A 135,441-nucleotide genomic window follows, 5' to 3' on the forward strand; every position below is an offset into this window, starting at 1 on the left:
GTGCAGAATGAAAAGCTGCCAGTACGCCTCTCTGCAAATAAAATGTTATAGCTATTTAAAATCACCAGCAGTGGCTAAGCCCTCTCTTCACTTATTACAGGATTGTACCACGGTTATTTCACTGACTGGAAAGGCTCATAGCATGGTTATGGAGTCCCAGGTACAGTAAATATTGGTGAATAGGCACAGAAGAAAAGACATCCAGTGCCAACAGTCCTCCATGAGATGAGCTACGCCGAGTAAGTGCCACATCGGCTGGCACAAGAATGGGCTGTCTTTGTCGACTGTGAGTGCCTTGGGGAAGGGGCACTGTACTCCAGGGCTCGAAGGTAGAAGGGACACTTCCTTCACCTTTCACACTCTTAGAAATAGTTAACTCTGTTACCACACTCTCTGTCAGGCAGGGTAAGGGTGTCAATATTAGAACATTTTCATGCAGTGGACATTTTGGAAGAGGGGGGTCTGTGTTCAGACATGATCACGAAGGAATCTTAAATTTGTCTTTATTCATCAGGCGAACAAGATGATTTTATCTGACATTGATAGTTCCTAAAATTCTTTTTAAAGGTTTTATGTGTTGATCATCAGACCAACCTACTAGTGAAGAACAGGGAAACAAAGAAAATATTATATCTCAGTGAGCATGCCCAACTCTACAGATAATGAGAAAACATAGTAAAATTATACTATAGTAACTTTCAAACAGGAAAAGAAAAGCTACCCATTCAGTTCCCTCCTAGACCCAGCTTCGTTCCTTCCATATCTTGGAGTTTTCATGGTTTTATTTCCAGTTTTCTCTGAATGTATTGTCAAATGGAGTGATTTTGCTTTTATTTCTTGGCCAGGAATCCCTCAATTCAGAAGTCATATGCAAGTCATACACACACACACACAGAGAGAGAGAGAGAGAGAGAGAGAGAGAGAGAGAGAGAGAGAGAGAGAGAGAGAGAGAGAGCGTTAGGAAGGAAAAAGCCAAAACTTTTCCCCTTGCAATCACTAAGAGACTATGATTTGGAGTAATGTGATAACACAGGGCAGAATGCAAGGTTGCTTGGTGTGAGAACTCTGGCTGAGCTATAGTGAGCCTGAGACCAGTGAGTACAAGATGAGACTGACATATCTTTAAGTCTGGATCCAGCAGTTAGAACACCAGCCACTGGACGACACGACCCTTCATTGTGCCTCCTGTCAACACACAGCTCTGGCTGCCAAAAGTTGGTTCTCTTTTTCATTCCTTTTCAAACTGAGGTGTGTAGACATTAATTCATTTAATCTCTGTTATCATGCTACCTGAGTGGGCCAAGCATTGATCTAATTTTGTAAAATATTGATTCTATACCAAATAAGAATCACTTCTTCAGACCTGTGTGAGATATCAAAGTCCTTACAAAGAATATTTTCCTAAGCTCCAGAAGCCACTGTTGGCTGGAAAGAAGGAAGGGCTCCACTTCTAACTAACCATCAGTACAACAATGAAGTCCCTTGGGCTTCTCAAGGCATTAGCAAAAGTGAGGACAACCTCTCGAGGGCTGTTCCCGTTCAAATTCAAACATTCTTGCTGAAAACAAAACAAAAAAACAAACAAGCAAAAGGCTTTTGGGCTGGAAAGATGGCTCCACGCTTAGGAGGGCACCCTGCTCTTGCAGGAGGCTCACAATCCACCTGTAGCTTCAGCTCCAGGGCATTAGGCACCCTCCCCTGGCCTCCACCCTCATTTGAACTCATGTAGCATACGCTCACACAGTAACACATTTTTCTAAAGCCTTCTGAGGAGTGATCAATGGTGGGGTACAAGGAGCTAGGAAAACTGGCAGGGGACTTGCTCATGAGCAAGCCAACACTGGGGGTCAAGAAACCTGATTTCTGAAATGTATTACCCACCAGCCCTCTCTACCAAGTCCCTGACCCCTCTGCAGGGGAAGGCAAGGCGAGGTGAATTGAAATTTTTGGGTGATTTTTTTCCAGTTCTCTTTTCCCTGAGCAGCTGATTCCAAGGCAGGTGATGGGTATGCTTCAGGCTCTTCTGAGAAAGGCTAGAGACAAAGCTTGCTGGAGAGAAGGCACCAAGTTGGGAAAAAGAAATAGCCTCCGTGACAAGAATGTGGGTTGGATTATGAATCCTCAGGAGGCTACACCCCCTCACACCTGCATCTATGCTTAGCCTCAGCAAGCAAAGCAAGGCAGACAAAGCCTCCCAGAAAGGTTTGGTATGAAGTTAGCTGATAGTTCAGGAGGTTGTAGAAGAAAAAAAGAATGAGTTGGAGGAATATTATGAAAATGGCTTTTTTTAATGTAGGCTGTAGGCATCTATTCTGTACTTGGATGTTGACTTATTAGGAGTTTTATGGTCTAAACATGTCATCCTGAGTTCTTTTGCTGAAATCTAATCACTATTGTAACAGTATTCAGAGATGGGGCCTTTAGGAGAGGGTTACATTATAAGAACAGAGACCTTACAGGTGGTACTAGGACTTTTCAAGGGTTCCACAAGTCATTAGGAGTCAGTTTAACCCTGTATCCATTTAGCAGCATAGCAGTAGTAGGTTTTCTGACCTGCTGAGCCATAGTCCTTAGCCTGATAATGGTTCCAGACTGAGCTGCACCATGTGGAGTGGGAGTTAGGAATCAGAAAGTGGTTGGCTACTCTGTGATATTTGTCCCACTATTGCACCAGACTATTGTCTTTCCAGGAGACATTGCTGTCTCTTGAAGGATTCATAGCTGGGTATAATAGATAACAAGATCTGAAGGAGGGGTGAATATGTTCAAACACACTGAATGAAACTCTCCAAGAACTAATAAATTAAGCAATTGATAAAAGGGCTCAAGGGAGTATGGTCTATATCTTTCTTCCACCACATGAGACACAGCAGCCAGATACCATCTTGGAAGCAGAGACCAATCTTTACCAGACACCAAATGCTGCTGCCTTCGCAGCCTCCAGAACTGTAAGCATAAAGTACATTCTTTATAAATTCTCCATTATGGACTGAGAATGTAGCTGTTAGTAAAATGCCTGCCTAGACTGCACAACATCCTAAGCTCTCTTCCCAGCACCACATACACTGAGCATGGTGGTGCTAATCTGTAATCCTGTCACTCAGGAAGTAGAAACAAGGCTGCACAGCAAGTTCAAGGCCAGCCTGAGACACATGAGACCTTGTCTCAATAATAAATAAATAATAAAAATAAATAAATTTTCTGTTGTTCTTTAAGAAGTATAGTTAAAGGTGTGTGTGTGTGTGTGTGTGTGTGTGTGTGTGTGTGTGTGTGTGTGTGTGTGCCTGGTGTCTTCCCATGACAAAAGAAGTTGATGAGTCCCTGGAATTGGAGTTAAAGGTAGTTTGTTAGCCATCATATAAGTTCTGGAACAAAACTCAGGCCCTCTGCAAGAGTAACAAATGCTCTTAACTGCTGCATCATCTCTCCAGCCTCTATTCATTTGTTTGTTTGATTACAGCAGCACTAATAGGTTAAAACAAGGATGATGACAATGTCTTTCACATGACATTTTGTACTCATCTCTTCTACTCATTAAAAGAAATTCCCCATAAAGCCAAGTGTCATGTAAGTGGTATAGTTGGCCCAGGTGACCTTCCTTGTAGATGAAACAGTTCATCTTTTTTATACAGTCAGACCCAGAGCAATTCTAAATGGCTGGTACTCTGGTGGGCATTACCACTGAAAGATCTGGTTGTTAAAGCTCTGGATCCCCACATCTCAGATCCACTCTTGACATTCTTCAGGTCACCAAGGCACCCACCATTGCCACCAGCACCTTCTCTCCGTTGTCTTTGGAAGCTGAGTCACCAGGCACCAGACAGAAGGCAGCCCTGCACACTTTCCCTTTTGGGGCCTTCACATTGTAAAAGTGTTCTGATATTAGCTTATAGAAAACTACGGGGGACTTTTAAAATATGTTTAAAGATTTTATAGCTTTGCATTTAAGCAATTCTATTTGTAGCAAATAGAACATGGAGCTGTTGAAAGACACCCAGTTCCTTTTATGTATGATTAGCTAATTAAGGGTTGTCTCTGAGATCCTCCCTTCCTGCCTTTCCGTCCTTCTCATTCTCTGTTTTCTTCTGGTAACCCCGAGGGACAGCCACAGGACTGCTCAAACCATTAGTGGAGATTTGAGATTAGCAGCTTGAAAGCTTCTAAATGCCAATCCTTGCGGGAAGTGGACCAATTGTTTCATTTTGGAAGAATAGTTCACTTTCTCCCTGGAGTGTCACAAAAGCAACGGATTAAGTGTTGTCCTTCCGACACATCTGAGAGCATGAACTGCTGCTCCCCAGAGAGTGTGCTGCAGGCATGTTTAGTGCCCTGCTCTGTCCTCTGGCCCTCATCCCTATTTCAGATGTGGCTGGGGTGGGCTGCTTGCTTCCTGTTGTCCTTGAATCACTGTTCTGTGGAACAGCGTCTCCTTCTCTGATTAGAAACAGTGGTTGATAATTCCCTGTCCCTACAACTCTTGAAGGACAGAGGTGACAACCCACAGATCAATGCTCCCCTGCCATTGTCAGAGTAGACACGTCACTTGTGAGAAGTCTCTTATTAGGAGAACCTGAGGGAGACAGCCCTGGGGTCTACAGCAGCTTCCTCCAAGATGAATCGGGGGATGGGGTGGAAAGCAAAGCCAAAGGCATCAAATTTGGCCTATGTAAAAATCTAATAGCAGAGCAAGACTGAGAGCAAGACTGAAAAGAGCTCCCACCATGAGCTGTGGAAAGGGGTGTGTCTCTAAAGGCTGAATGCTGGGAAGGTGGCACAATACAAACAAGCAGTCTACAAGGGACAGACACACTCCACGGCCCAGAGCTTTCAAGACCCAGACCTGCCCCAGCTCTCTGGCCTACTTCCATTCCAGAGAGAGTCTTTCTCGTTCTTAAAACAAATGTCTCTCTTTCCATTGCCATCCATGTGTCCTTGATCCTAAACACGAGAACTAAGGAATCTCAGCAGGAGCCGTCTGGACTCCGACTATGCCTGTGACGGGGAACACAGCGGCTCCTCTCTCCCCTGACCTGCCACCAGCTCCCTCTCTTCTGCTCCATAACCTATCCTAAAGGGACCACAAGAGAGAGCTGGACCTTGGGCTCAATGTCACTTTTGCACGGAGTCTGGCTGAGAGGAGAACTTGAACTCAAATCCTAGCCTTGCCATGCTGTATATAAACAGAAACTGACCCTCTCTGGACCCAGTAATAAAACACCTGACAAATCACATTTTTACTCACTGGGATTTACAGGAATGTTCCCCGAATTAAAGGGCAGTATCATTTGGCCTTTAAAGAGTAAAAAAGGAACAAAAACCCTAAAATTCAAGTCCAGTCTACATAAAGCCACTAACTCCAGCCTGGGTCCCATTCCCATGGCTCATCTACTACTACTTCATCTCCAAAAGCTTAGACTCTAAATACCACTGATATATGAGCCAGGGGTTCCAACTGGAATTTTAAACTTGTTTTCTATTGATTCTTGGGGAATTTCATGTCATGCAGTCTAATCCCACTCATTTCCCGGCCTGTCCATATTCATCCTTGCCCTGTACTGCCCCCCAAAGGAAAACTTCAGAAGTCATAAAAATAAAATGAAAATAATATTAATTTAAAAACAAACAAAAAATGCACTTCACTACTCTGTCTTTCCCACCTGCCCATCACCTCTTCCTCCATCTTAGTGGCGTTGGGAGCTTTGGTCTGTCATGCAGTAGACTCTTTGGTCTAAACAGTTTTACTTGCAGATGTTCATTGTGTAGTGAGTTTTTGGTCAGGTTCAAGACCTCTGGCTTCTGCTACACCATCCATACTGGACCCTCAGTGAATCTGCTCTCAGATACTCCACTGTTGCCCTGAGTCATGGAGATCCTGCTACAGTTTGGTAGCACCAGTCCCTTCATGCGCTCCAGCAGGTCACAGACAGGAGTAGATGTTGAGGAATGCCAACTCGAAGCCCTGGGTGGTAGCTGAGTTGGTCAGTCTGGGCAGCTGGGACCTACCCCCTCAGGTGAGGGATGGAGCCAGCTCTCAAACCTATGCTGAGCGGTGGGACCAGTTTTCTCAGGGGCGGGGGCTCTCCTGTAAGGCGCAGGACCAGCTTTCTTGGGCTGGGTTGTTGAGTCCACTATCCCAGGGCCAGAGAAGTGTGGGGTCAGCTCTCTGATGGGGAGAAGCTGTGAGGGTGGGACCAGCTCAGCACAGTCTGGGTATTTCAACACATGGTTCTGATGGGCCTCTGTGGTAACGTGGGCAACAGACATCAACACAGACTCCAACTGCAACAGCACCATGGACCAGATATGGCCAGCAGCAGCAGCTTGGACCCAGATGCTATCATTGCCCAGAGTGGCAGTGAAGATCTCAGATCAGCATGAGCCCAGAAGCATCATGGTCCCCAGATTCCAATATGGCCCCAGGGGGCAGCCCAGGACTGGGCAGTCATGCACCCTTCAATGGTAACAGGAGCCACAGACATCAACACAGACCCTAGGTGTGGTAGAGCAACAGACAGAATGGTCCCTCACCACAGCTCAGCTGAACATCACCATGGTCCTGGGTGCAGCATAAGCCACCCCAATCTGTATGGCCTTGGCAGCAGCATGACCCTTCGGCACCAACATGGCCTCAGGTGTCAGCCTAGACTCTGGGCATCTGCACAGCCTTCAGTAGTAACAGGAGCCACAGACATGAATGCATATGGCTACAATGCAATGGCTACAGCAGGGCCTTGGACCCAGACATGGCCCAGATGACACTGGCCCAGCATGGCCCTGGCAGTGGCTCATCCCTCGGATCCCAACATTGCCACAGGTGGCAGCCCAGAACCTGGGCATCTTGGTGGCCTTTGGTAGCAACACAGGCCATGTACATCAGCACAAACCTTGGCTGCAGTAGGACCACGGACCCAGACAAGTTCCTCAGCAGCAGCCTTTGCCTGGTTATCACCATGGCCCCTGGATGGCAGCAAGCAAGCCACCCACATCAGCCCATTCCTCACCGCCCTCACCTCTTCATCTGCCTCTCTCTCCCATAGCCCACCATATATTTGCTCACTGTAATGGTGTCTGATTGCCCTGTGCCACAAGGGGCCAGGCAGCCTGTGGTTTCTTCTACTAGCCCCAACAATTGGATTTTTAAAACACACATTCACACTACAGAGGGATAGGTCTTAGTACGGTCTCGCCCAGTTCATCTACTGGCAACATCAACAGTGAACATTACAGTCTTGGATGCTTCTCCTATTTTTGTCTTCATCTCACCCCACAGAACCCAGCTGCCATAAAATTCCACATCGAACTTTCCAACCCAGTCTCAGGCCACCCCAAGACCACTCCTTCTGTCCCAATTCGGCATGGAGACACGCCTCTCTGGACTACAGTAGACCCTGGGCACAGACAGCTGAGGCTGTAGCTCAAATATGCAAATCTACAACAGACCACTCCAGGTGGAGGGTTTGCTATTGCCCCACAGCTGAGGAGTATAAGTGCATTAGCCCCACCCACAGCTTTCCATTGTTAATGGTTCTTAGTTTCTCCTCCCTTTGTGTGTAACCACCAGCCAGCAGGAGCTCTCTGGAGTGCCAACCATGGTTGTCTTTGTTTCTGGGTCCCCCCCATCCCCAGTTATTAGCTCAGGAAAGTCTTGGTTGGTCCTGCTGGGAACCAAGTAGATAGTGAAGTCAAATCTTCTGAGAAAGCGGGTGTGCATAGTATCCACAATCCTCCACCCCTGAGCTGGAAAGAGCTGGGGGGAGGGAGCACTTAACATTTCAGGCCTCATCGCTGCTCAGCTCCAGGAGGCCACTAGGAGGTTGTGACCTGTGGGCAACAAGCACACAGCAGGTGATGTCATTGGCTCTTCTGCTCTCCTCAATGCCCCTCCCCATAGGCAGGGACACTCCTGCACCTCACTGGTTCTGGACATAAAGGAGAGTAGAACCACATGTGGAGTGCAAACCTTCCTTACACACACACACACACACACACACACACACACACACACACACACACCATTTTTACCTGCATTTGTTCCTTAGCCTCTCCTCTCCCAACAGCAGTCTTCTCCAACCCAAACATACATCACAGGGTTGCTAGCTCCTATCTTTGAGCTCTGCTCCATTACAAGCAAAGCCCTCTTCTCCCCATTCCACCTAGAAACAGGACTCTCCCTCTGGGTGACACCCTCACTGCTCCATGGGCAGGCAATGCCATCTCCACTCTCATTGCCGAGATGGAAAGGGTTCAGCAAGGCCCTGCCCTGCTCCCAGTCCCCAGCATGATGGGTCACCCACAGCAGACATGTTTCTCTTGACTCCACACATCATTTGTATCAGCTGGACAAACTGTAAGACTCCAAGTAACACATGGCCATGGCTGGCCATGGCTTCTTCTAACCCTGCCCCTCGTCTGCTGTGATTTCAGATCCTGAGTGTGAAAGTGAAAGCTCAGCTCTGGCGCTGAGCTGGCCACTGCCCCATAGGCCCCATATGGAGAAGAGAGGGTAAGGTTGAAGGGTGAGGGTGAGAACTGTTGGGAGCAGGAGAGACTGAGATGTAGGATCAAAGTCTGTGGGAGGATCGGGCGCTTCCAGGAGGGGGTGAGGGACAGGAGAGGTCTTGCTGGGGTCATAACTGAAATTTTGCTACTTTTATAAATCATAACGTAAATGTTGATATTTCTAATGGTCTTAGGTCACCCCTGTGAGAGAATCACTGACCCCCATCAAGGGGTCTTGACCCAGATGTTGAGAACGGCTGCCTTGTAAATGTCCTCTTCTTCTGCCTCTTCCAAGGAAGAGATGATAATATGCAGACTTGCCAGACCAATTCTACTTCTGAGTGTGCCAAGAAGTTTACAGTTTGCCCATGGTGTATAGGCTGTCAGACTACTATAAGGATGGAAAATTTTAGCCTAATTTTCCCTAGACTCTGCCCGGTAGCAGTAAATAGGCAAAAGGTCATTCTTGACTGTTTTACGACAGGGTGGGTTATTGGCAGCACCTGTGAATGAATGAGAACAGGAAATGAGCCCTGCCACACTACCCAGGAGCCCTACAAAAAGCAGACTTCCTGGGCAAAGCTTGGGCTTGGATAGTTCAAATTGATTGGTCCACACTGGGATGCTGTTGAGATGATTGGTTTGTAATGTGCGGGCTTTGTTGTAACCCTATAAAAGCTGTCTGAACCCTGTACCCAGGGTTCCCAGTCCTGTACCCCATGCGGAGTATGGCTGCGGACCCCACTGAAATATAAAAGACCTCATGCTTTTGCATCAAGACCGCTCTCGTGAATGATTTGGGGGGGCGCCTTTCCTGAGTCCAGGCATGAGGGTACATGCCCTCCGCGGGTCTTACACTACGAGATAGGCCACAAGCACCGCCTCAAAATTATTTAGAATATTCTTAACAAAGAAGGTGACTTTGTAAGCAGCTAGGCTGAGCCAGACATGGTGGTACAAGATTGTAAAACCCAGCATTTGGAGGAAAAAGCTGAGACTTGGGAGTTCAAGGCCAGCTTCAGGCAAACAGTGGGTCTGAAGTCAGTCTGGGTTACATGGGACCCTTTCACTAAAGGAAACATAGAAGCAGGAAGAAGAGGAGGGGGAGGAGGGGGAGGGGAGACAGCAGCAACAGAAACGGGAAAGTAGTCTATGTTCTGGCTGCTCAGAAAGAAGCTTTAAGAACAGGCCACCGGGAAGAGGCTGAAGGTAGACACAGGTTAACCAAAGTGGGTGTGAGAGCCAGGAAAATCTCTAGAAGAGTCATCTCTTAGTCCCGCTGGTGCTTTATTTTTAGTAGTAGTAGTAGTAGTAGTAGTAATCGTAGTTTTGCCCTGGGAGAATTTAAAACTTGCTGTCACTGACTCTGGAAAAAGCAAATCAAAGAGGTTTCATGTTAAGGAATGGCAAATAGAAAAAATTAATATAGGAGGGTTAACATCTATGTGACAAGAGGGCCTAAGTAAGCTATCTGTGCCCTTCAGGAGGGTGCATGCTATTGCTTACTTGGACAATGACAGGGAAGGAGGAGCTGGGGCTTTTGTGATTGGTCAGTTTCTTACCAGCTTGGGAAAAAAAAGTATGTCTGCAGACTACAGACCCACAAAGACAACTGACCTGAACAAGGGGGAGCTCATGGACCCCCCCCCAGACTGATTGCTGGGAAACCAGCATTATACCGACTCAGACCCCCTGAACATGGGTCTCAGTTAGAAGGCATGGGCAGTCTAAGGGACCTCTGACAGTGGAACCAGGATGTATCCCTGGTGCATGAAAGGACTTTGGGAGCACTTTCCCCATGGAGGAATACTCCCTTAGCCTAGAGGCAGGAGGGATGGCCAAGACCCTGCTCCAAATGATTTGACAGATTTTGATGATCCCTCCTGAAGGGCATCACCCTACATGTGGAGTGGAGGGGGGAGATGGGATGGGAGGGGGTGTCATTGGGTATGGGACCTTGGGAGGGATAGGGAACTGGGATGGATATGTAAAATAAGAAAGAATAAGAAGAAGAACATTAAAAACAAATGTGGGTCTGGACCAGGAGGGTTCCCCTAAGCTGGCCCAGGGAAGCACAATCTTAGTGTTAGAGGCTCCTCTCACAGACCTGAGCTGCCAGTTCCGCTCAGTTAAAAGGACACCTGAGCAATTCTGTTTTGGTTTTTCAAGATGTGGTTTCTCTGTGAAGCCTGGTTATCCTTGAACTCAAAGATCTGCCTGGCTCTGCCTCCCTGGGATTAAAGGTGTGCACCGCCGCCGCCGCCGCCGCCGCCGCCGCCGCCGCCGCCGCCGCCGCCGCCGCCGCCGCCACCTGGCTACTTCTGACAAATCTTTCATTGGTTAAATGCATCAGTGACAGACTCAGAACCACAGATATGTGTCACATTAAGGAACAATCTAAAGATTTCCTCTTGGAGGAGTTTGACCAAGAGCCAGCCCACATCTCTCCCTGTGTCTCCCGCTCACTCTGGAGCATACAGTTTCTGGTTTGTCTGTAATCTCTCTGCTGGATGTGTCTGCATCTGTGTTCCTATGACTATCTGATGTCTAACTTGTGAATCTGTTCCTAACAAAGGGCTTTGTTCTTTTATTGAACAGCACAGAAAGCATTGCATGGGGGAGGAATGAGGGACACTTGCAGAAATCTTTAACAAAGTTTCACAAGGGATTAAATTGCTGACTCTGGCTGACCCAGATAACAACCAACAAAGGCTATCAAGCAATATCCATGTGTTGCTTCCAGCATTTATGGTGGATAACTGTTTCATAAGGCTGCCTTTGACCCATTTTCGTTTTCAGCAAATGATTATCATAGCACACATACAAATGTACATGCAATGTGCTCTGGGTCAGGGGCACGGATGAGTACATAATTTAACATCATAGTTATACAGTAACTTGAGTTATAAAAATCAACTACATAGGAAATCCCAGGCAATTGATGTTGGTTGTTACATTGTTCTCTTAAAGGCAGGTTAAACAAACAGTTTGAGTACACAGTAGGCTAGCAATCTTAAGTCTTAAATGACTTCAAGGTATATTATTAACCCTGGCTATGAGGTCTAGCAAAAGTTCCAGTCTCTTAGAGCATAAGAGATATTTTCATTATGATTATGTTACCATAAATTCCAAACTCATTTTGTGACAATGCCTCCAAGATGCTGGCAGATATGATCCATGAACAGCTACTCCATCAAAAATGCCTGTCCAGTGAGCAGAAAGGCTTACTGACTATCGGGTCCTTGAATAATAGGACCCAGAGAAGGTCAGGTGCATCAGAGAAGGTCGGGTCAGTGGCCAGCATGTGGTTTCTAACAGTCTGAGAAAAGTCATGATCTCATGATTTGAGATGTCAAAAAGAGCAACTCAGAGGGAATGGGAGACTGTTGGCAATGTGTAGTCACAATGGTCTTTCGGAGACATTAGAAGTGAGATAAAGAGCCTGGGAAGCTGCTCAGTGGTGGCTGCCAACAGTTCAAATTTCAGGTCATCTTTGAGGATGGAGTTAAGAACATTCAATCAAGGGCAGAGAGAAAGGGGGGGGTGAAGATGATATCATCAAAACAGAAGCTAGAGAAGGCAGAACATACCAAGGTCATCTGGCAGGCAGAGCCTTGACTCAGTGCTTGGGACACAGCAGGGGATTCTGAGAGGTACATGATTCAATCCATGTTCATCTGATCTACCAGAGAGAACTTTGAACAAACCATAGGATCTAATAGAACTGGAAGTGGGACACTAACACACCCTAACATGACTAAGAGTCATTTTACAGGATCTCTCCCAGACCCTTAAGAGTAAGAAGAGAATTCGTGGTGGGCAGAATGTCTGAGCCCACAGACCCAGTCCTGACTGAGCAAGTCTCAAAGAGGAACACAATGAGCAATGTACAGGCCAACAAGACTCTTCCTGATATGTTCATAGCCATGTGCCCAGGGTCTCAACAAATGTGATGGTTAATCTTGGCTGTCACGTTGATTGGTTGACAGATACTTAGATTAGTAAAGTGTGTTCCTGGATATGTCTGTGAAGGTGTTCCAGAAAGATTCTTGAAAGACAATCTGCCATAAATCTGGGCAGCATCAGCCAATATAAGCTGAGTACCTGGATGGAATAAAAAGTGTGGCTATTTGAATATGAATGGCCCATATATTTGATATTTGAATGCTTAGTCATCAGGGAGTGACACTACTTGAAAAGTATTCGGAGGTGTGGCTCATGGGTGCGTTGGAGTAGGTGTGCCTTGTTGGAGGAAGTGTGTCACTGGAGCGGGCTTTGGGGTTTCAAAAGCGGAAAGCCAGGCCCAGTCTCTCTCTCTCTCTCTCTCTCTCTCTCTCTCTCTCTCTCTCTCTCTCTCTCTCTCTCTCTCTCTCTCCCCTGCAGTCTGCATGGGAACCCAGATGTAGAACTCTCAGCTACTTCTCCAGCACCATGCCTGCCTGGATGCTCCCATGTTCTTTGCCATAATGAAAATGGACTAAACCTGTGAAATGCTAAGCAAGCACCAGTCATATGCTTTCTTTCCTAAGAGTGGCCTTGGTCATGGTACCTCTTCACAGCCATAGAGCACTGACTAAGACAGAAGGGAAGAAAGGAAACCCACTACTCCAGGCATCTGCCCCCTTCTCTGCTGCCTGGCCACCATATAGAGAGAAATGCCTCTCCTCCAAGCTGCCTCATCACAGGCCATAAGTAAATAAAGTCACACATGGTCTGAAACTCAGCACTAAGAACCAAATCTTTCTCCTCCCTGTGTTTTATCGGATAATTAGTCATGATGACAATCAACCAGCATAACAAACAGTCACTAAGCAGATAATATATAAGCAATGGGAAGAAAAAGCAGGAAGAGTATAAGATTTTAAAATAAACCACAATATAGCATGGATTATCCCCACCATCGGGGCCTGCCTTAACAATAACTTCTGGGAGGAGCCTGGTACAGAACTAGTATCAGACGGCAGCTCACTTGGTCGGCCTCTCACCTTGTCCCACACCTGTTCACTGGCCCCCAGAGCGTCCCACCAGAGGACTGATGCTACACTGCACACCGGGAAATCCACACCTCCCCAGTGCTCCAGGGCTTCTGGGAGGGAGTTGTAGGAGAGGAGTGGAGATGGCTGCAGAAGATTCATCTTTCAGAGCAGCCTAAGAGTGCAGGTCCTTGAGGCACAGCTCGCTGATGCGATGCTATATTAATGAGGGATGGTCACAACGACCCTGTGAAAACCAAACTCTTGTAAAGGAAAGCATCCCGACTGGACCCAAAGGTCCTGAGGCCTAGTGTTCTCCAGGAATCCCCTGGGCATCCCCCATTCCTTTATGCATCTCTTCAACTGTGTCGTTCTGTCACTGTACAGAAGGCCTGGGCCTGCATTCCCATCCTGCCTCTCCCAGGCCTGAGCAGTGGAGGTTCTGATCTCTTTTCTCCTTGTCCCTTTACTCCTTGACCTCTCACCTTATCCACTAGCCATTGCCTTCCCCACCTGTCACACAGTGCCAGTCACACTCAGACCCTCCCCCTGCGGCACGGCTGCTGCCCGGTCCATATTCTGCTGTTTCTGGCTGCTGATGACCACATGGGCCCCATCCTTGGCAAGCCCTTGGGTGATGACAAAGCCAATCCTTTGGACAAGCAGCGTACAAGTCAGCCTCACCCCTCTCCAACACCTTCCTGGAAATCCACAAAGATGTGGATAACCTGCTCTACAACCCTGAGTCTTGCTGCTGAGGCCAAGGTCCCTCTGTGTAAGAGTTAAGACCCCAGCAGATCAGCACACTCACCCATCAGTGGACCCTGTGAGCATAGCCATGCGCTTAGCCAGGCTCTGCTCTGGGCTACATGCAGAGAACCCAGTGCTTGAATGGGACAGGTACCAGTAGCCCCGGGCAGCTGGTGGGAGCATGGTGAACAGGCTTGATCTTGCTGCTCATGCTACCTGGAAGAAAGGGTCTATTTCGCTTCTTTGTTGTGTCATTAGCGAGCATGAGATAGTGTCCCACCTCCCCATCACCACACACACACACACACACACACACACACACACACACCTCTTAGGCAGCCAAGGGTAGCAGGAAGCTCAGCTATACACAGTACATTTCTGATACCTGGGTATTGGCAGGAAATGGGACAGTAAAAATCCTAAAATTTTAAAATCGACACATAAGAGCAGCATCTCAGTGGCAGAGCTCTTGCCTGGCACATATAAGCCCTGAGCTTCATCCCCATCACTCAGGAAAGGGGAGGGGAGAAGGGAGAGGAGGGAAGGGGAGGGGAGGGGAGGAGGTGAAAATATTAACTCATAAGAATGAAATGAATTAGAAGTAAATTAGAAGCCCTACTGGTTCAACTGAAAGAAAGAAAAACAGAATAATACACAATAATCTCTACTCCTGAAAGATAATAGCCGAACAGTGAACTTAGTAAGCCAGGTGAGAACCCTCACAAAGCAGGCAGGAAGGCCCATGGACATGGATAGGGGCCTAGGGCCAAGGTCGGCTGGGGACACCACTGAAGCATGCCTTCCCCCACACCAACCAGTGATGCCACCAAGACAACTAGCTGGAGAGGGAGTGAGACCAAGGGCTGGCCAAACCCAACAGAGAGAGACAGAGGACCATGCAGGCTGTGAAGCCAGAGGCTAAAGCTTGGCACTCAAGCCTGAAGCAGAGGTTCTGTGACAGATGATCTGGGAGCAGTGGGGTGGGGGTTGTTGCTGGGGACGGAGGTGGCAAATGACTTAAGTAGAGAGATGCAGAGTTAGAGCCTGCTGTGCAGCCACAGGCTGAAGTGTGACAGGTACAGTCCCAAACACGGGTGCTCTGCATGCTGCTCTCCAGCTAGGTCAGTGGGACCTTCAGGAAATGGCTTCCTATACACACAGAGGGAGCTACTAAAGGAAAATCCCCCAGAATCCAGGGTCTTAAAACAGGCCCAGGGTCCCAGGAAACATGCTGCTGGTGGAATTCCGGAGAGGATCTAACCCCCACCACATACACCCCACCTAGGACTACAGTTTCCAGCTGCCTAGCCCCCATGTACAGGGCCAGGGATTTGGCATTAACCCTTTATTGCCATGAGTGGTAAACTCTCTTATCCTTTAACCCAACCTCCAGCCCTTGAGGTTGGGTACTTCCAGAGGACACCCCACACCAGCCATTCTCCCTGCTGAGAACACAGAAGTAGGTAAAGACCCAATTGTTTCCCTGTGGCCTCCTGGGGCTTCTACTTCATTTTAGGTCCTGGAGGACTTTCAAGCTTCCAAGCTTTCAAGCTTTCAAGTTTGTTGCGGTGACATTTCTGACCTTTGGGGGAATACTGTTGTCTTGTGATACAACTAGTGCCTATAAAACACAAACACGAGACTCAGCACCCACATGGAGTTTATTGAGAGAAGGGAGAGAAAGAGGGGGTAGCTGGTGGCCAACCGAAAGCAGGAGAGAGAGAGAGAGAGAGAGAGAGAGAGAGAGAGAGAGAGAGAGAGAGAGAGAGAGAGAGAGAGAGAGAGCAAGAGGGGGAGAGCAAGAGAGAAACCAGAGAGAGAGCAAAAGAGAGAGGGCAAGAGAGAGCAGCGTGCTTGGTGCGCTTGCTTTAAAAGGGGGGCTTGCGCATGTGTAACTGAGTCCTCTGGCAGCCAGGTAAAGCTTGAGCCAGCCAGGTAAGGCTGACGTAGCAATGACATGGCCATGAGCGTCCCGCCCATCATCGGGGGTGGGAGTCAGCTGGCTGCTAGTTCCTAACAAATACTCCACGAAGGAAACCAGCCCTGGCCAGTTCAAACCCACACTCAATAGTCCCTGCATTCCCAAAGACAGTCCTTTGGTTTATATCCTACAAATTTTCAAAAAACTAGGCCTCAAGTTGGACCTTGATCTGGCCCCAATATGCCCTTGATAACCAAAAGTGCTGGCCTGAAGTCACTATCTTGCAGGACCTCAACCACACCTTCAAATGAAACTGCAAATTGTCAAAGGTTCTCTGCCCCCAAGCCTTCCATCCCCTCTGCACCCAGTCTCCCTGAGTTCCTCTGTCTCACATACCAAGTCCTGTTAACAGGAACCTCTAAACCGAATCCCTCCTACCCTCTCTCAGCTCCTGACTGAGCAGAGGGCCCCTCCCTACCAAACTCTATCAGGGTCTTCCCCTGCACCCATCTCCTCCTTCCTCTTAACCTGACTGTCCATCCTTGGCCACAGAACATCCCACCAGACTCCACTCCCTACCCCCACCACACACTGGTCATCCCGACGTTCCTCTATCTCTCATGCCATCACAAATCACCCAGTTTGCTGACATAGACCTCAAAGAAGCTTTCTTCACTACTCTCTGGTACCTCTTCTCCCAATTCCTTTTTAGTTTTCATGTGAGGGAATCTGACACACACTATTCTCAACAGCTAATGAAGGCTGTATAATAGCCTCCTTTTCTTTAGCCACCCAACAGGTACACCTGGCCTTGCCTGAGTAACATCTTCATATCCTCCTCCATTCTGACCACCATCCTTCTAAACTCCCTCTCTACCTGGGGAAACCAGATCTCAAAAAGCAAGGTCCAGCTAATCACGCCCCCACCTCTTTCTTGACAGCTGTCACTCCTGTGACAAGGGATATTCTCACTCTCCTCCCCAACACACTCAGCCCCAAGATCCCAGCACACCAGACCACCTCCCCAACTCCCCTGAGGCCCCCACCCCCTGGAGAATGAGAGGATGAGTCAGCCCTCCCGAGTCTCAGTCTTTACTGAGCATACCTTCCCCCATTGCCTTCCTTCACTTCACCCCGGCTTTCTCTAGTGGCAGCCACCCTCTTCTAGGGAGATGCTGCCCTCTTGGGAGCCTATTGCTCTTTCTGTTTATTCATTGTTATCTCACAGGTAATGAGTCTACCAGACTACCTGTCCCCGCAGCCTCACACTTCCCACTTTCTGATTCCTTTCAATGTCTGTTTTGTTTTGTTTTTATAGTTTTCTATTTATAAGTATTTACGCATCTAAATGGGAGGTCAAAGAGATTGTGTAAAGGAAAAAAAAATGTTTAAATTTCTCAAGTTGTCTGCCCCATCTACAGACATAAATCTGGGTATAAACTCTTATGCAATTGATCCCCCAGATTGAGACATTGGTAAATGCAGATGCCTTCCTTGGCCAGCCTGATCCAGCTTGATCATAAATGCAGCCTGCCATGTACCTATGATCTTATGAATGACAGATATCATAGGGTGACCCCACAAAATCTAGTGTTCTGTTGATGTAGGAGGAGGAACTTGTAGAAATAAAATTGATGCTATAGAGGATTTACTAATAAACTTGCTTAGGAAATACTGTTACACAAAGTAGAATTTAGCTAAAGGAGTGCTGCTTCTAACAAGCCAGAGATAAGTGTACTGACCAGGCTTGTTAGAAGTTGTAGGAGTTAAAACTTTATGCCCTAATTGACACTTGGGTTACTGCAAAAACATTTCTGCTAATGTTGGTCAACCAAGATTGGCCTCCAGTCAGTCCATTCCCATATTCAAAGAATGTGCTTCTAACAGGCAGCTCAAGGGGCTAACACAGAATGACAACTGCCATTACCTGCTGGTCTGCCATTAAGTCCAGGTTCTTTCACTAGGAAAGCATAATCATGAGAGGTGGGCAGGATGTCCCTGGGTGACAACTATTCCAAAAGAACAACACGGGTGTACCTATGAAATAATTCTGGCAGTACCTTTGCTATGTAAATCTCTTATCTGCCCAAGTGGCCAGGCTAGTCATCTGCTGTCTCTGTTTAAATCATCCAGAGTGGTACCCGGGACTGGGCCTAAAAGATACTTAAAGAATGAGCATATGCAGGATGCATAAGCCTAAGGTCTGTTTGAAGCTGGTTCTCTTTGTGTATTGGCCAGAACCAATTGCACTCTTATTAAAGATCTTTTTCCTGCACTTGTCTTTAAGTGCTGAGTGATTTCTCAATAAGAAGATATATTAATTCTATAATACTGACTCTTATAGTATCCTAAAAGAAAAACACTACGTGTCTCTTGTCAGCCTCCATCATACTCAACAGGTAACATTTATTTCACTGACAACTCTATGAAGGTATTTTAAAAAGAGGCTTTGAGCCCTACTAGTTGTCCCTGAACTCAACCATCAGTTTGCTGTCCAGTGTAAACCATTATATTTGTTTTATAGAAAAGCAAGTGTCATTTAAGCATAGATAATACTGACGACTTGTCATACACTATTTAAGCTCACTGGAAAGCTAGCTAGGGAGAAGGGATTTGGCCAGACCCCTCAGACCCAAACAGGTTCCTTTCAAAGTTTCCTCACGGGTAAAATGAATTTACTATATTATCCTATTGTCTAGCTTATATCAAATGTCTTTAAGTAAGATAATATTACACAATATCTTCTAAGTCAAATAGCTCTCACCATCATACCTTCAGCTGTGCCTGCCTAGAAAGATCCCAATGGGACTTGTTAAATGTTATTACTACTCCACATATAGAGGAGATGGACAAGGCCATTCAAGCTGATTATGTGTAGTTGTGCCCTAATTACATAGGGCCTCAAGGTCTTTGGGGAAAACTATGGTATATAGGCCCGGAAAGACTAAGAAAAGGGAGGCTTTTCTCTATTAGACTAAGCCTTCATATATATTGTGTGAAGACTTTCCGATCTAACTACTTTGGGTTGTCAGTAATGTCACTCATGCTCTGTAATTAAGCCCAATAAATTCGTTGGTTCTCCAACTTTAGTTTGTCATCGAGACTTTATGAGGAGATGATAGACATCATTTAGTGCCCCACAGGGATAAGATGATAAATGTATTTATTAATGTTATTATGTCTCTGGGTATTTAGAAAGAAAGACAGGTAAAATGCTTACATGTTGTAAATATAAAAATCATTTAATAAAGGTGTGTGTGTGTGTGCGTGCGTGCCTGCGTGCGTGCCCGCCCGTGTACACATGCATAAAAATTAAGATGGCTAAAAGTTTCCATAATGAAAAACAAAACTAACAAGTTAATTATATGTAGGGAGCCGTCCCTGCATTCTCCATTACAAGATGGCACCTGCATCCGGCTGGCGTTGAGAGTAAACAAATCAGTGCACAGGTGCAGGGTGATTTTCCCTCCCTTGGCCTCTGCCTCTCCCGTGGCGTCATATGGGCCGATGGGCTGCAGCCAATCAGGAGGTGACACGTCCAAGGCGAAGGTTGTAAACCTATATAAGGGTTGGGTTTTGGACGTTTGGGGTCTCCGCTCTGTAAGTTTATGCTCTCCCTCTCAAGATGCATTAAAGCTTTACTGCAGAAGGATCCTGAGTGTGCCGCGTCGTTCTTGCTGGCGAGACGGTAGCGCGGGACAATTATGGTACTATGCTAACTAGTTTTATGTCAACTTCACATAAGCTAGAGTCATCTAAGAGAAGGAAATCTTGGTTAAGAAAAAACTCCTCCAAAGGGTCAGGCTGCAGGCAAACCTGTAGGGCATTTTCTTAACTAGTGATTGATGGGGGAGGGCCCAGCCCATTTTGGGTGGAGCCATCCCTGGGCTGGTGATCCTGGGTTCTATAAGAAAGCAAGCCAGTAAGCAGCTCCCCTCCATGGCCTATGCATCAGCTCCTGACTCCAGGTTCTAGCCCTGTTAAGAGTTCTTGTCCTGACTTTGTTTGATGATAAACAGAAACACTGAAGTGTAAGTCAAATAAACCCTTTCCTCCCCAAGTTGTTTTGGTCATGATGTTTCATCACAACAATAGAAACTCTGACTAGGACAAATATGTTTTTAGAAAGACTTGGTGATGATGTTTATGGTATTAAAGTTTCTAAGGGCAAAATTCAACCATTATAAGGACTGGCTAAAATATATATGCAATTAAAGTTTAGTTAGAAGTGTCTGTTTTTTTTTTTAATATTGGATAATATTTTAAAATAGCAGACTGATGTAACTGATCTTCTGGGAGTTCAATAACCATCCTTGCAGGCTACACTAATGTGGTCTGAAGGGTTAAAAGGGAAAATATTTTCCCTCTCACCTTCCAAGGTCAGTGAGGTTTCAGGCAACTGTGAGACTTCTCTCATAAGTTCTGCAACTGAAGCTGAGTGTGGTGGTGCACACCTTTAATCCCAGCACTGGGAGACAGAGGCAGGGGGAGCTCTGTGAGTTTGAGACCAGCCTAGTCAATGTAGCAAATTCCAGGCCCGCCAAAGATTCATAAAGAGACCCTGTCTCAAAAATAAAACAAACTAAGGGTTTGTAACTAGAAAGTCATCAGTGCTCTTGTCCAGGACAGGGTGGAGACCCCAGTGTACTCTACCAGTCTACAAACAGAAGGGTCTACACAGAGGACCAGATCATAAACTGACCTTGACAATAGTAATTATGGTAGCCAGTTAAATACCCGGCAGGAAAGTGTAAGCAAAGACAATCCAAGGGATTGCACTCCCCACACATTAGACATACGCTTACTTAATGTTGTTTAGACATCAGGTAGTGGCAGCATAGGCCTTTAATTCCAGCACTCGGGAGGCAGAGGCAGGTGGATCTCTGAAGGCTCCTTTAACCTGTCTGATAAGTCTGCAGTCAGAAACATCATTTTTGGGTGACTGAAGCACTCTGACCAGGTCCCATTCATACATTGTAGCCTAGACATTTTTGGTGGAGGAACCTCCAAAATGGCTTAGACCTTACCTTTCACCTAAGGGTGAACCTATTCTGCCCTTCTTGGCTCTAAAGCCCAGGGCAACAGTTCTACCCCAATCTGAGGAGGAAACATTGCTGCCATCTTACTCCCTTCCTTCTTAGCCATCAGGGCCTGAGCCTCCACCTCAACCTGCCCCTTCCTGCTTGTCTACCCAGTCCTGGGACACCACCTCCTGCTCAGAACCCTTTCCTCTTCCCTCCCCATACTCACAGGCACTGCTGATGGGAAGGGCCAGGGAGAGCGGGGCAGATACTCTTTTCACCCCTAGTGAACTTGATGATTGGGAAAACCAAAACCTCCTTTTCTCTGAGCCAGTGGCTCCTTTAGTCCCTCCACAGCCCCCAGCGACATGTGCGATGTCAGAATGTACTTGGGATAATGGATATTGGGCAGCTTTCTCCAGTGTCCCTGAGAACTGGATCCAGCTAACACAACCCTCCTTGAAACTACAGCTAGAGGAAGCAAGAAGAAGACAGAAAAATTTGCCTTCACTGTGTCTACTAAAAATTCTCAGCCTTCTAAGAGATGTCAGTGGACGGTTCTCCCACAGGGAATGTTAAATATCCTCCACATTGGGTGCCAAGATGTAGAATGAAAAATAAATGGCCCAGAGACTGATATTGGGGATTCAGACTTCAAGCTGAATATCAGAAAAGCAAAGCAGCTGGCCACTAACTCTCACTTCTAGCTCAGGCTGAGAGGGTTGATCTGAGCATGAGCTCTTCACCAAGCCTCAAACTGCTGCCTCTCCTCAGTGTGGCTGGAGAATGAATGTTTCTGTCTTATACACTTCCATAATGTTTAGCTTAAAGGTGTGAGCTATAATTCTCTTTTAGACTGATTCATTCTTGAGGTGGCCTTGAACTCTTAATCCTGAGTTTTAGGATTAAAATTGTATACCACCACCTCCTAGCGTCTGGCTGCTGAGATTAAAGGTCTGTGCCTGGCTTCTATGGCTTGTGGCTGACTTTGCTTTTCTGAATCCTCAGCCAAGCTTCAATACATCATAAATAACATATTACATAGAAGGCTACATAGGCAGCCTTAAAACAAAAACTTAATCCATCAATGTCTCTAATTCTGGGCAAATATTCAAATGTGCTAACTTGCTTTTTAACCCCTTTAGCTCTGCTTCTGGCAAATTGTTTCTGTTAACTGAAATATGTCAACCCAAAACATGATTTCTATGCTTTAAGGCTCACCCTGAGAAAGCCTCACTACCACACTGGAATCTCAAACACTTAGTGTGGTCACTGGCCACTAAAGCTAAGACCACAACTGCTAAAAGCCAGAAACTGAGGTATTTCTATCTTATGACCCAATAAGACAATGACCTTAAATAGTCTGGCAAAGAACTTAGAGCAGTTTCTCAATTCATGGGTCAAAAGACCTCTTTTATAGAAGTAGCCTAGGGCCACCTGCATGTCAGATGTTTGTTTGCATTGCAATTCCTAACAATTCACCACAAGTTGAAAACCACTAGCTTAAAGAATGTCACTCTATTAAAAAGAGTCTCTTTAGCCAGGTGGTGGTAGTGCATGCCTTGGTAATCCAGCACTTGGGAGGCAGAGGCAGGTAGATCTCTGTGAGTTGGAGACCAGCTGGTCTACAAGAGCTAGTTCCAGGACAGACTCCAAAGCTACACAAAGAAACCCTGTCTCAAAAAAAAAAAAAAAAAAAAAAAAAAAAAAAAGGCTCTAAGGCTGGAGAGATGGCTCAGGGGTTAAGAGCACTGGCTGCTCTTCCAGAGGACCCAGGTTCAATTCCCAGTAACCATATGGTGGCTTACAGCCATCTACAGCAGGATCTGATACCCTCTTCTGGCATAAAGTCAACAGCACTCATATACATTAAATAAATACAAAAATAAATAAAATGTGTCTCTGGATGATGATGGCACATGCCTTTAATCCCAGCACTTGTGAGGCATGGGCAGGTGGATCTCTGCAAGTCTGAGGCCAGCCTAGTGTATAGAGTGAGTTCCAGGACAGCCAAAGCTACACAGAGAAACCCCAGCTCAAAAAAAAAAAAAAAAAACTAGCTAATCTTGGGGCCTACAGAGACAGCTCATCCCTTGAAGGCTAAGGCTCAAAACCACATGAAAGAGTTCATTTCAATTCCCATCACCCACATGATGGCTCAAAAACAAAAACAAAAACAAAAAATCTTACTTTGGATATGAGGCTCCCCAGTTTCTTCATGGGTTGTATTTATGGCTAAAGTTTGCTTTGGTATTAAAAAAGTAATTTAAATTAAAAAACATTAAACTCAAGATCTTTTGGGGGGGGCCGCACTCTTATGCTCTGTGACTCTGGTCAGGAAGCAACCCTCTGCAAACAATAGAGGTTTGCTCTTACCATTGAGGTCTTCTTTCCCTTGGCCCCTTTCATTCCTACAGGCACCACATGGGACCAGCTATGGTGTCCAGACAAAAGCTGTGGAAGCTGAAGCGTGAGTGCTAATTCCCCAGGGCAACCAGGAGCTGGGCATCACTTACAGGTCTAGTGAACAAAGCGGGTACTAAGAGATAAACTGCTGAACCCAATCCAGTGACAGAAACATGATCAAAAGGCGGTCTATTTAAACTCTGCCAGGGAGACGAAAACCCATAAATCAGGTTGTGTGAGTTTGATCTGACTTACAAATTCCATCAGCACAGTTTGCTGCATGTAACATGTCTGGGATCATCAAGGAAGAAACACGGACTGTTATCAGGGTTCTGTCTCTTTTTAAATCTTCACTCTTGCATAATCTCTTAAGAGAAATTAAGGCAGTCTTATCTGGTCCATATATTGTTAATTAGGCTTCGTGGTTGTTCTGTTTTTCTGCACCCAGGCTATGTGTGCAGAACATGTGACGCATTCACACACTGACCACAAGTGAAACTTGGCTCATCCCTGGCTGCACACTGTCCACATATTTAACCTGGGGCAAAACTACAAACTCCTTCCTGTGTATGTATTAAAGGAGCCCTGGCCCACAATGGAAAAACACTGAGTCCATCTCACTCAAGTCAGAATGGTTATCATGAAGGAAATAACAAGAGCTGTTGAGGGTTGGGGGGGAAGGGTGGGAGGAGATGGGAAGAGATGGGGAGGATGGGGAGAGTGGGGGGATGGGGGTGGGGGATGGGGGAGCACTTACACAGTGTACAGTGAGTGGGTGGGAATGTCAACTAACCCTGCCACAGTAGAAGTCAGTGTATGGAGTTTCCTCAAGAAACTAGGAAGAAGTATGTATGGTTAGCAGCTAGAACACATCTGTGTGTTTAGCCTGAGGACTCTGAGACGGCATATCACAGAGATGATATGCACATCCTTGTGTATTACATCACTATAGCAGAGTTATGGTCCATCAGTCAAGGAGTGGATGAAGAAACTGTGGTGCATGCACACAGTGGAATGATACTTGGTCACAGAGAATGAAAAGTCGTGTTTTCAGGAAAGGGGATGTGATTAGATTATCGTTTGAAGTGAATTAAATAAATATCATGTTATCTTTTTTGTTCTTGGTTTTTCGAGACAGGGTTCTTTGTGTTTCCCTGACTGTCCTGGAACTCACTCTGTAGACCAGGCTGGCCTTGAACTCTGAGATCTGCCTGCCTCTGGCTCCCGAGTGCTGGGATCACAGGCATGTGCCACCACACCCAGCTCTACCCCGTTTTCTTTCATTTGTAGACCTGAGATTTTACAGATACATAAAACCACGTGTATATACATGAAACAAAAGTAGACAAAACAGCCCAGGGGAGCAAATGGAGCTGCAGATAGGGGAGAGGAAGGGAGGGGAGGGGAGGGGAGGGGAGGGGAGGGGAGGGGAGACAGGAGGTGATGGGTGAGGGAACATGGCCAAAGTATGGTATATGTAATACTTCTAAGAAAATACTTTTGCAAAGGCCAGTACTATGAACAATGAAAATACACTAATAAACAGACTGAGATTCAATGGGCCTGGTGGTGCAGACCTGTAACCTCAGCTACTGGGAGGCCGAGTCAGGAGGACCACAGTTCACAGCTGGCATGGGCAATTTAGTGAGGTATTGTCTCAAAATAGAGTCAGGGGCCAGGGTGGACTCTGAGATCAGGAAATCTGAGGCTATAGCTCAATGGTAGAACATCGAAGAGCCAAATCAAATATTCACCACCAAGGCTGCCCTTGAGACACCCACTCTCTCCCAGGCTGGGGGAGGAGCGGGAGGGGGATTAAAGGGGGAAAGGCCTGAGGGCAACTGGAAGAGGAGCTTCTCTCCAAGAAAGATTTGTCAGCCAACCTTTCTAGGAGAGGCTGGCTTAGTTTAGGAAAAACTGGACTTTGATGGGGGAAATGGGTGGGACCACAACAGATTTGCCTTCTAGTTCTGCTGCTCAGACCTTACCCTCCTGTAGAACCCTGAAGATGGCCTGGCAGGCGCTGGCTCACTGGGTCTTCCCCAGGTGACCACATTGAATAAAGCTGCTTTCCTGCGTTCACTAGTAGTTCTTTTGATTGGCTTACTGAAGGTGGGTGGGCCAGCCTTGCTTGTTGGAGCCACCAGGCCAGAGCCCCTGCTCCAGGAATAAGACCTGACATTTGACAGACCACAGTTATGCCATCAGCAATTGCTGAGCTTCTGAGCTCCTTAGACTCTGGGCAGGATTTATTTATTTGCATGTGTGTGGGTACTTTGCCTCTGTATTTGTTTGTACACCACTCATATGCCCTGTGCCTGTGGAGACCATAAAAGGGCATCAGATCCCATAGAACTGGAGTGACAGACAGTTGTGGGCTGCCATGTGGGCGCTGGGACTCAAACCCCGGTCCTTTAGAAGAGTGGTGTGGTAATCTCTCTGTAGAGAGTAGAAGGCACAGGTGGACCAAAGCCAGGGCAGCTCCCCAGAGCCTGGGCCCAGGTCCATTTGCATTCTTGTTTTATACTCTGAAACTACAAGGTGGGTGGGCAAGCAAGTGAGATTTCACAGAAGCATACGTGGCATTCCGCAGGTTATTAAGGGCAATGACCCAGGTTTCATCTGTTCTTCCAGATCATTCTGTTCCGGGTAGCAAGTGAAGTCATGCTTGGCAAAAAGGCAGAGCAAACAGTACTTCATGTAAATCACTAAATAAGTCAATGGATCAGTGTCTAATGACTGGCCTTTTCTACCTCATTCTACTTCAAGAGCAGCCAGTGCTCTTAACAGCTGAGCCATCTCTCCAGCCTTACTTATTTTTGACACAAGATCTCACTGTGTAGCTCTGGCTACTCTGGAACTCACAAGGTTGGACCCTAATTCTGGGGTCCTGATGGGCTGATGGGAAAGCCCCGCGACACAAACACCAAACCAGGAGATGCAACAAGCAAGAGGTGTTTATTGAACGAGTGCACTCGAGTGACAGCGATCTCGGGGAAAGCTGCACACCCCCCCCCCAAAGGGTTCAGGCTCCTTTTATAGAGACAAGCCGCAAATCAACATACATGCATGGGGCACAAGGTGATTGATTACAAAGTATGATCTCATGTTTGAGAGATCACCCAGGTATGACCTGTTCTTATTCAAAGGATAAACCATAGAATGGCCCAAACAGGGCTGTTCATCTGGAATTATTTGTTGCAGGGTTGGGGACCTATTTCCTTGTTGTGGGCCAAGACCTGTGAGAAACTTCTTTCATACTCTGGCTTTCTCTTGGCTGTACATTTAGAGCCTTCAGTTATTCCACAATAACTGATGATTTAGTTTGATGATTTAGTAACTAGCCCTATTTAACAAGATCAGTCTAGCATATAACCACTAGCCCCATCACCATAGTAACCTTTCTTGTTCTCATAATTCCTGTTTTTTTCCTCCCATGTCAACGTCCATTCTTTATGATTTTCTATATTCCGCTTGCAAGAATTATTCTCCTGCTTCTTTCCTACATCCTTGCTCTGCAAACTAAAATCTTTCAACAGAAATCTGCTTGCATCTGTCTCCCAGACACTGGGCAGTAGATTTTAAGACACTTCACTAGGTGCCAGACCCACCCTGCCCCTCCCCATTGAACATCACAAATCAAGTGAGGGTATTAGACAGCAACAAAGACAAATAGACTAGTGTTTACTTGCTTCTGTCTTGGCAGGTTGGCAGGGTACAGGCTGGGGGGGTGGTTCAGAGAGGGCTGGAAGAGGGGGTGCATGCTGTGTACCCAAGTCTAACAAGAAACTCAGCATGGACTATTCATCTCAAATGTGCATTCTGAGAAATGTTATTGATTTTTTTCCTCTCTCTATCAAAGGCAGTCAGCTCAGCAAGGGCCTGTATTTCCTGAACTTCGCTCCTTTTTCAATGATTAGCGGATCACTAAGGTTGTGAAATCGAGGCCCCACAGATGAGATGAGTCACAGTTCCACAGGGGCCATCTCTTTCACAGCCACGTGCTGTCTGGGTCTGGGAGGGTCTGGGAGGGCGGCACACAATTGCCTCACCAGGGCACTTTCGCTTTGTGGGTTTCTTTGTGCCACACTGAGATTGCCCCCTTCCAACTTGATCCTCTTGTCTCTGCCTTCTGAGTGCTAGGACTAGAAGTATGTGCTACCACATCTTACTAATGAATAATCATAATTATCTGTTTCTAGTTGAAAAGACAGAAGCTAAATATGATACAATCATTTTGGAAAATGGTTGGCAATATGTGGAGGGATTTCATACCCAGCAAAAAGGAGCAGAACTTGTGTGACAAACCCTTGTGTATTCACAGGAGTGTGACACTTTGTCGGAGCCCTGGAGTGGAAACAAGTCCACATGTTAATTAGTGGTAGAAGAAATAAGTAAGCTTTGTTATAATTGTATAGTGAAATATTACACAGCAATGAAAACTAACATTCAGAATCTTGACAAGATATCCAGTGAAGAAAACATAGTTCAAAATGTGAATGTAACTGTACAAGTTCCAAGTTTCCCAAACAAACAAAGCAATTCTGTCATTTAATAATGCAAACACATGCTAGAACCCAGGAAATGCTTGCCATGACTACCACAAAGTTCAGGGGAGTGTTTCTGGGGCAAATGAGAAGTATGATTAAGAGGATGGAACTGAAGGAACCAAGTTTTAAAAGTCCATGATAAACCTTAACATTCAAACAGCTTAAAAATAGTTCAAAAACTAAACTTCATACATTCCTTCCCAAAAACAAATTTGTAGCCAGGCCTGACATCTCCTACATGGGACTCCAGAACCCAGGAGACTGAGGTGGGCAGATCATCTCAAATTCAAGACCTTGTCTCAATGATTTAAAAAGTACAAGGCCTTTCGCAGAGATGTTAAAGGGCTGCTTTTGTTTGGGTTTGATACATGGTCCCACTATATGACCCTTGCTGGCCTGGAACTCACTTGTAGACCATTCTGACCTCAAACTCATAGTGATCCACCTGACTCTGCCTCCAGAGAGCTTGGATTAAAAGTGTGCACCACCACACCCACCAGAGTGCATAGACAGACATAGACATAGATATATAATAGGTTTTGGTAGTTTGCAATCTTTTTTCGTGCTTCTTTATCGATTGAATTTTTCTTTGATAATTCCACGGGTGTGTAGTTCCTTCTCTTTACTTTTGCTTGTCCTCCTTTTATCCCTCTCACCCTTTTTATCCCCACCGTGCTCTCCTTTCCCACGTCCATGGCTCTTGCTTGACTGTTTTGTGATCCACCAGTGTTAACCAGGACCCTCTGTGCGCCACAGGCTTACAATTGTCCATTGGAGCCTGTTGGACTTAACTGTTTTCTACACTAGGAAGGCAATAACTTTCCCTCCCCCAGAATCCATCAGTTACTGATAATTCATCAGGGAAGGACAGGGCCCCAGTGGCCCCCAGGTGATTCGGCTGTTGGCAAGCCCCATCTTGTGCAGGTACAGTGCAGGCAACCACAGCTGCTGTGAAATCATGTCTGCAATGGCTGTGTCATGCCCTGAAGACACCATTTTGTACCTCTTCTCCCTGTCTCCCTGGCTCTTAAACTCCTGTACTCTCTCGTCACAACGTTCCCTGAGCCTCAAACGGGGTGGTACAAATGCCCCAGTTGGGGCTAAGCACTCAGAAATCGTGCCTTCTAAGCAATTGCAGCGCCATGGGTCTCTGCATTCACACTATCCACTACAAAGAAAGGCCGCTCTCTGATGAGTGCCATGCCTGCACAGCCAGAGTACCGAGCTTGGTGGAGGGTATTGGGATTGAAACACTTAACAGACCACCACGAGAAGTTAAGAAGCTGCTGCCACTGTCTATTACAGAGAGTAATGGCTTATATACCCATGCCAGGGGATGGGCTAAGCAGAGGAGGAAGTCATGTACCACCTGTACTGCGCACCAGAAAGTTTTGAAAACAACCTTGTTTGTTCAACCTTGTTTGCATGGAAGGTCTACATCTGGGTGGGGAGAAGAGAGCTGTAAGGGACAAGTACTTACATTTCCCAACAGATGAGAGCCTTATCTATGTGTATAGACATAACTCTTTACATAGAAATTTATTGTTGTACATCAACTTAAATAAAAACACTATCAAAGTCTCCCCAGAAGTCTATAACCTCCCCAGTCACGGTTATTTCAGTTTTTTATTTATTTTTTTAACTAGGTTTATATCTCAGTCCCAGGGGATACCTTCTTATGAGTTATAGGTCAGAAAGTCTTCCAAAACACTACCGGCTATTGCCAATACTCTTGGTTGCCACCAGGAACTACATGATGGGATCCTACTGTTTCCTAAGCATGGTGGCACACACTTTTAAACCCAGTGCTTGGGAGGCAGAAGCAGGCAGATTTCTGTGAATTTGAAGCTAGTCTGTTCAACTTAGTAAATCCCATGCCTGCTGGTCTAAACTTGCCTCGTAGTAAGACACCAACTTTAATTTAAAACATTCCTATTGCTGAAGACACCACTACATCTTTGGTTCAAGATAAAGAAATGAAGCTAGAACTGAGTGGGAAGTTACCTGCCAGAAGACTATGCAAGCTGCTGGGGGAGATGAACCACCAATGGCCTTAGCCTGCAGTGAGCTTTATGAACTACGATGCTGACCCCTGGTAGGAGAGCAGCATGATTGTTATAGGAGTAAGCAACCACTCTTGGGTTTCACCAGAGGGAACATATAGATGCCTGGTACTATAAAGTCAATAAAAAACCCAGGGCTTTGTTTTGAACAACAATTTTTGCAGTTATAAATATGCAGTCTTCAAAGAATTTCCTGAAAGGAGCCTACCCAGGAAGCAGAGTGTGGATGGGGGACAGTAGATCCCCAGCTCACCCTCTAGGCCTGAGCCCTGGCAAGGGTTTGGACCACAGAGAGGCTCCACAGCCTGGGTTCAGATTCATACTGAAGGGAATGTCAGGCTAAGAAAGCTACAGATAAACAGGATTTGGAAAACAGGGAGAAGCCAGGTCAGACACAGTTGTCTGTGACAGAGGAGTGGAGTGTGACCGTCCTGGGGACTCGGGGAAACAGGAAGGACACCCACAGTGTAGAGGAAGGGCCTGTGACTGAAGAAGCAGGCTGCCACGCTCTCAGAAATATGTAAATATGTCCACCACGTGGAGCCAAGCCAGACAAAGCACTGTAGAGAACCACGGTCCAGAAGGTCTCTCAAGAGGGAAGAAGTATGGGCCCCACAGTGAGGATCTGGCCTGGGAGTCTCAGGCACAATGATTTGGAGTCTTGGTCTCAATGAGTTGGAAAACTACAATCAGTTTGTCTACAAGATCTTTCTCCCAAACCCAACTGTCTAGCTCCACATCAGCCCTTCTGAAGCTCCTGCCTCCCAGTATGCTTGACTCCCTACCCTGATGTAGGACTAACTTCCTGTTGAGACGGGGGAGTGGTGGGAAACAAGATTAAGACAAGGCCCTTGGCAGTGCCAGGCCAAGAGATTCATAGATGTGAGCTTTCAGGAGACTGCAGTGTTAGCGATCCTTGTCAGTTCCAAACCTGCTCTGGCCACTCCATCACCCAGGGGCTCCTGGTTACTAAGCAACCCCTGCCTTACCTACTACGTCCGCCCTTGTTCCTTAGCAACCCTTGCATAACCCAATTCCCTTGAGTTCGGAGTTGGTATCTATAAATTATAAGAAGATGGGTGCTGCTCAAGCAGAGGAGAGAAATTTTATATTAAATTTGGGTCTGTGCCTGGCGTCCTCATGGAAGAAGTCAAACAGTCCACTTTGGCCTTGGCTTCCAATTTATGTTTCTTTTGCTATTTTATTTCCAAAAATTGTCTTTGTAGGTACTAGACCTACCCTGTTTTTTTTCTTTCCCCCTCTGTCTTCCTCCCTCCCTGTACTTTCCCTCCCTCCTTCCTATGAGATACATTTATAGACTTATATCTCCAGGGGCTGAGGGAGTTTCAGATGTTGGTGGTTCCACCTTTCCTAAACACAGGGCTCTAAACATTCTAATACCCCTGTGCAGGATTCTTCTCCCCAGGCTGCAAACACAAATTAACCCCCATGCAGTGAGGTTAGAGGGAATGGAGGATCATGTGTTCAGACCCGCAAGAAAAAGAGGATTCACACTTTGTGTGTTAGAGCACCCCCTGCTGGAATGCCTGAGCTATAACACTTCTGAGAAGCCATCTCGTCTCAAAGAGTCTGTGGTTATCCTTTTTCTGGCCTGCTGGACTGAGCTTGCCTTATGGTGTTTCAGGGAAGGTAGCTCATTGAACGGCTCTGGCCTGTTTCAAGTGAACGGCCTGCAGAGATGAGGCAGGCTTTGCCTATGCTTGTTTCTCTTCCATGCCCTGTGCCTTTCGTCCAGAGAGAGCAGCAAGAGGACTCTCACCCTGGTCCTCACTCTCACACTTTATTCCAAGGCAGAAAAGCAGACAGCAGAGCCACAGACCTTCCAGTGGTCTCAGCCTGGCATGGCCTTTCCACATTAACGCAGACGCCTGGATCTGAGAGTGAGGAAACCAAAACGGACACACCTTCGAGCCAGACTTATCTCAGAGGTGGATGACCTCCGATGTCAGTTCCCAAAGTAAAAAGAGATGGCAAAGAAAAAGAAAGATTAGGAGAGAGAGCCAGGCCCGGTAGTACAGACCTATAATCTTAGCTACTCAGAAGGCTGAGGCAAAAAGTTTGCAAGTTCAAGGCCAGCCTGAGCAAGTTTTCAAGACCATATCACAAAATAAAATAAAGAAGAGTTTGGGGGCATAGCTTAGTGGTGGAGCACTTGCCAAACATGTGACATCCTGGGCTCACTCTTCAGTCACGAAGAAAAGAGAAAGGCGAAAGAGAAAGAGGGAGGGAGGGAGGAAGAGGAGGATGAGAGAGGAGGAAGAGAAGGAAGGGAGAAAAGATAAGATTCAGGGAGAAAATGAGAAGCACAAAATACTTAGAAACACTGGAAATCAGCAGAGAGCTTGCAGATTCTGTTGAGCTCTTCTATTTCCCTCTCAACCCATCTGCTCCTTGGAAAGCTGAGGTGATCCGGGCGGTCCTAAAGGCTTATATGATCGTCCCACAGAAACAGTTGAGCTGCAGACGAGAGCAGAGAGAAGGAGTTGGTGCACAAGCATCAAGAAGGAGTGAAGACAGACAGCTCCAGGGTCGTTTGCCCCGGTGAAGCCGTGTGGTCTTGGCCTGGGCTACATCATTTCTACCTTGGCTGTGAAGATGCTGGCTTGACCTTACTGGCTCTGACATAGAGCTGGTTTTCAGGCACTACTTATTATATTGGGGGAAAAACTCCAGTAACAGTGGAATTTATAGTCCCATAATTCAGGAGAGTGAGGAAAGGCCTCTGCCCAAGCTGGGGAGGGTAGAAACCAGGGTAAGTGGCCAATTAAATGCTTTCTTTCATAAAAGTTGCCATGGTGTCTCTTCACAGCAATAGAACATTAAGACACTGAGCGATATCAGGCACCATCTTTTAAAAAATTAGCAGGCCAGGCAGTGGTGGCTCATGCCTTTAATCCCAGCACTTGGGAGGCAGAGGCAGGCAGATCTCTGTGAGTTCAAGGCCAACCTGATCTACAGATCAAGTTCCAGGACTTCCAAAACTATACAGAGAAAACCTGTCTCAAAAATAAAAAATACAAAAATAAATTAGCAGTGGGCTGGAGACTTAGCTCAGCAGTTAAGAGCACTTGCTGCTGTTGCAAAGGACCTGGGTTTGATTCCCAGCACCCAAATGGTGGACTCCAGGCCCAAGGGATCCAATGTCTTCTTCTAACCTACTCATGTGCCAGACACACATGTACACAGACATGCATGCAGGCAAAACACTCAAATGCACAAAATTTCAAACTAACTTTTTAATTAGTAGTAATGTTTAAATGATTAATAGCAGCAATAGACAGGGAGATTCTCCTTGAACTATTATCCAATAGGTTGTCACTTTGAAATTCTGAAGTTTTCCGGCATGTCCCTAGAAACAGAAATAAACTTTAAATCAGGCATAACATGCCTGCATTCCTATCTATGTGGCTGAGTTAGTATGAACCTAACTTCAACACCTGCCTGATCTACATAGTGAGTTCAAAGCCAGCCTGGAAAAACTAGGCAGACTCAGTGTCCTGGTGAAATTTAAAGGAGGGTGTGTGGCTCAGCACTTGCCTAGTGTATACAAGGATCTGGGTTCAACCATAGCACAACAAAAACCACTTTTTCTTGGGCAAGTTTTTTTCTAATTCTCTTTTTTCATTGTTAAGAATTCCATAGCTGCATATAGGGTGCCTTGATCAAATCTACCCCCCATTCTCTCCCCTCCATACTTGCCCTGTTGTCCCTACCACTTTTCCTTCCCAATTTTATGAGCTTTTTTTTTTTTTTAACTCACTGAGTCCCACTTAGGGACTATAGATTCCTACATGTACTGGCATCTACTGGAGCATGCGCAGCCTCTTAGGGACCATATCCCTGAAGAAAACTGACTCTCCTCCCCAGAAGCCATCAGTGGCCAATAACTCCTAAGCTAAGGGTGGGACTTCATGAGCCCCTCTGCTACACATGCTGGAATTTTGGTTGGCTAGATCTTGAGCAAATAGGTCTTGTGCATGAAGTCTCATTTGCTACAGTTGGTGTGTGCAAACGCAATGTCATGTCAGCAAATACTGTTTATCCACGGATATCCACTCCCTCTGGCTCTTTCTGGAATGATCCCTGAGCTTGGGAGATGCGACACTGATCTGTCTTGGATACTGAGACACAGGTGTGGATTCACATGGGTTTGTTGAAAGAAGACACAGAGACACTTTAAGAATGAATTTAGCCTTTTTGTGGTTGCAGGGAACCCCAACCTCAATGAACTGAAGTGCTTTCCCTGTGCCTAGAGCATTTTTATTTTTCTCTGTATTTACACTTCAGCCAGTTGAAGTGTATGCTCAGACAACTTGATTGAAGCTTCCAAAAACACAATGCCAAGTGCAAAGTTTCGATTCATCAGGTACCACAGTTTTTCAGGTCTCCTGAACCAAGTTTTGCATAGGTCTTTGTATCCTTGGGAAACTCCCAAATGAAGTTCACATACTGGGACAAAAGGTTATCCAGTCAACAAAGGATGGGTTAGGGCTAGGTACTAACTCTCTGGTGTCAGACCCAGCAGAATTCTGCTGCATAGATCTCCCAGCACGCCACAGTCTCTTATTCTCTGAAGATTAAACCCTTAGAAACTTTATAGTTTTATCTAAGACTATTTTAAAGTTTAATACTTTACTCTAACCTGTAAAGCCATTTCATCATCATTATTAATCCTTGTTTCAGGACCTGAAGTGGCATTAGAAAGATGTTCAGCACACACCTGCCTCACCTATGTCTGAGCATCCTAAGGAAAGATGAAACTGACATTCCAGGGATCTCTCTGACTAGAAGAATGGACGGCACCTGACAAAGAAACTGCAAGACTAAATAAAAAGCAAAACTTATAAACTCTGCTTGCCTCAATTATGAGGATATTAGCAGTGTATGCTGCTATGCCTACCCAACAGAGTACTGAATAGGTCTGGGCAAGCCACAACATCATTTTGAGACAGTCATAGAGATTTCAGAAAAAAAACAAATCAGCTATCTTAAATGTAGAGATAATACAGTCTTTGAAAGCTAACAATTGTCAGTTTTTAAGTGAAAAACTTACTGGAGCATCTCCCTGGGTAAAGTTATCGCCCTGCCTCAGCTGGAAGAACACACAACTTAGGATGATAAAGCTTGGAGCTCCCTCATCCCTGACGGCACTGAATGCAGTCGGTGAATGCAATCTGGAGCAATGGGATGCACCATTTATTTAAAAAAAAATCTTCTCTTGTCTGATTACTGTTTATTTAAAATTTTTGAGATTTTTCAGACATGAGTATTATATTTATATCTTTTCCACCCCTCCCTCTCCATGTATATATGAGAGAGAGTCCATTTAGTGCTGCTCATGCACACATATTTAGGGATGGCCTCTTGGGTTTGGATAACTAATCAGGGTGCTTGGCCCTGAAGAAAACTGATTCCCCTCTCTCAGCAGTCAGGGATTGCTTGTAGCCACACTAGGGGAGGTACCCTGAGAAATTTACTCCTGTCACATTATGATGACACTTTGTTGTCATACAGGTCTTGTTTAGGTGACTCAGCAAGAAATGCAAATGGTTGTAAAGTTGTATGAACACGTACTTTAGTCTCTCTCTCTCTCTCACACACACACACACACACACACACACACACACACACTTGGACCAGTGTTGTTGGTTTGGATTCTTGAACAATGGTGACGCGAAGGCAGTGGTAGGTAAAGCTGCCAGCGACAGCAAACGGTCCCCACAGTTATTCTGTTCTGTGCTGTCATGTACCTACAGTCAAGAGAAAGCCATTGAGGTTCCTTCTTTACCTCTGATTCTTGAGAGTACTGCTTTTAACATTCTCTGTGAAGAAACAGGAATTAAACCTGAAACAGTCGGCTTCTTGAAGAGCAATGGTTATCTTCAAGAAATTATTGGCAATTATTTGTGATATGGGCTGAAATGACATGTTTGTTCACATAAGACTAGTTTCATGGGAAAGAATGACTCAGTATGATTATTCAGATTTGGGTATTTGACAGATATTTCCTCAGAAATACAGAGAATGTCACTTCAAGTAAATAATTGCAACAGTACCTGTCAATGATACTATCTGAACTTTCCAGGAAAAAAATAATGAGTTGTGAAAAATTTGACAGTTTCCTGACACTGAGTTTGCTAATGAGACCAATGTGAAAAAGAAATGTTTTTTTTTTTTTTGGATACTGAACAATGAAATGTATCAAAATGTAGACCTGTATTCCTCCGGTCTATACAGAATCATTGTGTATAGAATCATTGTGTGTATGAAATAAGAATGTACTCAAAATATATGACAGACCAATAGCACTTTAAGATAATGGAATCCAAATATACTCATTAATGTTTTTTCAGATTCTGCATTGCAACTAACCTTTTTAAAAAAATGTTTATTTAGGTGTATGAGTACTCTATCTGCATGTACCACCTTATGCCAGAAGAGGGCATCAGATCCCAATGTAGATGGTTGTGAGCCACCATATGGGTGTTGGGAATTGAACTCAGGAACTCTGGAAGAAGAGCCAATGCTCTTAACCACTAAGCCATCTCTCTAGCCATGAAACTAACCTTTTAAAAACTACCAATAGTCAAGTTTTGACATGGTATCAAATAATATTTATTTGCCACTGCAGTTGCTTGCCCATCAGACCTAGGTGGTAAGATCCTATTAGACACGACAACCTCTGGACACAGGATATGGGGAAATCAGGGTGGAAGTAAATTGGAAACTCTTTGCCCGAAGGCTTGCCCTCATGGGGCTGGACAGTTTTACTTAGCTATGGACTTTATTCAAAACAATATTGACCTACCAGGCAAGATGTGCCCACTGGCACAATAGTGGTAAGTCTGTTATGGGTAACAACCAACAACTTTCTGCTTTAGATTGAGACCAACTTACAGGAGCAAATTCAGATCTTACACTGGGAACCTCATCAAAAACCCATGATTGAAGGAATCATAGGCCCTGGTAGGGAAGCTACAGCTGTTGTTTTGCTAAATGGAAAGGACAGGCCCATCAATTGCCTTCCAAAGGGTTCTGATAATGAAGCTTCTTCCTTGCAGTGGGCAACAGTAACTGCAGAGACTCATAACTGGTCATACTGCTGAGAATAACTGACTGCTGCATTCTCAACCATAAGTGTGACATCTATGTCACCGCCTCCAAGGCTCAGGAAACATCACTGGAAAGAGGGTGCAGAGAATATAAAGGCCAGAGAATAAGGTGGTATGTTACACAGCACATAGCAGTTGTGAGCCTGTCAACACCTTGTCACGGAATAGGAAGGGATTCATGAGGACCTTTCTCCCTCTGAGGATTTATAGGCAGTTATCAGGAGCTAAACAGAGGGGCTCATAAGTCCAAGATTGCCAGGTGAGAGGCATTTTCTTCAGTGGTGTAGCTGCTGGTAAAGTGCCCCTTAAATAACCTTTCACCCACACTTTCATAGGCAACCCAAATAAAATAAAATACATTAGGTCATCATAACAAGAGAAAGAAAAAAGAATAAAACCATGAAATACAAGGAAGCTAATGATAAAGAGGAAGGCAATCATAGGAGGCAGATGCGAGAGCAATGAAAGGTGACTATGATCAAGATACACATGTATGAGATATACATATGTATACAATATACACATGTATGAGATGTCATAATGAACCCCATTGTATACATAGTTAATATATACTATTAAACAACTTTAAATGTTTAACTATCTGAAAAAGTTAATGCTCTTCTCTTTTCTCTTTGTTAGAGGCCTTACACATATTGTTTTCACATTAAAATAATATATTATGGGGCTGGAAAGATGGCTCAGTGGTTAAAAGCACTGGCTGCTTTTGCAGAAGACCTGAGTTCAGTTCCCAGCACTGATATGACAGCTCCAACCATCCGTAACTTCAGTTCTAGGTAATCCAGTTCCTTCTTCTGACCTCAGTGGGCATGTACAAGATGCACATACATGCAAGAAAACATACATATACATAACATAAAACAACATTTTAAAAACAGCATATTATGACAGATTAAGTCAGAAGTAGGTATGAGAGTCTAACTGTCTTCTATTATGTATCTGTAAAAATGGTCCAGGCCAGATAGCACAAGCCTGTAATCCCAGCTGCTCTGGAGGCTGAGGCAGGAGCACCACAGACTCAAAGACCATCTAGGCTACAGAGTGAGTTCAAGGCCAGCCTGAGCAACTTAGACAGATCCTGGGACCCTCACTAAAAGTGAAAAGTAAAAAGAAGTCTACACATAGTTCATGGGCAGAGTACTAACCTCATATTTACAAACTGCTGGGCTGCATCTGACAGAGCAATGAATACACTCTTCTCATTTTTTATTTAGAATATATAACTGTTTTTCATTTAAAATCTTACTTATATAGGCATATAATAAGTGTATTGTTTTTATTGAACAACTTTTTAAATTTTTCAGCTTTTAAGTTCTATTACAGTGAATGTTGACAGATATAACCCAAATGAACAAAAGTGCCTGAGATGACTCAGAGGGTACAGCACTTGCTGCTTTTCCAGAATGCCTAAATTTGGTTTTCAGCACCCATAGGAGGTGGCTCACAACCATTTAGAACTCCAGCTCCAGGGAATTTGATGACTGACCTCCATTGGCATCCATATTCATGTGCAGCTACACACATTCAGACATTCACATCCCTACACACAATTAAAAATAATAAAAATCAATTTAAAAAAGAAAATGGTTAAGAACATTGTTCTGGTTTAATTGACTCTCTCTCTCTCTCTCTCTCTCTCTCTCTCTCTCTCTCTCTCTCTCTCTCTCTCTCTCTCTCTGCCTCCCTCCCTCTGTCTTTGGTTTTTCAAGACAAGGTTTCCCTGTGTAGCTCTGGTTGTCCTGGAACTCACTCAGTAGACCAGGCTGGCCTCAAACTCAGAGAGATCCACCTGCCTCTGCCTCCCAAGTGCTGGGATTTTAGGTGTGCACCACCACTGCCTGGTTACTATTTCTCTGTTAATGAGCACTTAGATGGTTCCAAGGAAGGAAGGAAGGAAGGAAGGAAGGAAGGAAGGAAGGAAGGAAGGAAGAAGGAAAAGAAAACAGACTTAGTGCCCTCAGGTGTCCAGGCAAGGAAGCAAACCATGCAAAGAGATAAGAATGAAAAGCGGGGCAGATTGACTTCATCAACCTGGATCAGGCTTTGAGGAGTCTAATAATAGGCAGTCTATTCCCAATGTACTTAAACCTAGTACAATTTGGTGGGGGGGGGGTTCCTGGTATAATACAATCCCCAGTGCACACGGAAACATAATTTACACTGGAACTCAACTCAGATTATATGTCATTTCCTCCAAGAAGGTGAGTTCTAGAGATAGGCTACCTGTGCCAGCTTAAGAGCCAAGGGTCTGACCTGGTCTTGGTCATACAAATAGAATAGAATCATTTAGGCTATTGGCCACCTCTGGTCCTGGTTGTGGGAACTCAGGGAACCTCTGGCTATAAGGGTTATTTAGATTACTAGCCACCTCCAGTTCTGGTTGTAGGAGCTTTATATTGCCTGGCCCAACAGGTAATGTAGATCACTAGACAGCTAATCATTTCCAATTCTTAGATTTCTAGATGGAAAAACAGGATTTTTATCTTTCCCACTGGAAAGACAATCCTGTGTGCTTAACATTCCTGGTTGTTCTGCAGATCTGTGGGCTCAAGGACATAATGTTATGCTCCCAACAAAGACTTATTTTATTTATGTGTATGAATGTGTGTGTCTCCCTCTATGTATACTATGTGTGAAGATGCCTGCAGAGAATAGAGGCAGCTGATCTCCTGAAAATGAAATTATAGAGGTGGTAACCTGTCTGACATAGGTACTAGGAACCAAATCCAGGTTCTCTAGAAAAGCAGAGAAGCACTCTTATCCACTGAGCATCTCTTTAGTTCCCAGATCATTCCTCTTTAAAATTGAGATAGATGATAGATAGGTAGATAGATGATTGATTTATTGACTGATGATAGAATAGATAGATAATAGAGATGGAAGATAGATAGATGATAGATAGATAGATAGATAGATAGATAGATAGATAGATAGATGATGGATGGAATATAGATGATGGATAGATAGATAGATAGATAGATAGATAGATAGATAGATAGATAGATAGATAGATGGGGCAGAAGAAATAGCCCAGTGGGTAAAGTACTTACCACATAAGCATGAGTTCAGAGTTCAGATCCCCTGCACCTATGTAAATGCCAGGCTGGTGTGGTGGCCCACCTGTGAGGAATTCCTGGAGCAAGCAAGACAGCTGAGCTAACTAAACTGGCAAACTCTGAGTTGAAATGAGAGACCTTACCTCAATATAATGTGGAAAGCTACTGCAGAAGACACCCACTATCAACATATGTGTAACACACACACATACACACACACACACACACACACACACACACACACACGCATGCACACATGCAAGGAAAATGCTGTGATATGTATCTTTGTGTATGTATTTTTGCCTAAAATGTAAGAACATTTTTTCCACAGTGTTTGAGTGTGGTGATATCTTGTTTGTACAAATAAAGATTTCCTGAAGATCAGAGAACACAGCTAGCCACTAGCTAACCATAGAGGTCTGGAGGTCTGTACAGACAGACAGGAAGTGAGATGACTGGATGGAGAGAGAAAGGGGAAAGGTGGGAAGAGCCAGGAGCTCATTCTCTTTTCAGCTGTGAAGTTAGCAAAGTAAAGGTGGTGTAGTTTTGTACCTTCTTCTCTCTGACCTCTCAGAATTTTCCCCTCTATGTGACTCCGGACTTTTATTATTAAGACCTATTAGAACTCATGTTGTCCTAGAGATCAAACCCAGGACCTCAGCTTTGGTAGGCAAACACTGCCTCTGAACAATAAGCCAGCCTCTAAAACAATCTCTTTGTGTTAAGGGAAAACTTTCTAAGTCGAGAGTAACAAGTAGGTATCATATGGCTGATCTGTGGTTGAGAACTAGAGTGCAGAGAAACAGCTGACTTTGGCTAGGGATCCATCAGGCAGCACCTGGGTTGGTCCTCATAGCCTTGCCAGAAAGGCTAGGCCAGACCTTCTGTGACAAGGCCCACAGAACCAAACACAGCACTGTTGTCACAGAATGAGAACCCTGGGACTCTCAGGACATGCCTGTGCTCTTCTGTCAAATGGAGATGCCAATATCACCCAGTGAGGTGCTATGATGCACACCGTGGTGTGCCTGGAGCATGCCAGACATCTGATAGGAATGCCATTTCCTCCTTCTCTTCCCTGACTTGACCCAGCTCACCCCAACACTTCTTGTCATATGCCAGACCTGGAGAGACCTAGACCTAGATACTCTGTGTGGCGCATCCCAGTCATCATACCCTTAAGATCCCAAGATGATGCTGGCGAAGGATGACATATTCTGTTCCCCACAACAGATCAAAAAAGGTGGCCAGCAGTGGTGGCACACACCTTTAACTCCAGCACTCCAGAGGCCAGCCTTGTCTACAGAGTGAGTTCCAGAACAGCCAAGGCTACACAGAGAAACCTTGTCTCAAAAAATAAAAAAAGGGACATAATCTTCTACCTTCTACCTGGGACTTCCTGAGCCCAGTCCCCCCAACACCTGTAACACCTTCAGCTCCCCAGCTGTTACATAGACTACTAAGCAGTGTGGGACTGATGGCTAGGCCCAGGGAGTACTTGTCTCACAGCAATAATGCCCCTGGGAAAATCCCCCGACATCAGGCTCCCACACAGCCCCCACTTCCCACCATCCACCACAGGGAAATACTCCCAACTTTGCTCTCCAGGTTTCTCACCCTTACCAAGGAGCTGTCGATGCCTCTCCACCCTCCCCAGGCCTCACCAGGTGAGCACAGCCCAGGCTCTAGAAAATGGCAGGTTAATTAAAGTCAAGATTGATAACACAGCTTCCAAGGCCAAAACCAAAGGCCTTGGGAGCCTGGCCAGTTCTCTGCCTTCCTGAGGATATGGGTCCCTGTTGGTCATACCTAGTGACTCAATAGCTGTTTGCCTAGTCATAAACTACTTCTCTTAAGAATCAGCAGGTGTTCGTGTCATAATATCGTACACCGAACTCTCCTCTAATCCCTGTGATCCTCCCACTTGTCCTCATGCCCTCCTGTGCACCCAGCCCCAGAAGGGTGAACCGAGTCACACAACACAAAACTCAGCACCAAACAGCACAGACTGAGAACATGAGCCTCTAAGACCTTTAAAAGGCAACCCAGCAGGACTGACGGCTGGCTACCCGAGAGCCCTCATCTCACATCAACAATGGCAGTTCCTGCCCCTGGAGAAATGACTCAGCGAACAGACTCCCAGGCAGCCCATTTCCCACCACCTGCCTTCTAAGTGTATGGGAGTTCTTTGAGTTGTATTGTCTTTCGGGTCTGGCCCTCTTCTGGCCTCCACAGGCACTGCACGCATATGGTGCACAGACACACAAGCCAACAAAATAAAAACAAATAATTAAATATCTTTAAGTTGACCGAGTGAACTGGAGATGCCTGACTTAACATGGATGAAGGGATTCAACAGTTTGGAGGAACTGGAATTGATGGGAGATGTCATTCTGTATATGTTTCTCATACTGGTTGATGAATAAAGCACTGTTGGCCAATAGGAAAGGAAGATAGGAGGGACTAGGAGATGAGGAGGAAAGAGGAAGTAGTAAGGAGGAGTCAAGATGGAGAGTGTGGAGAAAGCAGAATGCCAGCCGGCTCCCCAGTAAGAGAAGACCATGTGAAAATACATAGATCAGCAAAAATGGGTTAATACTTAAGACAGAGCTAGCCGATAAGAAACTAGTACCGGGCCAACAGAATTATATCAAATACAGAGTCTCTGTGTGTTAATTGGGGCTGGTGCGGCAGTGGGACAAGACCAGCAACAGGCAGAAAAACCTTACTCCTTACATGGAATGCTGGAGTCCTCTGCGGTGGAGGGTAAAGAGGGAAGATTTTCACTCCTACGCTAAGAATCCTTTGTGATCTGAGCAGCATCATTCATCTCCCTCTGCTTCCTGACTGTAGATGCAGTATGACCAGATGCCTCTATTTCCTGCCACCATGACCTCTCCATGTAGCCTGCACTCTGCCTGGTCTGCCCAACACACAGGAAGCATCAAAAACATGGCCAGGAGACTGATATATGCAGGGCATAATGCAAAATCAGTATTCCAATCTCTGTGCGTCAGACGCCCATGGTACTGAATTCCAAGATTGTCTGGCTTGAGTTTCCCCACACAGTGAAAATTTTGTTTTGTTTTGTTTTCATGTGTGTGTATATATGTATATATATATATATATATATATATATATATATATATGTTCTCTCAGTTATCTGTGAAGTAAGATGGTACCCACTTTAAAGAATAAGAAAACTGAGTTTTGGAAAGGTGGTTAAACTCAGGCCAAGCACCAAAGTTGTGTTCATAAGGACAGCAATAGCATGAAAACGGGTTGATTGCCTAACCTTATAGGTTGCACAAGGTTGTTCTTGCTTCCCCCTGCTTCTAGTGCTTCATGTCCCCTGCTTTGGTACCTGCTCCTTTACATGATATTAGTATTTAGTTAGCATGAGTGCTGTCCCAAGAGAGGTTGAATCTGGCCTAGATAGGCTTCCAGAGCCTGAGCCTTCTACTGTTAGAGCCTTGTCCCTAACTGGATATATCTGGGCCTCTTTGACCAGCTCCCACCAACATTCCCTCCTTGTGTTGGAGCCCAGTTTCAGGAATGATCCTCAACTTCCTCTCCATGCCTGTGTCCCTCTTCTTTGTGTGTTAGTTTGGCTGAAATAGCCTGAGCTGTGAATTTTAGAACAAATTCAGAAAAATTGACTTCTAGCACCTAGGCTCCGGCAGTACAGACAGGCCTGGGAAGGGGTGGCAGCCTGCAGAGTCACATGACAGCCTTTAGGTCTGTAGTCATTGTAGCATTTGCCTGGGTCCCATGTTTCAGTGGGAAAGGATGGGATAGATGCACATGACCATAGGCAACATTGGATGCGGTCAGGGAAACTCCCCAGCAGCAGCTGGACCACAGACATCCAGAGGGAAGCGTGCTAGTTCTGCTTGGAGAGTGGTCCAGAAATGGTAATGATGTAACAAAAAGAACTGTAAGTGCAAGCTCGCGGTGACAGTGACGAAAGCCCAGGACCAGTGGCAAGGACCAAAGGGCTCGTGTGTCATCATCACTCAATGTGAACCCTGTCCAAAGTTCTTCTAAAGTTGTCCAGAGGTGGAGAAGGGAGGAGGTGTGGCTCCATTGGTGGAATGCTTGGATAAAATGCACAAAACCATGGAATCAATCCCTGTTACACACCAGGTGTCACAGTAACATCTGTAATCCCAGCACTTGACGGGTAGAGGCAGGAAGCTCAGAAGTTCAAAGTCATCCTCAGCTACAGACTGAATTTGAGGACAACTTGGGCTTCCTGAGATCCCATCTCAAATACTCGAATAATGAAGCTGGGAAGCTGGTTCAGCAGCTGAGAGCCCTGGCTGTTCTTCCAGAGGACCAGGGTTTGGTTCCCAGAAACCACATGGTGGCTCTCAACTGTCCCTGACTCCAGTGCCTGGGGATCCAGTACCTTCTTCTGGGCTCCACAGGCACACAGTGTGCAGACATACATTCAGGCAAAAGACCCATATACATAAAACAGAAATAAAGGAAACATTTTAATTGTAAAAAATACCCATAATGATAATTCATGAAGCCATTCAGGAGTCTCCTGAGGAGGGAATAATTCCATTGTTGCCAACTCTCAAGCAATCCTTCCTGTCCACAGTCTGAGGTCACCACTGCCATCAATGTCTGAAGGCCAGAAATAGAAATGAGTCACTTGACCTTCGAATGTGCTTAATCTAATGCTGAATTTATTAAAGATGAAACAGTGCCCATTCACAGCGGGAGCCTCACTGCACACCAGCACTGCTGTATGTGGGACAAGGGTCACAGCCTTCACTCTTACCGTGTTCGCTGTCCACTAAAAAACAAGGCCACACTATCTCCTCCACCTCGCCCTGAGATTTTGTCTGGGGAGGTACTGGGATTAGCACAAAATGTTAGTGCAATGTATTCTCTTTTTCCTGTGGTTTGCTAGAAGGAGATTCCATGGCAGTTGAAGAGAAGCCCATCCCCAAGGATAGGATGGAGATGGACACACACCCCAAAGGGATAAAACCCAAGGTCACTCTGAACATAATCAGAATAGCTCCTGCTCAGCATATGCAGGATATTGGCCAACCAGGAAGAGAATTGGCAAAACACCCATGTTAGCAAGAGGTCGGTAAAACAGAAGTCTGGCCAATGACATGAGGGACCCTACGTCATCATCTCAATCACTACATAGTCTACAGCAGTGGTTCTCAACCTATGGGTTTCTACTCCTTTGGGGATTGAATGACCTTTCACAGTGGTCACCTAGGACCATCTGAGAACACAGATATTAACATTAGGATTTATAAAAGTAGCAAAATTATAGCTATGAAGTAGCTACGAAAATAATGTTATGGCTGGGGGTCACCACATGAGGAACTGTATTAAAGGGTGGCAGCATCAGGAAGGTTGAGAACCACTGTTCTAGAGCCTGAAGGTTGGATCCAGAGATGCAGCAGAGTGACATGATCACAGCAAGGCCAGCAGTCCCTTTACCTTGAAGCCATGCTCACAATGGACCACTGTAACTTCTGCCTAGCTGCTGCTCAGGACCAAGAAGCTCCCAGAATCCGGAACTGATTCTGGGACACAATGCTATCATTAGGAAGACATCCCTGACTGGATGAGAGAGCATCTTGCCTGCCCAGCTGCTGCAGCAGAGAACTAAGGTTGGGTGGTTATGAACAGCACACATCTGCGTTTATGAAGAAAAAACTAAGGGTATGATTAGTGCCAGTAGATAAGCAGGCTGCCACCAAAGGCAAGGTTTGGGGGAATCTACAATAAGGCTGTGTGTATGTGTGGTGGCTTAGCCACAGGCTTTCATGACAAAGAAGCTCCTCTGTGGACATGACTCAGCCTTTACTCCCTGGTCCTGCAGCATCTCATAGGAACTTGTCCGGGATAAGGAATGGTTGGCACCCACAATACTGATGTGAAGACGTGAGGCCACTTCCTCCAGCAGTAGGCATTTATGACCTTTTGGAGACCCCTTCTCCTCCATCTGTGGAGCTGCCTGCTGTGTGAAGCAAGGGCTGCCAAGTGTGAAGCCTTCATCTATCTCCTGTGAAATGGAATAGCCAGGGATTCTGGCTTCTCAGTCCTTACTGACCTCGGCCTTCTTATTTCCCACTCTCTCCCTGCATCACCTACAGCGGGGATGCTGGGAAGGCAAATGGAAGGCTCATGAGCTTACGCCAAGATTCCCTTTTAAAAGTGGGAGGGCAGAGCTGACCTTGTTTTATAAGCATCCTTACTCTTGTTCAAAGGCAAATCCAGGCCAAGGGCAGCCTTACACAGGAGGACTCAGTGTGGGAACTGAGTCTGTGATTGCTGCATCCGGAAGGAGGTATCACATAAGGGCAAAGGTGGGAAAGGGGAACACCTATTGACCCCTTGGGCAGAAGGAGAAGCTTCCTTACCTAGAAATAGATTCTCCTGGGTTTTGGTTTGTTTGTTTGAAAACAGGGTCTCCTGTAGCTCCTTGGCCTCAAACTCTTACATAGTGGAGGCCAATCTTGACCTCCTGTTCCTTCTGCCTCCACCTCCTAAGTGCTGGGAATACAGGCATGAATCACCATGCTGGTACTGCATTTATTCTTGGCATTCCACTTCAAACAGATGCTCTCATTTTTCTTCGAAGATGTCACCCCCCACCCGCCGTTTTTCTATTTTCATTGGCAAGTCAACAAGATGGCAATCAGTCTTAACACCTGCTTATTTTCTATTTAACAAGGAAATTCTGCAAGAAGAAGCAGTTGCTGCTCCAAAAGGTGAAATTTTCCCCTGGAGGTGGGGGAAGATAAATGAATTGCAAGTCCCAAGGAAACATGGGAAACTGGAATCTGAAATCCGATTTTCTGTATTTATACCTGTGTAATTGTGGTTTTTAGATTTCTTTTAATTTGTATGTTATTACTATTATGTACATGTGTACATGACATGAGTGAGGCATATATGCAGTGGCACGTGTGTGAAAGTCAAAGGACAACTTTGTAAAATCAGTTCACTCCTTCAACCTTCATGTGGGTTCTGGGAACTCAGGCCTCCAGGCTTACATGGAAATGGCCTTTCCCACTCAGCCTTGTATAATTGCAGCTTTAACACCAGCCCTCTTCTGGCACCCTCCTCCTCTTCATGCAGCTGCCAAACAGATCTGGATAGCAATCACAACTCACTGTATCTTCCTTTTACCTTTGTATACAAATACAAACCACTACTGTGAGATAGAATAAAGCACTCCTATTGTTTGAGATTTTCAGTTCTGATTTGCTGAACCCTGAACTTGACCTTCAGCCTCTCTAGGTCCCCAGATCATCTTTCTTTCACAGAGCAAACTTGTATTGTGGCAACTAAGGCCGCCTCCCACTCATGCTTGCCCTGGGTGAAAAACTTAAATGGAATTACAGTAAAGCAAGCTTTAAAACAGTGTCCTGGCAGTGAGGAGCCATGCTGGCTGCTGCCTCTGGCACTTTGCCCACCACTTGGAGCTCAAAGGTACAGGCTCTAAGACTATATAGCCTGGGATCAGCCTTCTTTCATTGACCCTCTGCTACCCACACTATTTAATTTGCCTTGGTGCATGGGTACATGGGTAAGTATCCAAATCCATCCTAGCCCCCTTTGAATGGTCCTTCCTCACCCCATCCAGGCTCTTTCTTAGCTCCCCTGGATGGTGAGAAGAGTCCAGCCCCTTAGCCTGGTCACCAAGAAAACTGTTCCAGCCTCCTTTTCGCTTCACAATCACAGAGGCTCGGGAGGAGGATGAGTATCAGAAAATACTGGGCTCCCTGAGGCACGGATCTCCTAAAAGCTATTGTTCTCTCCCTAGAGAGGAACTTTATAAGCATGCACATTCACAAAAATTGAAAGGGTTGGTAGGAACATCCTTCGCTCCCTCAGCTCAGGCGTGTCAATTTAAAAATCTCTGCTCTACAGTGAGCTCAGTCCCACAGAGACACGTACGGAGAGAAAGCAAAATGCAATTCTCCTGGCAGTGTGACTTCTGCCAGACCATCACCCTTTTCTTCCTTTTTCCTCCAATAAACAAAGTCATGGTTTTTTAAAGATATTTAATACAGATTTTGACCACTCAGATTAGAGAGAGAAAAAAATCACTCCGAAGGACACACCCACAGCTTGGAATGTGGGCTTCTCAGAATCTCCCTTTTCAGCAAGCTGAGAAAAGCTGGTACAATCAAGAGGAGGACATCTTTGCAGAACGTTCTGGAATCATGGTCTGAGGAAAAGGGCGGGACAGAGGAACTGCAGTATCGTTTCTGGCTGCCTGCCATTCCTATCCTTTTCCAGCAGCCCCATCCTGACCCCTGGTGGCTGCCCTTTAGGAGAGACAGGAGACTTCCAAGAGCTTCCCTGAGCTAAGAACCACACCTACCTGGTTCTAGAACAACTGGATCCCACCTGGGATCCCTAGGAATGGCACATTTCCTGTGGCCTCTTCAGGAGAGTCTGCCTCACTGTGATCATCAGACACCTTCTCAGTAGAAGCCCGGCAATCAAGAAAATGTGTGTGTGTGTGTGTGTGTGTGTGTGTGTGTGTGTGTGTGTTTCTAGCCCAGAATTCAGTGGTTTTACAGTTAACAATTTGTCTTCAGGCTGGAGCTGTATCTCAGTGGTAGAGTGTTTGCCAGGTTGTCCATGGTTTGTGGTTCCGTCTGCAGTGATGGGGGTGGAGGGTTCTGTTTCAAAGAGGGGCCTGGTGGTTTGTACATGTGCCTCACCATACAGGAAGGTGAGGCCGGAGTAACACCAGCCAAAACCAGTATGAAGTACAAAGGTAGAAAACCTGCCTCAAAAATAACAAAACAATCAATAGACTAGGGTAACATATGTCTCAAACTTACAATCGAAGAAGAGAACACAAAAATAGGCAAGAGTAATTGCTTGCTGAAGTAATTGTTGATGCCAATTGAGTGTATGTATATGTGTGCGTGGGGGGTGGGGTAACATGGAAGTTCTTTCATTCATTTTGTCCTCCCTGGTGCGTGTTTGAAATTTGACACAATAGGACATTCAAGAAGACAGGTAGAAGCATTTGCTACGCAAGCCTAAGGACTGGCGTTTGGGCCCCAAACCTACAGTGGAAAGTCAAACCTGACTCCACAAAGTTATCATCTAACCATCACACGTGCTGTGACATGTGCACTCACATGCACACAATTATAAACAAATGTATATGTTTTTAGGTTCCGTGATAAAATGTTTAAAGAAAATGTCAGAAATGGAAAGACTTCCATACAAACATTAACTTTATGTTCTTTTGTTTGTTTTGTTGTGGGGGGGGTTATTGCTTGTTTGTTTTAGGGACAGTCTCTCTGTGTATTCCCGTCTGTCCTAGAACTTACTAGTAGACAAGGCTGGCCTAGAACTCAGAGATCCACCTGCCCCTACTTCCCAGACACTGGGATTGAAGATGAGCACCACCAGATCCAGCTCATATGTGCAAGTTTCTGCTATTAAAAGTTAATATGGAGTAGATGTGGTGGCACCCACCTTTGATCCCAGCACTCGGGAGGCAGAAGCAAGTAGATCTTTGTGAGTTCAAGGACAGGCTGGTCTACATAATTCCAGGACAGCCAGAGTTACATAATGAAACATTTTCTTGATAACCCTCCAAAAAAGAAAGAAAGATGCAAATCACATTAAAAATGCTCTGCTAGGATAGGTTAGCAAGCTTAAGCACAGTCAAAGGTTGGTCAGTCAAAGGACAGTCAAAGATTGGTAGCCATTCAAGTTTCATGGATATTTTAATGAGAGGAAAAAATGTTTATTAGTGAACAAATGTGGTACAAGCTTATAAATATAACACAACAAACTGTTAAATAAAAGCTACAGAGAAGGTATTGTTAAATGTACCAAAGAGGGGCTAGAGAAATGCTCTTCCGGAAGACCCTGGTTCAGTCCCCAGCACATCTATAACTGCCGTTGCAAGGAATACAATGCCATCTTCTGGCCTTTCTGGATACTACATGTACCTAGTGCCCAGACACATTCAGCAAATGTACACCTAAAAATAAATAGATTCTGAAAAGAAAATATGCAAAGGTGCTTATTATACAAGGAGACTACAGGAGCTGCTATTTTCTTTTTGATATTGTGCTTGATTTTCATAATTCCCCAAATGCATTTGTTACAGCATGGATAATTTTGTCAACTTGACAGGATTTAGAATCACCATGGAAATACACCCCTGGAAGGGGAGGGGTAGGGTATGAGGACTTTTCCAGAGAGGTGTGACTGAAGAGGGAAGGGCTGCTCTGAATGCAGGCAGCACCACCCACAGGCTTGTGTCTCAGTGAATAAAAGGGAGGACGAGACCTGCGCAGCTTCAGTCAGTCACTTCTCTATTTCCCAGCTAGTCCCAGAGGGACTACCAGCCTCCCAATGCTCTTTCTGCTGTGCCTTTCCCACTGGGACGGACCTGTACCCTCAGACTGTGAGGCAGAAGAAACCCCTCCTCCATTACATTCTTTGTCTTAGCAATAAGAAACACACATACTAACTTGGGAAACTGACATATACCAGGTTCCAAGGGCTGCTACATATTAGCACATTAAATAACATCCAGATCCAGATTCGGTTCCTATAAAAATGAAATGATGCCAAGCTAGTTTTTAAGCCACCATTTGCTGGGTATTTAGCATTCCCTGGGAGGGCGCTCTACTAAATGATTTTATCTCCATTTATCATCGTACATACTGTTCACAGTCATTTCAGCCCTCACCAAACTGAAATTCCCATTTCAGAGACAGGCCCGCTGTAGCTCAGAAACACCAGGTAAAGTGATTGGCTTTGTCTCTTTAGGAAGCCCAGCTCTGGCTCCCAGCCTAGACTGCTCAGTTACCATAATGTAAAGAGTGGACGGGCTGACGCAGATGGAGAGCCAAGCATAGGACCTGGCTCCAGCTAACACCAACCGCTTTCTCCATGACACTTTTACATTTGTAAATAGTGACGAAACAAACCAGTTCACTCTCTGGAAAGATAATAAAAATAGCAAGTGTCCCTATGCTGAAAGAGGTGACTGTAGTGGCCATTAGGGGCAGGCCAGAAGGCTAGCTCCCTCAGGGAAATATGGGGAGCTGGCACCCATACATTTCAGGGTATACCTTTCAAGATTTTCTCAGGACTTCACCAAATACTGTACCCTAACTTGCCCCTCAGAATAGCTTTACAGTTACCCCATTCCCAACTACTTACCTCCTGACACCCTTTCCCCAGCAGAGACCTGCCAAAGCAGGAGGATTGGTTCAAGTACAGGCGGGTTACATAGAAAAACCCAGTCAAAAAATAAATAAATTGAAAACAAAAACAAGATCTAAAGGAATGTGTCTTTAATCCCAGCATTTGAGAGGTTGAGCAAAGGATGAGTCCCATGTTTGGGGCCAGTGTGGGCTTCAGAGTGAGATCCTATTTCCCAAAAGTGGGGAGGAGGGAGAGGAGAGGAGAGGAAGCAAGAAAACCTCATGGGTAAGACCATGGGTTCAGTCACTAGCACTGTGATGGGTGGTGGACAGATGGACGGACGGACGGGTGGATGAGGGTGAAGAGATGGCTCAGCAGTTAAAAAAGCACTGATTGCTCTTCCAGAGGATCCAGGCTTGATGCCCAACACTCACATGGCAGCTCACAACCATCTGCAACTCCACTGCCCATGGACCCAATCCAGTGCCTTCTTCTGCCCTCCATGGGCACATGGTGCACAGACATACATCCAGGCAACAATTTTAAAAACTAAAGTAAATAACAGGCACAGTGCCCTGGTGTGCATGCACGCGCGTGCGTGCGTGCGTGCGTGCATGCGTGTGTGTGTGTGTGTGTGTGTGTGTGTGTGTGTGTGTGTGGTGTTTTCTTCTCTTCCCCTTTTCTGAGGGAGGGGGGAACCTTTGGAGTAAGACACTGTGGAGAAACAGCTGAGTGCCTACTGGAAACAGCACAGCTGTTCCTGCCCCAGAATCCCCTTGTATTCCTCTTCCCTGGGGGAGGCAGTCTAAAGTAAGTTCCATCTTTAAGTCCTATTCACGCCATGTGGACGAGCCAGACATGCTTGTCAGTTGTTTCATCTGCAATATGAACCTTTGTCTGCCGTATAAACCACTGGATCTCCAGCTCCTAGACAAATGCCTCCTAGTTCATGGTAAATATGCAGATGCTTAATGAGAAACGAATGAATGAATGAACTCCCCACCGACTATCATGTGTCAAGTGGACCTATAGCTGCCCTGGGTTTTGTTATTGTTGTTGGCGTTTGGGTTTGGTACTGGGAATGAACTCGGGGCCTTGCTCATGCTAGGCACAAACTCTACCACTAAGCTACACATTCCCAGTACCTGATGTACTGCCCTATTTTGTTCTGAAAGGTGTTTTAAAGATGTAGTCCCTCTTTGGGAGCACATTCCCTATGGAGGGATACTCCCTTAGCCTAGAGGCAGGAGGGAGGGCCTAGACCCTACTCCAAATAACTTGACAGATTTTGATGATCCCTCCTGGAAGGCATCACTCTCCCTGTGGAGTGGGGGTGGGGAATGGGATAGGGGAGCCAGGGGGTATGGGAGGGAAGGAGGGAGAGGGAACTGGGATCGATATGTAAAATAAGAAAAAACAATAAATAAATAAGATGTGGTCCCTACTGGGTATGGTGGCATTGTATGTAATCCCAGCACTCAGGAGGCTGAAGCAGGAGAACAATGAATACTATGGACCTGGGCTACATAATGAGACCCTGTCTCAAATAAATGAGAGTTGTCCCTCCCCTCGAAGTTTAAAAAAAAAAAAAATGTCAGCTAGGGATATGGCTCAGTAGCTTACAACACAAGCCTACAACCTGAGTTCAAACTGAGAAACTACAGCATAAAAATCCAGCCTAGCACTCCTAAGGGGAAATAGTAGGTAGAGGCAGGAAAACCCATTGAAAGTTCTGGCCAGTAGCCTGGAGTACACACTACACAGCAGAAACAACAAGTCTCAACAAGACAGAAGATAATGACTTCTGAAGAAGTTGTCATCTATTCTCTCTCTCTCTCTTTCTCTCTCTCTCTCTCACACACACATACACACACACACACACACACACACACACACACCACATAAAATATATAAGAAAAACAGAGTGCACGCCGGGCAGTAATGGTGCACGACTTTAATCCCAGCATTCAGAAAGTAGAGGCAGGTGGATCAGCCTAGTTCACAGAGTGAGTTCCATGATAGGCAGAACTACAGAGAGAAACCCTGGGGGGGGGGGTCACAATGCAAGAGAAATCCCTATGTATTCCAATCTTCACACTCTTTATTTTATCCAATGTAACCCTTGACCTTAGGGGATGCCTTCAAGTTCAGACTCCTCAGAGGAACTGAAGGGCTCAAATAATCCCAAGCTAACTATGAGTCCAGTTCTAGAACACAAGCTTCATCTAAGTCCCAGGATTCAATTCCCAGCACCAAGAAAAGTAAAAATCTGAAGTCTAGGGTTCTGATTCAAGCTCCACCACCTCTGCTGTGTGGTCCCTGGTGAGTGACTTTTCTTCCCGGGCATCAGTTCTCTTTAAATAAGGTGTGAGGCTAAGAGCAGACAGTAGGGACCAGGTCCTATGGGAAAATTAAAGCAATTGAGCAGACTTGGTTGGTCACACAATCATGTATGATTGGGCAGTGCCTCAATCCCTAAAATGCTTAAGGGTGGGCACTGAAGAAGCTGAGGGGGAAGAAAAACAGCCTGCAGACTGTCTGTGCCAGTGTGGTTCTAGCTAACTCCAGTGAGTGAACAAGGAAAGAGGGCGGTTAAGCTGAAGGGGCCACAGCTGAAGGGCCTCACAGCTGTGAGGGCCTGCTCAAGCAAACCTATGTGTCTTTGTTTCTAGCTTGCAAAACACAAGACTTCAGAGCCCCACGATCTTGATGGCCTCCTCAAACTTGATCCCCTATTAAAATACCGACACTCCCTTCAGAGGGACAACTAGACAGAACAGTTGGTGAAGGCAGACAGACCACAGTGCATATTAGCATAGCTCAAGCTACCTCTGAAACTGTGAGAGGTGGGCACGGTCTTGCAGAGGAGTTTGAGATGAATGGACAGAGGTATCCAAGCTCAAATGCTTCCTGGCTCCGGGCCAAGCAGCTGGCAGGTTCATGCCTCTCCCCAGGGTCCCCACAAACTTCCGGGTCTCCTGTCTCAATCTGTGCTCTTCCTGCCTGGATTTCTATTCCCAAGCCTGCCCTTTCTCTGCAGGGCTTTTCTCGCTCCCATCACAACCCTATTTCGCTCTTTTCGGCTCCCTATCGCCTTCTGTCCAACCTCGTGTCGTCCTTCCCTGCTTCTGTCCCTAGCCGTCTCATCAGCCCTGGACTAGGTCTCCCATGCCTGGTGTATTCCTCCCTCCACCCCGCCGCCTTAACTCTCCCCTGCACCTCCTTCTTTGTATTCCTCTCGCCCTCCCGGTCTCCCCAGCATCTCTCCTCCCCCACCTGGCTCTAGCCTCCCCCTGCCTCCCCATCTTAAGCTCAGACTCCTCCCCCTAGCTCCTCTCCCCTCCCCTCCGCCTCACTCCACTCCCTGCCTGCATGCCAGGGTTTCTTTCCACCGTGGGGGTCTCTGCGCCTCCAATTCTCCTCTCCACCTGCCTTCTTCCTCATCTCAGGGGTAGCAAGCCCCCATTTTTTTCTGCCTGGACATCCCTCTCACCACCCCCATCATTGCCATTGACTCTTCTCTCCACCCTCTCCGCTCCTCTCTGCCCCTTTAAATCTGCCTGGCCCAGCCTCCCCCTTGATGCTGGGTTTGGAGAAAACATTGATTTGTGCTGGGATGGAATTGGAATTTTGATTTTTTTTTCCTCTCCCAACCTTAAGAAGAAAAAAATAAACACACCCTCTCTTGATAGCCCCCTCCTCTTTCCCATCCAGCTCCCAGCTCCTCTTTGCTGCCTCCGTTCAAGGCAGATTCTTCCCCCTACACCCATTCTCACCCCGCACCCTGCCCAACACTAGCCCGCACCTTCAGCGAGGAGAGAGGGGACTATCCCATAGCTCCCCACCTTTCTCCTCTGGTCGTAGCAGTCTTTCCGGAAGGGAAGGGGGCTTGGCTTGTCCGGGTGAGGTGTGAGTGGAGGGACCCTGACATGGAAACTGCGCCCGGGAGGCAGCCTGAGCCCCAGCCCACATGGTGAGTAACCTGCCCCCACCCTTTCGCCAGTCTGCCCACCCCTACCCTCGTCGCCCCCCCCATCCCTATCCTATCATCGGCCCACCTGGGTCCGGATTTCCAGCTACATTTTCACCTCCCGCCTCCCCCGCACCCGGGTTTGCTAGTGAAGCCGAAGAATCAAGGCAGAGGGGCACAAATAGCAAAAAAAAAAAAAAAAAAAAAAAAAAAAGCAGGTGTTGAAAGACCCTGCCTGCCCAGGCCCCTCCCAAGTCCCCCACCTCCAACTGCTATCCACACTCTGGGGTTCTAGGTTGAAGAACTAGGACTCCGGATCAGGGATGAGACCCTAAGTCCCAGAAGGCGCCCACTACAAGTTGGGAGGGACGGGAAAGCCCCCTTGCCCTCACTGCTTGGAAGCTGCTGAAAGATGCTGCCCGGGGGGATGGGAGGAGGGCTGGAGGGCGGTGCTGATGCCCTAGAGCCACCGACAGGGGAGCGGCAGGCAAAGAAGGGGACCTCGCTCTCTACTTGCCTCGCTCTCTACTTGCACCCCTCTTTCTCCGCAGCCACTCAGGATGAGGGCCCGGCCTTGCCTGCCCGCGCTGGGGCCCCTCCGCCCAGCCCCGGTCTAACTGCTCCCGCCCCCAGGCCTCACCCGGTCCCCAGGCCCCCAGCCGGCTCTCCAGCCCCAGGATGCGCTGAGCCGCCAGGGGGCTGAGGCCGCGCCAACTACATGCATGTCCCCCGGGGGCAAGTTCGACTTTGACGACGGGGGCTGCTACGTGGGGGGCTGGGAGGCGGGGCGGGCACATGGCTACGGCGTGTGCACGGGGCCCGGCGCCCAGGGAGAGTACAGCGGCTGCTGGGCGCACGGCTTCGAGTCGCTGGGTGTCTTCACCGGGCCCGGCGGACACAGCTACCAGGGCCACTGGCAGCAGGGCAAGCGCGAAGGGCTGGGCGTGGAGCGCAAGAGCCGCTGGACCTACCGCGGCGAGTGGCTGGGCGGGCTGAAGGGGCGCAGCGGCGTGTGGGAGAGCGTGTCCGGCCTGCGCTACGCCGGGCTCTGGAAGGACGGCTTCCAGGACGGCTACGGCACTGAGACCTACTCCGATGGAGGTGCGGGGCCCGGCCCACTGTCTGCCCGTCCGCGTGCGCCTCCCGCCGGCCTGCGGCGCGTGTGCCTTCCCCAGCCTTTCGCCCTCCACGCCCTGCTAGTCCCATCCTCCATCCTCCGTCCCCAGCCATATGCGTGCGGTGCGCAGCCTTCTGTTTCCAGTGTGTGTCCCTCACACCATTCCCCCCCAAGCCCAGGACCCCACCCCACCTCCATCTTCCTGCCTCTCCCACCACCACCATACTCACAACTTCCTCTCCTGCATGCTTCTCCCTCACCCCATCTGCCTGCCCCTCCCACCTGCCCTCTCTACCTGCCTGACCCCTCTGCACCTAACTTGTATTCTTCCAGTCAGCTTGTACTCTGTGGTCCTGTTTGCCTGACATGTACCTTTCTTTTTACTCACCACCACCTGTCAGCCTGGGCATCACAGCCTCTGGGCCACCTGTCCTTCATACACTCCAACCAACCTGCCTGTTTCTCTCCTTTCCCTAGTCCACTGGACACTGCCAAAATCCACATATGTTATGGTTCCCACCTGTCTTCATCCGCCCTTCCACACCTGCCAACGAAGCCTGGCCTGTCCCTTCCCAGATCACCACACTAACTGCTTCGGTCTTTCTCACCTGTCAGTCACTTGGGCTTCCATGGGCTTTGGGGCCACGGATTACTGGGTTTGGGGGCCCAGTGAAGTGTTCTGACTCTTTAACTCCTATGCATCCACAGGCACCTACCAAGGCCAGTGGCAGGCCGGGAAGCGCCACGGCTACGGGGTGCGCCAAAGTGTACCCTACCACCAGGCGGCGCTTCTGCGCTCACCCCGCCGCACCTCCCTGGACTCGGGCCACAGCGACCCCCCGACGCCGCCTCCTCCCCTACCCCTACCAGGAGATGAAGGAGGCAGCCCAGCCTCTGGCTCCCGAGGCGGCTTCGTGCTGGCGGGGCCAGGGGATGCAGATGGGTCATCCTCCCGTAAGCGTACCCCAGCAGCAGGTGGATTCTTCCGCCGTTCACTGCTGCTCAGCGGGCTCCGGGCTGGGGGGCGCCGCAGCTCCCTGGGCAGCAAAAGGGGATCTCTGCGCAGCGAGGTGAGCAGCGAAGTGGGCAGCACAGGACCCCCGGGCTCCGAGGCCAGCGGGCCCCCTATCCCAGCTCCACCCGCCCTCATCGAGGGCTCAGCCACTGAGGTATACGCCGGTGAGTGGCGTGCAGACCGGCGCAGTGGCTATGGAGTGAGCCAGAGATCTAACGGTCTGCGCTACGAAGGCGAGTGGCTGGGCAACCGAAGGCACGGATATGGGCGCACCACCCGGCCTGATGGCTCCCGTGAAGAGGGCAAGTACAAGCGCAACCGGCTGGTGCACGGGGGACGCGTCCGCAGCCTCCTGCCTCTGGCCCTTAGACGGGGCAAAGTCAAGGAGAAGGTGGACAGGGCTGTCGAAGGTGCCCGTCGAGCTGTGAGTGCTGCCCGCCAGCGCCAGGAAATCGCTGCTGCCAGGTGGGCATCTGGTGCATAGATCAGAGCAGGGCTTTAAAAGGAGAGGACCCTCTAGGTACTATGCTTAAGAGAACCAAGTGCCAAGGCCTACAGCGTGGTGGGAAGCATGGGCAGGCAATTGTAGCCCTAGGAGTTAGGATGTTTACACCTGAGGCTGTAGGTGGGTGTTAGTGTAACTTTGGGTGGCTGAGTGTTGGAGGGAGGTAGTAAGACTGTTCCCCAGTGTATTTGTGGATATGTGTGTCTGTGGAGTCTATGGTATAGCCGGCGCGGTGAACGTTGCTTTGTGCAGGCCCTGGTCTTCCTCTTGCTCAGCTCACACAGCCTTCAGGTCTTAGGCTGGGAGCATCCACCCTGGACAGGACACCATAGTCCCTTCCTCACTACCTCCCAGACTGACTTTATTTCAGCCTTGGCCTTGAGGAGGCATAGTTTTTGCAGCTGAAATCTATTCTCTATCAGCTCTTCTTTTTCTGCCTTCTTCTGCTTGGGCTTGAAGGGAGGGGGTCTCGCTCTAAAGGTTTTTCCTTTCCATTAATCACATAGAGCCCTGTTATCTAAAGTAGTAATGACCAATAAAAATATAATGTAAGCCAGGGGTGGTGGCACACACCTTTAATCCCAGCATTTGGGAGGCAGAGGCAGAAGGATCTCTGAGTTTGAGGCCAGCCTGGTCTACAGAGCTAGTTCCAGGACAGCCAGGGTGACACAAAGAAACTCTGGAGAGAGAGAGGGAGAGGTTAAATGAATTTTAATAATATATTTGTTTTTAAGCCATATTTCCAAAATTTTATCTTTTCAACCAATTATAATTTACATTCCTTCTGGATTCTTTAAAATGTTGGTTATATTTGTCATTTACATCGGTTCTGTTTGAGGCCTGCTTTTGAGTGCTTAATAGTTCTATGGATTCTGACTACTGAATTAGATAACACTGACCTAAAAATAACCAAAATTCATTTGGAATGAGATGAAAAAGACCCTTATTTTATTCAGTTCACACCCATTTGAATCCATATGTGTTGTTCCCTATAAAGGGGATGAGGGTACTTCAGAGGGCCAATGATCAGGTTATGCCCAAATATGTATTAATGAATTTATGTAATGGGCAAATTGTTGTTTATGTGCATGTATATGAGTATGATTAAGTATCAACATGTATGAACATCTGGAGTAGATGACTGGGACAGAGAATATGCATCTATAGATGTGTCTGAGTGTTTGGGTACTAGAATGTAGGGCCTTAAGCCAGGGCAGAGGGAGGTCAGAGCATAGTGAACCATTATGGGCTAGATTGGGTGGAGGCATATGCAGAGGGAAGAAAAACTGATCTCACTAACTAGAAGATGAAGCAGTGGGAAGAAGCTGGCTGGTCTCCCCAGCAACAGGCCTGGCAACCCTGATTGGCTGCTGGCTGCCATGGTAACAACAGAGCCTCAGCAGCAGGTACATCTGCCAGGTAGCTTGAGTCTGGCCTGATGCCTGAGCACAGACTAAGTCTACTGCCTAGACTTCATAATCCACACCTTCCATGTCAAAAGCCACGGGTTATTGTCATTTTTGTGCCCAGCAGCATCACTCACTGCAACCCAAGAGTGAACCTCAGAGCTACTCAGAACCCAGCTCAGTTCCAGGACAGTGTTAGTTATAAACATTCTGAAAACCCTACATACAGACAGGGTTATCCTGTGTCCCCCTGAGTAGGCTCTGAAGTCCTTAATCTGCCAGTTTCGGAGGAAGGAAGATGACCATATGCCCTCAGTACACGATAGGAAGTTCACCTAGAATTATAGTGGGCATCACCAACCACCAGATACAAAGTGCCCTTCTTAGATGGATTTAAAAAAAGGCCTGTGACCAAAGAGTCATGAGTCTTAATCCAGGCAGACCCAGAGCAAGTACATCTGATCATCTGTGCTCCTCTGTGCATCACTTATGTCTGGATTACAGAAGCATTGGAGGATCCTAAACCACCCAACCGCAGAGGGTTAGGTGGAGGGGAGAACTGAGGAAGAACGGCGAGACAGTAGTGGAGCCAGGACTGACAATACTCTAAAGTGAGCTGAACAGGAGGAGGAGCAGGCTAGCACAGCAGTGGGGCACAGAGGGCAGACTGGGTTTACATAGGTGTAACTGCACTCATTGACTGCAGGGCAAAGGGATTCAGTAGTTAGATCTCAGAGGTGCACTGGGGTGGGGAGAGGCAATGCCAGGAACAGAGGAGAAGGGTGTGACAACAGAGGAGGCCAAAGAAAGCAAGATGAAAACTTTTCCTGCCAGGAAATCTAAACTGGTTGGAGTAGAGTTAAATAAGGGGACTTGCAGTGGAAATGGAAGAGACAAAAGGAAGTGATGGTTGAACAACGTGGGGGCTGTCACCACTATTAGAGCAGGATCTGACCCAGGGGGCCAAAGGGTTGGTAGGATTCAGGGATACTAACAGCAACAGGGCCACAAAGGAGTTGCCAAGAAAGCAGAGGCTCATTAAGCTGGAGCAGGATGGCAGTAGGTAAAGAGTTGGGAGGGGAGCTGGCCCTGCAGCTGGAGGGATGAAGTGTTACTACAGGACGGAAGGGTAGAAGGGTGTGAGAGGAGAGAGTGTGATGACAGTAACACAGCCCAGGACTAAGTGAAGAAACCAACCAGAGACCTGCCCTGGCCAGCTTTGTGCAGAGGGATGATGGCTCCAGAGGTAGCTCAGATTAGGTAGATGTGATGGGCGGGGACAGGGTAAGGGGCTGGAGCATCAGCGCATGAATAAATTGGCATGGCAGAAAGTCAGACAAGTCCCTGTCCCTGGGGCCCAACAGGGCAGCAGACGCCCTCCTAAAAGCAGTGGCAGCCAGCAGCGTCGCCGAGAAGGCTGTGGAGGCAGCGCGAATGGCCAAACTGATAGCCCAGGACCTACAACCCATGTTAGAGGCCCCAGGTGAGGTGTGGGCATCCTGTGGGGTGGGGGGGGGAGTCCCTGGGGAGCTGGAGAGGCTCATGGCAATGGGGGGGGGGGGACACAGAGATCTGGGGGTGGAAAAAACAAAGGGATGGAGGGTGTCTTGGAGGTGGAACCGAGAATGTATGAGGCAGGGTAATGGAAGGTTTGGGGTTTGGTGATGAGAAACTATGGGCCTGGAGGTAACCAGAACCCTGGAAAGTGCTAATCAAGGAATAAGCGGCAAGCCTCTCTGGCTCCTGGCCAGTTAAGCCCCACTGATTCCTAGCTGTTCCTGCCCAGGCCGCAGACCCAGACATGATTCAGGAGGTTCTGACACAGAGCCTTTGGATGAAGACAGCCCTGGGGTATACGAGAACGGACTGACTCCCTCAGAGGGCTCTCCGGAACTGCCCAGCAGCCCCGCCCCCTCCCACCAACCTTGGCGAGCCCCTGCCTGCCGCAGGAGCCCACTGCCTCCTGGAGGGGACTGGGGTCCCTTCTCCAGCCCTAAAGCTTGGCCCGAGGAATGGGGCGGTCCCGGGGAGCAGGCAGAGGAACTAGCTGGCTATGAGGCTGAGGATGAGGCCGGGACCCAGGGTCCAGGACCCAGAGACGGTTCCCCGCTTCTCGGAGGCTGCAGTGACAGTTCAGGAAGTCTTCGAGAGGAGGAGGGGGAAGATGAAGAGTCCTTGCCCCAGCTGAGGGCCCCAGGAGGCTCAGATCCTGAGCCTGTCACCATGCCAGTTTTGAGGGGCCTGTCTTCAAGGGGTCCTGACGCTGGGTGCCTGACAGAAGAGTTTGAGGAGCCTGCTGCCACCGAGAGGCCTGCCCAGCCGGTGAGCATCCTTTTATACTCTCTTATTTTCAAAGCCCTGCCTCCCACCCCTTCGAGGCTTCTGTATAACCCCCTGAGAGACTTCAATTTCCACTCAGCTTCCTCTCTGCCTGGCCGGTCTTGGACCATATCCCACTTTATAAAAGAGATAACTTGCAGTTTAAAGGAATCTTGGAGACCTTCAAGTCCAGCCCTTCCAGAGGATGGCTAGGGAACCGACTCCAGGCACTTAAGTAAACTACCCCTAGCTACGAACTAAGAATCAATGGGGGAATTGGAACACTTTTTCCTGTTCTCCTTCCATATCATTTCCAGCACCAGTTTCCTGCTCCACCCGCACCCCACCTCCATACTTTCTCTCTTTGGTGCCCAGAAATAGGAAAAAATTGTTTCTCCCAGCCCTCACTCTCCCTCCCTCTCCTGGGAAGAAGGGCGGGGGGGGGGGGTTGCAGAAAATCGGGAGAGGCGGGGCGTTTCTCCAGAACCCTCTGCTCTGATTGGATTCCAGGCCTTCTCCCATCTCCTAGCAACCACATCCTCCCTCACCCCTTCCTCCCTCTCTCTGCCTTAACTGCAGTACTGGCTGCTGCTGCCAATGTCTGCTACTAAGGCCAGGCACCTTCTGCTTTGCCCACGTGATATTCTGAGGATGGGGGAGAGTGGTGGTGGGTGGGAGGGAGGAGGGAGGCAGTGTGTCTATCTTCAGAGTGTGAGGGCAGGGCCCTGTGTAGGAAGAAGGGAGATACTTCATAATCTGGAACAAGGATGGGCTCTTCTGCTCTTACCTGTGCAGAGATGTTTCTGGGACCCATCGGCCTTGTTACTAAAGCCACGACAGGGAGGTGGAACCTAGCACTTGGCTCAAGAACTGAACCCACTTCACCCTCTGTCTCTTTAGGGAGCTGCCAACCCCCTGGTGGTAGGAGCCGTGGCCTTGCTGGACCTCAGCCTGGCATTCCTGTTCTCCCAGCTCCTCACCTGAGGCGACATCCTGGCCTCCTTCTGGCTCTGGTTGCCTGCCTTTCCACCCATTTTGGCCTGCCTTTTTCTCTTTCCCCCTCCAAGTTGTGTTTTCTCCTCTTCCTCCTTTTTTTCCTGTGCCCCCTTTATTTTTGTCTCTTGCTTCTCAGTCCCCTCTCTTCTTTGAGATGGTTTCCTTTATCCTGGACCTGTCTCTGGTCTTCCTTGTTTTCTTTCCCACCCCAACCCCTTCTTTCTCTAGATTGTTTACATATGAAGGGCTGTTCTCCCTCAGAGTTGCAGAGTGGGCTCTCTTCTCTGAGACACACAAATCTAAGTCAGACCATTGCCCCCATGTCCTCCCCAACCTTTTCTTTAAATCAGAACTTCACCAAGGGTGGGGGTTTGGTGTCCTGAGGAATCTCCTGGAATTTGAGTGGAGGGGAGAAAGAAAACTAGAGGTGACTGAATGCCAGACAAGGCACTGGCTGAGCCACTTGGGGCTTACTGGCCCAAATCAAAAACTGCAAGGAGTCACCTCCACTCTTACCTCCCAGAACCCAGCTGAGTTCTTGCCTAACTTGATCCTTCCCGGAGGGAGAAAGGGGAGTGAACAGCAGAAAACTCCCTAGACATTCCCTGTCCTTCCCTCCTTAGCCAGTCCCTCTCCCAACCCCCAAGGATGGCATGTTATGCCAAGAGCAATGTGAAAAGCAACAAAAACTATTTGGTGCACCAAGCCCACACCTCTCAGACTCTGCCACTCACCTCTCTATCCTTTTCTTCGCCCTAAAAATTTATTTGGTTGGTCTGGACTCACTTGTGGCCTTTGATTAAATTCCTAAGGGGCCTGAAGAAGACACTTGTACAGAGGATTAGAGGCACTGGAGCCAGCAAGGACTCCTCTCCTCAGTTCTGGCAGTTGTGGGGAGCACTTCTAGAGGATAGAGCCAAGTTAGATAAGAGCCTGAAGGGCAGCAGAAGCTGCAACAAGTCTAGTTGTTTCCAACCCATCACATCAGAGTCCTGTGAGATGGGAACACAAGAGGCGAATCAGAGGAAGGGGTGTCTCCCACACTTCCCAGGCAGGGCAGAGGTGGGCGTCAACCCCAGGTGAGAAGTGGGTGAAGAATCCTGTTTGAGATATGGTTGATCCCTGTTACTAGCTTTTCCTCTGGGGACAGAAAGCTCTACAAGAGAGAACTGTAGAGCCCAGGGGAACTTTCCTTCCCTGCATGAGGCAGAGGCAAGCTGCCTGCCAACCCCCTTCCTCAAGGAATGGCCTTGCCCAGGAATGCCCACCACACACACTCTTCTTATTTTTCTAGTCAACCTCTGTTTACTCCTTGGCCTGCCTTCCTCCTCCCTCCCTTCTCAACCTATACTTCTGATTTCTATATCATGGAATTTGGGATTGACGTTATACAACAGTGCCGCCAACACCAAGTCTTGCAGGAAAAAAAAATACAAAGAAATTTAACAAAAAAAAAGTATATTAATAAAAAAGTTCCAAAAAGGGGGGGACTGTCATCTCCTTTGGGGCGCGATGGTTTCAAATTCAAGTTCTCTGAGTGTCACCTGGTGGGTGGGTGAAAAAGGAGGCCCCTCGGGGAGCCACAGTGCTTTAACAACTATAGGCTCCTTTCCCAAAGTGCCAAAGACTGAGGCCAAAGGTCAGAAATCTCAAGAAGGCTCAGCTCCACGGCTCTAGAGGGGCGGGGTCCCGTAGTAGAGGCGGGGAAGAAGGAAGGACAGAGACCAAGCACCAACCCCAGCTCTGTCCCATACCAGGAAGTGCTGGGTGGGGGTAGAGAAGCAGAGTTGACACCGAAGCCAGGTGAGGTTGGGACCGGGAAACTGATACCTCCTGAGATGGGGAGGGGAGCAGGGAATCTCGCAAAGGAAATAGCTCAGGGATCCAGAAGGAAAACTAGAGATGAAAAACCAGTCGAGGAAGGAAAGCAAGAAAGAGACTGGGCTTTAGCGCAGCCTCAGTAGAAACAAACACGGGGTGGGGCGAGGACGCATGCGTACTGGGAATGTCCTTGCGAGTTAGGATGGTGACTCTGTTCCAGGTGGGAGGTAAATGTGGGCACAGTTTTAGAGTGGTGATGGGACTCAAGCCCTTGAAGATCTTGGCACAGAGCAATTCTGGCTGTCCAGCTGGAATGTATTAAAGCCTTTCCACTCTCGGGCTCTGCCCCCAGGATGGTGGTGCCTTCGTTAAAACTTCAGGACCTAATCGAAGAGATACGCGGGGCCAAGACTCTGGCCCAGGAACGGGAAGTGATTCAGAAGGAGTGTGCGCAAATTCGGGCCTCCTTCCGAGATGGGGACCCCCTGCAGAGGCATCGCCAGCTGGCCAAATTGCTCTACGTCCACATGTTGGGCTACCCCGCCCACTTTGGACAGGTACTGGCCCCCAGAAAGCTACAAAACTTGGCGAAGATGACTAATAGGCCTCTTTGCATATTTGTATCCCATTTGTGTTTCTCCAGTGTTTTGTTTGGGGACAGGTTGTAGCCCAGGCTAGCCTAGAACTGGCATAAATCCCTGCCTCGGTTTCAGTGTTGGGATTTTCAGACATACCCCATTCTGCCCAGCTAAATCCTTTAGTTTCTGAGCCTTTTATCCATTAACCTACTGGTGACTCCTCAGCCCCGTTCTTAGCACCTCCCCATCGTCTCCCAGCCTCCATGCCTACACAGGTCCCAGAAATCTTGTCTGCCATCTGAATCTCCACTTAAACCTCTGGGTAAAGAGAAGGTGATGAAATGTGATTCCTCACAAGTTAATCTCGCCTTAAGGAGGTTGAAGTCGGAAAACTAGTGCAGCGGTTTCACACTACCCTTCCTGGTCTGCCTCCTTCCTTGTAGATGGAGTGCCTGAAACTGATCGCCTCCCCCAGATTCACAGACAAGAGGGTGGGCTACCTTGGGGCCATGCTTCTATTGGATGAGAGGCACGACGCCCATCTGCTCATTACCAACAGCATCAAGAAGTGAGAGGGTTCTGGGGCACTTGAAATCAGGGCGTTGGGAGAGTGGGAACCGCAAAATCCCAGAGGGCTGCCTGCTCTCAGTACTGGGAAGAACTGGTTTTCTCCGGCTTGATTGACCATCCTTCCAAACCCTACAGTGACCTGAGCCAAGGGATTCAGCCAGTTCAGGGTCTGGCCCTGTGTACTCTCAGCACCATGGGCTCTGCTGAGATGTGCCGAGACCTAGCCACCGAGGTGGAGAAGCTGCTCCTACAACCCAGCCCCTATGTGCGGAAGAAGGTGAGATGTAGACCTCTAGACGCCTGCCTCTTCAGAAGGTATTCCCAAGCTGCCACGTAGAAGAGGTGTGGAGTCTAACTTGGTAGCCCTATCTGAGGCCCTTGGCTTCTGCAGGCTGTTTTGACTGCTGTGCATATGATCCGGAAGGACCCAGAGCTCTCCAGCATCTTCCTCCCACCTTGTGCCAAACTGCTCCGTGAGCGTCATCATGGTAAGGGCACAGGGCTCTCCACCATACTTTTCAGGTCTGGCTATGAATAGACGAAATGAAAAGCAAATCTGGAAGCCCTGCTCATCAGACAAGGGTGGTGCACAAATACAAACACACGTTGTAGTAGACTGTCCCATGGCCTGGCCCACCATTCACTGCCCCACCCTGACCCCAGGCATCCTGCTGGGCACCGTCACGCTGATCACGGAGCTCTGTGAAAGAAACCCTGCAGCCCTCAGGCACTTTCGAAAGGTGGGCTAGTGAAGGGGCAGGCCGTGGGGCAGGCAAAGGTGGGTGGTGGGTGAAGAATGGGGGCTGATGGTTGAGAAGAGAGGAAGCCCTCAGACAAGGCTGCCTGTGCCCTTCTTCCAGGTAGTACCCCAGCTGGTACAGATCCTCCGGACTCTAGTGACAACAGGATACTCAACAGAGCACAGCATCTCTGGAGTCAGTGATCCCTTCTTACAGGTAAGCTAAGATGTTCTTGTATCCCTGGAACAGCAAAGACTTCACAGGAAGACCATGAGTGGTAGCCATGTTCCGTTTTGGCACAGTCCAACTGGAAGTCTCAGGAGTGCTCTAGTCACCCTAGGACTAGGGATAAGGAATAGAAGGTGGCTAGCAAAAAGTCAGAAAATCCAGTTTGGTAACCATATAAAAAGCCTGTTCCAAAGCTGGGTGTGGTGGCACATGCCTTTAGTCCCAGCACTTGGGAGGCAGGCAGAGGCAAGTGGATTTATGCAAGTTCAAGGCCAGCCTAGTCTACAAAGCACCGTTCCAGGACAGCCAGGGCTACACAGAGAAACTGTGTCCCAAAAAAAAAAAAAACAAATTAAAAAAGGCCTGTTCCAAACTCCCCTGCCTCTATACGTCTCTGATCTCCTCCCGGGGTCCAGGGGATCTGTGGGGAGAGGGGGAGGGCGGTGAGAAGTGCTGGGGAGTCAGAGCCTTCAGTGTTACCCATAGTGTTAGGTCTCTTCACTTCAGGCTCATGACATTATTCCTATAAAACCCCTCTACTCCAACCTCAGGTCCAGATACTTCGTCTGCTTCGAATCCTGGGACGGAACCATGAGGAAAGCAGCGAGGCCATGAATGACTTGCTGGCCCAGGTGAGAGACACCCCTTATGCATGTGGTTTCTCAGCCCATCAGCCCTGGATGTCCCTCGAGTGACCTCTAAGCCAATGGCTTCTATGAAGGAAGGATATAGTCTGGCATTGCACTATTATGCTAGTGTGTAGCCAGGTCTAACATAGAGAGGGCTCAGGGGGCTTTGTTAGGGGTGGAAGGATGAACAGAGAACACAATAGTCACCTTCCAGAAATCACAGGGAGTCTAGAGCCCTGTGCAGATGGTTTCTCTCCCGCCATCCACACAGGTCGCCACCAACACAGACACCAGCCGAAATGCAGGCAACGCGGTCCTGTTGGAGACAGTGCTTACCATCATGGACATCCACTCTGCAGCAGGCCTCCGGGTACCATTATATACCCATGTGTTCTCCAGCTGTAGCTCTACCTACCCAGCTGGTCCCGGTCACTGGTCACTGGTCCCCAATGCCCCTCTCCTCTGACCACCTCCACCTTCTTCTTCCCATAGGTTCTAGCTGTTAACATTCTTGGCCGTTTCTTGCTCAACAATGACAAGAATATTAGGTAACAGCCCCCAGTGTCTGGCTAGATTGTTCTACTGTACATGTCGCCCTCTACATTCCTCCATCTTGATCCACCTGACTCTTAACCACACTGGAAGCAACACAGGGTGTCAAGGCAGAGGACCTCATGTGACATGGCCTCTCTTACTCTGACCAGGTATGTGGCCCTGACATCGTTGCTTCGGTTGGTGCAATCTGATCACAGTGCTGTGCAGCGTCACCGGTCCACTGTGGTAGAATGTCTACAGGAAACAGATGCCTCCCTTAGCAGGTAAGCAGAGGGAGAAAAGGACAGGGCAGAGGACACAGTGCTTGGCGGCTGAAACGCAAAGCAGCTGGAGTAAGAACTAAAGGAAAAGGTACCTGGAACCGTGGAGCTAGAGCGAGGTAGCCTGGGCCATCTGCATGGACACCTCTCTCCTCCCAGGCGGGCCCTGGAGCTGAGCCTGGCTCTGGTGAACAGCTCCAATGTGCGAGCCATGATGCAGGAGTTGCAGGCCTTTCTGGAATCCTGCCCCCCTGATCTTCGGGCTGACTGTGCCTCGGGCATCCTGTTGGCTGCAGAGAGGTGAGATGAGAAGTGCCTAGGAGTCAGAGGGTGTGTCCTGGAAAGGGACAGTGACAGGACTGATGAGTCACATCCCCTAGGTTTGCTCCAAGCAAGCGGTGGCACATAGACACCATCCTGCACGTGCTGACCACGGTGAGATGGGGCGGTCAGGGGGTCGGGCAGGAGTGGGCAGGTCTCACTGCTCTGACTTGGCCATATCCACCCCTCTCCAGGCAGGCACCCATGTGAGGGACGACGCAGTGGCCAACCTGACCCAGCTGATTGGGGAGGCTCAGGAGCTTCATTCCTACTCTGTGCGCCGCCTCTACAGTGCCTTAGCAGAGGACATCTCTCAGGTCTCACTTCCTCCCCCCAGGTCCAGCTGACCAGCCTTTTCAACACTGGAATTTGAATGGTTTTTCCCCAAGCATAGGAGCCAGAAGATGGTCGAAGACAAAGCTTGTCTTTTGCTTAGGCCTCTGTCCTGGCCTGGTGCCTACTGACTGCAGCTCCAGATGAATAATTTAACTTTCTTTAGGCTCTGCATGCTCAACCTTCTAGAATGCCCACCTCCCAGGATATCTTCAAGATCTAATGAGATATATTAAAGCTTGGCACATATATTCATTTCTGTTATTACCTCCAATGTCGAGTGGATTAACAGATGCCAGCAGATATCTATAACTGCCCTTTGTCAACTTAAGTAGAGTGGGCAGAAGCCATATTTGTTTCCTCAGGAGAGGGAGCCTCTCAGGTCATGTGATCGGGCCATGTAGTTTTGGTGCATGCCCACCAGAGGGCAGTAGGAACCAAAATGCCAAGGCAGCCTGCTAACACCTTTCCCTCCCTACCCAGCCAACCCCACCATCTTCCCACTGCAGTGAAGGGACATTGTAGGGTTTGGAGGAGAGGAGGCCCCCAACTAGCAGGTGTCTTTTCCTTCATACAGCAACCACTGGCTCAGGTGGCAGCCTGGTGCATTGGCGAGTATGGGGACCTCCTGCTGGAGGGTACCTGCCAGGAAACTGAGCCTTTTCAGGTAAGATCTAGGAGTGAGAGGTGCTCTGGGGAGGGTTCATTAGGACAGACACGACCTGTGGTCATGACCGGTTGTCCACATCTGAAGGTGGAAGAGGAGAAAGTGCTAGCTCTCCTGGAAAAAGTGCTACAGTCCCACATGTCCCTACCAGCCACCCGAGGCTATGCCATCACAGCTCTCATGAAACTCAGCGCCCGGTTCCGGGGAGACAACAAGTAAGAAGGAGGTCCCAGCCCTTAAAGATGTCCCTTCACCTGGCTACCTCCCTCTCCCCCTCCCTCTAGTCCTTAGGAATCTGTTTTTGAGCCACATATATTAGCTGTCTCCTTACTCTGTGAGGCTTCTCCCTCCCTCTTCTCCTGGAGTGGGAGAGCAAGCTGGCTGCCATTGCCTCTCACGTGTCACATTGTGGCCCAGTCGTATCCGCCAGGTGGTGTCCATCTACGGGAGCTGTGTGGACATAGAGCTTCAACAGCGGGCTGTGGAATATAACGTACTCTTCCAGAAATATGACCACATGAGGTATGTCCAGAAACCCGCATGGAGAGCTCCAAACTCTGTGCTCCCTTCTAGAGATGAGAGTGGAGAGTGGAACCCTCCCATACCCTTGCTCTCAGTGGTGAGAGTCTCCCATCCGTAGCTGACACTGAACTGGTTCCCAGTCCTCATGGTTTGTCTAAAGACAGTGCACTGACTTAGGAAACCAGAACGGCATGCCCAGGGCCCCTCCGTGTTCTTCGTCTTCTTCCCAAGTGCGCACACAGAGGGACCCTTGCATGCCATCCTCTCAGGGCTGCCATCCTTGAAAAGATGCCGCTTGTGGAGCGTGGTGATTCTCAAGTTATTGAGGAAAAGAAGGAAAACAAAGAAGGGGCCCAGCTCTTGGAAGCAGCAGCCCCTGTCCCCACAGAGCCCCAGGTGAGGAGGCTGGAAGACCTGGGACTCTTGTGGGTGTCCACACCCTACTATGATTGTCCTGCTCTTTTCCCCAGGCCGCTAAGCTCTTGGATCTGCTCGATCTCCTGGATGACACTCCTGGGCATACCCAACATCTTCCTCTGGCTCCTTCCCCAGGGGAGGCCTTAGTACACCTCCTCGACCTTCCCTGTGCACCTCCGCCCCCTGGTAAGCCTCAGCAAAGGGAGGTACTTTGTAGAAGGTGGGTGAAAATGTGTCATTTGTTTCTCTGAGCCAAGGATGGAGACACTCATCTCAGTAGGTAAGGTCTTGTTCCACACTGTTGCTCTATAACAATCTCCCTTGTCATATTTCTCTCCCTAGTCTGTGGTCCTGTTTCTGCTCCAGGCTGTGTCATATCACTTCCCCCGACCCACTCCACCGGTCCCTTCAACTCCCCAAACCTCAAACACTTGACATTTCATGTTCTTTACCCTCAAATGACTAACTCATTCTCACTCTTCCAGCTTCAGCTAAATGGCATCTGTCTTACCTCCCTCTCCTGCTTTCCTGTTTAACCTAGTTCTTCCCGGTTACTTTTGACTGTTTGTTTGTAACATCATGGCGATGATTACCTTGTATTTTGTTGTTTACCCTACCCCACCCCTCCCCACCGACCACTAGATGGTCAACTCCAACCTCAGCTTGTCTAGTTTCCCACTTGATCTGGGACAATGCAGGGCCAAGATTCACTCACTCCATTTTTATTGGATGCATGAATGAACGTGCTGTAAGCCTGTGCACTGAGTTGCCTCTCTCCCTTCTCCAGCTCCCATCCCCAGTCTCAGAGTGTTTGAACGTGAGGGTGTACAGCTGGACCTTTCTTTCACACGGCCCCTGGAAACCCCAGGCTTGCTCTTAGTCACTGCCACCAGCACCAACTCCTCAAAGGAGGATGTTACCCACTTCGTTTGCCAGGCAGCTGTGCCCAAGGTTTGAAAATATGGGGTTCATGCTTGTAATTCTAAAACTTGGGGAGCTGAGGCAGGGGAATCACTGAGGCCAACCTGGGCTACATAGTGAGTTTAAAGCCAAGTTGGGCTACACTGTCACAAAGAAAGAAGAAACAGGATTCAGAGGTGGCGAAGGCACGCTAGGAGAAAAGGCCAGAAGCCAGTGGGGTGGGTGGGAAGCAGAGTGAAATGTGAGTGAAATAGGAAAGGGGTGATGTAGACTGTTATTGGGGAATATCCAAAAATGTTTGGGAGCCATTGGGTGTGGAGGGCTGACTGCCTGGGCCCAACCAGAGGCCTTACTATGCTCTGCCCAAACCTCCCATGTTCAGAGTTTCCAGATGCAATTACAGGCTCCCAGTGGGGACACAATTCCAGCGCAGGGTGGCCTTCCTGTCACCCAGCTCTTCAGAATCCTCAATCCTAACAAGGTGAGTTGTCAGACCCTGTGGATAGGAGAGATGGGGACAATCAGCAACCTAACCCTGGTCTCTGCTTTCCTGTTTTTAGGCAACTTTGCGACTAAAGCTGCGCCTCACCTACAACCACTTTGGCCAGCCAGTACAGGAGATCTTTGAGGTGGATAACTTGCCTGTGGAGACATGGCAGTAAATTGCTGTGGTCTGTGTCTGGCCTGGGTGTTTCTAGGCTCTTGGTGTCTTATTGGAGGAATGGAAATAAAGGTGCACATAAATTGCCAATAGCAAGGAAACTTTATTCAAAAGTGAAGTGATGATACAAATCAGAAATACACTGTGACAGGCAATGGCCACAGTACAAAAGGGCCCGGGGTTATTGCCTGATGCTTCTTTAATGGAGTTTTAAGGGAAGGGAGTTCATTGCTAAGTGGCATAATTTGAGTGGTCTCTATTTTAACTGACAGGTTTGGATCTGTAAGCCTTTCCTCACTGTGCATGACCTTTCCCATGATGCATCTGATTTTAATCAAATGCTCATTCTGCATAGGCATGGGATGGTAAATAGGGACTCTCCATAAAAGTTCACCTGAAGGACACAGTCTGCCTTACTCTGCTTGCACCCAAACCCAAGCCCAGTCAGCTCCGTTTTCCATACTCGGATATATTCTAAAATGTTTGAATAAAAACTGTCAAATAAAAAACTGTCCAAAAAAGGGTACTTTTTGATGGCTGCCGGGGGAGGAGAGGCCTATTCCTTTGTTGGAAGTGGGACATTAAACATAACTCAATACAGGTGGGGGTCCTAGGTGCGTTGTTAGAAGGATGTGTGCACATGCAGGGGAGAATCCTTGGATAGCAAGTGCATTGTTAGATGAAAGGTGTATACAGTTCAAACCAAGTGCAGTTCCGGGTGGCTAAGCTGTTGCCTGAACTAGCCTGCCTCAAAACTGCCTCAACTCACCTAAAATCTTTCCACGCCGTCAGCTGAGAACACAGCCCCTGAGGGCTGACAGCAGGTGGCACTCCAGCCCTATATTTGTCACCACAATCTGAAGAGACTGCCTCTTCCCCGACAAATGATGGAAACCTACGAAACCTGAGGGAGGGGGTAAAAGGCATATCCTGACCTGGTGAGAAAGAAATGTGTAGGAACAAGGGTAGAGCCTTCTCCACGGGAAGTATGACTTCTTGAAACCCCAGGAACCTGTCTCAACAATGATGATTTTCTTTCTACCCCTCTCTGGGTTGGAGAGCAAATTTATCTCTCAACTGCCACACAGGGCGGTCTACCCTCTGGGCACAGTGGCAGACCCAGCAGAATTTCCAGATTTCTAACAGAAGTTCCCAACCATTTCCCCACCTTGTTGCTATTCCCTACACCCCAAGGCAGGGAAATCCCTGCTGCTTCCCAGCATCTCTAACTCAGCTGTAAGGCAGCTTCAGAACTGCTGGCAGAATCAATGGCATCGACCACGGGAGGGGGGTGGCAAGGGATTTTCCCGTGCTTAACTACTGATCACGGCTAAGTGGAAATCCTATAAACACGAGCGGAAATCAATGGAGGCTGCTTAGCGGCCAGGGGAGAGGGGCGGCCCACAGATTGCATCTGACGGATGAGGGAAGCAGTGAGGGAGGGCTCAGGGAAGAGAGGCTGAGAATGGGTGAAAGGCCAGGTAGAACTGGAGACAAATGTGGCTCTGTTGTAAGGGAAGGGGCACAGTGGGTCCAGGTGTGGATGGCAGCTTCAGAGAGATCCCTTCCCTCCTAGAAAATGAGCCCCACGCCCATAAACTGCTGTCACGATGTGAAGTCCCCTGTGGCTTCACTGGAGCCGTTTGCTTCCAGCAGGCGCTGATAGTCCAGAGGCCTGAAGCGCTGTAGGTATACCAAGAGCTTGGCAGGTGCCTTCTCCTGTGCTGGCACTCCTGCAGGCAAGAGGACAATAAGGAAAGAAACATGCAGCCATTGAACACACTTTCACTTTACTCCCTGCCCGCCCGCCCAGCCAGGACTCCGAAGTTTGCAAAGCAGTACCAAGAATCCAGATGCCACCCGAGCAGCATCTCTTAAGCCTCCCACTCCCTTGTTGGACTGCAGAGGTGAGACCCCAAAGATCCACTTGGTTGTATGACATGAGCCTCTTCTCTGGCAATGAGAAATAGTAAGGAAGCAGCACTCTGTGCCATGAAGACAGGGGAACCAACTCATTTCACTTATTACCCCTCTCTCCCAATCAAGATTCAAGCCCATCTAGGCTAGCCAGAGCTCATTAGCTCAGTAATGAAGCACATGCAGTGAAGTACAGAAGAAAACTGAACGCTGTGGCAAATAAAGGAAAGCAGGAACTTCGGCCCCGTTCTGCTTGCAGGATCTCGCTTCTAACCACCTATTGCCAGTGTTGTTAATGGACATCATCGGCATGCTGATGTGTGGTTTCTAAGGAGGTTCATTCCTGTAAGGCAGTCAGGACCTGTAGGGTATACAAACCCTTGAGTGTTGGGATGAGCTGTCTCTATCAGAGCTAGGCGAGGAAACAGAAAAGTCTGCCACAGCACCCGCCCTGCCCCATACAAATACAATGTTCTCATATTTACTCCAAGCCAAAAGCATAGTCCAGAGGGTGTGGTTACCTACACCTGTACTCGCAGCACTGGGGTGGATCCCAAGCTTAAGGCCTTACCTGAGTTACATAGAAGACCAAAGAAAAAGGCAAGGTAATAATGAGGATGTCGGAAGTTGAAAGAGAAAATGGAAGCTTGTGGAAAGGAACAAAGCAGTGGCCGTATAAACACAACTAGGAAAATTAAACGAGGTGATAACTACGATAAAGAGTGGAGACAAGAATTAAATCCAAACTACCTACTATAAAATAGAAAATTACTTTATAGAAGTGTAAACAAACTGGATCTTTGAGAAAATTGCTACAAGAAATTTCCCTTATAAAAATGATTGTGAGCCGGGCAGTGGTGGTGTACACCTTCAATCCCAGCACTCAGGAGGCAGAGGCCAGCCTGGTCTACTGTGCCAGTTCCAAGACAGCCTCCAAAACTACAGAGAAACCCTGTCTCGAAAAACAAACAAACAAACAAAAAGATTCTGAACCAGCAGTGATGGCGTAAGCCTTTAATTGCAGCACTCAGGGGGCAGACAGATGGATCTCTGAGTTAGAGGCCAGCTTGGTCTACAAAGTGAGTTCCAGGACTATACAGAGAATCCCTGTCTGGGGGTGGGGGGAGGGGGGATGATTCTGACTCCACTACTCTATGACTTGGGTGCCTCCACCAGTGAAGTTAAACAAGATGCAGAGACAGCATCACAAAGCTTGTCTCCCTCGACAAGCATACTGCTGAGCATAGAAGGGCCTGTCTTCCTCACCAAGCATTCTACTGAAGCTGAAGATCTTCTCTAGTGCTGCTGGTACTTCAGCCTTCTCATGCACCATGACCTCTACCTCACCCACAGCATAGCCGAAGTCTGTCGAATCCAGATCCACTCTGAGCAGTGGCTCCTGTTCATGGGCTCCAGATAAGGCCAGCTTCCAGGAACTTCGTGTAGTTATAAAACTAGCTACTTCCTGCAGCTTCAGTGGAGCCAAGACAGCAGCTACACCCGCAATCTCCGGCTCCTCAGCCCCCAATAGTTCAAAGAGCTGGGCTACAATTGCAGATTCCGATGTGAATTCCACATACTCATTGTGGGGTCCTGAGATACCTGCTATTCCAGGGCATTTGAGCTCCCATCCACTACCTTGTCGTTGTCGCAGCCAGTGGTCAGACCGCATAAGGCTTAGCTCAGAAGTATCATAGTAGGTGTCTCGGAAGGTGATCCGGTGTTCCAGAGTGCCCCCCAACTCCTGCAGCCTTTCCTCCGTGTCAGGCCCTGGAACAAACTTTCGCTCCACTTCAATCAAGCCCTGAGCCATGTTACCTGCAATACACGTTTGCAAAGAATTCACTGTGTGCTCAAGGATACAACTTGTCAGCGGAGACCCCTAGTCCTGGATGAACTTAAGAGGCACACACACTATCTCAGAGCTTTGTCTCAGTGACAAAAGGCTGTACTTGGAAGTTTCAGCGTGCTGCAATGGTGGCAGGTGTCCAGTTAAATCCTAGTACTGGTAATGACTTCAACCCAAAAGGCTCCCTAGAAAGCAGCCGCGAAGCTGACGACGTTTCAACATCTTCTCCCTACATCCTGCCACCAAGGCCTGTGTTTCACTGCCCAGGATGTCCTGTCATTCCTCGCACAGGACCGACCAAGCTCGACCTCAGAACTCTCTTCAAGACCCCAGGGTCTCCCTCTCTTGGGACCCGGAAATGGGGGGAAGGGAATCCACGTTACACCCGCGAGGAATGCCGGGAGCAATCTCCGGCTCCGGACCTTGGCCCTGGCTCTTTACGAACGGGTCCGGTCCTAGCACCAGCGGCCATATTAGACCGGTGTGGCGGTGCCTATGGCAAGCTAGGCCCGAGAGGTCTGTTAGGCTACTTGCGACCCAACCCGGTAGGCAAGACGAGCGAGACCATCCTCTCGCTCGCTACTCATCTCCGGATCCTTCCTGGAGCCCGGGCACCAGCCAAGCTCTCGAGCCTTAACGTGAGCCTGGCACCCTGGGCCTGATGCATGATGGGAGATGTAGTTCCAAAGGGCCACCTCACCTTTCATGCCCACCCGTCGCTATGGTGATCAGAAAGCAGCAATTAGTGTTAGCCAGCCGGACTCCACCTAAAGCTTAACAGGCGGAGATTGAGGGGTGGCAAACGTGAAGAATAGAATGCAAGGAACTTAAGCTCCAGTCCCCAACCCCTCCCAATGTAGACTGTGGGTGGGCCTGATGAGGTGCAAGCCGCTCGATACTGTAGTTCATGGCTGCCCACTAAGGGCTGGCTTGCCAGTGGCAATGGTGTGGCTCATGAGTAGAGTAATTTAATTTAGCCACTTGGAATGTTTCTTGTGTGTGTGTGTGTGTGTGTGTGTGTGTGTGTGTGTGTGTGTGTGTGTTTGGTTTTTTGTTTTTATTTTTTGACACAAGGATCTCATGTAACGAAACTAGCCTGGAACGCCTAATCCTCCTTAGAGTGTGTGAGCCACCATGCCCTGCCTCTATCCTGGAATTTTAGAGGGCATCTAATCCAAACTACTACGAATGTTTAAGTGGTATTTTGAATGTGAATTAGAGATGTGATGGATGGTTCAGCACTTAAAAACACTTGCTGTTCTTAAAAGAGGACTAGGATTACCTTGCCAGCACTTAAGTAGCCAGACCTCTATAACTCAGTTGCTGGGAGATCTGACGCCCTCTTCTGGACTCCTCCGGTACTACAAAGCCCTGAAATTAATTTTTAAAAAATTAATTCAAGGAGGAGGGAGAAGAAGAGAAGAATGTGATGGGATTTTGGTTGCTGGACACCTACGTGGAAGGGTAAATTCCTGAGTAAATGCCCAAAAGCTAGCTATAGCACTTAGTATCTGAGCAGACCATAGCTTGAGTGGCAAGTTGAAGAAAAGTCACTGGTGAGTGCCAGATTAATGAGCTGGCTTTGTCAGCTGTAACTCCAGCATGTGGGATGCTTGAGGTCACCCTGGGCTAAGGGAGACACCTTGTCTGGAAAAGACTTAGGAGTCACTCTCCCTCTGCTTTCAAAACCAAAGATAGATCCTTGACCTTACACCCTAACACTGCAGTGTATTTCTAGACCTTAATTTTGTATGTGCCTCTGAGTGAGGACACCATCAACTTCTAGACTTGCTTCTATGATAAGTGACAAGTGTGACAGCTGCTCCCTTATGTTTCTAGAAACAACCAAGGGGGGGGGTTGTTATGGGAAGTTCCCGGTTACAGACATGGCATTTTGAACATGAGGTGGCATTACAGACACTGCTGGGTTAGATCTTATAGAACACAGAAAATACCAGAGCTTTCTGGGTCAACAAGACGGAAAAGTAAAGCCAAATATCTTCGTGGGGAGGAAACACCCCAGGCCCTGACTCTTCTCATGTGCTCCTTATTGGATTCTTCAGGAAACTCAGAGCCAACTGCCTCACTTCACTTTGTAGACCATTACCCTTGGACACACTACTCTACCTCCCAAGTCTCTGCTTTCTCAGTGGTCTGCCTCACAAGTATATGAGGATTGGAGATTCATAGCAAACTCAACTGTTACATGGTAGGAAAGTATTGGTTTCTTCCCCACCCTCAACTTCAGTTTTTTCTATTGTCACTTAAGAAAAATACGCCATAGCAGCGAGCTTGGGCCCTTGAGTCAGGCCACTAAGGTTTGCATAATGGTACTATTGTATATTGGCCATGAAATCTTGAGCTGGTAATCATTGGTTTCCTCTACTATAAAATGCACTCCTGCATACTCTGTTTTAGAATCTTAGAAATTAGAATATAAAGCATTGACAAGCTGAAGAGGAGAAAGAACCAGAACCTCCCCTCTCCCTACCCAACTCGGGGGGGAGTGCAACTGAGTTGAAAAGACAGCAGCAGCTCTGGGAGACTTGCTATGACAGAGAAGCTTCTAGTAGTCAAAAGGGAAATGATAAGGCTAGAAGAGGGTGAAACAGCTTGCTCTGATATGACTTAAGACATACAGTTTCTGTAAGCAGGATAAAGAGGAGGGGACGAGTGTTTAAAGGGAACCTACCCTTTTTGCAGGAATAGAGTAGACCCAGCGCCTGAGTCAAGGAAGAAGCCGGATGGCAAGGTTGGCCTGTCCCGCCCCAAGATCCCAGACCCTACCCAGGTCTTTGCATCCTGGGATGCGGGTAGACTTGGCGCTAGCCGTCTATGGAGGGTGGAGGCCTGTAGACTACAGCTCCCGGCATGCACTGCGGCGGGCGGGTCGCTGCACCTGCTCAGTGGGGCTGCCCCGGGCGCCTGGGTATTGATTATTCCATTGTGTGGGACGCCTCGGCTCCAGCCAGTGAATGAGGCGGAGGAGTGAGGGCTAGAAGGAGGAGGGCGAGGAGGAGGAGGAGACAGGGAGCAAGCCAGTGCCCAGGGTGAATCAATGGAAACCCACTCACGAAGCCGGGAAAACACTTCAGCCGCAGCCAAATAGCATTGATTATTTTCTTTCACTTCCCTCACCGCCGTGAATTTATTTATTTTTCCATCTCCGTCCCCGACGCCCCGGAGCGAGCGCTGAAGGGAGGGAGGAGGAGGGGCAAAAAAAGGAATCAACACATCGGAGAAGTCCCTTCCAAGAGCCGCCCCCTCCCCTCCCCGCCTCGCGCTGCTTGGCGGCCGCGGTTCGACTCCCGTCCCTGCTTCCAGCTGAGGTGTAAGTGCATCGATTTCCGATGCTGCTGGGTTGGTTTTTTTTTTTTTTTTTTTTTTTTCTTTTTTTTCCCCCCCTCTGCCTCTCACTCTTCTTCCCTTCCATGCTCTTTCGAATCTCGAGATCGAGGAGAGAGGAAGCTCTGGGAGACTGCTACTGGAGGGGACGGAGAGGGACAGGAAGGGGCTGGGGGAGGGGACGCGGACGGACAGACAGCCGGGAAGAAGGGGACAGGAGTGTGGGGGAGAAAGGGCGTGCGATCCGGAATGGAGAAGAGAGGCAGGGGTGGAGAAACGGAGAAGAGAAAGATATGGGTCAGACAGACAGACAGGGTAGCGAGAGCCTAGACGTACCGCGCCGAGCTTTTACCAGGAACGGGGTTCCTGGAGGGAATGGGAGGCCGGGTGAGTGCAAGGGCTCTGAGCTATAGCCGGGAGGGGCCTGCGGCACAGAGGAGCTCAGCTGGCTGCGGGATGGGGGAGAAACCCGGGCGGGAAGGCTGATGGATGGGCTAGCGCGCCGGGGTGCGGGCTGGAAGGGGGAGTGGATACCTTTAATGTTCATTTTTGCCTGAAGTAAGTGAGGGGAGCCCCATTCATGGTGAAGCATGCCTGCCCTGCTTGTCCTGCTACCCCGACTCTCCACCCACTCTCCTATGCCCCTTATAATTTTTTGAGCTCTGGACCACGTTTCTCACTGTGCCTGCGCCCCCACTAATCTGTGGCTGTGCCATTTTTCACTTGGCTCCCAACCCCATCTATATCCAGTTCTGTGTGTCACTGTCTTGACTGTGACACTTCTCATCGGAGTGATCCTTACCGCGTACCCCTGTCCCTAAGTGTCACGCCTAGACTGACTGTTCGGCCATCCATGGCTCTCCTTCAGGGTCTGTCTGCACAACGGTGGCCTTTTCAGCTACTTTGGAGTTTGCTTATCAGCCATGATTGTGGTAGTCTGTGGTCAGGGCCTGAAAAGTAGGGGGATGGAGCGGATGTCTCTACCCCTAATGACTCCCAGTGCCCTTTCAGTATGGGCATGACAGCCTTCTGTTCACCTTCAGCAGGGAAGCCTTGGAACTTCTGGCATTGTTGATCACCTCGTTTGCCATGTGCCTTTGGGTCTCCCGTGTGCCTTCTGCTTTTCCAGGAGCTCTCCACCACAAACCTCATCCTTGCTGACTTAATTTTCCTCCCTTCCCCCACTCTACCATTGTATATATCTTTTTTTATTCACACTGTCTTCGTATCCTTTTATCTGATGAGCTCCCTTGCATAGTCTCCATCTTTGTTCCCTTTTCTCCTTGGTCAACCAAAGTTGGTTTTGTTTGTTGTTTGTCTTTCATTTGTTGTTTGTTTTGTTTTTTAACCCATCTCCTGTTACACAGCATTTTAACCCTAGTAGCAGAAGATGCCACAAGCAAAGGACTGGGTGAGAGATGGGGATTATGTTTTGTGAAGGCACATAAAGAGGCCAAGAAATCAATTGAATGGGCTTCCAGGGGCATGTAACTCCTTCATCAATCAGTTCCATTATGTCAGTTAACTGTCAACTTTAATTTTGCAAGGGGATGTTCTTTAGCTCCACCCTACCTGAGCTGCCCCTATCCTTTAGTTCATTCTAGATATCAGTGGCTTTTTCTTCACTTTTTAGTTAATTTCTTCATGGGATCCTGCTATTATTCTCTTTGGATTTAGCAACATTATGAGACAGGTCTTATTATTCTCAGAAAAACCTGTCTTGTGCAAGGGCTATGTTCATTCAGTCTAAAGAATGGTAAACGGAGAGTTTATTGTTGGTTTAAACCCATCATTATTTTCCAGACCCCCAGAGCTTCAAGGGATAAAGAGATAAGGTAGAGATGGGCAGAAGATGGAAGCAAAAGGAGAGCAGCTTCAATAAGCACATGGGTTAAAGAAACATATGGCCAAAGAGAACGATGAGAATCTATTCCGGATGAGTAGGGAAGGGGAGGACTGCAGTAGCAATTAATGAAAAATTGAGAAATTTAATGAAATAAATATGAGCTAATAGCTGTACAGTAGGAGAGAGAAAGATGACACAGTATTCCTAAGGAGGAGTCAACAAAAGCAATATGAAATTAGTGTGGTGGTAGAGCGGGGGAAGGGAAGAATTAAGGAATAAGACAGGTGGAAAGAGAGTGTGGTACAAAGGAGGCCAATGGATGGCGAAGGCAGGAGTGCTGAAGCAGATCAGAGCAGCACAGAGCCCGGAAAGGGAAGAGAGGAAAGAGTGGGTATCAAAGGAGACAACCGCCTCTACCCCTCTACCGTGAGGAGGACACAGCATGACCAAGGCAAAGAGAGCGCACTGCAGGGGGTGAGCAATTTGGAAAAAATGGCTCAGCGGACTACCACTGGGCCCTAAGAGAGATAGATGCTTATGAGGAAAGAAATTACAGAGATGAAGACACAGAAGAGAATCTCACCAGCATTCATTCCGTCAGCCTCATCAGTCACTTTGTATTTTTTATTGCCAAGCCAGGAGAACACAGGAAAGAGATGAAAAAAGTAGAATCCCCATTTACTTCAAATGACAGGAACTTGAATCTTCCCAGCCCCCTGAGAACCAAAGACTTCAAGCCTCTGATGTCATAAATTGCTGGGTTGCCTTGGCAACCTGACAGGGTCCCTCCCCCATGATGTCAGAGGCAGCTGGTGTTACCATATTGAGACCCATACAGGAACACCTTGCCCGTCTGCATCACATGTGGCTCTGGGGTCTGGATGGAGTCATATCTGTAGGACTCCTGTCTCTAGCAGTGACTTTGCTTCTCTGGAGCTATTCTTAGCTCAGGACAATTGTCACAAACTACTTTGTGAGTGCCTGATGCTTGCTAGATCCTGACAAAAGCAAGAGGAAGTGACCTCAAGAGACAGTGGGCATCGAGGTTGAAATGGTGGGATAGAGAGGCATGCAAAAAAGGAAGAGAACTAAAACTGGCGGCCACAGATAGGAAGGAAGGCTTTTGAACGGGAAGGAGAGCTGTTGAAAGCATCACATTAAACTGGTTTAGGGTTTAGGAGTGAACGGCAAAGCTGAAGATCCAGAAGACCAGAGCAGTGACAGCATGTAAACTGACCCTGCATAGAATATGGAAGAGAGTTTTGAGATGCCAGAGGGCACAGTAATATCTGACTGAAGATGAAAGGGCCCCTTTATTTTGAGAGGCCAGCGTAGGAGATAAAAGGCTAGTCAGCTATTTCAAGCAAGAGCTGCTTCTATTCTAATTCTTCCTTATATTCAGGGAAAGTGGGTTGGGGGTTGAGACAGGGTCTCACTCTGTAGCCCAGGCTAACCTGGAACTTGAGATACTTCTGCTACATTCTCCTGAGTTCTGGAGTTCTAGGTCAGAGTCACCGTGCCTACCTCTAGTATCTACTTGTTTTGTAACACTTGGCAGTATCTGTTACACAGATATTCATAAATACCTGTTGAGCAAATGTTCAGAGAGTCTGAGAGTTGTCCTGACTCCCATCCTATCTCCCAGACCTCAGCCTACATACATAGTCAAGTTGGGAAATCAGAAATGAGGGGGAATGGCCAGCAGACCTCGGGGTAGAGAAGAGAGATGAAGTTAGGAACTGAAGGGAGCCAGACTAATTCTCAGGGTGGGCTGAGGAAGTCTACAGAGATAATGTGAAGAAACCATGAATGACCCATCTTAGGAGCCTGGGGAGGATACAGAGGAGGATAAAGAAACTCCAGGAAAGGCCCGGCGTGTTTTCAAAGAGCAGGCAAATAGCATCTCCACCCCCATTCCCTGTCACGAAGCTAAAACTGAATCAGCCGTGCTCAGACACACAGGTGTGCACACACACACGCACACAAGTTCATAAATCGATACCAGACCCACCTTAAACATCTGTCTCAAAGTGGTTACAAGGACTCGAACACTGGCCAAGTAGGCCAGAAGATAAGACATAAGAGTTAACTACTGCCCAAACCTTGGTGCAAACAGCCATGTAAGAAATGACCTTCACATCTGACTGCCCATTGTTGAAGAAAAATCACAAGATACAGAGCTCACTGCAAGCCTCAGTGAAGCTACAGAAGGAAAGCCGTATAGGAAAAAGGTGTAGCAAACCAGGGCTGATGGCCTGTCCTGTTCTTGAATAGAGGCAGAAGACCCCTGGATGAGTTAAAAAAAAAAAAAAAAAAAAAGCTGGCAGAAAAGACAAGGAAGAGAGAGTCCAGTGCATAACAGAAGGGGCTGGAGGTGGGGGTGTCCGTGAAGGGAGAGGACAGTGGCAGCTATGCATACTGTCAGCAGCCGACACGGACTTGGGCAGCTCATATTTTGCAGCAGGTGACAAGCTGTCGACACGGCGGTCCTTTACCTCACTGTTAGAAACTCATTTCATTGATTTTTCCATCTTTCTTCTCAGACTCCTCACACTGAGCTTCGGGCATCCCACCACCCGCTTACCCAGGGCCCCCTTGCTCTCTGGGAGAGCGTCAATAAACTAACTGCTTACCAGTCCCTTTTCCACCCATCCCCAGCCAGGGAGGCAGGGGTGAAAGATTTGGAGATAATGTCTAGATGGTAGATATACTCCTGTGTTAAAATGTACTGGTGGAATGGGAATATCGTTTCCTTCCTTCCTTCCTCCTTTCCTTCTTCCCTCCCTCTCTCCCTCCCTTCTTCCCTTTCTTTTTCCTTGAGGCAAGCTCCTGCTGTATAGTTGTAGCTAGCCTGGAACTTGCTACGAAGAACAGGCTGGCCTTTACTGACAGTGACATTCCTACCTCTGCCTCCTGAGTCCTGGATTCTTTATGTTTTGTTTTGGGGTTTTTTGTCTGTTTGTTTGTTTTGTGTTGTGTTTTGGGGGGTTCTCATGTAGCCCTCAAGCTCACAACATAGCAAAGGCTGACCATGCACTTCTGACCCTTTATTGCATCTCCCTCCCAAATCCTGAGATTACAAGCATGCAGCAGTATGTCCAGTTTCTTGTCTGTGTCCTACCAAGGCAGCTCAGCACCACTCAACATTTTTTTTCCTTCAGGTGTCAAGTGAGAAAACTGGAGTTTCCTGCTGTATTTGTGCAGGAGCAGTTATTTCAGAGCTAAAATTCAGGCCTTTGGAATTCTCAGCAGGGCCAACCACCAAAATGATGTGTGCATGGGGACATGTACCATCAGGGTACCATATTGCTCAAGGTGTGTGCCTATAGGGTCTGTGGCATGCTCAAGTGCCAAACTGATGGGGCAGGATGGGTGTGGGCCATACATTTTTAGTTTAAGTGTAGAGATTGCCCTGATGCAGCCTGCAGTCTCCCTTTGGAACTGAGTTTGAATCAGTTGCCAGTCGCCTGGCTTCCCAATGAAGGAAGGCCAAGGATTGGATTGTTTCCTTGGAGGGAAACACGGAGTAAATTCCTTTCCATACTCAAAAATGTCATTCCTTGTTTGTTGGCTATACAAGCCAAAGGTCCTCTGTGCCTTACCTCCAATCCGCTACCCCAGACTCCCCTCTTCTTCTCCCCCCCCCAACCTCGTCCCTCCTTTATAGGAAAACTGGCCTTCTTAGGCCACAGACTCTCCTGACTCTGGCTTCTTCAGACCATGTGGTTCCTAAAAACCCAGAGATACATCTGGTGCTTTAGGGACTGACGTATGCTGGAGAGTGGGAGAGAAGAGAGCAAATAGAAAAACAGAAGGTTCTGGACAATCAGACATAGCGGTGTATGCATGCCTGTCATCTCAGCACTTGCAAGTGGAAGCAGCAGAGAGTTTGAAGTGATCTTCCGCTAATTAGGGGTTTGAGGCCAGCCCGAGGTTCTTCCAGACTGGGCCAGAAGAAGGGTGTGGTAGAGATGGAAGAGGTGACTTTGAAATGAGAAGGGTCCTACAGCTTAAATGAAAAGGGAGGGAAGGTTGTGTGGACAGAGAAAGAACCCCAGAGGAGGAGGGTAGGGTATTCCAAGGGAGACAGCCCAAGAGGCAGGAGGGTGAGTGTGTGAAAACATCAAGGTCTTAACTCAGCTCCAGGTCAGTCCTGAGTTCAAGCCACGCCGGTTATGACCCTTATGGGAGGAACTGAAGTGGCAAATTAACCAACATAATGAAGTCACTGCTTTTTGTTTGTCTTTGCTGGTTTCCCCGGGAGATTTGTCCTCTGGTCAGACAGGGCAGTGTGGAGGAGGAGAAGGACAGCAGAGGTGAAGGGCAGGGGAAGGTTGCCAAAGAGGACAGAGAAGGAAATGTGAAGGAGAGAGGGCAGATGCCACAGGGAAGGCAATGGATGGAAGTAAAGCAACCCAGAGATGGAGACAGGAGAGAAACCTAAGAAAAGAGGAGAGAGATGAACACAGCAAAGAACAATGGGGCCCAGAAGGAAGACAGGAAAAGAGGGGTGGACACGAGAGGTGAACTATAATGGTGAGCAGGAGGAAAGAACATGGCCAAAGCTGGGAAAGCTACAGCTGGTGGGGCCTGTGGGCGGGGCCTCATCTCCATCTCTAATGGCTGTGAAATGAGGTTAGCTCCATTAGAAGCAGCAAGAGTGTAACGAGATCACACTCATTAGGGCCGGGCCATCCTAGTAATTACCACCACCCCAAACACTCGCCAGCCGCCAGCAAGCACTTGCAGGCACACAGCAGCATACCACATATTGCAGAATGGAAAGCCAGGGCCAGCGTAGGGGTAAGCCTCAGGCCTTTAGGGATGCCTGCCTGAGGTGAGCGCACTCAGTAGCCCCCAGAGAGGTGCACCTACCCCACCTGCCACACACACACACACACACACACACACACACACACACACACACACACACTCAAAGAGCAATCACGTCAAACATTCCCCCATCAGGAAAGAAGGCAAGTGAACAGAAAGTGATGGTGATTTTATTGACTGATCACATCCAAAGTATTAGTCTGAAAGGGGGACAAAACTCCAAGACATACTACTTGCCCTTCTTTATCATGTGTGAAAAACCTGAACTGAGGCTTTAAGACACAGAACAGGAATCTGACACCAGGTCTGACTACAAAGCTGTGAGTTTTGGGCTTTCTTTTGGTGATGGAGTATTGACAGTCTTACACCTCCAGCCCCAAGCCTTTTTTTTTTTTTTTTTTTTTTTTTTTCTTTTTTAAGTAACATCATTTTGCTTGATGGAGTTCATGACTTTTTACTTTTTAAAGAATTTTTTTTGTGTGTGTGTGTGTATATGGAGGCCAGAGGTCAACTTTGTGGAGTCAGTTACCTCCTTCCATCTTTATATAGGTTCGTAGGATCAGACTCAGGCTGTCTAGCTTGTACCACAGCTAACCATCCTCTGAGCCATCTCTCCAACTCTGAACTTAAACATAAATAAATAGGCATCATTCAAATAGCCCTGCCTAGCCCCCAACTTCTCGTGCAGACGGGATGACCTCCTTGTGCCTTTAAGCTCAAAGAGGAGCAACAACACATGCACAAGGGCAGCGTAACAATTCAAAAAGGCCTCTTGAAGCCAGCGGCTGTGGTGGCACACGTTCTTGATCCCAGCACTCTGGAGGCAGAGGCAGGTGGATCTCTGTAAGTTTGAGGCCAGCCTGTTCTACAGAGTGAGTTCCAGGACAGCTAAGGCTGTTACACAGAGGAAAACAAACAAACAAACTGCATGCTAGCCAAGAGCAGAGGCCTGTGGCTGGGCCACCCAAGATCCAAGCACATCCTACTTTATTATTTTATATCATCATCATCATCATCATTACAGGGCCTCACTATGTAACTCTGGCTAGCTTCAAATTCAGTGATACACCTCCCTCTGCCTACCTAGTGATAGGATGCCAGGATTGAAGGTGTATGCCACCATGCTGGCTACTTCCTTAAACACACACACACACACACACACATACACACAAATCATATGCTCTCTGTCTTCACCATGTGGGGCCCAAGGATCCAACTCAGGTCATTAGGCTTGGCAGCAAGTGCCATTACCCACTAAGCCATGTTGCTGGCCTATGATTCTGCTTTCTAAAAGAGACTTCAAAAATTATTGAACTCCTCTCGGTTTGTTTCCATACTTATAGATGAAGAAGGTGTGTGCACTGTCAGACAGTAGTAGAGCGTCGGTGTGGGGATACTTGCCAGGCTGCCACACAGTGCAAATGTTTAAAGATGTCGGCTGTTGTGACTAGGAATGTGTCTCAGTGGTTGTATGCTTGTCTAGCATATAACAGGCACTATGTTAAAGGGCTATTGTAATTACGACAGCTACATGTGGAGTATCCCTCCTCAATTTGAGACAGAGACAGCACACAGAGGAAATATCTTAGAGAACCGAAGTCTAAACATGAAATTCATGTTTCATATATACCTTTTAAACATGTAGTGTTACTAGGGAATTGAGGTTCCCTTTTATGGATTCTTGGTGTCACTAATAGAAGAATTTAAGAGCAAAGCTGGGTGTGTTGGCACAGGCCTTTTAATTGCAGCCCTCAGGAGGCATAGGCAGGTTGGATCTCCAGTTCAGGGCCAGCCTGATCTACATGTGGGGTTCCAGGTCACCAGAACTACACAATGAGATTCTGTCTTTGGGGGGAAAAATTAAGCTGGGTAATGGTGGCAAACACCTTTAATCCTGGCATTCTGGAGGCAGAAGCAGACAAATCTGTGAATTTGAGGCCAGGCTGGTTTACAAAGTGAGTCCTAGGACAGACAGGGCTGTTATACGGAGAAACCCTACCTCAAAAAACAAACAAAACCGAAAAGAAAGAAAGGAAGGAAGGAAGGAAGGAGTAAAATGGCCTTAAAAGGAAGTTTGAGGTCATTTCATTAAAATGTGAGAGAAAAATGACAGGTCAGGCAGGTTGAAAATCTGAGTAATTTTAAAAGAAAGAGATGGAGAAGAAAGGTCGTACCTTAGATCAGCTATCAGTCTGCTCGGAGGACTTCAGAGAAAATATCGGGAAAGCCCAGAAAGTTAGAGCAAGCATGCTTAGGATGTTGGCAGGTGTCCAAGAAGAATTGAAAGGAAAAGTTAGACTTTTGAGCCAGCACTCAGGATTGCAGGCAGGCTCAGCAGCATACATCTGCAAGCAACTACATGAAAGAAGGAGCTTACGGGACTCACAAGTACCGTAGCTCATGGTACCGTAGCTCATGGAAGGGAGGGATAGTTACTTCTCCATCTCTTTAGCTTGTCTTCAGGGGAATCAGCTTTCCTAACAGTTGGTATCCTGGCCAAGCGATTGACAGCCTGAATTGGATTAACTGTTATGGGCAAGAGTATGCAATGTTCTGTATTTAAGGGAAATCAGAATGTGTCATCTCCACCCAGAACCAGAGGAAGAACCCATATTCCATTCCTCTGAACAAGAAGAAGCAGTTTTCTTCCGTGTGGCCCTGAACAAAGTTTGGGTAATGGGAGGTAGAGTCCATCTTCAGAGGCCTAGCAAGCCTGCCAGTGCCTTTGAGCTGTATAACATTAGCCAAAGGGAAATTTTTAACTTTTTTAAGTTTTGGAAGTTTGTTTTGTTTTTTTGTTTTGAGATAGGGTCTCACTTAAGTAGCCCTGGCTGGTCTAAACCAGGCCATCACTGAACTCACAATAATCTACATGCCTTATGGGTCTGGATGCTTGTATTGGGGCCCAGCAGCTAGGTACAGAGGAATGAAGTGGCTGTGTGGATGCTGGGACCCCCTCCAAGGACAGCAGTCTCCCCGGCCCCTGAAGGAAGACTTTTCCACAGTATTTGTGTGGGCCTGTGTTATGTCTATGACTCATACACTTAGTATAGGTGTAAGCAGTACTAGAATCACATTGCTGCTCAAAACTACTTTTAAAACATTTTGAATTTCTTCATTTGGTTTTTTATTTGTGTGTTTCTTACAAATAACACTGGGCTAGGTAGGCCTAGGCTAGCCTAATCTCACTATGTAACCCAGGCTATCCTCAACTCATGACAATCCCTGCTGTTTCGGCCTCCTGAATATTAGGATTATAAACATGGGTTACCAAGCCCAGGAGGGTTTGATTTGCTGATGTCATTCAGTTTTGAATATTAACCCAAGGCCCCATGCATATATATGGCAAGCACTCCACTACCATATGCACCCACCATACTTTGGATTTTTAGAATAGAGATACTCAAACTATAGTAGTTGTTGTAATGTGATTTACTTATTTGTTTTTTTTTTTTTTTGTTTTTTGTTTTTGGTTTTTTGTTTTGTTTTGTTTTGGTAGTAGTTGGGATTGAGCCAGGGCCTCACACAGGCTAGGCAAGGTGTGTGTGTGTGTGCCTTTTTTTATGTGTTCATTTTTGATGTTTTGAGCCAGGCTTCTATGTAACTCTGTGTGGCTAAGGCTGGTCCTTTTGTTCCTAACTCCTGAGTGCTGGGATTGCAAGCATACACCACCATGCTTGGCAGTTTGGGGTGGGGGGTTGGAGGTTCAAGACAGCTTTGTAGGCCAGGCTGGCCTTAAACTCACAGAGATCTGCCTGCCTCTGCCTCCCAAGAGCTGGGACTAAAAGGTGCACCATCACTGCCCAGCCTTTTGCTTGGCAATTTCTTATTTTGAGACAGGATACCACAGTTTGTAGCCCAGACAGGCTCAAACTTATGCTCTTCCTGCCTCTGTCTTTTGAGTAGCTGGGATTATAGGCAAGGCTGTTACAGTAATACTTAAATGACATTATTACATCACACAAGCTCACATCAAATTGAAGAACCAGAAAAGCTTAAACAGACCACACAGTGGTATTCTTCCAAACTGAAAGAACCTTCCAGAGATACCTTAAGCCTGGATAAAGTAGGATGGTGAGTCTGAATTTAAGAGCACTGGCCTCTGCCCCTTCACTTCTAAGTGCTCCTACAGAAAGGTTCCAAGCTGGCTTCCTGTAGCCATCCAAGCCTGAGCATGTAGAACATACGTCCCTCTGAGTGGCTGCAGCGCCCATACAGGGAATGGAGAGATGGCTCACGAGTTAATAGTATTGCTGTTCTTCCAGAGTTCAGTTCCTAGTACCTGCCCTGGGCAGCTGTCACCTTCCCTTCTGGCTTGCTCCAGCAACCACACAGACATACCTATACACACATTCATAAACAAAGAGTTTTTAAAGCATGGCCGTACAGACCTGTATACCAGAGCAGCCCTATACTAATGTCCTAGGACATCTAACATCTGAATTACCAAAGGAAATAACCAGTTAATATGCCCTTCTCCTAGATACTCTCCCCTACTACTGGTGAACATACCCCAAAATCCCCCGTACATGTTAATGTGTGTTGCTTCAGCCCATAACTTCCCTTTCATGCCTGTCACCTTCCCACCCACCTCCACCTTCCTCTAGATCTTCCTTTCTCCTCACATCTCACTGGGTTGCCTCAAGCCCACCTCAAGCATCTTACAAGGTGTAAAATGGCCTCCTAGTAGCCTTCCTGTCACTAGGAACAGCCCACCATCCACTCTGGAGGAGATGCATTAACATATGCAAATGAAGATGCAGCCTCATCTTTGCTCTGTCTCTGTCTGTCCTCTGTAGCATTTCTTCTGCTTGCTGATTTCACTTTCCTCTGTACTCATTTTCCTCTCTTTTAGAAAAAAAAATTAATCTTACACAAAGTAAGCACTTTTTTAAATATTCATGAGGATGGATTGATCAGTAGGAAAGGTAGGTGGAGTCAAAATGGAAGCTGGAATAGTGTGTGGTAATTTCCTTTTAAATTCAAGGTACGGTTTAGAGAGAGACTATCATTCCAAATGTGAAGGAATCTCGGCCTTGCATGGCATGGGCCTGTGATCTCTATACTTGGGAGGAGCATGAGTTTTAGGCTTGCCCTGGCTACAGTGTGAGTTCAAGTCCACCCTGAACAACTTAGTCAGATTGTATCTCAGAAAATAAAAAAGGGCCAGGAAGTAGTATGGTTCAGAGCACAGAGGCACCTGTTGACAAGCCTGTTGACCCACATTGGGTGCCTTCATACTACACACACACACACAGCAATTAAAAATATTTTTAGAAGATTAAAATTTTCTTTAAAAAAATAATTAAATCAAGGGGAGCTGCCTAGGCATGATAGCACACATCTTTAATTCTGAGCTGCAGAGACAGGAAGACTCAGTTCAGGGGCATCCTGGTCTTCAGAGAGAGTTCCTGGGCTACAGGATGAGACCATGTTTCAGGAAAAAAAGGGATGTCATGGCTCAGCAATTGAGAGCACCTACTGCTCTTGCAGAGGACCCAATTCCCAGCACCCATGTTAGCAACTCACAACTGCCTGTAACTCCGGTTCCAAAGGAGTCTGATATCTTTGTCTCTATCGGTACCTGCACTCCCACACCAGCACACACAGACATAATTGGAAATAATAGCAAACCTTTAAAGTAAAATAAAAGGACTGCATGTATCTCAGTGAGAGAGTGCTTGCCTCTTGAGGCCTAGATTCAATGCCAACAACCACAAAAAATAAAGGAATTATTAAAAAGCAAATGCAGGGAAGGGCTGTAATAGTTAGGAACTGGAACTGGCTGCTTCACCTAGCCTGAGGGTGATCTCAGGAAAGATTCCCCTTCCCGTTCTGAGGTAATAAGGGGTGCAGAGCCAGCAACCAAGTAAGAGCTACACAAGAAGCCCAGAGGTGGAGCCTAGCACACACAAGGCCCCACATTTAACCCCTGTAACAAGTAAGACTGGAACTCTGCAAACCAAGTATGGTAACCCACCCCTGTAATCCCACTTGGGAAGTTGAGGCAGAAGGATCATGGGTAGTCAGTCCACTGTCAGTGTCAGCCTGGCCTTTAGAGCAAGAGCCTGTCTCAAAACAAAACAAAACAAAACCAAAAAAAAAAAAAAAAAAAAGGAAGGAAGGAAAGAAAGAAGTTAAATGTGAGACTGGGGAGCCTGGCTTTAATTCCTGCTCACCTAACTGCCCTCATCAAGAGACAAAGCAGGAGAGATGTCAGCTTCTCTCAGACACTGTGCTCTGCCCCAGGGGAGGAGACAGCCATCACAGAAGGTAAAGAATGGACCTCACAGACACGCAGGCCTAGTGGTGGAGCCAGCATGATCTTGGTCGGCATGGAGCTTAGCCCATGCTCTTCCACGCTAGGACATAAAGCTCAGGCTGGGAGTGTCGCAGCACTAGAGCTGATGCCTAGTGTGTACAGCCTTCAGCACCACACACAGAAAAGTAGCCAGCTGGGGCTAACAATGTTTGGATAGCTGATGTGAAAATCATTGTAGGCAGATCTGAAGCAAATGTAATGCCGCTCTCTGACAGACTTAGCCACAAAACCTTTTGTCCTGTACTGAGCCTGAGGAAATGGAGAGGGGCAAGCTTTGCTTATGTTTTTTAGAGGGCAGTCTGGGGCTTGGTGAAGTTCCCTCCGTGACCACTAGGAAGCGATGGTGTTTCTCTTCCTTCTAGTCCCACCCATTCTGTGGGCCAGCCTGGGCTCCCTGACCTGCCAGTGAGGGTTGAGCCTAGTTTGACTGCGGTCCCCTACTCTGCCGCTTCCCCACCCCCACCCCGGGTACTGGTTATTCGCTGGATGTCTGCAGTTCTGCAGGTTCTCAGAGCTTGCTTCCACTTGTTCTCCGCGACTTCAAATCTAAGCCTTTCTGTTCCTGCCTCCCTGCTCTCTCCTCCCTCCGCTCCCTGGGTCCTGTGAGGCTTGCTGCCCCGGCTCCTGGCTGCCTTGCGGCCCCGCTCCCACCCCCATCTCTCTCCCTCTTCCTTCCTCTTTAAGTCAGTAATTATGACTGCCTTGTGTTTGTGAGACAGCAACTCCTGCCACGCTTTGAAAACACTTCCACGCTTTCCTTCCCAAGGAACAGGCAGACAGGATAACCAGGTGGAAAGAAGGGAGGTGACAATTCCTGGAAGGAGGAAAAAAAAAAAAAAAAAAAAAAAGACCGGTTTCCCCACATGCTTCCCTCACCCCCTCCTCCCCACCTCACCCTGGTGAGGGGCTGGAGCGTTAGAGAGGGAGGGGAAATGGAAGACCGCTGGCGAGCTCCGAGACTGGCGAGCTCCGAGACGGAGGACCTTTGTAGAGCTGGCGATCCATCTTTAGGGGCGACTACACCCTCAGAACTCTCCACCCTCCCTTGGCTCCAGGGCTCCCTCCTTCCACCCCCCGTGGTGGCGGCAGCCTTGTAATTTAAAGCTCTCTCTGTCGCCTCTAATGTGATCCTCTCGTTTTATTGACTCTCTCTGCCGTCTGTGGCGGCCCTGCACATCAATCTCCGCTCTAATCACACTGCTGCCATTGCCGGCTCGGCAGCCCCTCCGCTCTGCAGAGGCCCAGCCCTTTCCTCTACTGTCCCCCACCTCCAGAACACCAGCCGCCTTCTCTCCCATTCCTTCTGAGCTCTAATGTCGGTCTGTGACAGTTGCCTTCTTCCTGCACCCTCCTGTGAGACTTGGCCCACGGAAGAGCTGCCCTTAAGAAATGCCGGGCACCCGGAAATGGCCATGGAAGAGTGAACACAAATCTTGGCCTGAGGGTAGCAGGTTACGTGGGCTCTGACTCTGGGAGGCTTTGATGTCAAATCCAGTTAAAAGCAAGATAGGGGGTAGGGGGAGGAGAAAATAGAAAAGGGACCTGGAGATTCAGAAAGAGGAGGTAGAAGAGAGGGAAATGGAAGGGTTAAAAGTTGGTGGTTACCCTGGCCACAAAAGTCTAATAAATAGTGCGTGATGGGAGGAACTGTGAGGAGAAAGGGACAAGGGAAATAGGTAGGGGGTGCATGAGGCAGATACATTTGCAATTGAAATATTTTCCTGAAGAGGAGGGGTAGGCTGGAAGATAGGGGAGAGATTTGCAATTTTAAACAGCCACCAGCTGACCTACCCTATGCTGCTGTGGGTCTCACCCAGAGACTGGCCAAAAGCCCAGAGCCCCTTTGATTTCTACTTAGCAATCAGTGGTCCTTTTCTAGTCTTGAGAATTAAGCCTTTGAGAAGACCTGGGATTTACTCCAAGGTCTGAACGGTGATGTGGCGTTGTGAGTGCAGAGCCAAGAGGGAGAGAACACTTGTAATCGGGGCTATCCTGCTGCCAAGCCAGGTGGGACAAATCACCCACCATGTCAACCCTCCCCTCTCCTATCAGGTCGGGTAGTAAAATGTGGGGGGTTCCCACCTGTGGAAATGACTGAACCCTCACAAACCAACAGACTTACCTTCCAGTGTCCCACCAAGGATCCTTAGGAGGAATGCCTTTCTCCAACAGCGCCGCGGCTTCTACTATCTACTCAACTAGAAATCTGCGCCCCACCGTCAGCCCCATCCTGTTTCTTCTCTTCTGAGTTCTCTCTTCAGCCCTTTACCAGGTACTTATTTGCATTTCATTAGCATACTAATTCTGCCCTGAAAGAATTCCTTGAAGGTTCTGACTCATACCTAGCTGGACTCCCAGTAGAGCAGGGAATAGTCTTGAAGGCTTTGGGGCACCTAGACCAAAGATCCATATTAAACCTGGGAATCTGGAGGTGAGGGTTAAAGATGGTCCAAGGAAAAAGAGCCGTCCTCTCACCCGTTCTCTGAAGCTCTGAAGCAGTGTGACCTGAATATTAGACATTTCACCATACAGAGAGTGGGAGAGGAGTTAGATGGACACCTGAAGGTGGGAGCCTTTATGGCCTTATCCACTTACTGATTCCTAGTTCTTTGGTTACTACTAGTTATGCCTGTTTTATGTCTACACACACACACACACAATTTCCTTTTTTTTTTTTTTTAGACAGGATTTCCTGTATTCTACACTAGTCTTGAACTCATTGTGTAGCCAGGACTTCTGATCCTCCTGCCTTTACTGCCAGAGTACTGAGAATACAAGCATGAACCTATCCCCATTGATGCAGAGCTGGGAACTAAGCCCAGGACTTCAGGCATGCTAGGTGTTCCCAGCACTTTGCAGCCTGTTTATTATCAGTGGCACATTTAAACCTTGAGTGTTTCTTGGCTTCCTTATCTTTAAATAAAAATACTGTGAGATGAAGTGAGATACTGGTACATGTCTTTAGCTGTTACCAAGACCATGCTATAAATACTTTAATAGCTGCTAGAACCGTGATTACTAGGACTCGTTACTAATATGTTCATCTCCATTTTGGAGAGGAGAGAGCTACAAAGGAGCTACTGTCTTCCAACCAGCCAGGAAATTCCTGACTCAGCGTGTCCCAACCAGTCAGGGTCTGGAATGCACTGGAGAAAGATGTGTGCCAGGGAAAGCAAGAAAACCTTTGACATGGAGCCAGAGCCAAGGGGTTTTCCCAGGGCCGGTTCATTTGAAACATATTTATTAGCATGATGGTACATGCCTGTAATCCCAGCACTCGGGCGGTAGAGGGAGGAGGATTCAAGCTTATTCTCAGATACTTGGATGTAAGGCTGGCCTGGATTATAGAGAACAGACTGTGTCTGCGTAATCATAGAGAAGTAGAAAGCAGCTGAAGTCTCTCATGGAACTATCCCTCTAGAAGGGAAATGAGGAAGTCAGGAAAAGTTTTTCACTAGGCCAGGAAAAATCTGATGGCAGGTTTGCTGAAGGGTGCCAGGAATGTCAAGGATCCCCAGACAGACTAAGTAAGCTCTTGGACAAGGACCCCAAGTAGGAATGAAGTTGGCTTGTTTGAGAAACAGGAAAGACCAAGAAAGAGAGAGAAGCGGGCTAAGGACCAGTGCACTAAAACAAGGCAGCCTGGAGGGGGACTGTCAAAGTGGGCTTCCTGGCAGTAGGACTTTTGGATCTGGGAAAGGGGTCTGGTTTTTATTGAGTGCAATGAGGAGCCACTGCTGGATTTTAAGTAGAATGGAGTATGATTTATATGCTTTAAAGACAATTGTGAGGGCTGACAAGCTGGCTCAGTGGGTAAAGGTGCTTGCAGCCAAGCATAACAACGTGAGATCCCCAGACCACGTAGGTAAAAGAGAGTAGTAGACATTCCTCGCTCTCCATATGTGTGCCACAGCACTCAAGTACACACGAGTAAGTTTTTAAAAGACAACCATGAGGGAGAGCCAAGGATGTAGCTCAGTGGGTAGAGTATTTTCCTAGGAGTCCCAAAGCCCTGGGTTCAGTTCCCAGGGTTGCATGGAATGGGTGTGATGGTGCGCACCGTTGATCCCAGCAAAAGTAGAAAGAAGAGAATCAGAAGTTCAAGGTCAGCCTGGGTTACATGAGAGCCTGCTGCCCCCCCCCAAAAAAAAAAGAGGGAAAAAATTATAACCTAAAATTTGTTTTAAAACAGACTGTGAAAAGTGGGAAAGTTGATGAGGACACAAATGAAAATAAGACTGTGCATGAGTTGATTGGTGGCAGTTAATAGGTTTCCTTACAAACATTTGATGGTTTTCTTAGTAACAAATGATCATTCTGGCTATTAGATAGACACACTAGATTGCAGAAGGCAGGGGTGGAAATGAGCAGTCCATCTGTTGCATTAGCTCAGAAACATAACAGTGGCTTGGGGCTGGTGAGGAAGATGGGAAGTGCAGGGTCTGATCATCCTGGAACTTGCTATGGAAATTTACAGAGCATGGGGGGGGGGGGAACATACCAAAGCAGAAGGATAAATGGTACTAGATTGAGATTGCAAGATGGAGAAGAGTTAGGTCGGAAAGCACTAGTGAATTCTAATTCTAGATATACTCATTTGTAGTCCTGTTAGACTAAGTGAAGCTTCAGGTTGGCATGAGGGCACCTAAGTGTGGTGCTCGGGGAAACATGACAGGACAGGACTAGAGAGTCCAGACATCCAACCTTGCTGGGGATCCTGAGATCTTACGGCAGGCACTGCTCTCTCCATGCTTCCCTGCAGGGCACTGGCTGTCACGCTGAAATGAACCCTCATCAGTCCTTCGTCTACCATGGCTACCCTTAACTCAGCCTCTTCCCCCATCACTGTTCCTTTCCCCGGGCATGATGCTCCGTCTCCACCTCCAGACACATCCTCCAGCACCTCTGATCCTGTCACCAAAGATCCCCCTGATGCCCCCTCCACCTCTGGAAGTGTAAGGTCCTCAGAGCCAGGGGGAGAACTTCTGGAGTCAGGCTGTGGCCTTGTTCCACCAAAGGAGATTGGAGATCCCCGAGAAGAGCCTGGCTGTGGTAACATCCCACCAAAGGACCTCAGGGTGGAAAAGGAGGAGGAGGGAGGAACCCTTCCTTTGGACCTAAGCAACCACTTATTCTTTGCAGCTGGAGGTAAAGCCTACCTACTGGCCAAGTTGTCCCTGCCAGGTGGCAGTGAACTCTTGTTACCAAAGGGCTTCCCCTGGGATGAGGCAAGCGTCAAGGAAGAGCCCAACCTGCCCCTCCTTGCCCGTTTCCCCTCCTCACACCTTACTACCCTTCACATCCAACATGGCTTTGACCCAACCCAAGGCTTTAGCTCTTCTGACCAAATTTTGTCCCATGATACCTCAGCGCCATCTCTGGCAGCCTATGAGGGAAGGGATGGATCCTTCTGGAGCTACCAGCTGGTTCCAAACCTAACCGAAGATCCCAAAGATGGCCCCATGGGGAGCCGGTGGGGAGACCACAGGGCACTGTTCTGGATCTGCCTTCTGTGCCGCCTGGGTTTCAGCAGGCTCGAGGCCTTTATAGGTCACACACGTTCTCATGGAGTGAAGCTGACCCCTGCCCACCACCAGGACCTGCTAGGAAGCCCAGCCGTACTTCAGGAGGGTGATGATGGTGGCATGGCCTTCCTAAGCTTTCTGGAACCAAAATTCCTTGCTTGTCCTCCTCCTGAGGTCCCTGAGGATAGCACAGTGACCACAGAGACCAACGGAACCCAGACTGAGGATGGCCCCGTGGAGGCAGATGTTCAGGCCCTTGTTCTCCCCTCTGAAGAAGTTATGGCCCTCAGCCCACCATCCCCACCCACAGCCCTAGCCACCTGGGACCCCAGCCCAACCCAAGCCAAAGAATCGCCAGTATCAAGAGGCGAGGCAGGGCCAGACTGGTTCCCTGAAGGGCAAGAAGAGGATGGAGGGCTCTGCCTCCCACTCAACCAAAGCTCACCCACCTCTAAGGAGGTGTCCGCGCTCCCAGCTCCAGTAGGCTCTCCTGAAGACATCAGTGACCCACCCCAGTCCTGTCGCCTGATTGATGACTACACTCCAGCCCCTGCAGCCTTCCAGGGCCTCAGCCTATCCAGCCACATGTCCTTGCTACACTCACGCAATTCCTGCAAGACTCTCAAGTGTCCCAAGTGCAACTGGCACTACAAGTACCAGCAGACCCTAGACGTGCACATGCGTGAAAAGCACCCTGAGAGCAACAGTCACTGCAGCTACTGTAGTGCCGGGGGCGCCCACCCCCGCCTTGCTCGTGGAGAGAGCTACAACTGTGGCTATAAGCCCTACCGCTGCGACGTCTGCAACTACTCTACTACCACCAAAGGCAACCTCAGCATCCACATGCAGTCTGACAAGCACCTGGCCAACCTGCAGGGCTTCCAGGCAGGGCCTGGTGGGCAGGGAAGTCCCCCAGAGGCAACCCTCCCACCCCCCTCTGTAGGGGACAAAGAGCCCAAGACCAAGTCATCCTGGCAGTGCAAGGTGTGTAGCTATGAAACCAACATCTCCCGGAACCTGCGCATTCACATGACCTCTGAGAAACACATGCAGAATGTCCTAATGTTGCACCAGGGGCTGCCACTCGGCCTGCCACCAGGGCTGGTGGGGCCAGGGCCTCCTCCCCCACCGGGGACTGCCCCCACCAACCCTCCTGAACTCTTCCAGTACTTTGGGCCCCAGGCCCTAGGACAGCCTCAGACGCCTATGCCTGGGCCTGGGCTGAGGCCAGACAAGCCCCTGGAAGCCCAGCTACTTCTCAATGGTTTCCACCATCTTGGAGCACCTGCCCGAAAATTCCCCACACCTGGTAAGTCCCTGAGTCTGCTCCAGGCACACCCTTCTCAAGCCAAACTGTATTCCCTGCCTTCTCCCAAAGGTCAGCTCCCTGCTCCTTTCTTCCTTAGTCACTAATCTGTCTCTGTCCCCTAGCTCCTGGCAGCCTCTCCCCTGAGACCCATCTGCCACCAAGTCAGCTCCTGGGCTCCTCGCCCGATGGCTTGCCCACTTCACCTTCCCCAGACGACAGCCCACCGATGAAGGTGTTCCGCTGCCTGGTGTGCCAGGCTTTCAGCACAGACAGCCTGGAGCTGCTGCTTTACCACTGCACCGTAGGCCGGAGCCTCCCCGAGGCCGAATGGAAGGAAGTAGCGGGTGACACCCACCGCTGCAAGCTCTGCTGCTACGGTACCCAGCTCAAGGCCAACTTTCAGCTCCACCTCAAGACTGACAAACACACTCAGAAGTACCAGCTAGCAGCCCACCTTAGGGAGGGGGGTGGGGCCATGGGCACCCCTCCCCCACTGCCCCTGGGGGATGGGGCTTCTTACGGCTCCTCCATCTCCCCACTGCACCTGCGCTGCAACATCTGTGACTTCGAGTCCAACAGCAAGGAGAAGATGCAGCTGCACGCCCGGGGGTCAGCCCATGAAGAAAACAGCCAGATCTTTAAGGTGAAGTTCAGGCAGCCGGGGACAGGAGGAGGAGAGGGAGAGGGATGGGGGGGGGTGCAGGATGGAGAAGTGGTGATGGACAGGAAGGGCGGGGCCACGTGCATACCAGGGTAACACAGTGTTGGGCAGACCTGGAGAAAGACCAAAGGACAGTGGGGCGTGAGGAGGACAAGCAGACTTTATTCAGCTTTTCGGGCAATGTAAACTGTAGGATGAGTGCATCTTGGCCCAACCCATTCTGTTATCCAGAAAGTTCAAGAGGACAGAAGCAGTGTGCTGTCACACTGTCGGGACCCCAGGATGCTTAGGAGAAAAAGAAGGATGTTCAGAGACTAAGCGGCTGTGGCTGTAGAAGGGGAGAGGGTGGTTAGCCAGGAATGAGAGTTCAGTGAGGAGGAGCATCCCCTTCTACATCTGAGCCCCCTCTTCCATGGTTCTAGTTTCTCCTGGAAATGGAGGGAGCAGAGGCAGGGCCAGAGCTGGGGCTGTACCGTTGCCTGTTGTGTGCCTGGGACACACCCTCCCGCCTAGCCGTGCTACAGCACCTCCGCACACCTGCCCACCGAGATGCCCAGGCCCAGAGGCGGCTGCAACTGCTACAAAATGGCCCAACTGCTGAAGAAGGACTCTCAGCTCTTCAGAGTATCCTGAGCTTCAGCCATGGGCGGCTCCGAACTCCTGGTGAGGAAGAGGGGACTGGAGGCAGGTGCGGGGAGAGAACAACAAAGTGACAGGAAGGAGAAATGGGCAAGTAGGGAGGTGTGGTGAAGGGATGAGAAAGCAGGGTGGGGCTTCAGGAACAGGGAGGTTTCCCAGCAAGGAGGGGAGCAGGAGACTATTGGAGGATGGGAGAGAATGGCAGAGACTTTGCTGAGTAATGGACAGGAAGACATCGAGGAGGAAGGAGCCGGTGATCCTGAGTAGCCGCTAGCAGCTCTATTGGTTGTGTGGGGTGATAGGCAAAAAGAAAAACCTAAGACATATTGCAGGCCAGGCCAGTCTTGTTGGAAGGAGATAGGCACTGTGGGCATGGTCCAAAGGTAACAGGGATGGGAAGAGGCCCCAACAGGTTTCCCAGCCTCTTCCTGTCTCCTAGGAGGTCTTCAGCCCCAAGGCTGGGCTTAGAGACCCTCTTAGGCAGCAGAGGTTGTACCAGCAGAGGCCGGGAACAGCCAGCCAGGCGCCATTGATCCTGAGGGTGCAGGAGAAGAGCCTGGAAGGGGCTGTCAGAGGTGGGCATGGGCATGTGGGCTTTGGAGAGGCTAGCAGTGGGCGAGGGTGAGGGCAGGGCAGCAGGAACCAGGAACAGGCAGCATTGACTGGTGCTAATTGAATTGCCAATAAGCTGGCTGGAGTTAAGTGCTGGAGGGGCCCAGATCAATAGCTAACGATCCTGGCGCAAGGCTGAATGGAGTTAAGGAACTTTTAACACTTTAATTAGGCTGCCACCGAAAATAAATTCCTACACATCTGTCAATTCTTACTTGAGTGGTAATCTCCTTGCCCATCGCCTCCTGTTCACTACAGCTGAGCCCCTCCCACTACATGTTTGGGGGTTCCTCTTTCCAGGGTCAGACAGGCCAGGAGGCCAAGTTTAATCCAGTCCTGTTGTAGGGGCTTGTTTCTAGGGATGGGCTGCTAGGCTTGCCCTACTGTTCCACTGTTGGAATTTTCGCTTTTACCCTGTGTTTCTGCTGGTGGCTTTTCACCCTTCCCGTTTCGTCACCATGGCTGCTTGTCCTGCTTCCTCTGCCCCGTGTCCACCCTACTTCCCCAGTGTCCACCTTGTTGTGCTGACTCTCTCTCCATCCCACACAGGGAAGGCTGACACCCCCTTATCTAAGCCGCCCACCTCTGAGAAAGATGCCCAGAACAAGACAGAACAATTGGGTGAGCCTCTGACCCGTTTCCCCCGTCCAATTCACTATGCATCCTAGGATGTTCGTGGGGGCCCTTCAGAAGTCCTAGCACCCCAAAAGGCCTCCCTCTCAGAAGGAGCAAAGCTGATCAGAGGAAAGGGAAGGAAAGCCAGGCCATGTCAGCCCAGGCATCTCCCTGCCCTCTTTAAAAACCCAGCCCTGGCTAACCCAGAAGTTATCCCTGCCAGGCCTCACCTGGCTGCCAAGTTTCTTGCCCATTCCCTGTTCTCTGAAGCCTGCTTCCTACCCTGAAAGCTCTGCGTTAGGAAAGGGGCTATGCAAGAAGGGGAGATCTTTAAGGAGTTCTTTAACCTCCTCTCCTCTAACCCTCAGCTTCTGGAGTGACAGAGGACAGAACTGGCCCTTCCACAGACAGTGCCAACCAGATCACGGTCAGAACTGGGGTAACTGGGATGAAGAAGGTGGGGGCCTGGCTTTACTGAGATCTCTTACGCTAAAGCAGTGGTTCTCAGCCTGTGGGTTGTGACCCCTTTGGGTCAACTGAGAGCATTTATGATTCATAACTAGCAAAATTACAGTTATGGAGTAACGAAAATAATGTTACAGTTGGGGTCACTATAGCATGAGGAACTGTGTCAAAGGGTCGCAGCATCAGGAAGGCTGAGAACCACTGCCCTGAAGGCGTTTGCTGTGCTTGTGGCTAATTTAATTCAGAATATCACGGAGAAGTTCTACACAGGGCTAGTTCTGTACGTTCCGCACATAAGAAGGGTGCTTGTAAGGGTGAGCACAGAAGGGAAGGCCGAAAGTTAAGGAAAAGGGAAGGATGGCCTGGAGGAGATGCAGGAAAGGAGGAAGGGAAGCGTGGGGAGATGGAAAGGGCAGGGGAAAACAAAGAAGTGGCTTCACAGGACAGCTGGTAGGCTGTCCCTTCCTGCAGGGAGCCGTAGCCTAGAGAACTGTCCTTCTTAAAGTGGAGGCACTCACTGACAGGAGTCCCACAGCCTCTGAGCTCCAGGACCTGGACTTGAAAGGACTCAGGAAGCCTTATGGCCTCTGAAGTTTCAGTTCTGAGGCGATTCCAAGTCTCTGCTCTTGAGATGCCATCCTGGGCCTTACCGTTTCCCAGACTCCATTGCAGCATGCAGTTTCTCTTCCTCCTGGCTCCTCCCCGCAGCTTGTGTGTCACAGGACCTGCCCTGAGGATTGGTGCGTTAATATGAGCGCATAGGTGCCCTGCCCTGATGTGCAGGCCTGGAGAAGTGCAGGGCAGCTGGAGAGGAGGTAGGCCAGAGAGAGAAGCTTGACCTGAGGCAGCAGGCAAACACCCACTACACAGTTCAGTCAGGTGACAGACAGCCGGCCTCGGTTGCTCCCACCTCTCTGGAGGTCTGGGCCATTTAGAGAATGGCATTTGCTAATTTTAAGAAGTAGGGAAGCTGGATGTTGGCGGTGCACACCTTTAATCCCAGCACTCAGGGAGACAGAGGCAGGTGGATCTCTGTGAGTTTGAGGCCAACCTGGTCTACAAGAGCTAGTTCCAGGACAGGCTCCAAAGCAATAGAGGGAAACCCTGCCTGAAACAACAACAACAAAAAGGTAGTGAAGCCTGGGGTTAGAGAGATGGCTCACACAGTTAAGAGCACTGGCTGCTCTTCCAGAGGTCCTGAGTTCAGTTCCCAGTACCCATATGGCACAACTGTCTGTAACTCCAATTCCAGGGGATCTGACACCATCATGCAAGCATACATACAGGCAAAACAGCAATGTGTAGGGAAAAATCTTTTAAAAAAGAGAAAAAAGTAGTGAAGCCAGGTTGTGGTGGCACACACCTTTAATCCCAGCACTCGGAAGGCAGAGACAGACAGATCTCTGTGAGTTTGAGGCCAGCCTGGTCTACAGAGAGAGTTCCAGGACAGCTGGGACTACACAGAGAAACCCTGTCTCAAAACAAAACAAAACAAACAACAACAATGAAAAGCCCAAAAAGTCCTGGAAGGGACAGGGAATGGGAGCAGCTGAGCCTGAAGAGACAGGCTCAGCTTCAGGGACAGACAGACAGGGCCCTTCTGTAGATGTTCAGGGGCCTGGAAAAAAGCAAAATAGGCTGGGGTGAGGGACCTCTGGGTGCAGACAATGTCCAGAGGAAAGGAGGTATTTCACAGAAAAGACAGGCAGCGGGTATGGGGAGAGCCAGGAAACTGACCAGGGTATCGGAGATGTGAAAAGACACACCAAAAGGAAGGCAGAAACCAGGGTCAGAGGAGGGGAGATGGCAAAGAAGGAAGTCAGGGTAGGACAAAGGCCTGGCCCAGTGCAGTTGCCTTCCTGCCTGGCTTGTCTCCTGAGTCTGGAGATGGGACCGTGCTGTATTAAATCCTAGGGACTGTGAGATGGTGGTCCCCTCTTCCTGACCCTTCTCCCACCACCTGTATGTGTCCCCAGGTATACTGCTGTCCATATTGCAGCTTCCTGAGCCCAGAGTCTGACCAGGTGAGGGTTCATGCACTCTCCCAGCACGCCGTGCAGCCCAAATACAGGTGCCCACTCTGCCAGGAGCAGCTGATGGGCCGGCCTGCCCTGCACTTCCACCTCAGCCACCTTCACAACGTGGTGCCCGAGTGTGTTGAGAAGCTTCTGCTTGTGGTGAGTGCAGGCCAAGAGAAAACAGCGGGAAGGCCCTGTCAGGGCAGTGTGGGGAGAGAGGAATAGGCAGCATTCCAGGCCAGTGTGCTGGGGGTAGGACACGAGAAAATAGCATTCGAGACTGTAGCCATGGGATCGGAAAGCTGGTGGGGTGGCTCGCAGCACTGAGCTTGCCTAGACAAGACAACTCTGCATTACTCTCACTCCCAGTAAACCCTGAAAAGAGTTGCTAATAGCAGAACCAGGTAGCCTTGAGGTAAGATACCTATAGCCTGGGGAAGGAGGTCAGGTCAGCAAGCTACCCAGTCCTTCATCAAAACAAACAAACAAACAAACAAAAACACATTAATTCACTGGGGGGATTTGTCTAGACAGGAGATTGGATGCAGGGGAAGGGTGCTTGGCACAGATACAGGTGCAGAGTGAATGGAGCAATGGGTAATGGTGAAGCCACTAGGATTTTCTACATTCTAGGCCACAACTGTGGAGATGACCTTTGCAACCAAAATGCTGCCTGGACCCACACCAGCCCCTGTGGAGGATGGCCTAGAACACCCCACTCCTGGACCAGAGCCCACGCCCAGCAGTGACCTGGTAGCAGGTAAGGAAGGGTACAACATACCTCTCAAAATGTCAGGGAAAGGGATCAAAGGGATCTGAAGACGGTGGCTTTGGATATTGGGTGGTTGGAGCTCAGCTTGAACTCAGTTCTCTGCTCCTCTTGTCTTCTATAGAGAGCTCTAACCTGACCCCAGAGGCCAGCCCAGATACTCCTCCTGAGCCTGTCCCAGCACCAGCTGAGGGCCCAGAGAAGCCCTCAGGAAGCCCTGATCAGCCCTCTTCTCCAGTCTCTTCTCCAGTCCCTCAGCTTGATGCCCAAGTTGAAGAAGTGGTTCCTCCACCCACCATGGTTGAAGAGGAAGAGGGAGCCATAGGGGAACCCCGCTCTGCAGAGCCATCCCCGGCTGACTCTCGACACCCTCTAACCTATCGGAAGACCACCAACTTTGCCCTGGATAAATTTCTTGACCCTGCTCGCCCCTATAAGTGTACTGTATGTAAGGAGTCCTTCACACAGAAGAATATCCTCTTGGTTCATTATAATTCAGTCTCCCACCTTCATAAGATGAAGAAAGCTGCCATTGACCCGTCTTGCCCTGCCCGAGGAGAGTCTGGCATCCCACCGCCCACCAGCACTACATCAGACAAGCCCTTCAAGTGCACTGTGTGCCGAGTGTCCTACAACCAGAGCTCCACTTTGGAGATTCACATGCGGTCAGTTCTGCACCAGACTCGCTCAAGGGGGACCAAGACTGATGCCAAGGCGGAAGGACCAGAGCGAGGCCAGGAAGAACTCAAGGAAGGCGAGACTGAGGGCGAGGTGGGCACGGAGAAGAGAGGCCCGGACCCCAGTGGCTTTATGTCGGGACTGCCCTTCCTGTCTCCACCACCCCCTCCCTTGGACCTGCACCGATTCCCCGCCCCCCTCTTCACCCCACCAGTCCTGCCCCCCTTCCCTCTGGCTCCAGAGTCGCTGCTTAAGCTCCAGCAGCAACAGCTGCTTCTGCCCTTCTACCTCCATGACCTCAAAGTAGGGCCCAAGCTGGCACTGGCTAGTCCTACACCCATGCTGTCCCTACCAGCTGCCACCCCACCTCCTCTTCCCGCACCCCCCAAGGCTGAGCTGGCTGAGCAGGAATGGGAGCGGCCACTCATAGCTGAAGAGGGGAATGAAGCAGGGCCATCTCCACCACCTCACACATCACCCAATGAAGCTGCCCGCACAGCAGCCAAAGCCCTTCTAGAAAATTTTGGCTTTGAGTTAGTAATTCAGTACAACGAAGGGAAGCAGGCAGTGCCCCCTCCCCCAACACCTCCTCCCCCAGAGTCTCTGGGGGGCGGAGACAAGCTGGCCTGTGGGGCCTGTGGGAAACTCTTCTCCAATATGCTTATCCTCAAGACTCATGAGGAACATGTCCACCGCCGATTTCTGCCCTTTGAGGCCCTGAGCCGTTACGCTGCTCAGTTTCGAAAGAGCTATGATAGCCTGTACCCACCCCCAGTAGAGCCCCCCAAACCTCCAGATGGGTCCCTGGAGTCACCTCCCCAGCTAGGTCCACCTTTCATGGTTCCAGACCCTGAAGTAGGGGGGATCCACCCTTCTGAGGAACGAAGCCTGGCAGGAGGACACTGGCCCCCGGAGGAAGAAGAAGGTTCTAGAGGCGGTCTTCCTCCCTCAGTGCCCGTAGGCCGCCGGTTCTCGAGAACCAAGTTCACTGAGTTCCAGACCCAGGCTCTGCAGTCTTTCTTTGAGACCAGTGCCTACCCCAAGGATGGAGAGGTGGAGCGGCTTGCAAATCTCTTGGGTCTGGCTAGCCGTGTGGTGGTAGTGTGGTTCCAGAATGCCCGCCAGAAAGCTCGCAAGAATGCCTGTGAGGGTGGGCCTGTGGCAGCTGGAGGAACCCCTGGGGCAGCATCCGGCTGTAGGCGCTGCCACGCCACCTTCGACTGTGTTTTTGAGTTAGTCCGCCACCTCAAGAAGTGCTATGATGACCAGCCTCCTGAGGAGGAGGAGGAGGCAGCAGAGAGAGGGGAAGAGGCAGAGGAAGAGGTAGGCGAGCGGAGCCCGGAGCCAGCAGCTACACATGGTGGCCTATCACCACAACACACAGATGCGGAGGACCTGAACCAAGTAGAGCCCACAAGACCAGAAGACAAAGAGTCTGAAGGGAAGGCACCTCCATCGCCTGCTGCCCACACCTGTGACCAGTGTGCTATTTCCTTCCCCAGCCAGGACCTCCTGATGACTCACCACAGAATACATTCCCTACCATCTGTGCAGCCTGGCGCCCCACCACAGCTTCTAGATCTGCCTTTGCTGGTGTTTGGGGAGCGAAACCCTGTACTATCAGGCACCTCATCAGTGACGGGGACACCCCTCAAGCGGAAGCATGATGATGGCAGTCTGTCTCCCACAGGCAGTGAAGCAGGGGGTGGAGGGGAGGGTGAACCTCCCAAAGACAAGCGCCTCCGCACTACCATCCTACCTGAGCAGCTGGAGATCCTGTACCGCTGGTACATGCAGGACTCCAACCCCACACGTAAGATGCTCGACTGCATCTCTGAGGAGGTGGGGCTCAAAAAGAGAGTCGTACAGGTGTGGTTCCAGAATACCAGAGCCCGGGAGAGGAAAGGCCAGTTTCGAAGCACCCCTGGGGGAGTAGCTGGTCCAGCGGTGAAACCCACTGCTACACCCACCCCAGCACCGTTCCCCAAATTCAACCTCCTATTGAGCAAGATAGAAGATGACACTGGGAAGGAAGCCCTAAAGAAAGAAGCCCCTGCCTTCCCCTACCCTGCAGCCGTCACCCCTGCTGCCGGGCCTCTACCGTTCCTACCACCAGGGAAAGAGGCCGCTGTACCGACACCAGAGCCCCCTTTACCCCTCCCAGCTCCCACACTCAGTGAGGATGAGTGCGCAGAGGAACCGGCTAAAGCGTCTCCAGAAAGTGAGGCTTGCAGTCCATCTGCAGGAGACCTGAGCGATTCATCTACTTCCAGCCTGGTCGAACCAGAGTCCCCTGGAACTGGAGGGACCAGTGGGGGACAGGGAAGTGGGACTGGAGCTCCAGACGGGATGGGACAGCGGCGATATAGGACCCAGATGAGCAGTCTGCAGCTGAAGATCATGAAAGCCTGCTATGAAGCCTACCGCACCCCCACTATGCAGGAGTGTGAGGTGCTGGGGGAGGAAATTGGACTGCCCAAGAGAGTCATTCAGGTCTGGTTCCAAAATGCTCGTGCCAAGGAAAAGAAAGCCAAGCTCCAGGGGACAGCGCTTGCAGGGGGTGGGGGCAGCGAGGACACCTTGGCAGCCCCGCGCACCGACTGTCCCTACTGTGATGTCAAGTATGACTTCTACGTCTCTTGTCGAGGCCACCTCTTCTCTCGTCAGCATCTGGCCAAACTCAAGGAGGCAGTCCGAGCCCAGCTGAAGAGTGAAAGCAAATGCTATGACTTAGCCCCAGCCCCCGAGGCCCCACTGGCTCCCAAAGGGCCCCCTGCCACCACGCCTGCCTCTGTGCCCTTGGGCGTTTCCCCGACTCTGCCTCGCCTGGCTCCTGTCCTCTTGCCTGGCCCAACCCTGGCCCAGCCACCACTCGGAAACATAGCTTCTTTCAATTCAGGTGAGTCCTGAGTCCGGGAGGCTGGGAGGAGCTGCACTTGAGAGAGCACAGCCTTCTCATCGCAAGCAATTCTTTTCCTTCTTGGCTCTCCCCACACAGTTGTCCTTGCTGCAGGTTCTGGGAAAGAGAAGAGTAGAGAGTATGGCCTCTCTGGGTAGGGGGAAGACTGAGGTTGCAGTAGTAGTGTGGGGCAGGCAGGTGTAAGGATTAACCCTTCATCACTCGTTTCCTCTTCCTAGGCCCTGCTGCCTCCTCAGGCCTCCTTGGCCTCGCCACTTCAGCCCTGCCTGCTACCACAGTGGTCCAGACTGCTGGCCCAGGCCGCCCCTTACCTCAGAGACCTGTGTCCAACCAAACCAACAGCTCTACTGACCCTACCCCTGGCCCAGCTACTGAGCCCTCAGGAGACAAAGTCTCTGGTGAACGAAAACCAGCTGCAACCCTTACCAACTCCTCCACTGATGCCCTCAAGAACCTGAAAGCACTGAAGGCCACTGTCCCAGCCCTGTTGGGGGGCCAATTCCTGCCGTTCCCATTGCCCCCTGCAGGCGGGGCAGCACCACCAGCTGTCTTCGGTCCTCAGTTGCAAGGGGCCTACTTCCAGCAGCTGTACGGCATGAAGAAGGGGCTATTCCCCATGAACCCGGTGATACCTCAGACTCTCATTGGGCTGCTCCCCAATGCCCTCCTCCAGCCACCGCCCCAAGCCCCTGAGCCTACAGCCACAGCACCCCCAAAGCCTCCTGAGCTGCCGGCTCCTGGGGAAGGGGAAGGCAGCGAGGCTGACGAGCTGCTGACAGGCAGCGCGGGCATCTCCACCGTGGATGTTACTCACCGCTACTTGTGCCGCCAGTGCAAGATGGCGTTTGACGGCGAGGCCCCAGCTACTGCCCACCAGAGAGCCTTCTGCTTCTTTGGGCGGGGTTCCGGGGGTTCCATGCCTCCCCCATTGCGGGTGCCTGTCTGCACCTACCACTGCCTGGCCTGTGAGGTGCTGCTGAGTGGGCGTGAAGCCCTGGCCTCCCATCTGCGCTCCTCAGCCCACAGGCGCAAGGCAGCCCCGCCCCCAGGAGGCCCTCCCATCACCGTTACCAACAGCGCCACTGCTGTCCCGGCTGCTGTGGCTTTTGCCAAAGAGGAAGCAAGATTACCTCACACGGACCCCAACCCAAAAACTACTACTACCTCTACACTTCTAGCTTTATAAACAGATAAACCAAGATGGGGCAAGAGAGGGCCTCAGGGTTCCCTCCCCCCAACCTTCAGCTCTGCCCACCTCATGGGAGTCTGTCAATTCCCACCTTCCGTGGGCTTCACACACCCCACCTCCAGCAGAGTCCTGCCTCCTCGCCATCCCGCAGACACTCTGACCCTCATCCCAGCCCCCTGCAGATGCACCCCACTTTGGCATACGCGTCTGCTTCATCCCCTCTCCTCCTCCCGTTCAATTCCCAGTCCTCTTCCCCTGTAAACACATACCTTTTCCATACTATTATACTGACTGAGAAAACACCAAAAGAAAAGAAGAAGGAAAAAAGAAAGCCCAAGACAAAATGGGGGGTGGTGGAAAAATCAACTTTGCCACCTGCCTCTTCTTGCCCCTTGTCCAGAGCAGACTGCTCACAAACTCCAAAAACCCAGGCGGTTCCTAAGGTTGGAGCCTGGGATGGGCAGGGAGCCCGTAAAACTAACCAAACTGGAGGCTGTCGGGGAGCCGTACCCCTGTTCGCTCTCCCCACGCCCCTCCCTCCTGACCCTCTCCTCACCTGATGGGACCCTTGCAGCCTGGACTCCTGGGGAAGCCGCCGCCAGGGACCCCACAACCACCCCTCACCCCATACCCTGGAAACTGCAGTAACTTTTTCTCAAAGGCTTTAAACACAGAGATCCTCTCAGCAGCCGTGGGCCTGCCCCATGCTCCAGCCCTGCCAAGGGCTGTCAAGCCTCCGGGGATCAGCATTGCCCACCAATGGCAAATCCAAAGTTCTTTTTAAAAAAACAAAACAAAACTGAAACACACCAAATAAGCAAGAGAGAGTGTGCACATACACAAGAGAGATGAAGAGACCAGAGGAATGAAGTAAAGAAAACACAAACTTTGACTATACAGAGAGAGAGAGAGAGAGAAAGAAAACTCCCATCAAACAAGTTTTTTGTTTTTGTTTGTTTGGTTCTGGTTTACTGTTTGTGCCCCACCCCACCCCTTTTGAGAGTTCCTTGCAATCTGAGTACTGATGCCTCTAAGCCCTTACTCCGTGCTGGTGATCTGCAGGCAGTGTAGCCCTCCCCTTGCTGTACCAGGCCTCAGACAGGACCAGTAATGTACAGGTGGCGCCCCCTGTCCCCTGAGGTGAACTTGCATCAGGACACATGATAATGCCCTCATTCTCAGCAGTCAGAAAGCCTAGTGCTTTCTGTCTTGGCCATCCCAGGAAAAGAGCACCGTTGGGGGCAGTCCTGATTTCTAAAATCAAGATGTGTATCCCTTTTGCCGGTCCCTTCTTTTCTCATTTACTTTTTCCTCTCCAGGGCTCCTGTCATGTTTCTGGTTGTCTGGAACCTCCTTTGCCTTTGCAGGCTCCCCTGCCCCCCATCTGCTTTTCTCATCTTAGTCCTCTGCCCTCCCCACTGCTTCTTCCGGCTCAGTCCAGCCCCTCCATTAATCAGCATCTACTGCAGGTGTTGTCCAAAGTCTGCCTGTCTGTTAAGGGACAAGGGCCTGTGAGAAGATGTGTAGGAAGTAGCTCTCTGAAGCACAACATGCTCTCCAGGGGATACAACAGGGGTGCCGTGTCCTATGGGAAGCTTCCCACACCCTGAGTGACCACCAGGAGGTAATTCTGGCAGTCCCCAAATCTAGCCCCAATGGCACAGGCTGGATTTAATAGATGTTTTATTTTAGCAAAGAAAAGCTTGCAGAATTGCCTGCATCCTCCAGCTATTTCATCTCTCCCTTTAACTCTGAGGAGTCCCTTGAGGCTTCATATATTAGTTATCTATTTAATACATATCTTCCCACCCAAGAACTTAGCTTTGCCAGAGTTCCCCAGCCACACACCAACACTAAAACAATGGTTTATGTGCAGAAAGGGAGATGAGGGGAGAGTCACCTTAAATCCTTAGTTCTCACATATTCTGAATCTGAAGCCCTTGGGCCATTCACTTTGGCAGTTAAGACACTCCTAACTCCAGCCAACCGATGGTAGGATGAAACCATTTCTGTTGATACCAAAAATGCCAGTTACTAAAAACTAGCTCATGGCGGCCTGGTGCCTGCTGCCATTGGTCCCAGCCCCTCAGCATCTCTCTCTCAGCCACACATACCCCCATCCTTTTCTCTCACTTGTTGAAATTCTATGTATAAAAGTATTTTCTTAGCAGCATGTGTATGAAGAAAAAGGTTTTTTTGGATTTTTGGGGTTTTTTTGTTTTGTTTTTTTCCACTCTGCTTTCTGGGAATGTGACTTGTGTATAAAAGATAAAAAAGAAAGAAGAAAAGAAAAGGGACTTTAAAAGAAAATCTTGGTAAACATCTGCCTTGGGATAATTAGAGGTGTTGTGTCATGTATTTTAGCCTGGTTAGGCTGGATTAAGTCTGAACTATGAATGGTTTTACCAAGAGTTACTGTTGCCAGAAATTCCTCCTCCTCTGCCTTCTTACACCTAACCACAGTGGTGTGGGTCCCACCGTGTAGTCACAACAGCAGACAGAAATTGACTGGGCAACGGTGCTTTCCCAGGTATCTTGGAGGCGCTGACAAGTCAGTCAGCACAGTCTCCAGGGTGCAGTGGTCTGCAGTCCTTCTCAGCCCTTTGCTCATGCCACACTTAACAGCAACACTGCCGCTTCCGACAGCAGTGCACACTAGGGGGCCTGGTGGGAAGAATGCTAGAGGCGACCATCAAGTTAGCTAGGTCTTGGGAACAACAGGTGAAAGGCAGGCACAGCAACACCTGTTTGTTAAGCAAGCTTCAGCTAGGGCCCCTAAAACAGATCCACAATGGCTTCAGATTTCTAACACACATAGTCTTAAAGAAGCACCCAGATCCAGTCCCTTCTCACTCCATGGTCATCATGGTCATTGCTGAGAGACAGGAGGTGCAAATGACCTTGTCTGTCTTTTCTCTAAGCCTTGTGAGAGGACCACCAGGTACTCAGCCCTCAACCAGGGGGGCGGGGGATTTCAAGGTTCTCTGGAAGAACATGAGAGAAAGCTGAAGTCTTAGCCAGATACGGCAGATATGCAACCAGATCATTGAACAAACCAGTTCTTACCCCAAACCTCTAGCCCTGGGGTGAACTTACAGAATCGAGTAGAACCAAGAAAGCCAGTTATTCCAGGCATAATAGCCCCAGCTACTGCTTCCTTTCAGTTCCTTAGTGTCAGACAAGATCACCAAGTTCTCATCACCTCACTACTTCAAGACACTTGCTCATCTATTTATCCTTATAAAAAATATTCACATGCGAAGCTGGGTGCATTGGAGTCTCCTTTAGTCCCAGCACTCAGGAGACAGAGGCAGGCAGATCTCTGTGACCTCAAGGCCTGCCTGGTCTACAAATAGGACTCCAGGCCAATCAGGGTTATACAGTGAGTCAGTCCCTTTCTCAAAAAACAAAATAATAATTTACATATGAATGGAAACTTTGGTCTGTGTATAGCACCCCACCAACAAAACAAGTCCACCCTCAGAGGGAGCAGACAGAGGCCCCAGAACCTGGCCAAGAAGTCTGCGGGGAGATGAATACACACATAGGCTTACATTTGCACAAGAACATGCCCTGAGATAACCTTCTGGCCCTTAAGAACCAGTGCCTTCTAGGAATATAGGTTAGCTGAAGGACATGTTAATTGAAACAGACAAAGCTCCCATATACAGCAAGTCTCAGGAAAATGGGACGTGTGTCTGTTAGTGTTGAACACTATTAACTCAAGAGTGAAAAGCCGATTGTCGTCTACAGCTAAGAGAAGTAGATGGGAAGTCAAGGGAACTTTTCAGAAAACGTTTATATCACCCTGAAGCTGAGTGGACTGGACTGAGGCTCTATTACAGGAAAGCCCAGAATTGGGGGATCGAGGGATACATCTCAGGAAGTAGTGAGAAACCTGTAGCTATAAGGCCACTGTTTTTAAGAGACTGAAATAGGAAAAAAGACACAGGACTACAACAGCCGTTACCATCGAATAAAGGCAGTAGACCCAGGAGCAGAGCCTACAGGACTGAGCATGGATACAACATGAAAAGATGAAATGAAACTCAGAGGACATTGAGGGAAGGCTAGACCAAGGTCTGCTAAGTTTGAAGAGAAGAACAACCCTGAGAGAATGTTCCTCTCGGAACCAGAGGTGAAATCCAGAGCCCCAGGAACACTAAGCAGCTCTTCCACCAAACCACAACCCCAGTTCCACACACTGACATCCCCATTAAAAAAAAATCTTATGTAAACTAAGCTAGACTTGAACTCGAGGTCTTCAAGCCTCCAGGTCATAGCTACTGGAATTACAGGTAAGCATAACTGACTCCCTTTTCCTTTTTGAGACAGTCTGAACTTGCTCTGTAACTGTAACTCCAACAGCTCTTAGACTCCAGATCTTCCCTCCTCAGCCTCCAGAGCACCTGAGGTTACAGACCTGTGCCACTCGGCCCAGGGGAAGACACAGACTTCCCCAAAACATAACAAACTAGGTGACTCAATTGTATGGCCACCCTGTGATGCTCCTTGGTATAGTAGGACCCAGATAATTCTCTAACCAAAACACAGAGATTAGAGAAGATAGTATTGTTCCCTAACAGTATGAGATGGGTTTCTGGCAATTCTCCAGTGACAGAGGCGCCTGGCTAGAAGTTTGGGGGGCACTCAGACTGAGTGATTATAAGTAGAACCGAGAGAGGCTGAACCTGTCAAGGAGAGTCAGTGAAGCAATAGTCTGATCCAGCCATGCATAGTTTTCCCCATTGGCTAACGGTGGCCAGCAGGAGCTGTTGCCTGCATCTGTAAATCTACAGTCCTTTTCTAACAATAGCAAACACTACACAACATCTTCACTGAACATGAAGATTGCCCACACTGAGCATGTCCTATCATATGACTCATGCAGCAGCAATGGCAGTATCTACAGGTTGTATGGTATTTGCCAATACTGCCATAGGCCCAGCCCTGTATACTGCTGACTCCTGCTTCACAACCCAAGTCTCTGAAAGACAGGCCAGAAGGGTCTCTTTCTCTCTCACCACAAAATCCGTATAGATATCACAAGGTCACAGAGGACACCGTTAATGCTCCTAATCTCAGTTATCTCTGAGGAGATTTTAGAAACACATGGCAGCCAGCAATCAGAACTGAGAGGTAGGGCTTTGAAACAGTGTTCTGGAGGTGGGGCTGGGACGGGTCTTCTGTGATAACTACTGCCAATTGCAATCACTGTTCTAACAAGTTACATGTCCTAACTGGACCTCACAACTCCCCGCTATTTACCAACTTCCTTCACTCAGCACAAACATGCATATATCCCACAACATATACATCATTGGTTTGACATGAAAGGTGATCAAGGAAAGACAGAAGTACAAAGACGCTGGCTGCCCTACAAGATGAATGCTATCTTATGGAACAGTCTGTCCCAAAGTCCACCTATATCATGGTCCCTGAGTGTTTGTTTAAAATATAACCTAAGATAAATCCAGGGGTACAAGCCTGTAATGCCAACTTCTAGAGTGGCTGAGGCAAGAGGTTCACAATAGCCTGGACTACAGAGTTAGTTCAAGGCCACTTCAACTAGCAAGACCCCATCTCAAAATAAAAAACAAAAAGAGGATGCAATTCAATGATAAAAAAAGAGTATTTCCTGTCATGCACAAACCCTAGGTTCAATTCCTAGTACCACAAATAATAATTAAATGTACATTTCTGAACCACAGTGCACCCCGAGTTGGAAACTCCTGCTGAAATGATCTGTGTGTTGGCTAAAAGCTGTGCTAGAGAGCTCAGCCCCACACATGGATCTGTGACCTGTCCCAGCCCTCCAGTACCTAGAACAACTTTGTTTCACTAGAGGTTCCCACACAGCGACTAGCATCACTTCAGATTTCTTTTTGCCCTTTTCTGGGGATTGAACCCACGACCTCACACATGTCAGGCAAGCGTTCTACCCCTAAGCTACACCCAATTCAATTTTTTTCCTCCCCAGATGTATCTTCATTACTTTGACAAACACCTTCAACCTTTCAATCTACTAGAATCTGATGGTATGGACTTATGGCGGCTTCCCTCTAACAGCAGAAAACAATTCTTAAACACTATCCACTTACCATGTTGCTTTCTCTTCTCCTGTAGAAACCTTGCTTCTTCTAAAAGCTGCCATCCACTTCCAGAGATCAGAACTCCCCAAGCCCAGAGCAGCTCCGCCCAGCAGGGGCAACAAATCCCTGCTTACTTCCCATGAGCAGGCCTTATCTTGGAGAGCCATCTAGTCTCTCTTTTGACTTTACCCAACGCCACATTTTTCTCCAGATCTTCCAGATTCATAGCCTACAGCCTCTGCCTACCCAGGAATTCAGGAAATCCAGCACTACTGAAGACTCTTGCAGAGGCAGCTTAAGGTTAAATTTTCAGGGGCTGGTGTGTGTCACCACAGGTACTAGAGATTGTCCTTCAAACATCTTCTCTACCACCATCATTATTGGACTGTGGTCTCCTTTCCCAGAGTAGATTTCAAAGGCAGAAATTAATCTGGTCCTAATTCAGATGCCATTGGAAAATCCCTAAACATAAAATCTTAGTCTTTGTAGAGGGCCTGGGTGCCCTTGTCTTGCCTATACCAAACCTCTCCAGTTCTACACTGCCTCGCATCCTTCTAGGGACATTTGAATAAAGGACAAGGGCAGTAGGAAACACACATGTAAAACCCAGCCACTCCCTAATAGCAAAGCCTGAGGGTCCCCTTCCACCCTTTTTGGTACTGTCTGAGTAACAGCATAGCTCTCAAGTCTCTCTCCAGACCTTTTCACGCTCCAATTGTTCTGTTTTGCCTTTTCTTTCTGTCCTAGCTGCCCAGAGAAGTACATGGCCACTGTCTTCAGGTGTGGCTATAGATGACACCCCTGTCCCTCTGTGCTCTAGATTCCTTTGCCTAGCTGCTCAAAACCAGCACAGAGCCATCTCACTCCCTTTATTGGGATTAGTGAAGGCAGGCAGAGGTGAGTGTCCAGTGTGGTGACAGCAGAGGTGAGATGTTACAGTGCACACTGGCTTCAGTCCATCTGTGAAGGACAGGACAGCCGTGTGTGCCACTTCCCCACATGAGCTCCACCCGGCCTGGCACTTCTGCCCTCATGACCCCTCTCCCTCGTTGCCGCCAAGTGGCATCTTGAGCAAATTTGGCAGCTCTGGGTTTGCCGCAGTGCCAGAATCTGAGTCACTGGTCACATGCCAGTGCAATACTGCCAATTGTGGCGGCATCTACTTGGTTGGGTGCCAAGCAGTAGGACCCAGATGGTGATGATGAAAGACAGGGGAGGCAAAGAAAGAAGAAGGAGAGGGAGGCGCCAGGGAGAAAAATCAGCCACACTTGTAAGAGTGGACACTCCAAATGGGATCCACAAAACAAGGTACGCCTTCCGTTTCGCAGCCCAGCTTCACATGCAAGCCCTTCCCTCCCCACTACACCTGCAATAACGGTACATACGGTGCAGGCTAGGGGATTCGGCCATCTTCAGTGGGGAAATGACTGGAGGCCAGCAGGACCGCCAGGGCTCACCACTCTTCTTCCTTGGGGTCTTAGCAATGGTATGCTTCCTCCATTGTGTCCTCACACGGCACTCCACCTGTCATTCAGCTCTCCATATCTAAGAGGGAATGGGAAGGAGGATCTGGCAGAAAAGAGTCTATTCTCCCAAAGAAAACATCCGTCATCTCTCCACCTAACTCTTGGCCCAACAACTTTCTCTACCAATTAGAGAGGCCACTGTCACCCTCCCCATTCCACCCAACACCAGAGCCATGCCAGGCTCCATGGGCAGTGCCAGCTTCTCTTGTACCCCAGTTCCCCTGCTGTTGTCTTCAGGGTTCTCTGAAAAGGCCACACTGCTAGCCCAAACAGGTTCTCCCTGGGTAGTAGTGGCACAGTCCCTCCTCCTACCTCTTCCATTCTTTGTTGGCTCTTCCCCATCTACTCTCTTCACTTCGCTTCCTAGACTGGAGCAGAGATGACTCCTTCATAGTTCAGACACTTCTTAGAGCTCATCCTAGAGGGACAGCGGCATCAGCAGCACACCCCCTCTTTACCTCCTTGTCCCTCTAGTCCCCATAACCCCAGATCTGGGCATAAGCCCAACAGTTGTGATGCCAACAGCTCTTGTGCGCCGCACCTTCCTCCCAGAGCACAAGGACTCCTGTCGCTGCCCCCTCCATCCATCCCTCCCATCTCCATGGGCACAAGGGTGGCAGCTGCGATGCCAATGCCTGCAATCATGCACGCTCTTCTCCCCTCCAAGGCCCCACACCTCTCCCCTCCTTCTTCCGCTCCATCCTTCTGTCCTTCTAGTTGGATGCTACAGTGGCAACCGCAATGTCAACCCCCACCCATGCCCAGGAGGCTCACATACAACACACGCGTATGCGTACATGTACATGCGCGCGCACACACACATACACACACGGCCCCATGAGTGCCAGGCAGCGGTGGCAGACACACAGCAACGCAGTGACTGGTACCCGAGGAGGCAGCCAGATTCGGCACCTGATCCAGTGCCCATTTGGGATTGGGTGGTAGGCGGGCAGGCGAAGGGGTGATGGAGGCAGGCGATGGCCCTAGGTTGGCAGCCGATGGAGCTAGGAGAATGGAGGGAACAGATGCTCTTTGCCCAGCCTCCCTCCCTCTCTCTCCCTGAGATCAGTGCCAAGCTGGGGGGATGGGGAGAGGGGAAGATGGGGGAAGGGTGGCATTTGGAGAGCTGGCAGGCGGGGGTGGGGGGAAGCTGGGTCCGCCCAAGCTGGGCAGTGCCGGCACTGGCTGCCGCCTCTCCACTCTGCCATCTGTCTCGCTTTGCTCCCCCACCCCCTTTCTCTCTTTCTTTCCCTTTCCCTTTCTTTCTCTTTCTCCTTCAACCTAGTAAAATGGAAAGAGGAGGGCAGGGTCCTCATTCCACCCATCCCAACCTCTGTACCACCCCCTTCTTCCTGCCCACAACTCACCACACCACACCACACCAAGCCATCTGGGCTCTCTCTCTCCTCCTGGCTCGGCCACCTTCTTTCACTCGCCTTCACCCTCATGCCAAAACAGGTGCAATTTAAATACATACAATATACGTTATATGATATATATATGCATATATATATGTACATTAAGAGGCAACTTAAAATGAAAACTATTTTCTTTGGAATGTCCTGTCCTTCAGAGTCTGGGTCCTCGTTGCCAGTATTTACGTGGCAGGCACAGGGAGGGGGCCCTGTCCTCAGCTGGTGCCCATGAATCCCATGCCAGGGAGGAGGGGTGGGGGGTGGGGGGGTGGGGTACCGGGAGAGCTCTCTTCTGTCTGCGCCCGTGGTTGTTTCTTTTTTCCCTACTCTTCTACTTCCGGAGTGGATTCAAATAGATCTAGAGTCTTCCCCGCCCCCAGCCCCCCAGCCCTGGCTTCCAGGGCCCCTTCTCTCCCTGCTTTTCATTTTATTCCTCGATCACCCTTTCCGGTTTTGTGTGTGTACGTGTGCGTGCGTGCAAGTGTGCTTGCATCCTTGGCAGTGGGCACCGTGCCAGCCACCACACTGCCATCTGGATGCCTTCTGCAGTCTCGGCTACTTCTCTCTGCCACCTTCAGCTCACAACCCCCCCAGCATCCTAGCTCCCCACCCCCAGTCCCAATCATTAATTAGCTACTGAATTAATTAAACCGTGAATGCTAATTAACATTCCTACAGGGCAGGCTGCCAGGCTGGGGGCAGAGGGGGATGAGAAGACAAGTGGAGATCTGGAGGCAGAGGGAACACAGAGGAGACAGAAGGAACCCGAAGGAGGGATGAAGGATAAAGGATGCAGGGTGGGGCAGACCGGGCAGGGTTGCAGGGAGAGGGCACTGACTTGGAAAGTGGGTGTTAAACACCTAGAGGTAAGTGAATGCAACACAGCCTTCCCACCCAAGTAAGACACGGGAAATTCCTTGTCAACTTACCTCCGTTGCAATGTTAGGACGGCTCAGTTGGAATGGGACACTCTGACGGTGGCATGGCTCAGGGGGTAACAGTGCTTGCTGCCAGATGTAGCAGCCAGAGTTCAGTCTCTGAGAACCACGCGGTGGAAGAAGAGTACTGACTCCAGTCAGGGTCCTCTGGCCTCCGAATACACACCATAGCGTCCACGCCCATACACATGTGCGCATGCATGCACACACACAAATAAATAAATGTAGTAAAATAAATAAACGAGGGTTCACTCTATAAAAAGAAAGAAAACCAACTCTAAAACCATGAGTCAACAGCTATGACACATCAGCTTGTCACGGCCCTCATACCAGGTAGGCAGAAGGTTCTGAACTCCGCAAGGCCCATGTGGAGCCCATCTCCTTCTGGCTGCCATAGACACCCAGTACACACACACACACACACACACACACACACACACACACACTCAGGCAAAGTTCTCATACACATAAAAATAAGTAAATCTTTAAAAAAACACATTACATTAAAAAAAATGTTAACAGTGTCTAACCTACCTATTCCAAACTCATTAGGTCATGGAACCCTGTGTGGTGTGTGTGTGTGTGTGTGTATTGAACTTATTGGCGGGAGTACATGTATGCCACAGAACAACTTGTGGGAGCCAGTTTTCTTCTACCATGGATCCCTCGGGTGGAACTTAGGTGTCAGGTTTGGCAGCCATACCTTTACATGCTGAATCAATTCATTGACCCTCTGCTTTTGTTTGCCTGTCTTTTGCTGTGGAGTTCAGGCAGGCCTCAAACTTAGTATGTAGCCCAGGTTGTCCTTAAATTCACAGCAATCCTCCTGAGTGCTAAGATTAAAGATACGAGCCACCAAGCCTAGCTGTACCTTTCAGTTTTCTTTCTTTTTACTTCTTTTCCCCTCTAAGGGTTGAACCCATGACCTGTGTAGCCCTTAATTGTCCTTTCTTCACATGAAGTACTCTGATTTGTAGAAAGCCCTGCATCAGATGACCAGGAGAAGTTCTGGTCTAGAAGCTGGCAGACAGATCCATTGTTTCAAGATAAAGAGGATTCTTCTTTTTGTTTTTGACACAAGAACTGTCTGTGTAGTCCTGACTGTCCTAGAAATAACTATCTCAAATTCACAGAGATCCACAGGCCTCTGCCTCCCTAGTGCTGGGATTAAAGGTATTCACCACCATACCTGGCCTGGAGAAGAGGATTCTGAGTCCATAAAAGGACAGCACAGAGCTCTGTTGTCCAGATATGAAGCAGAAGTACCGGGCCAGCTCCCAGTGGAGAAACATATTGCTCTTTAGCATCACAGTGTCTTAGGGTCACTATTGCTGTGATGAAACACCATGACAAAGCAGCTTGGGGAGAGAAAAGGTTTATTTGGCTTACACTTCCACAGTGCTGTTCACCATCAAAGGAAATGAGGACAGAACTCAAGCAGGGCAGGAGCCTGGAGTCAGGAGCTGATGCAGAGGCCGTGGAAAGGTGCTGCTTACTTGCTTGCTGCTCGTGGTTTGCCCAGCCTGCTTTCTCATAGAGCCCAGAACCACCACCCAGAGATGGCACCATCTACAATGTGCTGGGCCCTCCCCGTCAAGTCACTAATTAAGAAAATGCCCTACAGGCTTGCCTAGAATCCTTTTTTTTTTTTTTTTTTTTTTTTTCTTCTTCTTCTTCTTTGTATAACAACTCTGGCTGCCCAGAACTTGCTCTGTACACTAAGCTGTCCTCGAACTCACAGAGATCTGCCTGCCTCTGCCTCCCAGAGTGCTGGGACTAAAGGCATGTGCCACCACCTCTTACATTTTATGATTGGATTGTGGTGGCTCACACCTTTACTCCCAGCACTTAGGAGCAGAGGCAGGCCTGGTTTACAGAGTGAGTTCTAGGACAGCCAGGGCTACGCAGTGAAACCCTGTCTTGAAATATATATATATATATATATATATATATATATATATATATATTTTTTTTTTTTTTTTTTTTAAAGAGTCTCACATTAGCTGGGACATGTGGCCCAGCGGCATGAAGAGGGTCTAAGCCAGGCCCTATGACCTTCTGAACATCGCTCTCATAATGGCCCACTCCCTACTACATCTTTTCCTGGCCCACTCATGGCTAAAGGAGAATAAAGCTATTTTTCAATCAGAGAAAGTGAGAGAGAAAAAACCTAGACATTTTTACAGGATATAGCTGTTTGTACACACACAGACACATATACAGACACACACACACACACACACACACACACACACACACACAGTGGTGGGGAGTGTGACAGTCAAGAGCTCTCAATAACCACAACCCAGCCCTCAGGACAATGTTTTTTGTTTTGTTATGTTTTGATGGTGTTTTGTTTTTGTTTTTTTGTTTGTTTTGAGACAGGGTTTCTCTGTGTAGCCCTGGGTGTTCTGGCTTTCGCTCTATAGACCAGGCTGGCCTCAAACTCACAGAGGTCCCCTCCCTCCACCTCCCAAGTGCAGGGATTTAAGGCATGAACCGCCGCCACCACCCATTCACCCATAGTTTTTAAAGAAAGCTATCTTTGCTAAATTATTCCTCCTGTCAGTGAGAAAGAAAAGCCCAGCTTGGTAGAATCATGGTTCAACCTGGCTCACTCTTCCTTCCAGAGCCTAGTTTATCTCTCAGACCCCTCAGCAGTGTGTCATTGTCAGTACCAGAGCCACTGCAGAGCTACAGAACAAATGATGGCTGCTGAATTATCAAATAACACTGCCAAGCCTGGCCAGCTCCCTACAGCAGTGGCAGGCTGCTACAAAATTCAATATGGATTCACTATATTGTCGTATGGAACCATCACTCTACCTAACAAGTATTCTCTAAGCCTCCTACCATCAGTGGCAAAGACAAGGAGAAGGCTGGTCAGGATTAGCCACTGGCAGTGAAACACAGGGAGCCAAGCAGAGGGACAGAAAGTGCTCAGTGCCCAATGTGAACTCCCTGCTTTGACCCCTCCTCCTGATATGCACCTCATGTTAGGGCCTTTACACTAGCTATTCTCAGGGCATTTCTCACATAACTGTACAGCCAGCCACCTGCCTTCCTGCTCTTTGTTGGCTGTGGTGGCTTTTCTTGGTTATCAACTTTTGGAATGAACTACAATACAGAAATGGAGGGCACACAGGTAAGATTTTTTTGTGGTGGGGGGAGGCTTGGCTTGGCTTGAAGTGGGCAAATCCACTTCTACCCAGACGTTTGAAATAAAAAGATGCACGCCTTGGATCCATATCGTGTGGCAGGAAGACACACCTTCAATCTGGACCACACCTTGTGCTGGAAGCCTATGTAAGGAGGTGGAAGAAAGAAGCTTTGCTCTTGTCCTGCTTGCTCTTTCTTGCCTTGCTAGCAAGCCTATTCCCTCACTGCTACTAGAGTCTTCTTTGGGATTCCAGTCTACTGAAGACCAGGTAAGACATCCAGACTGTGGACTGAGCAACTTCTGGATTCTTTGACCTTCGGGCCATAGTCAACTATTGTTGGATTAGCTGAACCACAGCCTATAAGCCATTCTAATAAATCCCCTTCCTAAATGTAAAGAGAGATTCATTCTGTAAGTTCTGCTACTCCAGAGGACCCTGCCTAATACATTGGCTGAGGCCTATCCTCTTCTCCCTATTTAATACAGCAATCTGTTCCCTTTACCACATTCCCTTTACCATGATATTTTTCCCCATTACATATATTGTCTCCTGACATATTACATAACCTGGTCATTATGTTTACCATCTGCTCCTGTTTCACCTATGACAGGCGCTCTCTACAAGGGTAAGGATCTTTGCTTTGTTTGCTGGTATAACCCTAAGCACCAACTGTTGTTCTTTTGCTGCACAGCTAATGCCTAAGAAACACAAACACGAGACTCAGCGACCACGTGGAGTTTATTGAGAGAGGGGAGAGAAAGAGGGGGTAGCTGGTGGCCAACCGAAAGTAGAAGAGAGAGAGAGGAAACAGAGAGGGATCAGAGAGAGAAACCAGAGAGAGAGCAGAGAGAGAGAAGCACTTGGTGCGCTTGCTTTAAAAGAGGCTTGCGCATGCGTAACTGAGTCCTCTGGCCGCCAGGTAAAGCTGATGTAGAGATGACAAGGCCATGAGCGTCCCGCCCATCCTCAGGGCGGGGGGGGGGGGCGGGGGGGGCAGGGGGGGGCGGGGGGGGGGCAGCTGGCTGCTAGTTCCTAACACCAACAATAGTGCTCGACATAGGAGGTGCCCAACAAGTATTTACTGCATGAACAAACCTAGACTGTGATGTGTCTATTTGAACAGATCAATCCATTTAGCTCATTATCTGGGGTTGGGAGCAAAGAGATGAGTTATCCCTCGGGATTCTGTTTTCTAGAAAGAAGGATGGCTAGAAAATGTCTCCACTCTCCTCTGTCTTCAAACATATGCCCATCTGAAGATGCTGGAGAATGGAGAGGATGTTTTCTGATGAGCCTTAACCTTCTTCTTAACTTGCAGAGCCAAGGAACTCTAACTTAAGTAAGAATTGGTTTGAAGAGAAAACTGAACCTAAAGAAAGGTCTAGAGACCTACAAGACTGCTGCCAACTAACAATGGGAAGGCTACCATAAATGCCCTTCCCAGATAGTGAGATCAACAACTAACTTATCCACCATCATGGGGCCCTCATCTAGTACCTGTTGGAAACAGAAGCAAACACCCATACCTAAACATTGAGTAGAACTAGAATCCAGATGCAGACGGAGAGGACAAGACCAGGTTGCAGAAACATGTAGAGACAGCTGACCTGAACAAGGAAAAGCTAATGGGCCCCCAGACTGATAGCTGGGAATCCAGTATGGGACTGACTCAGGCCCCCCTGAACATGGGTCTCAGCCAGAAGGACTGAGCAGTCTAAGGGACCTCAGACAGTGGAACCAGGATGTATTCCTGGTGCACAAAAGGACCTTGCGGGCACATCCCCCTGTTATATATTTTGCTATGTTAAGCTTAAAACCCTTCTTTTTATTTAGACAGAAAAGAGGAGATGATGGGAGATGTCATTCTGTATATGTTTCTCATACTGGTTAATAATAAAGCACTGTTGGCCAATAGGAAAGGAAGATAGGAGGGACAAGGAGGAAATAGGAAGTAGTAAGGAGCCAAGATGGAGAGTCTGGAGAGAGCAGCACGCGGCAGCCGGCTCCGGGTAAGAAGACCACATAAAAATACATAGATTAACACAAATGGGTTAATACTTAAGACAGAGCTAGCCGATAAAAAAGTAGTAACTGGCCAACAGTATATTATCAAATACAGAGTCTCTGTGTGTTATTTGGGGCTGGCGCGGCGGCAGGACAAGACTGGCGGCGGGCGGAAAAACCCATACTCCTTACAAATGGCGCCCATATGAGAAACATATACAGAATGACATCTCCCATCATCCTCCCTGAGTTCAATTCCCAGCAACCACACGGTGGCTCGCAACCATCTATAATGGGATTGGATGTTCTCTTCCGACATGCAGATGAGCATGCAGGGCAGAGCACTCATACATAGAATAAATAAATCTTGGAAACTGATGAAGTAGAAGAGGTTAGTTCCACCAAGCTAACTCAGCATGGGTCAGCCTTTGTTCCCAGTGTCTTGACTCAATGCCTTGTAATATATTGGCAGTGTTCTTTCAAGAATTTAGAACTGAACTTAACTATCTCATATTAGAAAGCAGGCAGTTAAAAATGAGTATGCCTGACTCTGGGTGTCATTGTGTACTTCCTTAATCCCAGCACGTGGGAGGCAGAGGCAGGTGGGTCTCTGAGTTTGAGGCCAGGCTGGTCTACAGAGTGAGTTCCAGGACAGCCAGGACTACACAGAGATACCCTGTCTCAAAACAATAACATAAAAAGAGCATGCCTGAAATAGTGGAAGTTACCTTCCTCTATACATGTTATACAAATAAAACTGGCCTAGCCTCTGCTGAAACCCCTCCAAGTGCCAGGCACAGCACCGACTCTCTCTTGGACAAGTTAATGGACAAAGCAAAAGGGATCCAATATTCCAACCTGAGCTTGCTGTTGCACTAAGCAACTTCTCCTTTCCAGGAAGAAGTCCTCAAAGGGACAAAACAATACACCTCCATCAATCAGACCTTAGTAGAGAGACTCCAGGACTTTCCAGGACCGAGGCCTGGAAGAAGGAAAACTAGCCAGAGGGGAAAGGGTCAACAAGATGTCCCAGTGTCTACAAGTGGCTACACATGGGCTCTGTAAGCCTACAGGCAGAGCTATCCAGGACGATACAGACAGGGACAGGGCACTGTGGGCCTTTCTCTGGTCTGTTCCCATTGTCTCCTTTGTCCTTATAGATTTTATTAGGAGAAAGCATTGTTCCACACAGAGAAATGAATGAGTCGCTCAGGTGTAAAGCCAGCAAGGCCAGGTCCCAGGACCAGAGAGGTTGAAAAGGAGCCCAGCTGCCTCTTCATCTTCATAACTGCCTGTCACCAGAAGTGTCCAAAGACCAGCTTCACTTTCTACAACATGAGAAATCATAATGGTGACTACCTTTTACTTGCATCTCATCTATAGCAAGAACACATTAACTAATGTAGTCAACAGCTCTATGAAACTGGGGCTATTCTTCTACCCATATTATATATAGAGATGCTGAGGCAGTGAAGTCAATCACTGAGAGAAACAGCTACGATTCTGACTGAGCTACCTGAGCTTCAGAGCCCAATTTTGCTTATTTGTTTGTTTAGAGACAGCCATCTCACTGTGCTCCCAGGCTGGCCCAAATTTAAGATGCCCCTGTGTCAGCCTACCAAGAGTTGGGATTAACAGGTCTGCAGCACCATACCAGCTCACTCTTGACTATATGGCTTGCTCATCCTAGGTCTATAGACAGAATCTTTGTTGCTCTAAGGAGCAAATTCAAGTCTAGCTCTAAGTCTCCCCAGTTCCAAGACTGGGCAATGACTCAAATTCCCACCACTACACCAAGAGCAAAAAGGAGTATTATGAGGTCAGCAGGGTTTGTGGACCTACTCAGATGAACTGGAAGCTCTCTAGGCCCCAAGGTAAGGGGGTATCCTGTGTCCTACACTAGATGATCTAACGTGGAATACTACTAGTCCAGTTGGTCTTATATTTGTATCAATCACAGTTCATTCAATGCATAATCAGTTAGTGTCTATACATTTCAAGGAATTATGCTAGACCTGCAAAAAAAAAAAAAAGAGCAATCACTCACACACACACACACACAAGCGAAAAACAGACTGTTGCTATACACCACAAAGAATAAGAAACCGACATCTAGGAGACAGGTCAGAAAAAATAATTGTACATATGGTACATTAATAAAAGAGCTGGGGGCTGGAGAGATGGCTCAGTGGTGAGCAAGACTTGCTGCTACTGCATGGGACCCAGCTTCAGATCTCAATATTTCCATGGCAGTTCACAGCTCCAGTTCTAGGAGACCTGACACCCACCTTTGGCCTCTAAGGCACATACATGTTGTATTACATACATGCAAACAAAACACTTACACACATAAATTAAAAATAACATAAATAAATCTTTAAAATAAGAGTGAGTTTTATCACACCTAATGACACATGTCTGCAATATCAACATTTCAGAGGCTTCAGCAAGAAGATTGTGAATTTGAGATGGCCTGAGCTACAAGATAATACATGTCTCAAAAACAAATTAAAATAGTAAGCTTTGGTGGCCAGGTGGTAGTGTTACATGCCTTTAATCCCAGCACTTGGGAGGCAGAGACAGGTGGATCTCTATGAGTAAGAGGACAGCCTGGTTTACAAAGAGCTAGTTCCAGGACAGCCAGGGATACACAGAGAAACCCTGTCTCAAACAAAAATAGTGAGCTTTGGGGCCTAAGAGGCAGGGTCTGAATCCCAGCTCTTTCTCTCACTATGAACTCCTTGCCTCAGTTTCTCTATCTGTAATATGGATGGAACAGGCTCTCTTTCACAGAGCTGTTGCCTACATGAATTAATACGACATGTAGATAGAGGAAATGCTAAGTAAAAGGTGTGGTCACTGTCATGATTGCTACTGTTTAAGGAAACAAGCTAGTCTCCAGAGGCCTGCAGCTGACAGTTATGAAGTTTAAATGTTAATCTGAGGTAACTGAGAGCAACTCAAACATTTTCAGCAAGGGTCTAATAGCAAGATCTATGCTTCAGATAGGATTTTAGAAACTAACAGGAGGATAGATCTGAATAGATCTGAATAGGGACAGGACCAGAGGCCGAGCTCTCAGGAGGGTGTAGCTGTTGATGTTTCAGATGATCTTAAAGAAACACAAATGACAGTAACAACTTTCCTTAGCCGTGTATGTTAAGGAATAAGTAGAAAAAAATTGGAATGATGACTTGTGCTTGGAGGCATCAGGAAGGCAATGGAACCACCCAGCAAAAGAATGACTAAAAGAAGCAGTCTGACAAGCAAATCATGGAGTTGGCTCTGAAAACATTAAGCTGAACAGTATTTGAATTACCCAAATGGAAGTAACCACTAAGCAGCCATCTGTGTTGGAGCTGCTAGGAAATCGATGTTAAATCTGAAGAAGTGGGCTAGGGAGATGGCTTATTGGGTAAGAGCACATACCACTCTTCCAGAGGAAGATCAACCACCAGCACCACACTGGGGGGTTTACAACCATAATCTCCAGCTCCCGAGGATCCAACACTCTTTTCTGACCTCTATTGGTACCCCCTGCCATATGACATACACTCACAGAGACACACATACACACATATACATGGAAAAAAATAAAAATAAATCTTAAAAAACAAAACCCTATAGAAGTAAATGATACCACTCAATGGGATGATTCTAAGTGAGAACAGAGGTGAAGGATGGGCACAGGGCTCAAGGTATCACAAGCCTGAGGCCAACCTGGACTACATGAGTTCTAGGTCAGCCTGAAAAACATAACCAGCTGGGTATGGTGACACACGTCTTTAATCCCCAGCACTGGGGAGGCAGAGGCAAAATTCTAGGCCATCCAAGGCAACATAGTAAGACCCTGTCTCAAAAAAACCAAACCAAAACCACCCAGGTCTGGTGGCTCAGGCTTGTAAAGCTAGCTAGTGGGGAGGCTAAGGCAAGAGAATTGCATGGTCAAGGCATGTCTGAACTACAGGGTGGATTCAAGGCCATCTAGGGGATCTTTTAGAAAAGATTTATTTTTAATTTATATGTGTGAGTGTTTTGTTTGGATGTTTTTGCACCACATGCATGCAATAAGCATGGAGGCCAGACAATAAGGTCCTATACCCCAGGACTGGAGTTATAGGTTGTGAGCAGCCATGTGGGTGCTGGGAATTGAACCCAGAGACTCTGGAAGAACAGTCTATGCTCTTAACCACTGAGCCATCTCTCTAAGCCCCATCCTAAGTAATCTAATGAGATGCTGCCTCAAATAAAAAGTAAAGAGGCCTTAGGATTCTCTTTAATGGTAGAGTGCTTACATACATTGTAACTAGGTTTGATACCCAATATGTTAGTAAAAACATATATCTTTAGATAAAATATATATGTGTATATATATGCAAATACATACATCATATACATATGCATATACATATACATGTACATATACATATGGAACTTCAACCAAAAAAGAACCTAGGAAGAAAGAGAGGTGCAAAGACAAAGGTGTAACAGAAGAACCCATGGGAAAATAATTTCAAGAAAGAGAGGAAGTCAACAGGTGGTCTATGGGTGCCCGGACCTGCAGGGCAGTCAACGACAAACTGGGGAACACCTAGAAGAAAATGAGGGACAAGGGACATGAAGAATGGACAGCAAGACAGTATTCTGATCAAGCTGACATTTTATTTTTTAATGGGCGGCTTATATAGGACCGTGGGCAGGATGTTAGCGGGGTTTGCACATAACCAGGGCATGGGCAGTGGCAGGTAGGCAGAGTGAGAAGGTCAGTAGAGGGAATGCCCTAAATTGTTTAGCTAACCTGTAATTGGCTGTAAATTGCAGCAGGAGAGATAGCCCTGAGCTATTCTTCAGCTGGCTGTGAAACTGCAAGCCTATACCTTGGAATGTTCTGCTGAACATCTGTTTTTTACTTAAGAGGCAGTAAGTTTCTATCTCAGAGGCCCGAGGTAGTGATGATGGTGATGGTCCCCAAAATATGGGGTTTGGGAAAGGCCAAAGATTTTGTGATTATTCTGTTTCTTCCCACACAGGTTATTGACTCAGAACATTGCTTAGGACTGCTGTATCTTATGATTGATATTTTAATACCACTGAAGAAGAAAACTTATTTATTTATTCAGTAGGCAACGGCACTTGTGGGTGAAACCTGATGACCTGAGTTTAATCCCTAGAACCCACATGGTGGTAAAGAATCTGTTCCCAGAAGTCCTCTGGCTTCCACCTCATCTCACACACGTACACACATACACACTACACATTCACACATACTTATACACACACTCACATACACACAACACACACAACACACACACTTACACACTCAACACAACACACACTCTCTCACATACTTACACACACACACACAACACACACACATACTTAAATACATACACTACATACACTGGGGTAGTGGAGTTAGGTATCCCAATTCCCGAGACCAAGTTGTTTCACACTAAGTACTAACCTGCACATCCTTTGTCCTTTAACTGCTACAAGATTTGCCCAGACCTTGACTGTAGGCATTTGGGGTCAGGAAAGGTGTTTGGCTTTGTTTTTAAGATTTATTTTATTTTCTGTGTATGAGCATTTTGCCCGAATGTGTGCATGTGTACCACATGTGTGGCTGGGACCTGTGGGAAGTCCGAAGGGGGTGTCAGGTTCCTGGAACTGCAGTTACAGAAGGTCTCAAGCCTCCATGCATATACTGGGAAGCAAACATGGATCCTCTGGAAGAGCAGCCAGTGTTCTTAACTGCTGAGCCGCCGCTCCAGCCCCAAGGAAAGGAGTTAAAAATGCTTTCCTTACCACTCAGTACCAGAGCTGAACCAGACGGGCAAGCTGGTCTCCTCAACTGGCAGACTTCCAATGCACAGGCAGGAGGAATGAGTGACCTAGCCCAATGACCTCAAGAAAGAAAGAAAGGGGCGGTATAGAGGAGTGGCGGAGCTGTTGGCATGGTTTTTCCTTCTTTTATTTTCACTCTGAAACCAAGCAAGCAAATAAAAACCTTTTCTTTTAAAAAATATTGTTTATACTTTGCTGTGTGGGTGTTTCCCTTCACGTAAGTGTACCACATGCATGTCTGGTACCCTGTGGAGGGCAGAAGAGGGCATCATACCCCAGATCTCCTGAAACGGGAGTTACAGATAGTTGTGGGGCACCATGTTGGTGCTGAAGAACAAACCTAGGAAGAGCAACACAGGCCCTTAACCACTGAGCCATCTCACCAGCCCCAACATTCTCTTTCCTGAGACAGGGCTTTATTATGTAGCCCAGGCCAGCCTGAACCTTGTACAGGTAGATTCCCCTGCCCGTGGAGCATTCCCAGGAGGGAGCTGCACCTTCTGATGCTGCAAGGCTGATTGACTGATTAGAGTCTCAGTGACTGCAGAGAGCTGGGGATGTTGCGAGTCCAGAGAGAAAAGATCTTGGGCCACCTTTAGCCCCCTTAGTAGCCATTCACTGGCCTTCTCTGTCGCTGATAGCAGCTTTGTACCCACTGGGCAAATCACTTGAAACATACAAACAGAACACTGGCTTCTCTTTGGAATGTCTTAATTTAGCAGACCAGAATCTTCCACCAACCCCAAAGCTAAGAATGTTATTAGGTGACCTTTTATCAGAGGTCCCCACCTTTCTCGTGCCTCTCCAACATGTGAAAGTGTCTTGATTTATTAATTTCTTTGTTCTATTACTAGCTTCCATAGTAGAACACAGATTTTGGGGTGACCTAAAAAATCTGTGCTCTCAGAATATGGTCACATACTTAGCTTCAGGAAAAAAAAAAAAAACTATCTCTCATCCCCTTTGAGGTGAAAGTTGCATTTTCTCATCAACATGCCTCACTTCCCAAGGGTTGGAATTATAGGTATGTGCCACCATGTAGTAGTAGTTGCTGGGTGTTTGCTTTTACTAAATAATGAAAAATAAAATAAAGAATGAGAAAGGAAAAAACAAAACAAAACTGAGGGGGTGAGGCAGAGTCAGGAGGATCTCAAAAGCCTGTCTCAAAAAAAGAGGGTAGAAGAGGAGGAGGAGGGTGAGGAGGAGGAGAAGGGTGAGGAGAAGGGTGAGAAGGAGGAGGAGGGTGAGAAGGAGGAGGAGGGTGAGAAGGAGGAGGAGGGTGAGAAAGCGCCAACTGAGGCTAGAGAGATGGCTCGGTAGTTAGGAGCCCCACTGCTTTTCCAGAGAGCCAGAGTTTGATTCCCAGCATCCACATCACTTGGACCACAACCACCAGGAACTTCAGGTCCTGGGGATCCAATACCTTTGACCTCTGTGAGCCCCTGCACCCACATGTACTCACCCACACAGACACTAATGTATCTACATCATTTAAAGTAATTTAAAAATGAAAGCCAACTGCATTGTGAGGTGGCATGAAAGAAACTGGACTAAAAACTTAAAAAAATCAGTCCTTGACCTGACTGCTCCTTGTGTCCCAAGCTTTGTGACCTCCGACTTGACTGCTTTCCTTTCTACACAGCAGAATAAAGGTTATTCCTGGGATAACTGTACAGACTGTACATGCTATGTTTACATTGAGGACTCCTTTGCACACATTTCTATTCCTTATTAAAATCCTATGATGCAGATGCCATCTTCAGTTGCAAACAAAGGAACTAAGGCTAAAGACAAGTTGCCCAATGTTCAGAACTATGCAGCTGTGGTTGAGTTCCTGGGTTATTCATCACAGCTCTCTGAACTTGCTAACATCTGGCACCAGCATAAATGCTCTCCAAAGTGCCTTTCAGCACCAATGCTCTGGGTTTCTTTCCTTTTATGTTTCTGAGGCCAGGCCTCACACTGTAGCTTAGGATAGCCAAAAGTGCCTCGACTCCCAGCAACCTCCTTCCTTCTGCCTCCTGGTGCTGAGATTACAGATCTGAGCACACATACGCGCACATACGCACAATACAACTCCGAAAAACTAATCTTGTTATATATATAAATATTGTTATATTTAATGGTAATTTAGTCAGGTTTTGTTTTGTTTTTTGGGGACAGAGTTTCACTGTGGGGCAGTCCTGGCTCACTGAGATCTGCCTGCCTCTGCCTCTTGAGTGCTGGGATTAAAGGTGTGTGCCACTAGGCCTGGTTACTTAGTCTTTCTTACGTTACCTATTCATTAAATGTTAGAGCTGGAAAGGATCCTAAGAGCTCCTCTAACCAAATGTTTCTCAGATCTAGAAGAAGATATTGTTACAGGCTCCCAGACCTTAGCACAACTGGTGCCATGTTAGAGGCACTGAGACACTGTTCTGAACTTAGTTAGAGCCTAGCACTTAGACAGCACCCCCTGCCAAATGAGAACAAAGACCTCATCCATCAAAGTTCTCAGTTCTGGGAAATTCCCTAAATGGACTAGCCTTGCTTTGTGGCTTCTGCAGTTCCAAGTCTGGCTAACTGTTCTTGCTAACTGAGGTCTGTCAACCCAGGATGTGGTTTCTGCACTTAAAAGCTCACCCTGAGAAACGCTCAGACTGCTATAAAATATTTCTATTGGCTTGGACCCATATCTGAGGGGTCTTCTCTGGCGGATAATAACAATATCCCTAACAATACTGTTATGAATGCATAACTCATAACAATATTCCCAACTCCACATTAGACTGGATCACAACCTTTAAAAAATGGGATCAGCCTCTCCTTCTGTATAGAAACACATATGTATATGCATGCATGGAACTCTGTACAGAGAATGAGAGAAAAACATGGAAAAAAGTTTCAATGCACTCCCTTTGGAGTGTCTGAGATTTTCACCTATTCAAAATTAAATACTAGGAAGCCCCCACCACCACCCCAAGTCAGTCTACTGCTGTCAATGCACACATCAGAAACTCTGATTCCGGAAACTGCAAACACTTATACATAAAGATGTACATGTTCTGTGGTTTGATCACGCCAGACCGCCTGAAACAGAGTACAAGCTGATCCTACATTCCAAACAGCTGGACAGAACAGCCCTACAGACTACAGCTAGGATATCTGAATCTTCTTCGAATCCCCCAAGACAGCGCCCCTTACCAGCAGGAAGTAGTTTGGAAAGAACGACGCCCAAATTCCCAAATATTGTGTATAAATGTTTGTTTTCATTTACTTGGACTTTGTTATATAAAATTAAATAAAAAAATTATATATATAAAAAAAAAGATGTACATGTTCATCAAAGAAGGAAAAAAAATCCTAGCCAAACAACAACAACAAAAGTAGAAATAAGCCAGACATGGGCTATAACCCAGACAGCCAAGATCCTGAGGCAGGATTTGAGTTCAAGGCCAGCCTTGCCTATATAATGAGAGTCTATCTCAAGACAACAAAGCCAAAATTCTAATGTCTAATAAATAAATAAATAATGTTTTAAAGGAAATCATTATATAACCCTGATAAACTAGTATATGTTCATTGAAAATAGCTTTTTTACTTATTGATTTGTTTGCTTGTTTTGTTTTGTTTTGTTGAGACAAGGCCTCACATGAGGCCCTAGCTGATCTCAAACTTCTGGCAGCCCTCTTGTCTTGGAACTATAAAGTATGTTTTTAATCTTACTTTTTAACAGTGAATAAAAGGCCATCTGTATTCATGTCCTAATCATAAATCCAAAGTATAAGATGGTAGGAACTGAAAAGGAAAGTAGGGTGTGGTACACCCACACAGTCCCAGCGAGGAGGAAGGTAGCAGCTCACTTCAGGAGAAAATCAAAGGACACCCAGGCCGGTACAGCAATGCTCGCTCTCCATCTATGTCCCTGTGTCTTCAGGCCTGTCCCTCTTTCAGAGTCTAAGCAGTCTTTTCCTACTTACTTGTCCAATCCACTGAATGCACGAGTACATTTCTGTCATTAAGAAAATGGGCAAGGCCAAGGTGGGGGATGAAGGTTCAGCTCAGGGGTAGAGCATCTGCTTAGAGTGCACAAAGCCATGAGTTTGATCCCCAGCACAAGACAAAATCCAACCAACCAGACAACTAACCAAAAACAAACTCTCCTTATTAGATACTCTCCACAGCTTAAAAATATCACAGATTCTAGAGCAATGATGCCAGCTTCATATATGATTGTATACTAATCAATAAATTTACTAAATAGAGGCTAGTGTATAATCTTTAGGATACTGCTGTTTATATTTTGCTTGTCTGCTTGCTTTTTTGTTTTAGTTTTTGGAGGTCTCACTGTGTAGCTGTGGCCGGCCTGAAATTCTCTTTGTAGCCCAGGCTGGCCTTGAATTTACAGAGATTCCCCTGGGATGAAAGGCATGTGCCACCATAGCCGACTCATTTGTATCTTTCTAAGGAAGCCGGTTTCTGGAGTCGAGGGGCCAGTCATCCAGCTCTGACAAAAAGAGGAAAAGAGCCTGCAGGCACCAGCAGCGAGGGACAAGGGGACACGGGGCCTCCTACTGAGCCACTGCCCTCTGTGTCTTTTCCAGCCTGATCTGGAACACCAAGCTCTTACGAGCATAAACTAGCCCTAACGTCCAATGCAGTGCTTGATAAATTAATGACACTCTGTGCACTACACAGCTGATGTACAAACCTTCGCCAATGGGCACTGCAGCAGGTGTAAGGACCCAGGCATAACCTGACCTGCCCCTGTCACCTGGCAGGATGCACACAGGCAGTACCCTGGTCAGCCCAGGGTTCCAGGACTACTAGTCTGCAGACAGGTGA

At 48.3% G+C, this 135,441-nt stretch overlaps 4 protein-coding genes and 1 long non-coding RNA gene across 9 annotated transcripts; 3 read left to right on the top strand and 2 right to left on the bottom strand.

Moving 5' to 3' along the window:
* Positions 1 to 55,365: 55,365 nt before the first annotated feature.
* On the top strand, positions 55,366 to 62,983 carry Jph4 (junctophilin 4). The gene is made up of 6 exons (XM_051195689.1): positions 55,366 to 55,547; positions 56,096 to 56,645; positions 57,370 to 58,141; positions 60,952 to 61,070; positions 61,374 to 61,909; positions 62,807 to 62,983. The coding sequence occupies exons 2-6, from the start codon at positions 56,267 to 56,269 to the stop codon at positions 62,888 to 62,890; spliced, it is 1,890 nt and encodes a 629-aa protein (XP_051051646.1). The 5' UTR covers positions 55,366 to 55,547; positions 56,096 to 56,266; the 3' UTR covers positions 62,891 to 62,983.
* A 1,862-nt stretch (positions 62,984 to 64,845) lies between these two features.
* Ap1g2 (adaptor related protein complex 1 subunit gamma 2) lies at positions 64,846 to 72,217 on the top strand. The gene is made up of 21 exons (XM_051195694.1): positions 64,846 to 65,280; positions 65,745 to 65,869; positions 66,007 to 66,148; positions 66,263 to 66,359; positions 66,535 to 66,611; positions 66,732 to 66,827; positions 67,391 to 67,471; positions 67,740 to 67,838; positions 67,961 to 68,016; positions 68,173 to 68,286; positions 68,443 to 68,583; positions 68,664 to 68,718; positions 68,799 to 68,921; positions 69,515 to 69,604; positions 69,692 to 69,819; positions 70,022 to 70,126; positions 70,396 to 70,522; positions 70,597 to 70,729; positions 71,331 to 71,494; positions 71,847 to 71,945; positions 72,025 to 72,217. The coding sequence occupies exons 1-21, from the start codon at positions 65,077 to 65,079 to the stop codon at positions 72,124 to 72,126; spliced, it is 2,358 nt and encodes a 785-aa protein (XP_051051651.1). The 5' UTR covers positions 64,846 to 65,076; the 3' UTR covers positions 72,127 to 72,217.
* On the bottom strand, positions 72,209 to 116,103 carry Thtpa (thiamine triphosphatase). 3 transcript variants are annotated; one of them, XM_051195695.1, is made up of 3 exons: positions 115,739 to 116,103; positions 75,309 to 75,860; positions 72,209 to 73,858 (listed from the first exon to the last, which is right to left on the bottom strand). In XM_051195695.1, the coding sequence occupies exons 2-3, from the start codon at positions 75,853 to 75,855 to the stop codon at positions 73,731 to 73,733; spliced, it is 675 nt and encodes a 224-aa protein (XP_051051652.1). In that variant the 5' UTR covers positions 75,856 to 75,860; positions 115,739 to 116,103; the 3' UTR covers positions 72,209 to 73,730. The 3 variants fall into 3 exon arrangements, with proteins under 3 accessions (XP_051051652.1, XP_051051653.1, XP_051051654.1); XM_051195696.1 differs by lacking the exon at positions 115,739 to 116,103 and adding an exon at positions 109,263 to 109,411; XM_051195697.1 differs by lacking the exon at positions 115,739 to 116,103 and having other exon boundaries at positions 75,309 to 75,587; positions 75,681 to 76,522.
* On the top strand, positions 78,814 to 109,692 carry Zfhx2 (zinc finger homeobox 2). Of its 3 annotated transcripts, none has more exons than XM_051195690.1 (10): positions 78,814 to 79,222; positions 97,000 to 99,071; positions 99,194 to 99,714; positions 100,155 to 100,395; positions 101,533 to 101,604; positions 101,967 to 102,025; positions 104,040 to 104,240; positions 104,715 to 104,841; positions 104,975 to 108,427; positions 108,667 to 109,692. In XM_051195690.1, exons 2-10 carry the CDS (start codon positions 97,049 to 97,051, stop codon positions 109,632 to 109,634), a joined length of 7,665 nt encoding a protein of 2,554 aa, XP_051051647.1. In that variant the 5' UTR covers positions 78,814 to 79,222; positions 97,000 to 97,048; the 3' UTR covers positions 109,635 to 109,692. The 3 variants fall into 3 exon arrangements, with proteins under 3 accessions (XP_051051647.1, XP_051051650.1, XP_051051648.1); XM_051195693.1 differs by lacking the exon at positions 78,814 to 79,222 and adding an exon at positions 79,302 to 79,623; XM_051195691.1 differs by lacking the exon at positions 78,814 to 79,222 and having other exon boundaries at positions 96,915 to 99,071.
* Positions 116,104 to 117,472: 1,369 nt separating the features above from the next.
* Positions 117,473 to 119,234, bottom strand: LOC127230516 (uncharacterized). The gene is made up of 3 exons (XR_007835176.1): positions 118,948 to 119,234; positions 118,623 to 118,698; positions 117,473 to 118,259 (listed from the first exon to the last, which is right to left on the bottom strand). It is a non-coding gene; the product is annotated as an uncharacterized LOC127230516 (long non-coding RNA).
* Between the last annotated feature and the right edge of the window lie 16,207 nt (positions 119,235 to 135,441).

Source organism: Phodopus roborovskii, unplaced genomic scaffold (genome assembly GCF_943737965.1).
Source record: "Phodopus roborovskii unplaced genomic scaffold, PHOROB, whole genome shotgun sequence".
In the NCBI taxonomy this organism is placed as follows: Eukaryota; Metazoa; Chordata; class Mammalia; order Rodentia; family Cricetidae; genus Phodopus; species Phodopus roborovskii.

Bases quoted from the DNA above. Each gene is read 5' to 3' on its own strand.
- Jph4 (XM_051195689.1), top strand. From the start codon at position 56,267: ATGTCCCCCGGGGGCAAGTTCGACTTTGACGACGGGGGCTGCTACGTG. The intron at 56,646-57,369 runs GTGCGGGGCCCG...ATGCATCCACAG, and splicing joins TGAGACCTACTCCGATGGAG to GCACCTACCAAGGCCAGTGG. The intron at 61,071-61,373 runs GTGAGGTGTGGG...GTTCCTGCCCAG, and splicing joins ACCCATGTTAGAGGCCCCAG to GCCGCAGACCCAGACATGAT.
- Ap1g2 (XM_051195694.1), top strand. From the start codon at position 65,077: ATGGTGGTGCCTTCGTTAAAACTTCAGGACCTAATCGAAGAGATACGC. The intron at 69,605-69,691 runs GTAAGATCTAGG...CCACATCTGAAG, and splicing joins AGGAAACTGAGCCTTTTCAG to GTGGAAGAGGAGAAAGTGCT. The intron at 70,127-70,395 runs GTATGTCCAGAA...CCATCCTCTCAG, and splicing joins CAGAAATATGACCACATGAG to GGCTGCCATCCTTGAAAAGA.
- Thtpa (XM_051195695.1), bottom strand. From the start codon at position 75,855: ATGGCTCAGGGCTTGATTGAAGTGGAGCGAAAGTTTGTTCCAGGGCCT. The intron at 73,859-75,308 runs GTGAGGAAGACA...TCTTGCCTGCAG, and splicing joins CAGCTTCAGTAGAATGCTTG to GAGTGCCAGCACAGGAGAAG.
- Zfhx2 (XM_051195690.1), top strand. From the start codon at position 97,049: ATGGCTACCCTTAACTCAGCCTCTTCCCCCATCACTGTTCCTTTCCCC. The intron at 100,396-101,532 runs GTGAGGAAGAGG...CATCCCACACAG, and splicing joins TGGGCGGCTCCGAACTCCTG to GGAAGGCTGACACCCCCTTA. The intron at 108,428-108,666 runs GTGAGTCCTGAG...TCCTCTTCCTAG, and splicing joins CATAGCTTCTTTCAATTCAG to GCCCTGCTGCCTCCTCAGGC.